This window comes from Dreissena polymorpha, chromosome 5 (assembly GCF_020536995.1).
Source record: "Dreissena polymorpha isolate Duluth1 chromosome 5, UMN_Dpol_1.0, whole genome shotgun sequence".
In the NCBI taxonomy this organism is placed as follows: domain Eukaryota; kingdom Metazoa; phylum Mollusca; class Bivalvia; order Myida; family Dreissenidae; genus Dreissena; species Dreissena polymorpha.
Window position 1 is genome coordinate 24,949,811 of NC_068359.1, and position 108,921 is coordinate 25,058,731.

The 108,921-nt window shown below is 35.5% G+C and overlaps 5 protein-coding genes, 2 long non-coding RNA genes and 1 pseudogene across 7 annotated transcripts; 5 read left to right on the forward strand and 3 right to left on the reverse strand.

Annotated features, from left to right (window-relative positions):
- Window positions 1–1,898: 1,898 nt before the first annotated feature.
- Window positions 1,899–11,607, forward strand: LOC127880761 (uncharacterized). Its single transcript, XR_008049731.1, has 3 exons — window positions 1,899–2,032; window positions 2,753–2,827; window positions 4,549–11,607. It is a non-coding gene; the product is annotated as an uncharacterized LOC127880761 (long non-coding RNA).
- Window positions 11,608–31,536: 19,929 nt separating this feature from the next.
- Window positions 31,537–41,784, reverse strand: LOC127880759 (uncharacterized). Its single transcript, XM_052428123.1, has 6 exons — window positions 41,392–41,784; window positions 39,971–40,720; window positions 36,594–36,761; window positions 33,652–33,819; window positions 32,744–32,826; window positions 31,537–32,421 (listed from the first exon to the last, which is right to left on the reverse strand). Exons 1-6 carry the CDS (start codon window positions 41,627–41,629, stop codon window positions 31,879–31,881), a joined length of 1,950 nt encoding a protein of 649 aa, XP_052284083.1. The 5' UTR covers window positions 41,630–41,784; the 3' UTR covers window positions 31,537–31,878.
- Window positions 41,785–54,895: 13,111 nt separating this feature from the next.
- On the forward strand, window positions 54,896–56,599 carry LOC127880760 (microfibril-associated glycoprotein 4-like). The gene is made up of 2 exons (XM_052428124.1): window positions 54,896–55,289; window positions 55,607–56,599. Exons 1-2 carry the CDS (start codon window positions 54,954–54,956, stop codon window positions 56,147–56,149), a joined length of 879 nt encoding a protein of 292 aa, XP_052284084.1. The 5' UTR covers window positions 54,896–54,953; the 3' UTR covers window positions 56,150–56,599.
- Window positions 56,600–69,406: 12,807 nt separating this feature from the next.
- LOC127831108 (ficolin-2-like) lies at window positions 69,407–73,619 on the forward strand (annotated as a pseudogene).
- A 2,594-nt stretch (window positions 73,620–76,213) lies between these two features.
- Window positions 76,214–76,756, forward strand: LOC127831109 (bifunctional 3'-5' exonuclease/ATP-dependent helicase WRN-like). Its single transcript, XM_052356099.1, has one exon. It carries the CDS (start codon window positions 76,214–76,216, stop codon window positions 76,754–76,756), a length of 543 nt encoding a protein of 180 aa, XP_052212059.1.
- A 2,656-nt stretch (window positions 76,757–79,412) lies between these two features.
- On the reverse strand, window positions 79,413–85,683 carry LOC127831110 (uncharacterized). Its single transcript, XM_052356100.1, has 8 exons — window positions 85,558–85,683; window positions 85,181–85,353; window positions 84,197–84,338; window positions 83,515–83,611; window positions 82,140–82,312; window positions 81,068–81,219; window positions 80,443–80,711; window positions 79,413–80,125 (listed from the first exon to the last, which is right to left on the reverse strand). The coding sequence occupies exons 1-8, from the start codon at window positions 85,669–85,671 to the stop codon at window positions 79,413–79,415; spliced, it is 1,833 nt and encodes a 610-aa protein (XP_052212060.1). The 5' UTR covers window positions 85,672–85,683.
- Window positions 85,684–86,509: 826 nt separating this feature from the next.
- Window positions 86,510–92,185, reverse strand: LOC127831111 (uncharacterized). The gene is made up of 4 exons (XM_052356101.1): window positions 92,075–92,185; window positions 87,843–88,864; window positions 87,017–87,067; window positions 86,510–86,524 (listed from the first exon to the last, which is right to left on the reverse strand). Exons 2-4 carry the CDS (start codon window positions 88,860–88,862, stop codon window positions 86,510–86,512), a joined length of 1,086 nt encoding a protein of 361 aa, XP_052212061.1. The 5' UTR covers window positions 88,863–88,864; window positions 92,075–92,185.
- A 216-nt stretch (window positions 92,186–92,401) lies between these two features.
- LOC127880763 (uncharacterized) lies at window positions 92,402–108,604 on the forward strand. Its single transcript, XR_008049732.1, has 3 exons — window positions 92,402–92,827; window positions 107,253–107,384; window positions 108,489–108,604. It is a non-coding gene; the product is annotated as an uncharacterized LOC127880763 (long non-coding RNA).
- Window positions 108,605–108,921: the final 317 nt, after the last annotated feature.

Consider the following 108,921-nt stretch of genomic DNA (forward strand, 5'->3'; position numbering starts at 1 on the left):
AACAGAGTCATTGTTATGGTAGCCCATTAAAAAAAAAAGGAAGAATAGGAATACCTTAGATTTGGACACCTTTTGAAATAGTTTATATGCTCAATTAGACATTTCTGTTTCTGAGTTATTTTTAATGATTTAAAGGATAAATAACTTACTTGCAAGTATGAAGATGTTCTGGATTTAAATTGTAAGCAGGTCTTATAACATATTTTAGTGGGGGATATGTGTGTTGTTATTTTGTGTACATCTCATACCTTATACCGAAAAGCATAAAAAAACACTTTTAGAAGTGCTTTTGGAAAACAAAACATTTCCTTTGGTATTTCTATTATCATATAATAAAGGCCCACCTATTGATGATAAAGACATGACCCAACTGTAGACTATATATTCTAGTACAATTTTCTGTTGTCCAAGCCAATATATATTTATGCCACCCTTCGAAGAAGAGGGGGTATTTTGCTTTGCACATGTCGGTCGGTCTGTCGGTCGGTTCGTGAACCAGGTGGTTTCCGGATGATAACTCAAGAACGCTTTGGGTTAGGATCATGAAACTTCATAGGTACATTGATCATGACTTGCAGATGACCCCTATTGATTTTGAGGTCACTAGGTCAAAGGTCAAGGTCACAGTGATCGAAATAGTAAAATGGTTTCTGGATGATAACTCAAGAACGCATACGCCTAGGATCATGAAACTTCATGGGTAGATTGATCATGACTCGCAGATGACCCCTATAGATTTTGAGGTCAAAGGTCAAGGTCACGGTGACCCAAAATAGTAAAATGGTTTCCGGATGATAACTCAAAAACGCATACGACTAGGATCATGAAACTTCATGGGTAGATTGATCATTACTCGCAGATGACCCCTATTGATTTTTAGGTCACTAGGTCAAAGGTCAAGGTCACGGTGACCCGAAATATTAAAATGGTTTTCGGATGATAACTCAAGAAAGCATATGCCTAGGATCATGAAACTTCATAGGTAGATTGATCATGACTCGCAGATGACCCCTATTGATTTTGAGGTCACTAGGTCAAAGGTCAAGGTCACAGTGACCCGAAATAGTAAAATGGTTTCTGGATGATAACTCAAGAACGCATACGCCTAGGATCATGAAACTTCATGGGTAGATTGATCATTACTTGCAGATGACCCCTATAGATTTTGAGGTCAAAGGTCAAGGTCACGGTGACCCGAAATAGTAAAATGGTTTCCGGATGATAACTCAAGAACGCATACGGCTAGGATCATAAACTTCATGGGTAGATTGATCATTACTCGCAGATGACCCCTATTGATTTTGAGGTCACTAGGTCAAAGGTCAAGGTCACGGTGACCCGAAATATTAAAATGGTTTTCGGATGATAACTCAAGAAAGCATATGCCTAGGATCATGAAACTTCATAGGTAGATTGATCATGACTCGCAGATGACCCCTATTGATTTTGAGGTCACAAGGTCAAAGGTCAAGGTCACGGTGACCCGAAATAGTAAAATGATTTTCGGATGATAACTCAAGAACGCTTTTGCCTAGGATCATGACACTTCATAAGTACATTGATCGTGACTCGCAGATGACCCCTATTGATTTTCAGGTCACTAGGTCAAAGGTCAAGGTCACAGTGACAAAAAACGTATTCACACAACGGCTGCCACTACAACGGACAGCCCATATGGGGGGCATGCATGTTTTCTATAGATTTCAGCAAGACCCACCAATGGATAATAGACATACAAGACCCCACTGTTGACATTATATGTTTACAGGCATTGAGGCAACTGTTGAAGACACCCACAGTCTAGAATCTATACAGGAGTCAGAGCCTCTCATGATACAACATGCCAGTGTTGACTGTGCTGATCATATGCAATCTACGGGTTTCACTTTGGTTCTTTCAGAGTCCATGTCAACTGCTGACAGTGAAGAGCCAGGCAGTCTGACCAATGATAGGAGGGAGCCAAGTGAAGAGCCAGCCAGTCTGACCCATGATAGGAGGGAGCCAAGTGAAGAGCCAGCCAGTCTGACCCATGGTATTTCTGTTGTCATATAATAAAGGCCCATCTATTGATGATAAAGACATGACCCAACTGTAGACTATATATTCTAGTACAATTTTCTGTTGTCCAAGCCAATATATATTTATGCCACCCTTCGAAGAAGAGGGGGTATATTGCTTTGCTCATGTCGATCGGTCCGTCTGTCAACCAGGTGGTTGTCATACGATTACTCAAGAACGCTTGGGCCTAGGATCATGAAACTTCATAGGTACATTGATCATGACTTGCAGATGACCCCTATTGATTTTGAGGTCAAAAGGTCAAGGTCACGGTAACCCGAAATAGTAAAATGATTTTCCGATGATAACTCAAGAACGCTTTTGCCTAGGATCATGACACTTCATAGGTACATTGATCGTGACTTGCAGATGACCCCTATTGATTATCAGGTCACTAGGTCAAAGGTCAAGGTCACAGTGACAAAAAACGTATTCACACAATGGCTGCCACTACAACGGACAGCCCATATGGGGGGCATGCATGTTTTCTATAGATTTCAGCAAGATCCACCAATGGATAATAGACATACAAGACCCCACTGTTGACATTATATGTTTACAGTCATTGAGGCAACTGTTGAAGACACCCACAGTCTAGAATCTGTACAGGAGTCAGAGCCTCTCATGATACAACATGCCAGTGTTGACTGTGCTGATCATATGCAATCTACAGGTTTCACTTTGGTTCTTTCAGAGTCCATGTCAACTGCTGACAGTGAAGGGCCAGCCAGTCTGACCCATGATGAAATGAGGCAGCCAAATCCTCAAGGTATGAACTAAATTTGAAGACGGGTTTCTCTGCATTTTCTATCATTATGTGACAGAGTCTTATGTCATGACTGTATTAAAGTAAATGAGTAGTCCAAGTCAAGTGTGATGCTCTAGACGACCTCCTCTGTGATCTACAGGGTTACAACAATGTGCTTGTAAAAGTCCTTGTAAAGTACAAAGTAGGCAGTTTGCTATGAAAGTTAATGTTTAGTACTTGTTCTTCCAAGAAATGATAGTTCTGCGAACTGTCAGTTCTTATATGTGTGAAAAATTGTTTTAAACTGGTGTTAAAACAGTTTCAGTTAGTTCATTTTACCTCCAAACATGTTCAGGTTTTGTGCATTTTTATCAGGAAAACCTTGCTCTACAATATTCAATCATTGTATCACTTGCAGTGTTCTGCCGTGAAATTTTACTGTTGGGGACCCTTTAGGATTACAAAAGTGGGGACAAAAAGAAAAAATATGGGGACACAGAAATATTTTTGTAGCAGAATTAAATGTGTGGAAACTAATAACCTTTAACTTGAACTTTTAAACGTGCTTAAACTTCTTACAGTCAGGTTGTAACATTGTTATTAAAACTGGAACATTCAAAAAACTTTTTAACACTGTCAAACAGTTGTCAACATATTTACAAAACTTTGAACAGATTTATGGTCATTGGACTCCGCATGTCAAAGTACTTGTTCGATAATTAGAAATACCGATAGTAAAGGCGTTTTCTTTTTTGCTTTATGCACAATCTGCATGTCATTTTGTTGTTGTCAAACAGTGACCAAGGACATTTTTGAAGCCAATTTTCTTGGAATGTACGTTTAGGGGCAGACTTTTTTCGTAATTGCTAAACGATGTTGGGACTTGGGAAGACTCTGTTGGGTTGTTAATATTATTGTCATATTTTCTAATTTTACTTGCTGGAGGAAAAAAAATAAATGGATTTTGTTTTCTTTGGCCTGTCACTTTAAGCCATTTTGATAGGTTCGGAAATTTCCTTGATATCTGATTGGTTGTTATAATCTTAACTTACCAATGAAATAGAGTGTTAATATTAAATAAATTAACCATTGGCTGCGAAATGACGTCATGTCCAATGAAATAGTTTGTTCTGGTTACACATTCACTCGATTACTTTACCGACTTACAAATTGAATCGATTAGTTTTTATTTCTAATTCATGTGCGCCCGCGGACCCATATACAGAAAACGGGTGGGGACAAATATTTGTTTTTTGCGACAATAACACAAGGGCGCATCCACGGCAGAACACTGACTTGTTATGTTGATACTTTGTGTGCAAGGATCAATTCAGTAGAAAAGTCAACAAAATAAAGGGCTTACAGTCACTGAACAAATGAGTTTGCTGCTTAGAGTGTATATTTTTCCCAAAAATATTTGAAAATTTCCCCTCTTGGAAGTGTAGTTCAATTTTAAATCCTCGTTTAAATAATTCACAGAAAAGCCAAAAAATGTTGATCTTTGAACATAAACATAACATGTTGATGACAAAAAAAATTGGAATAATGTTTTTCTCTCTGTGTATGGTGAATTATGGTGTTACAACTTGATTTTGTATGTTACTTGCTTAGCATTGAAATTTCCCCTTTTACACGTGAATTATCCCCCTCTCAGGGGACCCGACCCCTTTCCCCCAAAACTGAAGAAAACACTGACATGATACTCATTGCTATTTTATTTTTTATATCTATTCTTGTTTTAGGGACAGGGACAAGAAAGGAATGAAACGAAAGTGGGCCAGCGAAGAGAACATATGTTTCATGAACTTTTTTAGAGATGAATTAAGAGAAAAAAAAATGCCATCTGGCTCAAAAATAATGGGGTCCCTAAAAATACTTAGCGGAAGAACAGTGGCCCAGATAAGGGCAAGGGTCCATAACATTATTATGGAAAAACAAAAATGGAAAAAGAATTGTGGAATATGTTTATGCCCCTGGTAGGGTGGCATATAGCAGTTGAACTGTCCGTCAGTCAGTCAGTCTGTCCATCTGGCCGAAAACTTAAATGGCCATAACTTTTTCAATATTGAACATAGCAACTTGATATTTATACCCCTATTACAATTGGTAATGGGGGCTATATAGGAGTCACGTTTGTCGGTCTGTCCCGATATTTCATCCGATCTTCACCAAACTTGGTCAGTAGTTGTATGTAGATAATGTCTAGGTCAAGTTTGAATATGGGTCATGCCAGGTCAAAAACTAGGTCATGGGGTCACTTAGTATGTTTTAAACTGTAAGTTTGTACGGACCATAGCTATGTTATTTATCGTTACATTTTTAAATGACTCGGTACATTTGTTCACCATCATGGAACGGTGTGTCGTGTTAAAAAAAATTACGTCAATATCTCAAAGGTCAAGGTCACACTTGGGAGTTCAAAGGTCAAATGCTTGGCCGGGCCATAGCTTTGTTTTTTATTGTGAGATTTTAAAATCATTTGGCACATTTGTTCACCATCATTGAACAGTGTGTCGGGCGAAAGAATTACGTCGATATTTCCAAGAACAAGGGCACAATTTGAGTTTAAAGGTAAAAAATGGCCATAATTGAGCTTGTCTGGGCAATAACTATGTTGTTTATTGTGCGATTTTAAAATCGTTGGCTCTTTTGTTCACCATCATTTGACAGTGTGTCGCGCGAAAGAATTACGTCGATATCTTCAAACTCAAGTTCGTAGTTTTAGTTCAAAGGTCAAAAATGGCAATAAATTATCTTGTCTGGGCCATAAATATGTCATTCATTGTAAGATTTTAAAATGACTCTGTACATCAATTTTGTTCAAAGTCATTGGAAGGCTTGTCATGTGAAACAATTCAAGAGTTCAAAGGTCAAAATGGCTATAAATGATAATGGCATAATGATTCTTAAAAAATCGCCATAAATTGTATTATCTTGTTTTGTGAAGACAGCATACAAAATAGTCTGTGTCAATGCGTTATGTGGGGGTATATGTCAAGTCTGTGACAAAGCTCCAGTTGGCATGCATGTGCATCTTGTGAAGCTGCACATATTGAGTGGTGAAAAGTGAAGGTCAAGGTAATCCTTCAAGGTTAAATGTTAAATATATTGCTTCTGTCCGTCCGTCTGAAAACTTTAAAATTGGCCATAACTTTTGAGCTCACCTGAGTGCAACATGCTCATGGTGAGCTTTTGTGATTGCCTTTTGTCCGTTGTGCGTTGTATGTCGTCAACATTTTGCCTTGTGAACACTCTAGATGCCACATTTATTGTCTGATCTTCATGAAATTTTGCAGAACATTTGTCACATTGATACCTCGACTGAGTTCGAAACTGGGTCATGCTGGGTCAAAAATTAGGTCACTAGGTCAAAAAAAAAACAAAAAAACTTGTGAACACTGTAGAAGTCCAATCTTCATGTAACTTTGTCAAAATGTTTGTCTAAGTGATATTTTGGTTGAGTTAAAAATTGGTTCCGGTCCGTTGAAAAACATGGCCGCCAGGGGCGGGGCAGTTTTCCTTATATGGCTATAGAGAAACCTTGTGAACACTTTAGAAGTCAAAATGTTTGCCTAATCATCATGAAACTTGGTCAAAACATTGGTTTTATTTATATTTTGGACGAGTTCGAAAATGGTCCAGATCAGTGAAAAAACATGGCCGCCAAGGGGCGGGGGAGTTTTCCTTATGTCTTTAGTTAAACATTGCTAACACTCTAGAGGCCACATTTATTGTCCATTCTTCATGAAATTTGGTCAGAAGTTTGGTCTCAATGATATCTTAGACGAGCTGAAAATGGTTACGTTTGCTTGAAAAACATGGCTGCCAAAGGGCGGGGCATTTTTCCTTATATGGCTATATATGGCTATAGTAAAACGTTGTGAACACTCTAGAGGCCACATTTATTGTCCAATCTTCATGAAATTTGGTCAGAATATTTGTCTCATTAATATCTTGGATGGGTTTGAAAATGGTTATGTTTGCTTGAAAAACATGGCTGCCAAGGGGCGGGGCATTTTTCCTTATAAAAATGGCTATTGTAAAATCTTGTTAACACTCTTGAGGCCACATTTATTTTCCGATCTTCATGAAACTTGGTCAGAATATTCATCCCAAAAAATATCGTAGACAAGTTAAAAAATGATGCTGGTTGGTTGAAAAACATGTCCGCCAGGGGGTGGGGCATTTTACCTTATATGGCTATAGTAAAACTTTGTTAACACTCTATAGGCCACATTTATTTTCTTATCTTCATGAAACTTGGTCAGAAGATTTGTCCTAATGATATCTTGGATTAGTTCAAAAATAGTTTTGTTTGCTTAAAAAACATGGCCACCAGGGGGCGGGGCATTTTTCCTAATATGGTTATGTATCATGCTTTACTAAAACATTGTTAACACTCTGTAGGCCACATTTATTTTCCGATTATTATGAAACTTGGTCAGATGATTTGTCCAAATGATATCTTGGATGAGTTCAAAAATGGTTCTAGTTGGTGAAAAAACATGGCCACTAAGGGGCGTGGCATTTTTCCTTATATGGCTAAAGTAAAACCCTGTTAAAACTCTAGAAGCCATATTTATTGTACGATCATCATGACACTTTGTCAGAAGATTTGTCCCAATGATATTTGGACAAGTTTGAAATTGGTTCCAGTTGCTAAGAAAAACATGGCCACCAGTGGGCGGGGCATTTTTCCTTATATGGACTTATGAATCTTCTTGAAACTTTGTCAGTATATTAGTTTAAATGATATCTTGGATGTGTATTTCACGTTGACATTTGAAGCTTTAACTTTGTATGATTCTAAATATGTGTCAGTGCTGTCAGTTGAATTTTGCAATATGAAGTTTTACATTTTTTGTAGATTAAATAATTTGTAAAATGTTGCAGTTTCGTCAATCAGTTTTATAAGATATTGAGCTTTAAATATGATGCAGATTGTAAGATTCTTAATATCTTTCAATATTGTGGATAAGTTTTTGAGATATCAAGCTTTGAGTTTTATGCAAATTGTATGATTTTAAAATGTTTCAATGGTGTTGATCAGTGTAATGAAGATTGCATAATTTTTATGCTTTAATTCTTTCTATTGGTTTTCAAAATGAAAGACTTTGATTTTGTAAGTGCACTTTTATCTCCTAAAAGATTCTTTTCTAGTGTTTAGTTTATATTTAAAGGCTGTTTGCAAACTCGAAGTGAAAACAGTTCTATTACAATTTGGTAAGGACATGACATTGCATATCTGATTTTAAAATGTACTTTGCTGGCAACGTGTAATTTTCTGAAATGTCTTAGTAAGACTGTTGTTTGCAATCAAAAGGTCTGTGCTTCAAATACAGGGTAATGCATGTTTTTTGTCCAAATTTATGGCGATTCAGACATTGTTCTATGTAAATTTGGGGTTTGCTTGAAGGTTCAGTCTATTTTTATGTCCCTCACTATAGTAGTGGGGGACATATTGTTTTTGTCCTGTCTGTTGGTTGGTTGGTTGGTTGATCTGTTTACGCCAACTTTAACATTTGCAATAACTTTTGCAATATTGAAGATAGCAACTTGATATTTGGCATGCATATGTATCTCATAGAGCTGCACATTTTAATTTTCTGAAAGGTCAAGGTCAGAGGTCAAATATATGTGGCCAAAATCGCTCATTTTATGAATGCTTTTGCAATATTGAAGATAGCAACTTCATATTTGGCAAGCATGTGTATCTCATGGAGCTGCACATTTTGAGTGGTGAAAGGTCAAGGTAATAATTCAATGTCATAGGTCGAATATATGGCTTCAAAGCGGCGCAGTAAGGGGGATTGTGTTTTACGAACACAGCTCTTGTTGTTAACTGCCTTTTTAGTCCCTTACCAGTGTTTCACTAAAGTCCGTGTACTTTGGACTCATTTCAAGTTGACATTTGAAGCTTTAACTTTGTATGATTCTAAATATGTGTCAATGCTGTCGGTTGAATTTTGAAATATGAAGTTTTTCATTTTTTGTAGATTAAATAATTTGTAAAATGTTGCAGTTTAGTCAATCAGTTTTATAAGATATTGAGCTTTAGTTATGATGCAGATTGTAAGATTCTTAATATCTTTCAATATTGTGGATAAGTTTTTGAGATATCAAGCTTTGAATTTTATGCAAATTGTATGATTTAAAATGTTTTAATTTGTTGATCAGTGTACTGAAGATTGTATACTTTTTATATGTTATAATTCTGTCTATTGGTTTTCAAAATGAAAGACTTTGATTTTGTAAGTGCACTTTTATCTCATTATGCCCCCCTTCGAAGAAGAGGGGGTATATTGCTTTGCTCATGTCGGTCGGTCTGTCGGTATGTCAGTCTGTCGGTCCGTCCACCAGGTGGTTGTCAGACGATAACTCAAGAACGCTTGGGCCTAGGATCATGAAACTTCATAGGTACATTGATCATGACTCGCAGATGACCCCTATTGATTTTGAGGTCACTAGGTCAAAGGTCAAGGTCACGGTGACCCAAAATAGTAAAATGGTTTTTGAATGATAACTCAAGAAAGCATACGCCTAGGATCATGAAACTTCATGGGTAGATTGATCATGACTCGCAGATGACCCCTATTGATTTTGAGGTCAAAGGTCAAAGTCACGGTGACCCAAAATAGTAAAATGGTTTCCGGATGATAACTCAAAAATTCATACGCCTAGGATCATGAAACTTCATGGCTAGATTGATCATGACTCGCAGATGACCCCTATTGATTTTGAGGTCACTAGGTCAAAGGTCAAGGTCACGGTGACCCGAAATAGTAAAATGGTTTTCGGATGATAACTCAAGAACGCATATGCCTAGGATCATGAAACTTCACAGGTAGATTGATCATTGCTCACAGATGACCCTTATTGATTTTAAGGTCACAAGGTCAAGGTCATGGTGACCCGAAATAGTAAAATGATTTTCGGATGATAACTCAAGAACGCTTTTGCCTAGGATCATGACACTTCATAGGTACATTGATCGTGACTCACAGATGACCCCTATTGATTTTCAGGTCACTAGGTCAAAGGTCAAGGTCACAGTGACAAAAAACGTATTCACACAATGGCTGCCACTACAACGGACAGCCCATATGGGGGGCATGCATGTTTTACAAACAGCCCTTGTTAAAGATTCTTTTCTAGTGTTTAGTTTATATTTTAAGGCTGTTTGCAAACTCGAAGTGAAAACAGCTCTAGTACAATTTGGTAAGGACATGACATTGCATATCTGATTTAAAAATGTACTTTGCTGGCAACGTGTAATTTTCAGAAATGTCTTAGTAAGTAAGACTGTTGTTTGCAATCAAAAGGTATGTGCTTCAAATCCAGGAAAATGCATGTTTTTTGTCCAAATTTATGTCAATTCAGACATTGTTCTGTGTAAATATGGGGTTTGCTTGTAGGATCAGTCTATTTTTATGTCCCCCACTATAGTAGTGGGGGACATGTTGTTTTTGCTCTGTCGGTCTGTTGATTGGTTGATTGGTCTGTTTATGCCAACTTTAACATTTTGCAATAACTTGCAATATTGAAAGTAGCAACTTGATATTTGGCATGCAAATGCATCTCCTGAAGCTGCACATTATCATTGGTGAAAGGTCAAGGTCATCCTTCAAGGTCAGAGGTCAAATATATGTGCCCTTAATCGCTCATTTTATGAATACTTTTGCAATATTGAAGATAGCAACTTGATATTTTGCAAGCATGTGTATCTCATTGAGCTGCACATTTTGAGTGTTGAAAGGTCAAGGTCATCCTTCAAGGTCAGAGGTCAAATATATGTGGCCCAAATCGCTTATTTTATTAATACTTTTGCAATATTGAAGATAGCAACTTGAAATTTGGCATGCATGTGTATCTCATGGAGCTGCAAATTTTGAGTGTTGAAAGGTCAAAGTCATCCTTCAAGGTCAGAGGTTAAATATATGTGGCCCAAATCGCTTATTTTATGAATACGTTTGCACTATTGAAGATAGCAACTTGATATTTGGCATGCATATGTATCTCATAGAGCTGCACATTTTGAGTGGTGAAAGGTCAAGGTCATCCTTCAAGGTCAAATATATGGGTCAAAATTGCTCATGTTATGTTACTTCTGCAATATTGAAGCTAGCAATTTTATATTTGACATGCATGTGTATCTCATGGAGCTGCACATTTTGAGTGGTGATGGGTCAAGGTCATCCTTCAAGGTCAAACGTTATATACGGGGACATTGGGTTTCACAAACGCATCTTGTTGTGTATGTCATTAATTTTGCTTAATTTTTGTGATCCCCCGCCAACAGCGGAGGGATATTAATTTGGCATTGTCCGTCTTTCCGTCTGTCCGTCCGGCACTTTTGTGTCCGGAACCATATTTTGGAAGTGCTTTGGCAGATTTCATTGAAACTTGGTATGAGTATATATATATATGGATAAGAGGATGATGCACGCCAAATGGCATTGTACATCCTTGAATAATAGCGGAGTTATGACCCTTTGTATTTGAAAAAAATGCTTTTTTTTGTGTGTCCAGAGCCATAACTTGTATCCAGAAGTATAATGGCGGGGGATATCAATTCAACGAATTTGCTTGTTAAATCAGTTTTTATTTTCATGATAATCATTTAGTTCGTACTGCAACTTATGATGGATTGTTACTACTATCTCCAATTATTTGTTTGTCATGGGTCCGTCACCATTTATCTCTTATATAATACTTGAATTGAGCATTTCACAATCTGACAATCATGCATATCATTTATTAGTTTCATAATAAAACGTCTGACAAGGGTCAGATAATTTTAACATATATTGTTGTTATAATTTGTCATGTGTTGTATGAATAAATGACACTTCCATGATAGAGAAAATTTAAATATATTTTTAGAGACATTTGTAAAATGAAAATGAAATAACTATACATTTTTCAGTGGCTAGTCGTACGGCTAGACAAGAGGCTAGCCGCACGGCCCCGTACGGGTAGACAATAGGTTTGCCGTACGGCTCTGTACGTATAGCCTTTCCTATGGATATTGTCTAAGTTAAAGACAACCATTTTCAGTGAACTGATAAATTGCTTGTATGAAACCATATATTTATCCATTGTCTGAACGACAAATAAATTATTTGTGTGACTCCATTTCTGAGAAGTACCTTGGCCGTCATTGAATTTCATAATATCGATGCCGCAACTAATTAAAACAGTTTTCACTCCTTACATAGGAAAGTCGTCTTATTAAAGAATCAAATTAAAAACCGATTTAAATTATGTGTGTAAGTCAATTTCTAGAACGTAACTTTGACGGCTGTCGTCATTAAATTTCAAAATATCGATGCCGCAACTCTTTATTACAGGTTTTTCACGCCTTAGGAACGTCGACTAATTAATGAATCAAATAAGCAACCGTATGACATGAAAGGAAGCCGTGAAAGATGAAGAATTTTTAAAGCGAGATTATACGATTTTTTCAAATATTTATTAATTTACATAAAATGTGTAAAAAAAACAATTTATTAAACATATATTTGAACATAAACTTAGAGAAAAGTTAAGAAGAACATGTGTCGATATATGCAAAATAAGCCAGATATTAAATTCTGAAATCGAAAATGTATGTACAGTCGAATTCGCCAGCATGTAAATCGTGCATGTACATGTACGATGTGAATCTAAATTTAGTTCAACGGTTCATTTTTAGTGTGAGCGTCCGCTAACGCTAATGTTTTTGCAAATCGGTATGTGCGTAGAAGCCTTAAAGGGGCCTTTTCACAGATTTGACATGTTTTGAAGTTTGTCATTAGATGCTTTATATTGATGAATGTAAACATTGGATTTTTAACGCTCCAGAAAAAAAATCAAAAATAAAATTTAAAAATGGAAAAAAAGTAGCCCGTACAAGGGCTCGAACCAGTGACCCCCGGAATCCTGTAGTAAAAAACGCTTTAGCCTAATGAGCTATCCTGCCAAGCATACATGAGAGGTGTATTCTATACCTGATATAAGCAATCTTCGTAGTTTCACAAATTTAAACGATAACAACAGAACTCTCCAAATTATTCAATCGTTTCGCGTTGCAACGCTCTATAATTTTTAGGTTTTTAAATCGTGAAAAGATGCATATAATGGCTATATTAGACCATGGTTAATGTTCAGTAATACTGATTCCTCACAAATATCATAACTAAAGCGAAAATTTGCGAATCTGAAACAATTTTTTTCAATTTTGTCAATTTACCAAACCGTGAAAAGATCCCTTTAACTATGACATGGAAATACAACCACTGTCCGTTGCAGCAGACTACACATTCTACTAGCGTCTGCTAGGAAAGATAACCACCACATTTGCCTGTTTATAGTCCACCACTCACTGGTGCACTGCAGTTGGTGTATATGAGTAATAGAGTTTAACAGCTTGTAAGACGATATTGGCCAGTCTAGTGTTTATCATTGAAAATCTGCACATACTGGCTGCTTTCAGAGAAAACGAGGCTTAATGCATGTCAAATAAGATAAGCCTGTGCATACTGATTAGCTTGTGCAATGCAAACACGTTAAACAAGGACGACATGTCTTATTTTATAATGTTTAAAGGGTCTCTTGTACTGGGATGACAATTTATGCATAAGCATTTAGCCCTGTTTTCCCAAAACGAAGCTAAAAATATATTTTTTATTAATGATTTAAAAAAAACACATCTGAACCTGTGCTTTAAGACACACTCTTTATAATTTTGAATGGATTGTGTTTATTCAAAACTTGCAATATAAAAAGCTATAAAATAATTTTTTAAACTGAGTTGCGTCTAAACTTATACAACAACGAACACCTACAGTGACGTCAGCGCTTTGATAAATTCCTGTAACCATTTATACGCCACACGAACACTAACTAAAAATACGAATGCTTCAGTTATAGGCTTATTGTAGGAAAATATGTACGAAATATCTTCGTCACAATCGGCTCGGGCGCTTATTTGTCTTTGCTGCATATTACTGATTAACAGCACTAAATGACAATTTTATACTTTATAAGCCGTACGGCTAGACAATCTCTATAGGAAAGGCTATAATACGTACAGCGCCGTAAGGCTAGCCTATTGTCTAGCCGTACGGGGCCGTACGGTTAGCCTCTTGTCTAGCCGTACGGGAATGTACGACTAGCCACTGCCTTTAGTTATTGGAGGTATTTATGTATTATACCCAGTCGCAAGTGGTATAGGCTATACTCAAATCTTTTCGCCCGTCTGTTATTGGATACTGTGATGGGTTATGTATCACATTCAATGTTTTTTTTTTGTTTATAAGACAAAAACAGGATTTTTTTCAAATACCTTCCTTTTAACTAATTTAAAAGCATTTTTACAGGTCCATTCTTGCGAAGCAATAATGCAAGTTAAAGAACTGGTTTTACAAGTCCCTATTCGATATTTATGACATAACTATGACTAAAATCTTCAGAATAGTTCAAAGCACGAAATGAATACCTTTCTGTTGGACATGAGGAAGTGGACCGAATATCGATGACTGGATCATTTTCCACGAAGGCACATAAAACTACAGTAAAGTTCCGCTACTTTCAGCTTGGTCTTAATAGCATGTCGGACTAAATAATTAACAGGGTATTTTGTTCTTTATTTAATACTTTGGGACCATGCAATCTTGAAAAATTGCAATTTACAGTGTTCAATGTGGTCTTAATAGCGGTACTCTTCTTGTACTAGGAATCGCTGCGTGTTTTAGTCATTATCTTTGAAATCCTTTTCGAAGCTATCATAAAAACATTTATACTCGTGTCACGCCAGGGTGACATCACGTCAGGTTTAAACACAATAAGTAAATACATATTGTTATAACGTTTAAATATTCGTTTGACTTCTATTTTTCATTTCAATTTAATAATCCTATAAATGTTTTGTTTTTGGTTGTCATATCTATTTACCATTAACGATCCGCAACTGCTTTACCTTTACGTATCTTTGCAATGAAACTGTTATAGCGACAACTGTTTCATTATAGCTGCTTGCATCACACGGACACCACTGTTAAATAATTCAATGATTTCTACAAGGATGATTCTATCCTACATTATCTCAATTGTTTAACCAAGGACATTGTGCTTTTAAAAGTTCCGGCGACTACAAAATCACGCAACAGGAGAAAATAACACGATACGTAGTCAAATAATGCAAAAATTCAAAATAATATTAAAATAACATTAAACACATATTTAGTTCACCATTGTGTCATTCCCTCTGTAAAATGAATTCGACTCAAAATGTTATTAAATGTATAATGCAAGGAAACCATGCAGAGCGATTCATGCATAGGCCACACAAATACAAACACATCTGATCGTGAGGATTTAATATATCAAGTTTGAGGTCGAGAAGATCTTAACCACAATTCTAATGCGAGTGTCGCAAGATATAACTATGCTCAAGGCCAACTCATTTTTTAGCAAACAATGTTTCGTATTTCAAGTGACACTAACTCAGGGACCCGGTATGTCGGTATCAAGTATCACAGAGTATACATATATAAAAAAATAATTGGGTCATGGGGACCCAGATACGAGGTTTAAAGTAAAAAAATGTATATGTTATTTGCCTGCAGAAATAACTAGATATATTAAGTTTTGAGTTATATATAGGTTGTTGAAGGTAATTCGCATAAAACACGCTAATTTTCAGTTGGATACTAGCATGGGAAAGGGAAGTACCCAACAGTCCGGAAATATATCACAGACCCTATAGTTAACCCAGTATGAGTATATATATATATATATATATATATATATATATATATATATATATATATATATATATATGTAGAGGATATTTGTTGGATTCGATGGAATATCGATTTTATTTCACGAGTGATCATATAAAATAATATTTTCACGAGTGAATTAAAATAGATATTCCATCGAATCCAACAAATTTTCTTTTTATTTAATGCTTTTTATGCTTTTTTCACCGTATAATAACATTGTAAGAGAGTTTTACTGGATAATTTCGCTGTATTTATGACGTCATTTCGTCGAAAAAATGACGTCATGTCACAGTAAAACAGAATATAAATATTACATTGTTGACAGGGTGACAGTAAATTTGTCAACTTGAGGAAATACTGTCAACCGAGGCGAAGCCAAGGTTGACAGTATTTTTCCGAAAGTTGACAAATTAACTGTCACCCTGTCAGACATGTAATATTTATTTTATTATACCGAATAAACTATTCAAACATGAACAATTTATATGAACCATGAACAATTTTAATATTCAATAATTGAATTTAATTTCAGCAATGAACAACCATTAATATGTTGAGTGGTTCCGATTTACGGGCAGAGCAAAATGAACTTCGCTTTATTCGGCACCGACCTAGTAATCAATTTATCCCATCAATTTTCTTAGTCGTCAATTATTTCTTTAAAAATATATTACAGAACCAGCTTTCCGTATTTTATTTTCATCACTTGATTACGCAATTTATGACGTACTTGTATGACGTCATTTCGGTGACGAAATATTTTGGGACAACAATATGGACGTGGTGTTTTTTTTTAACAGTAAAATATTTGTTTAAAGCATCGAACGAATCCAAAACGTATTTCGGATTGTGTGTTTGTCATGCATAAAACCTTAAGAACAGACACTGGAAGTGTATATCGTTGTGACTTTATTGTTATTAGCATTGGATTAAAGTTGCCTTTGAGGTAAGCGCGTCGTTTATACTAAATTGATTTTCTTTTTGACTCCTGTCAAAGCTTTAATAATGGCATTAATCTATTCTACAGCACAGTTTCAGCTGCAATCGATATTTTAATTATCCAAATACAACGGACACGCAAAACTGCGTACTGCGCATTCGCGAATGGGACAGTATAATTTTCGAACATTTCGCACGTGATTGCTAAGGCAGCGGGATACAGTATTTTTTTGTCAGTAAATTTTTTCCCGCTGGTGGCACGTGATTGCTATGGCAGCGGGATACAGTATATTTTGGACAGTAAATTTATTCCCGCTGGGTCTGACAGTATTTCTATGTCACGATGGCCTATGGGAGTTAAGCACTGTATATAAAAGTGACGTATAATAATGAAAAATATCGTTATTTTTCACTGTTATTTTTCACTGTTTAAAACAGTGAAATACCACTTTTATTTCACTGATATTTCTCTATAAACCACCGGAAAGCATAAAATAAATAAATAAATAAATAAATATATATATATATATATATATATATATATATATATATATATATATATATATATATATATATATATATATCGAGTTAATTATGACTTGCTTTTCTAGAGCTTGGACGTTTTAACATTGTTGATACTCAACCTCTGGCAAGGTTCCTCAGTTTATCGCGTGGAACACTCTTTTTTGCCCGCAAGCATAAACAATGACGTGGGTCGATAGTTCGAAAGCGAGTCCGAGGCAGCGCAGGTAGTGTTAAAGCTATAATCAATTTAGGGCCCGAATCTGTGATTTTAATCCGAATGGTTCTGTGTTCAATTATATGACCGATTTAGGTTTTTCAAATTTACAATTATCATTAAATCCTATAATAATTGATATTTTGACTGCATTCCTTTGAAAAATATTCTCCAAATTTGTGTTCTCCGTCTAGATCATCGTCTAATCATGTCTGTTTGCGACCTAGCTGTTCAACACAACTTTAACCTTCTTAGGCATCTAATACACATTAAAAATATGAATATATCACTACAAAACCCAGAACGGATGGAATAAATATGTATTTTGTCAAAAAAGTATGATCATTGGTGCTGAATGTCATATGATGGATACCATTTTTGTCATCTGTTTGTTTGGTGTTTGTGTCTTTGTTTTCTAGTACGCCGCTTATTTGTGCTACTATTATTGATTTATTTGATGTTATATATTTTTTTAATTCTCATTCCTTATATAAGCATTCTGGATTGTGTTTTTAAAATATTATTGAAGATGTAAATGGTGCAGGTCGAAACAAGTTTGTCAGTCTATGTTAAAAAGGCTTAAATAGGTAAGTTTAGAACGTTTTAAACCGATAGAGGAGATCGATTGAAATACTATAAGTTATATTAAGATCTTCATTTATACCAACACATGACATAAACCCCACATACCCGTCCGAGTACTAATATAATACACATAGTCCGAGTAGAGTATGATGCACCCAGTCCGAGTATGATGCACCCAGTCCGAGTATGATGAATCCAGCCCGAGTATGATGAATCCAGTCCGAGTATAATCCACCCAGTCCGAGTATGATGCATTCAGTCCGAGTATGATGAATCCAGTCCGAGAATGATCCACCCAGTCCGAGAATAATGCATCCAATCCGTGTATGATGCACACAGTCCGGGTTATATGCATCTAGTTCGAGTATAATTCACCCAGTTCAAGTATGATGCACCCAGTCCGAGTATAATGCACCCAGTCCAAGTATGATGCATCAAGTCAGAGTATGATGCACCCAGTCCGAGTATAATGCACCCAGTCCAAGTATGATGCACCCAGACTGAGTAAAATGCACCCAGTCCGAGTATAATGCACCAAGTCCAAGTATGATGGATCCATTCCGAGTTTAATGCACCCAGTCCAAGTATGATGCACCCAGTCCGAGTATGATCCACCCAGTCCGAGTATGATGAACCCAGTTCGAGTATAATGCACCCAGTCCGAGTATAATGTACCCAGTCCGAGTATGATGCAACCAGTCCAAGTATAATGCACCAAGTTCAAGTATGATGCAACCAGTCTAAGTATGATGCAACCAGACCGAGTATAATGCACCTTGTCCGAGTAAGATGCACCCAGTCTGAGTATGATGCACCCCGACCAAGTATAATGCACCCAGTCCAAGTATGATACATCCATTCTGAGTATGATGTAACCAGACCGAGTATAATGCACCCAGTCCGAGTAAGATGCACCCAGTCTGAGTATGATGCAACCAGACCGAGTATAATGCACCCAGTCCAAGTATGATACATCCAGTCTGAGTATGATGCACCCCGACCAAGTATAATGCCCCCAGTCCAAGTATAATGCATCCAGTCCAAGTATGATGCACCCACTCCGAGTATAATGCACCCAGTCCACGTATGACGCAGCCAGTCTGAGTATGATGCACCCAGTCCAAGTATAATGCACCCAGTCCAAGTATAATGCACCCAGTCAAAGTATGATGCATCAAGTCTGCGTAAGATGCACCCAGTCTGAGTATGATGCACCATGTCCGAGTATGATGCACCCAGTCCAAGTATGATGCACCCATTCCGAGTTTGATGCAGCCAGTCCAAGTATGATGCACACAGGACAAGTATGATGCACCCAGTCCAAGTATAATGCACCCAGTCCAAGTATAATGCACCCAGTCCAAGTGTAATGCACCCAGTCCAAGTAAAATGCACCCAGTCCAAGTATAATGCACCCACTCCAAGTATAATGCACCCAACCCAAGTATGATGCATCCAGTCTGAGTATGATGCACCCAGTCCGAGTATGATGCACCCAGTCCGAGTATGATACACCCAGTCCGAGTATAATGCACCCAGTCCAAGTATAATGCACCCGGTCCAAGTATGATGCATCCATTCCGAGTTTAATGCACCCAGTCCAAGTATGATGTACCAAGTCCGAGTATGATGCACCCTGTCCGAGTATGATCCACCCAGTCCGAGAATGATGAACCCAGTTCGAGTATAATGCTTATAGTCCGAGTATGATGAACCCAGTCCGAGTATGATGCAACCGGTCCGAGTATAATGCACCAAGTTCAAGTATGATGCAGCAAGTCTAAGTTTAATGCAACCAGACCGAGTATAATGCACCCAGTCCAAGTATGATGCATCCAGTCTGAGTATGATGCATCCAGACCAAGTATAATGCACCCAGTCCGAGTATGATGCACCCAGTCCAAGTATGATGCACCTAAACTGAGTATGATGCACCCAGTCCAAGTATAATGCACCCAGTCCAAGTATAATGCACCCAGTCCAAGTATGATGCATCCAGTCTGAGTATGATACACCCAGTCTTATTATGATGCACCCAGTCCGAGTATGATGCACACAGACCAAGTATGATGCACCCAGTCCGAGTATGATGCACCCAGTCCAAGTATAATGCACCCAGTCCAAGTATAATGCACCCAGTCCAGGTATAATGCACCCAGTCCAAGTATGATGCATCCAGTCTGAGAATGATGCACCCAGTCTGAGTATGATGCACCCAGTCCGATTATGATGCACCCAGTTCAAGTATGATGCATCCAGTCTGAGTATGATGCACCCAGTCTGAGTATGATGCACCCAGTCCGATAATGATGCACCCAGTTCAAAGTCCAAGTATGATGCATCCAGTCTGAGTATGATGCACCCAGTCTGAGTATGATGCACCCAGTCCGATAATGATGCACCCAGTTCAAATATGATGCACCCAGTCCGAGTATGATGCACCCAGTCCACGTATGATGCACCCAGTCCAAGTATGATGCATCCAGTCTGAGTATGATGCATCCAGTCTGAGAATGATGCACCCAGTCCGAGTATGATGCACCCAGTCCAAGTATGATGCACCCAGTCCAAGTATGATGCACCCAGTCTGAGTATGATGCATCCATTCCGAGTTTAATGCACCCAGTCCAAGTATGATGAACCCAGTCCGAGTATGATCCACCCAGTCCGAGTATGATGAACCCAGCTCGAGTATAATGCACTCAGTACGAGTATGATGAACCCAGTCCGAGTATGATGCAACCAGTCCGAGTATAATGCACCAAGTTCAAGTATGATGCACCCAGTCTAAGTATGATGCATCCAGTCTGAGTATGATGCACCCAGACCACGTATTATGCACCCAGTCCAAGTATAATGCACCCAGTCCAAGTATGATGCACCCAGTCCGAGTTGATGCACCCAGTCCAAGTATGATGCACCCAGTCTGAGTATGATGCACCCAGTCCAAGTAAAATGCACCCAGTCCAAGTATAATGCACCCACTCCAAGTATAATGCACCCAACCCAAGTATGATGCATCCAGTCTGAGTATGATGCACCCAGTCCGAGTATGATGTACCCAGTTCAAATATGATGCACCCAGTCCGAGTATGATGCACCCAGTCCACGTATGATGCACCCAGTCCAAGTATGATGCATCCAGTCTGAGTATGATGCACCCAGTCTGAGAATGATGCACCCAGTCCGAGTATGATGCACCCAGTCCAAGTATGATGCACCCAGTCCAAGTATGATGCACCCAATCTGAGTATGATGCATCCATTCCGAGTTTAATGCACCCAGTCCAAGTATGATGAACCCAGTCCGAGTATGATCCACCCAGTCCGAGTATGATGAACCCAGTTCGAGTATAATGCACTCAGTACGAGTATGATGAACCCAGTCCGAGTATGATGCAACCAGTCCGAGTATAATGCACCAAGTTCAAGTATGATGCACCCAGTCTAAGTATAATGCATCCAGTCTGAGTATGATGCACCCAGACCACGTATAATGCACCCAGTCCAAGTATAATGCACCCAGTCCAAGTATGATGCACCCAGTCCGAGTTGATGCACCCAGTCCAAGTATGATGCACCCAGTCTGAGTATGATGCACCCAATCCAAGTATAATGCACCCAGTCCAATTATAATGCACCCAGTCCAAGTTTGATGCATCCAGACTGAGTATGATGCACCCAGTCTTAGTATGATGCACCCAGTCCGAGTATGATGCACCCAGTCCAAGTATGATGCATCAAGTCCGAGTATGATGCACCCAGTCCAAGTATGATGTTACCAGTCTGAGTATGGTGCACCCAGTCCAAGTAGAAATGCACCCAGTCCAAGTATAATGCACGCAGTCCAAGTATGATGAAGCCAGTCTAAGTATGATGTAACCAGACCGAGAATAATGCACACAGTCCAAGTATGATACATCCAGTCTTAGTATGATGCACCCCGACCAAGTATAATGCACCCAGTCCAAGTATAATGCACCCAGTCCAATTATGATGCACCCACTCCGAGTATAATGCACCCAGTCCACGTATGACGCACCCAGTCTGAGTATGATGCACCCAGTCCAAGTATAATGCACCCAGTCCAAGTATAATGCACCCAGTCCAAGTATGATGCATCAAGTCTGCGTAAGATGCACCCAGTCTGAGTATGATGCACCCAGTCCGAGTATGATGCACCCAGTCTGAGTATGATGCACCCATTCCGAGTATGATGCAGCCAGTCCAAGAATGATGCACACAGTCCAAGTATGATGCACACAGTCCAAGTATGATGCACCCAGTCCGAGTATGATGCACCCAGTCCAAGTATGATGCACCCAGTCCAAGTATAATGCACCTTGTCCAAGTATGATGCACCCAGTCCAAGTATAATGCACCCAGTCCAAGTATAATGCATCCAACCCAAGTATGATGCATCCAGTCAGAGTATGATGCACCCAGTCCGAGTATAATGCACCCAGTCCAAGTATAATGCACCCGGTCCAAGTATGATGCATCCATTCCGAGTTTAATGCACCCAGTCCAAGTATGATGTACAAAGTCCGAGTATGATGCACCCAGTCCGAGTATGATCCACCCAGTCCGAGTATGATGAACCCAGTTCGAGTATAATGCACACAGTCCGAGTATGATGAACCCAGTCCGGGTATGATGCAACCAGTCCGAGAATAATGCACCAAGTTCAAGTATGCTGCAGCTAGTCTAAGTTTGATGCAACCAGACCGAGTATAATGCACCCAGTCCAAGTACGATGCATCCAGTCTGAGTATGATGCACCCAGACCGAGTATAATGCACCCAGTCCAAGTACGATGCATCCAGTCTGAGTATGATGCACCCAGACCAAGTATAATGCACCAAGTCAAAGTATAATGCACCCAGTCCGAGTATGATTCACCAAGTCCAAGTATGATGCACCCAAACTGAGTATGATGCATCCAGTCTGAGTATGATGCACCCAGTCCAAGTATGATGCACCCAAACTGGGTATGGTACACCCAGTCTGATTATGATGCACCCAGTCCGAGTATGATGCACACAGACCAAGTATGATGCACCCAGTCCGAGTATGATGCACCCAGTCCAGGTATAATGCGACCAGTCCAAGTATAATGCACCCAGTCCAAGTATAATGCACCCAGTCTAAGTATGATGCATCCAGTCTGAATATGATGCACCCAGTCTGAGTATGAAGCACCCAATCCGATTATGATGCACCCAGTTCAAGTATGATGCATCCAGTCTGAATATGATGCACCCAGTCTGAGTATGATGCACCCAGTCCGATTATGATGCACCCAGTTCAAGTATGATGCACCCAGTCTGAGTATGATGCACCCAGTCCGATTATGATGCACCCAGTTTAAGTATGATGCACCCATTCCAAGTATGATGAACCCAGTTAACGTATATTGCACCCAGTCAAAGTATGATGCATCCAGTCTGAGTATGATGCACAGAGTCTGAGTATGATGCACCCAGTCCGCTATGATGCACCCAGTTTAAGTATGATGCACCCAGTCCGAGTATGATGCTCCCAGTCCACGTATGATGCACCCAGTCCAAGTATGATGCATCCAGTCTGAGTATGATGCACCCAGTCCGAGTATGATGCACCCAGTCCATGTATCATGCACCCAGTCCAAGTATGATGCACCCAGTCCAAGTATGATGCACCCAGTCTGAGTATGATGCATCCATTCCGAGTTTAATGCACCGAGTCCAAGTATGATGTACCAAGTCCGAATATGATGCACCCAGTCCGAGTATGATCCACCCAGTCCGAGTATGATGAACCCAGTTCGAGTATAATGCACTCAGTACGAGTATGATGAACCCAGTCCGAGTATGATGCAACCAGTCCGAGTATAATGCACCAAGATCAAGTATGATGCAGCCAGTCTAAGTATGATGCAACCAGACCGAGTATAATGCACCCAGTCTAAGTATGATGCACCCAGTCTGAGTTTGACGCACCCAGACCAAGTATAATGCACCCAGTCCAAGTATAATGCACCCAGTCCAAGTATGATGCACCCAGTCCGAGTATGATGCACCCAGTCCAAGTATGATGCACCCAGTCTGAGTATGATGCACCCAGTCCAAGTATAATGCACCCAGTCCAAGTATAATGCATCCAGTCCAAGTTTGATGCATCCAGTCTGAGTATGATGCACCCAGTCTGAGTATGATGCACCCAGTCCGAGTTTGATGCACCCAGTCCAAGTATGATGCACCAAGTCCGAGTATGATGCATCCAGTCCAAGTATGATGCACTCAGTCTGAGTATGATGCACCCAGTCCAAGTATAATTCACCCAGTCGAAATATAATGCACCCAGTCCAAGTATAATGCACCCAGACCAAGTATAATGCACCCAGTCCAAGTATAATGCACGCAGTCCAAGTATGAAGCATCCAGTCTGAGTATGATGCACCCAGTCTGAGTATGATGCACCCAGTCCGAGTTTGATGCACCCAGTCCAAGTATGATGCACCCAATCCGAGTATGATGCACCCAGTCCAAGTATTACGCACCCAGTCTGAGTATGATGCACCCATTGCAAGTATAATGCACCCAGTCCAAGTATAATGCACCCAGTCCAAGTATGATGCACCCAGTCCGAGTATGATGCACCCAGTCCAAGTATGATGCACCCAGTCTGAGTATGATGCACCCAGTCCAAGTATAATGCACCCAGTCCAAGTATAATGCATCCAGTCCAAGTTTGATGCATCCAGTCTGAGTATGATGCACCCAGTCTGAGTATGATGCATCCAGTCCGAGTTTGATGCACCCAGTCCAAGTATGATGCACCAAGTCCGAGTATGATGCATCCAGTCCAAGTATGATGCTTTCAGTCTGAGTATGATGCACCCAGTCCAAGTATAATTCTCCCAGTCGAAATATAATGCACCCAGTCCAAGTATAATGCACCCAGACCAAGTATAATGCACTCAGTCTGAGTATAAGGCACCCAGTCTGAGTATGATGCACCCAGTCCGAGTATAATGCACCGAATCCAAGTATAATGCACCCAGTTCAAGTATGATGCAACCAGTCCGAGTATAATGCACCCAGTCCCTGTCAAATGCATCCAGTCTGAGTATGATGCATCCAGTCCGAGTATGATGCACCCATTGCAAGTATAATGCACCCAGTCAAAGTATAATGCCACCATTCCAAGTATAATGCACCCAGTCCAAGTATGATGCACCCAGTCCGAGTATGATGCACCCAGTCCAAGTATGATGTACCCAGTCTAAGTATGATGCACCCAGTCCAAGTATAATGCACCCAGTCCAAGTATAATGCACCCAGTCCAAGTTTGATGCATCCAGTCTGAGTTTGATGCACCCAGTCTGAGTATGATGCACCCAGTCCGGGTATGATGCACCCAGTCCAAGTATGATGCACCAAGTCCGAGTATGATGCACCCAGTCCAAGTATGATGCACCCAGTCTGAGTATGATGCACCCAGTCCAAGTATAATTCACCCAGTCGAAATATAATGCACCCAGTCCAAGTATTATGCACCCAGTCCAAATATAATGCACCCAGTCCAAGTATAATGCACCCAGTCCAAGTATAATGCACCCAGTCCAAGTATGAAGCATCCAGTCTGAGTATGATGCACCCAGTCTGAGTATGATGCACCCAGTCCGAGTATGATGCACCCAGTCCAAGTATTATGCACCCAGTCCGAGTATGATGCACCCGGTCCAAGTATTATGCACCCAGTCTGAGTATGATGCACCCATTGCAAGTATAATGCTCCCGGTCAAAGTATAATGCACCCAGACCAAGTATAATGCACCCAGTCCAAGTTTAATTCTTCCAGTCCAAGTATAATGCACCCAGTCCAAGTATGATGCACCCAGTCTGAGTATAATGCACCCAGTCCAAGCATGATGCACCCAGTCTGAGTATGATGCACCCAGTCCAAGTATCATGCACCCATTCTGAGTATGATGCATCCAGTCCAAGTATATTGCACCCAGCCCAAGTATAATGCACCCAGTCTGAGTATGATACATCCAGTCCTAGTATAAACAACCCAGTCCATGTGTAATGCACCCATTCTGAGTATGATGCACCCAGTCCGAGTATAATGCACCCAGTCTGAGTATGATGCACCCAGTCTGAGTATGATGCATCCAGTCCGAGTATTATTCACCCAGTCCAAGTATAATGACCCCAGTCTGAGTATGATGCACCCAGTCCAAGTATAAGGCATCGAGTCAAAGTATAATGCACAAAGTTCAATTATGATGCATCCAGTCCGAGTATAATGCACCCAGTCCAAGAATAATGCACCCAGTCTAAGAATGATGCAAACAGTCCGAGAATAATGCACCGAGTCCAAGTATAATGCACCCAGTTGAAGTATGATGCACCCAGTCCGAGTATAATGCACCCAGTCCAAGTATAATGCAACCAGTCCAAGTATGATGCACCCAGTCCGAGTTTAAAACACAGAGTCCAAGTAGAGTATGATGCACCCAGTAAAAGTATAATGCACTCAGTCTGAGTATGATGCACCCATTCCGAGTATAATGCACCCAGTCCAAGAATGATGCACCCAGTCCGAGTATGATGCACCCAGATCGAGTATGATGCACCCAGTCCGAGTGTGATGCAACCAGACCGAGTATGATGCATCCAGTCCGAGTGTGAGGCACCCAGACCGAGTATGATGTACCCATTCCGAGTATAATGCAACCAGTCCGAGTATGATGCACCCAGTCCGAGTATGATGCACACAGTCCGAGTATGATGCACCCATTCCGAGTATGATGCATACAATCCGAGTATGATGCACCCACACCGAGTATGATGTAACCAGTCCGGATACAATGTACCCAGTCCGAGTATAATTCACCAGGTCCGAGTTTGATGCATCCTTTCTGAGTTTGATGCACCCAGTCCGATAATGATGCACCCAGTCCGGGTTTGATACACTTAGTCCGAGTAAGATGCACCTAGTCCGAGTATAATGCATCCAGTTCAAGTATAATGCACCCAATCCGAGTATGATGCACGCATTCCGATTATGATACACCCAGTCCGAGTGTGATGCACTCAGTCCGAGTATGATGCATCAAGTCCGAGAATGATGCACTCAGTCTGAGTATAAGGCACCCAGTCTGAGTATGATGCACCCAGTCCGAGTATAATGCACCGAATCCAAGTATAATGCACCCAGTTCAAGTATGATGCAACCAGTCCGAGTATATAGCACCCAGTCCCTGTCAAATGCATCCAGTCTGAGTATGATGCATCCAGTCCGAGTATAATGCACCCAGTCTGAAAATGATGCACCCAGTCCGAGTATAATGCACCGAGTCCAAGTATAATGCACCCAGTTCAAGTATGATGCACCCAGTCCGAGTATGATGCAACCAGTCAAAGTATAATGCAACCAGTCCAAGTATGATGCACCCAGTGTGAGTATAAAACACAGAGTCCAATTAGAGTATGATGCACCCAGTAAAAGTATAATGCACTCAGTCTGAGTATGATGCACCCATTCCGAGTATAATGCACCCAGTCCAAGAATGATGCACCCAGACCGAGTATGATTCACCCAGTCCGAGTATGATGCACACAGTCCGAGTACGATGCACCCAGTCGGAGTATGATGCACCCATTCTGAGTATGATGCACACAATCCGAGTATGATGCACCCACACCGAGTATGATGTAACAAGTCCGGGTACAATGTACCCAGTCCGAGTATGATTCACCCGGTCCGAGTTTGATGCATCCAGTCTGAGTTTGATGCACCCAGTCCAATGATGCACCCAGTCCGAGCATGATGCACTCAGTCCGAGTATGATGCACCTAGTCCGAGTATAATGCATCCAGTCCTAGTATAATGCACCCAATCCGAGTATGATGCACGCATTCCGATTATGATACACCCAGTCCGAGTATGATGCACCCAGTCCGAGTATGATGCGTCAAGTCCGAGAATGATGCATCAAGTTCGAGTATGATGCAACCAGTCCGAGTATGATGCACCAAGTACCGGTATGATGCATCAAGTCCGAGTATGATGCACCCAGTCCGAGTATGATGCACCAAGTCCCGGTATGACGCATAAAGTCCAAGTATGATGCACCAAGTCCGAGTTTAATGCACCCAGTCCGAGTATAATGCACCCAGTCCGAATATAATGCACCCAGTCAGAGTATGATGTACCCAGTCCGAGAATAATTCACCCATTCTGAGCATTATGCGGGAAGTCCGAGTATGATGTACCCAGAAGGGGTATGATGCACCCAGTCAGAGTATGATGTACCCAGTCCGAGTATGATGTACCCAGTCCGAATATGATGCACCCAGTCCGAGTATGATGCACCCAGTCCGAGTATGATGCATCAAGTCCGAGTATGATGTACCCAGTCGGAGTATAATCCACACAGTCCGAGTATGATGCACCCGGTCCGAGTATGATGCACCCAGTCAGAATATTATTTACCCAGTCCGAGTATGATGCACCCAGTCCAAGAATGATGCATCCAGTTTGAGTATGATGTATCAAGTCCGAGAATGATGCACCCAGTTAGATTATGATGCACCCAGTCTGAGTATGATGCACCAAGTCCGAGTATGATGCAACCAGTCCGAGTATAATGCACCTAGTCCGAGAATAATTTACCCAGTCTGAGTATTATGCGGCAAGTCCGATTATGATGTACCCAGTCGGAGTTTGATGCACACAGTCAGAGTATAATGCACCTAGTCCGAGTATGATGCACCAAGTCCGAGTATGTTGCTGCCAATCGAAGTATGTTGCACCCAGGCCAAGTATGATGCACCCTGTCCGAGTATGATGCACCCAGTTTGAGTATGATGTATCAAGTCCGCGAATGATGCACCCAGTTAGATTATGATGCACCCAGTCCGAGTATGATGCACCCAGTCTGAGTATGATGCACCCAGTCCGAGTATAATGCACCCAGTCCGAGTATGATGCACCTAGTCCGAGAATAATTCACCCAGTCTTAGTATTATGCGGCAAGTCCGAGTATGATGTACCCAGTCGGAGTTTGATGCACCCAGTCAGAGTATAATGCACCCAGTTCAAGTATAATGCACCTAATATGAGTATGATGCACTCAGTCCGAATATAATGTACCCAGTCCGAGTATGATGCACCCAGCCCGAGTATGATGCATCAAGTCCGAGTATGATGCACCCAGTTCGAATATAATGTACCCAGTCCGAGCATGATGTACCCAGTCCGAGTATGATGCACCTAGTCCGAGTATGATACATCAAGTCCGAGCATGATTCACACGGTCCGAGTATAATGCACCCAGTCCGAGTATGATGTACCCAGTCCGAGTATAATGCATCAAGTCCGAGTATGATGCATCCAGTCCGAGTATGATGCACCCTGTCCGAGTACAATGCACCGAGTCCGAGTATGATGCACCCAATTCGAATATAATGCACCCAGTCCGAATGTGATGTACCCAGTCCGAGTATGATGCACCCAATCCGACTATGATGCAAACAGTCCGATTGTTTCACTCGGTCCGAGTATGATGCACCCAGTCCAAGTATGATGCACCTAGTCCAAGTATGATGCACCCAGTCGAAGAATGATGCAACCAGTCCGTATATAATGCATCAAGTCAGAGTATGGTGCATCCAGTCCGAGTACAATGCACCCAGTCCGAGAATGATGCAACCAGTCCGAGTATGATGCACCTAGTTCGAGTACAATGCACCCAGTCCGAGTATGATGCACCTAGTCCGAGTATGATGCACCCAGTCCAAGTATGATGCACCCAGTCCAAGAATGATGCACCCAGTCCGAATATAATGCATTAAGTCAGAGTATGGTGCATCCAGTCCGAGTATGATGCACCCAGTCCGTGTACAATGCACCCAGTCCGAGTATGATGCACCCAGTCCGAGTATGATGCACCTAGTTCGAGTACAATGCACCCAGTCCGAGTATGATGCACCCAGTCCGAGTATGATGCACCCAGTCCAAGTATGATGCACCTAGTCCGAGTATGATGCACCCAGTCCAAGTATGATGCACCTAGTCCGAGTATGATGCACCCAGTCCGAGTATGATGCACCCAGTCCGAATATAATACATCCAGTCCGAGTATGATCCACCCAGTCCGAGTATAATGCACCTAGTCCTTGTATGATTCACCCAGTCCGAGTATAATGCACCCAGTCCGAGTATGATACACCCGGTCCGAGTATGTTGCACCTAGTTTGAGTACAATGAACCTGTCCGAGTATGATGCACCTAGTGCGAGTATGATGAACCTAGTCCGAGTATGATGCACCCAGTCCGAGAGTTATTCACCCAGTCCGAGTATGATGCACCCGATTCGAGTATGATGCACCCAGTCTGAGTATAATGCACCAAGTCCGAGAATAATTCATTAAGTCCGAGGATGATGCACCCCGTCCGAGTATGATGCACCCAGTCCGAGTATGATGCACCCAGTCCAAGTATGATGCACCTAGTCCGAGTATGATGCACCCAGTCCGAGTATGATGCACCCAGTCCGAATATAATACATCCAGTCCGAGTATGATTCACCCAGTCCGAGTATAATGCACCTAGTCCGTGTATGTTTCACCCAGTCCGAGTATAATGCACCCAGTCCGAGTATGATACACCCGGTCCGAGTATGTTGCACCTAGTTTGAGTACAATGAACCCTGTCCGAGTATGAGGCACCTAGTGCGAGTATGATGAACCTAGTCCGAATATGATGCACCCAGTCCGAGTGTTATTCACCCAGTCCGAGTATGATGCACCCGATTCGAGTATGATGCACCCAGTCTGAGTATAATGCACCAAGTCCGAGAATAATTCATTAAGTCCGATTATGATGCACCCAGTCCGAGTATGATGTTCCCAGTTCGAGTATGATGCATCAAGTCCGAGTATGATGCACCCAGTCCGAGTACGATGCATCCAGTCCGTGTATAATGCACCTAGTCCGAGTATAATGCACCCAGTCTGAGTATGATGCACCCAGTCCGAGTATGATGCAGCCAGAGTATGATGTATCAAGTCCGAGTATGATGCACCCAGTTCGAGTTTGATTCACCCGATCCTAGTATAATGCACTCAGTCCGAGTACGATGCACCCAATCCAAGTATGATGCATCCAGTCCGAGTATGACGCACCCAGTCCGAGTATGATGCACCCAGTCCGAGTATGATGCATCCAGTCCGAGAATGAAGCACCCAGTCCGAATATAATGAAGCCAGTACAAGTATGATGCAGCCAGCCGAGTAAAATGCAACCAGTCCCATTTATAAGATTCCTGTTGTTTGGAGTACACTGACCGAAAAATGCCTTCAAATAACACATGCCCTGGATTTGTTCAGGGTTTAAATGAACTTGAGTGAATTAGGAATATGGTAGTTACTCATATACTCATATACAAGCACATTGCCAATCTCGTGTAAGATAATGCATGTCAGTTTTCCAAAAAAGATATAAGATTTCAAAGGGCTTGTCTAATTTACCGTGTTTGAATTCCTACGAAAAGTACAAACTATCGACGCCTATGCAAATGATACATTTAACTTGTTTTGCGTGTTCTATTGTATAAATTTACATATGTATTCATACATTGATAGATTTTCTTTTGTACTTATACAGTTTGTTTGTTCAGTGGAGGTCATATGCGCACAACACCAGTTAATTTATCAAAAAGCTGTACACAATTTAATGTGTGTCTTATATTCACCGAATAACATTACAATTACAAAGATAACTGAATATAATAAGACATATGATATTTCACAGTACTATCCATGAATAAACACCAACCAACCATTAACTCACCCAGCAAAGCATAAAGTGTACACAAGCAACCACAACGATTACAAATTTAAGATTCGTAAATTCAGTTAGTGGCTGTACATAGTCACTAATGCTTTCGAACAAACATATTCAACATGTTATGTTTAGGATAATATTTCAATTAAGTTGATGGTTCGTGCGTTACAAGTATGATGCAATATATTCCTTATCAATCAGTTATCTTCTCCGTATTTTCATTTCCGAACTTGCTTTCGAATAGCCAGAGCCAAGCCAAGTATACCATCTTAGTCCTCTTTCATATCCTCCTGTATTGTCTCCACCATAAGGCCCATTTAAATCTGAGATGCTGCATGAATGGTACCACCACGCACTTTTCAAATGCGTAGCGCAGTTCTCAAAATACAAATCATTATCACGATCTTTAACTGTTAACGCCATGTTGTTTGAATACGACATACTATCGCCCGCAGTTCCGCTATAATTTGCGACAGACAACCTGTACAAATCATTCTCCCCTGCAACTGCAAACAGTTGATATGACGCGTATGCGGTTTCCCCTCCGACTGCTGTCAAATCAACTCGTAGTCTGTAATCCCCTGAGCCTGTCAGTGCAAAGATTTTCTCATTTCCGAGCCAGAAGTTCTGTTCATCGCCGAACCCGGCTTTGTATTCGGCCCAAGATTTGTAAAAGTCACTGGCGGACACCCGTCTCTGTATTACCGTCCACCCTCCTCCATCAGTCTTCATGTCACACATGACCTGAACGTACAAGAGATGCATAAACACGTTAAATGGACTCCGGAATCTTCATGGAACAAAGTTTATTCACTATGTACAATACTGACAATTTAGTTTGAGGCATGTATGTCCCGCGTCAGATCCGTTGATATATGCAAGATAAATTAAACATGTTAATTCATGTATACAAACATGCATATGCCCGCGTATAGTCTTACTTTCGGCAATTCCTAGGCTCTTGCTTTATAAAACATTCTTCTTTTGCGTTCATGTTTTCATTACCAGTAAGTAAATGGTAGATATTGTCAGGCGTTTAAACAACATTTATTAATTTGTGACTTACCTGTAATGTTAATCCCGGGCTCGGATAGATGGTATAAACCCTGGTATCACGAAACCCCAAAGTGTACCAGTCCTGGCAGTCATCTGGTGTAGCGGAAAAGTTCTGATGTTGCTTTACTCGATATAAAAAAACTACTTTTCCTATTTGAAACTATCACTAGTGAAGGAAGGTCTGGTACTTTTGAGTAAAGATAATAAACTAACGTTATGTGTACGAAATTGGGAGATTCGGTATTTAAAATGACTTCTCTTGTTTTTCAATAAAAAGAAGCGATGGCAATACGTTTTGTTAATGTTCTGTCTATGTACACACTTTTGCGTGAAAACAACGGTAAACATTTTTTAGAAGAGCATCGTTCGCTTATTCATAATCCGTAATGGGAGGAGTAACAGTGGTGCGATGATTAATGGCACGCGTTATTCCGTACGTTTTATACAACAAAAACACTACCCAGTATACTTTGTACTATAATATTTCACTATTTGATCTTTATGTCTTCGAAAATGTGTATGTAGATAACTGGCCATAAACTATGAATATGATAATATGAGAATGCCGCCATCATGATCATTGTAGTTGTGTAGATTGTGAGAATGATTGGTAAAATCCACAAATAGGTTCTTTTATTGAAAGGAGAGATGTGATGTTCGTGATTTTCTATAACAATTTATAGCATAGAAATATTCAGGATGTCCATCTTTCTTAAAACATAAAGATATATGAGCTACTCCAGGTTTCTACAATTAAATTAGCTTAACCCAACGCAGTCCACATATTGTCGAAAGTTCTTAAAAAAGAGAAAACCAGACAGTTAATGATATCAATTGTTGTTAGTTAACTTATTGACATCTTAGCAAATAAATAACAAAATATAGCTTAAAGGTAATAAACTATTATGTTACACTTACGTTGTATAACACATGAGACAGAGTCATTCCAGCCGGTTGCATTGCACTCTATCACTGACGAACCTTTTAGTGTGTAGCCTGGGTTACACTTCACAGTAGCCTGCTTCTGGTAGGTAGTGCCATTGGGGGCTGTGGCCACACCATTTTTTGGGGCAGAACTTCCACAGTCTTAAGTAAAATTATATTGCAAGGATATCGTTAAACAAAACAAACACAATGATTGACTTATAAACTAAAGTAGATACAAATTGATAAACTTCTAAGTTGTTTTGGGAAAATTATTATTTAGTTTGTGAAGATACACATAGTGGCATATGTGACCGAAATGAATGTAATACATTCAAAATAAATCGTAATAAAGGGATGGAAACTAGCGGTGGACAACTAGAAATTAATTCCTTAAATGTATGCTCGGGCCCAAAGATTTTTAGAGAAAACTCAAATGCCTTCTGTACAATTTTTTTAAAATAAAAAGGTGGAGCATCATGACCAACATTTTAGTTTATAGCCCTGGTTGATAGCACACGTACAGATTGTTATAGTTTATAACATTCCTGAGATCTGCTCTGAATTACGAAACACTTGTAGAGCAGAAGTCAGTTACTGGTATAAATATGTAAACTTGGGGAAGGTAAAACCAATTAACCCAGACTAATTGCATGTGTGTTCACTTACCGCCATGATATGACTGATATACTATTGAAGACTTAAAAAATACAACTAAGAAATAATCACGGACATGGGTTGTCGTCAGCAATCAGAGTGAGTACCATGACTGAACCATGAACATAACATTATTACCATATGGGTTACAATAACTGATTCATACCAGGTAGAGTCTGAGTTGCATTTGATGATGCTCATTCCGCTCAGTATATAACCATGATTAAAGGATATTTTAACAACAGTTTCATTAGTTGTTGCTGCGGTGTTTACTGTTCCATGGTTTTGCGTTGGGTCGCCACAAGAAAAAATCTTTAAACGTGATTGGTGGATTCCGAGCTGTTTTAAATGGGTCAGAATCTACAATATACAACTAAAATGTCATTGTATATTTCCTATAGCGACATTGTTTATGAATTTACAATTGTTGGCCATACTTAAACATAATTAGCAAAATGTAAATAATGATGTTATCAATTGATTGTGTAGGAGAAAAAAGAACCTTTGAACCTTTGACAAAATGTACATTGAAGTACATACAGTGCATGGAATAAACAAATCAGGATTTTATGCTGAAAAAGCCACACGTTGATGGCGAGTAAGTTGGTTCCTTTTTACTAGTTCTTTATCATTCTATACATAGATGGTGACGTCACTACGTTATTGTCACCTCAATACTAAGACGCATCACAATCCCCTGGTTTGGGGAATTATGCTTTCGCCAAAGTAGTTCTGCGTAGGAATGAAAATGTTAATAATGAAAGAAAAATATTTGTATTGTGTCTTTAAAACGGAATGTTGTTTAAAGAAATATTATTTAATTATGTTTAAATGTGATTTTGAATCTCTATTAAGACTGATTATCAGAAGCACGATTACCTGACCTACTTTCGCTTTTACTTTTCACTCGTAAAAAAGAAGTGCTACCCACAATTCCTTTCGCGTTAGTACACAGGTCAGTAAAACCAGTGTGTACACAATGGTTCTTTATTCGTTTTTCGAATAACGAGTAAACATTAAGGAACAGTTCCATATTCTTATTCACGCTTTACATATTTGATATAGGGTTTTAAAGAAAAATAATGCATACAATTCATAAGTAAACAAAACAACATAAATCACTTGATATTCACGTTTCTTCTTCGTGCTTGCATGAAACTTGTTTAAACCGAACTAGCCTTTTCTACTTCGAATGCTTATTCATATGAAAAAAACCCTGAAGCCTATTACGTTATTTTACATGTATGTGATATAAAAATGCAATGAAGAACATTTCAACATGTTCGTTTTTGTTTATAATCCCATTCCTTTTTCGCGGCTGAATAAGAAAAAAGAAACCAGTTCCATATTCCTTCTTCAAGCCTCATAAGGAACTGGCATTTTCTTACCTAAATACCAATAATCTACCAAGGGTAGAATTTAGTTTGCGAAGATAAAATTATGGGCATATGGAATGAAAATGAATGAAATACATTCAAAATAAATCTTAATAAAGGTATGGAAACTAGTGGTGGATAACTAGAAATAAATTCCTTAAAAGCCCATAAACACTCAAAATCAACGAATATTTCGTACAATATTTCGAATTTTTTTTAACACAAACAATAAATGCTCCTTCTAGCAATAGCCAAAATTTCAATACAAGATGTGGTCTGGTTACATTGATTTGACAAGATACAAAATGCTCTTTTTGTTGTTTTTGTGGGACAATATATGCAACACACGTTCATGTACCATGTTAGTGTTCGTGTGATGTATGAATAGATATCGTTGCGGGAATATATTGTGCCACAAAAAAACAGCATTGTGTATCTTGTTAAATTTATGTTTCCGTACCACATCGAGCGTTGAAATTTTGGCTATTTCTATAAGGAAGACTGATTTTGTACCTCTTAACTTTCTTTTACGAAATATTTTGCGAAATATTCTTTGATTCTGAGTATTTATGTTACTTTAAATGTGATCAATAGCACCAAGATGTTTATAGGAACACAAATGTCTTTTGTACAAAAAAACTATTTAACGAATAAAGTCTACATCTTAGTTTATAGGCCTGGTTGATAGCACACTAACAGGTTGCTATAGTTTATAACATTCCTGAGCTCTGCTCTGAAAATGTGTCGAAGAACGACACACGTGTAGAGCAGTTGTCAGTTACTGGCATAAGTATGTACTGGTACAACAAACTAATCCAGGAATAATCAAAGTAAAGAAACAAGCACAACGTTTCAGAAATTAGAATGTGTACCATGACTGAATCATGCCAAGTATTTTCTTACCATATGGGTTACACGTGGCTGATTCAGACCAGACAGAGTCAGCGTTGCATTTGACGATGTTTTCTCCGCTCAATACGTAACCGTGATTGCAGGATATTTTAACAACAGTTCCATACTTTGTTACTGTGGTGTTTACTGTACCATGGTCTGGTGTTGGGTCACCACAATCTGAAGAGGAAACTTATCTCAATAATTAAACGTGATTGGTTGATTTTGAGCTGGTTCTAATGGGTCAGAATCTACAAGATACATCAAAAATGTTATTGCCTATTTCCTGTAGCGACATATGTACATTAATTTACCATTGTAGGCTATCCTAAAAATATCAATAGCAAAATGAATAAATGATGTTATAAAACCATACCGTAGTGTAGAAGAAATCAGCACCTTCGACAAAATGGCAATGAAAGTTTATAGCGGCCACATGGGGATGGGTCTTGCAATAAAAATGTAAAATCCCAACTGGAATGATGCTTTAGACGAAACAGTAAAGGCGACAATACTAAAAACGCATCATGATGATTATAATAATTTTGATTGATTGTGACTATAATCATGATCATGTTCTCGTTCATAATAATGATATTTATGATGAATAAGATGATAATGTTGTTGTTGTTGATGTTGTTATTGATGTTGTAGATGATTAGAATGATGATGATGGTGATGATGATGATGATGATGATGATGATGATGATAATGATGATGATGATGATGATGATGATGATTATGAGGATAATGATGATGATACTGGTTATGCGTTCAGAAACATGAAAAGAAACCCACAGTTCTATTGTTCTTAAATTACTAATATTAAATATTTAGATTACCTCTGCTTACTATGTTTGTTTTTTCAGAGAATCACACAGAAGTAAACCCAGGGAAAACAAGAGATGTCTTTGTCAGAAACACAATGCCCCCTACTGCGCCGCTTTGATTTATTTATTTTTGTTTTTGATTATATCCCTTTAAAAAATATTACTTCCCTTGTAAAACTTATCTGCTCCCTTTAAAGCTTGTTTATTCCATTGGATTTGTTTTTTTACCTTCGACCTTGAGGTTTGACCTTTACCTTGACCTTTCACCACTCAAAATGTGCAGCTCCATGAGATACACATGCATGCCAAATATGAAGTTGCTATCTTCAATATTGCAAAAGTTATGGCCAATGTTAAAGTTTTTGGACGGACGGACAGACGGACAGACAGTTCAAATGCTATATGCCACCCTACCGGGGGCATATAAAACAAGAACTGTTTGATTTGAATCTTTTACTTTTCATCCAATATACATTATCAGTCAGTAGCTGTAATTGGCATTTTTTCATTTAGTCGCTAAATATTTCATTCTTGACCTATTGTACTATGTATAGATAGTCTCTTTTGCAGGACAGACAACTAGTAACTGGCTATAACTTTTCCCTATACAAATAATCTGAAGTTTATATATATACGTTCAGAGTTAGAAATATTTTCCATCATTAAACATTTGTAATTATAATGAGCCTAAAATTAATTATTCATGTCCAATGAAGTTCTATTCTTAATCTTAACTCAACATCGTCATTATATATTTATGTTCTCACGTGTCTCTGGTGATCAAATTAGACCCATGGTCTTATTGTTCTTATCTTCATATCTTAAAAAATGGATAGATTTTATATCACATTTCCTATTAGATTTTATTATACTTTTGGACTTAATTTATGTCACGGAATTTTGACTTGTTGCCTCAGCAGTGTAGACTGGAATAGTTGAATCTGTCGACTGATACTATGGTAACCGATTGAAGTTGTTGGCTATCCTAAAAATATCAATAGCAAAATGCAAATAATGATGTTATAAATCCATACCGTAGTTTAGAAGAAATCGGCACATTTGACAAAACTTACATGAACGCATATAACGGCCACATGGGGATGGGTCTTTCAATAAAAATGTAAAATCAAAACTGGTATGATGCTTAAGACGAAACAGTGATGGCGACAATACTAAACATGCATCATGATGATTATAATGATTTTGATTGTGATTATAATCGTGTTGTCGTTAATAATGAAGATATTTATGATAAATAAGATGAAAATGTTGTTGCTGTTGATGTTGTAATTGATGTTGTGGATGATTATTATAATGATGATGATGATGATGATGATGATGATGATGATAATGATGATGATGATGATGATGATGATGATGATTATGAGGATGATGATGAGGATGAAAATGAGGTTGATGATGATGATGAAGATGATAAAGATGATGAAGATGATGCTGATGATGATGATGATGATGATGATGATGATGATGATACTGGTTCATCCAATATACATACTCAGTCAGTAGCTGTATTTGGGAATTTTTCATTTAATCGCTAAATTATTCATTCTTGACCTATTGTACTTTGTAGTCTCTTTTGCATGACAGACAACTAGTAACTGGCTATAACTGTTCCCTATACAAATAATCTGAAGTTTTAGTATGTATATATACTTTGTGAGTTATAAATATTTTCCATTATTAAACGTTTGTCATTATAATAAGCCTTAAATTAATTATTCATGTTCTATATAGTAATATTCTTAATCTTAACTCTATCTCGCCATTATATATTTATGTTCTCACTTGTCTCCAGTGATCAAATTTGAACCCATGGTCTTACTGTTCTTATCTTGATATCTTTAAACATGGAAAGATTTTATATCACATTTCCTATAACATTTTATTAAACTTTTGGACTTAACTTATGTCACGGAATATGACGTGTTGGCTCAGCATTGTAGACTGGAATAGTTGAATCTGTTGACTGATACTATGATAACCGATTAAAGTCCTGTTACGCATTTAATTGTTTATTTTTGTTATTGTACATAGTGCGTCTTCTATAAATGCAATACATGCCTCAGATTTTAAAACAATACCACATATCTATTTTCTTTGGTAAGTCTATAGGTTTGTGATCATAATTATTCATGTAAATTATATTTACCTGATATTGCATATGTTTTTATTGATTAATTTTAATATTATCACGATAATATAATCCGATCTATTCACACTGTTAACTTAAATCACTTATTATTCTTAGCCGATGACTCATTTTAATGAACCAATCCAGGTTGCTGAGTAGCCACGTCTTGGAGCCTTCCGTGGGTTTTTAGACGAATGAAATAATGATTAACCTTATGTAGCTATCTCAAATAAATCCTTTTATATCAATAAGTCATGCATATACAATAGTGTATTTAATTTGGAAGAATGTATGTGTGTGTGGTACTTGGTTTCCGGCTATATTCTTTGCAGTGTCGGCAAATGTCTACGGTCATATTTTAAAAGTATGTGGCGTTTCGTTAACAGTACAATAATAACACCACTTACCTATACAGCACTTGTCAGTCCTTGTTTTCAGCCCTTCGATCGCTCTCGAAAAGCCATCCAGCTTGTTCAATCCACCATTCAGTCTTACGATGTTCTCATCTGCTTGGTTCATCCTCACACTCAGTTTGTTTTGTTCGGTAATCAACGACTTGGAAAGATCTTTCAATTGAACGGAAATTTGCGTTTCCAGATCTTTATAAACTGCCAAATTCGCCGTTGTGGATTCTTCAAACCTGTTTTGAAGAGCGTTGACTCTGTCGTCGCATTTCGTTTTAATGCCTGCGTTCAACTGGAGAAGTTCATCTTTTAAGTTTTTGATAATTTTGTTTCTTTCCTTTTTCTCGACCAATTCGTTGACTTCGAGCTTGTTCACTTCACCATCCAGTCTAATGATGTTTGCATCTGCCTGGTCAATCCTCGCACTCAGTTTGTATTGTTCGGAGATTACGGACTGGGAAAGGTTATGTATTTGATCGAACAAAGAGACTTTGACGTTCACGTGCGATTTTAGTTCATTGTAACCTTTCATCATTGCCGCTGCGGTTTCTTCAAACTTCTTTTTGAGCGTGCTGAATCTGTCGTCGCATTTTATTTCAACGTCGGTTTTAGCTGTTCTTTTAGGAGATGAGTTTTTTACCTCATGAATATCATTAACTGTACTGAATAATCGGTTCAGTCGGTTTTCATGTTCATTCAATTTATTTTTGAGATCTGTAATTTCCTTTTGATTAACACCTGCCATTCCTTGACCTATCGATACAAGTAAAGAAAGAAAACTTTACTTGAGTTTATTCAATTCCCTAGCTGCATTCTGATTATGTGAAAACTATTGCTTAAATATATTATTCTTTCATGAAATTCATTACTTTAAGTTACACTATCAGCTTTATTTGGGTCATTATCAAACTCGGCTTTGATGCCATACTTTTCATGTGTTCAAACCCTGTCGATTAGCGACATATACAACTTTATTTGTATTATGTTATTTATTTACTCATATTATGACCAAACTGTAAATACATATTTTTATATGTGTTATTAATAATTGGTATATTATACTACCACATTTACTAGTTTTTTTTAATTTTAAGATTAGCTATTCTGACATTATCACTTTCTTTTTTATTCACCCATATCGCTATCTGCCTTATAAACCAAATTTCAGCATAACATGTACATGCATTTTTATAACCATAAAATATTATGTTTTAGACATATGTTACACATCAGAATCTTTAGGTATTTGTCGTTATAATTGCAAGATTGGCTAAGGAGCACATCTGGAGAACGATTTTTCAAATATTGAACGTAAATATTTAATAACCGGAGACGCTTGTCAATAAAATACTTTTATATATGATTAAAATATTTTCTTTAAATTCATTCCGTATTTACCTCACTCTGCCACTAGTCGTGCTCACCATAGTTAAGGAACGGTCCGCCAGTAATTGACCCATCGCTAGCGTTCCTATGATCGACCACCATCTGCTCGACAGTCATTTTCAGTTCGAAGATCTGAAACCGGATGTCGCTGATATCACGATCAACAAAACTCTTAATGGACGTCAATCTTTTGTCCAGCTGTGCCACGTCATGCACCTGCCCGGTCACGTGACGGGACGTCATCAGGACGATGACGAAGCAGACAACACTTGCCATATGTCGCGTAATGGCGCCTTTTTATTTCGTTGTTTTATTCCTAATATATATTTCTAAGTTATGTACACACTGCTATCCGTAAAGTACAGTTATGTTGATTTTTATATCAACGCTGACAACCCACACGATTCAAACAATGATGTAAATCAAGCTCACACTGGATGTACAGTAATGACTTACTATTTAATGATTCCAAAAACAAGCGTTATTACGCAGCTACAGTCCGGATTTCTCTAATTCAAACTGAAGTGTTGCACTTCATAAGCATGCCTTGGGTAAATATAATACTTCAACCTCTTGGAATAATTGTGGAAAACACAATAATATGATACGAATGTTGCATTAAAACGCCAGCTATGAATTAGACAGAAAAACCGAACAAAAGTTATTTGTTTTCATCGATATATAAAAAAATCGGATTGTCAGATCGGCTTATCTTTTAATAATTATTATTTTGTTTCAATTTTCTACTTGAATAAGATTATGCAAAGGCATGAACTAATCTTCACAATCTCAATTTAACATTTCTAAAGTTACGTTTAGATCTATAAAAGATAATTCAACGAGTATAAATAATGTAGCAGAACTATCGCACGCTTAAAATTTAATTTATTACAAAGTATTGCTGTAAGCCAAATTGATCGACGACTCAACATATAATACCAAAACTAAGTTTAAGATCGGCACAAGCAATTAAGGTCGATTGGATTGTAGTGGGAAGAAATTACTTTTTGTACACCTCAAAGTGAGCTCAATAATCGGTAAACGTGTAAGTTTCTGGAATAATCATATCTAATGTTTGACATACGCTACTAATCGAAAATAGTCAATACAAGACAGTCAATTCACGACTATTATGGTCTTCATTATTATCAGAAATACTAGTATATTATGTGTATGCATAGAAATTAAAAACCAGATATAACAAACCTCGAGTAGGATTATATAGTTTTCACAACTCATGACCATAGTATTTTCATTTGACAACTATTTTAAACAAAGCTCTTTACTTAGTGGTAAAGTTCGTTAAATTCACAAACATAGAAAACCCTACTGAAATCCCCATGACATACTAGTAACCTTCCGGACACCTTCACATTGTATAAGGACCGAAGCGTAAGGTTGAGGTAAAATAACAGTTTGCAGCAGCTGGTCGGTTTATGATTATGGCATAGGGTCCTATGTGATATGTTTAAGTTCTAATTATGGAGCGAACTGTTTCTATTGTGTATCAAACAGTACATAGTAAAAGATTTTAAAAGCACGCACCGAAAAAATTGTATAACTAAAATTACTTTATAATCCAAAGGATATTTACACTTTGAAATATGTTTTATTTTAAATGTTAGATTTGTAATATGATAGTTAAAATACTTGTTGATGGCGTTTTGTTAGCTTTTAACAATCGCCAGTGCAAAGTGACAGAGTGCAACCAACGGCAGTAACTTTATTCGGTTATTACTTTTCTCCTTTCGTATGTTTAGCACGTGCGGCCAATGTATGAAAATATTGTCCGTTGCGTATACACGTGATTGCCTCTATGGCATTGTTTTGACTTCTTATAGAAAACAAATACACTTGTATGTAAGGTAATATATATTCAAATATGGAGTATTCTCAAATGAAGAGTATCCAATAACCATTCACGTTATTACCCTAAAAGTTTCTATCGAATAAACTATTTCCAGCGTTTTATTTTTTATTAAAATACGAATGTGGAAACAGGTTTAAATATTTTTTAAATACTTATATCCGCTTTACTTATTCAGAAAAAAAACACCAACGACATGCTTCACTGATTTACACGTGCTCTTGTCGATTTATAAAACAACTTTGTATACCCAACACGTGATAGCAAATTGCTTAATTTTTGTACTAGCTTCTGTTGACTATAATATGATTGCTTGGCGTAGACGTTTCAGGAGTAAAAGCTTGTGTATTGTTCATTGTCTACACACATCTTCCACGTGTGATTTGTAAAAAGTTATGTCCAGAAAAGCGAATACACATAAACAGAAAATAACACACTTAAACAAAATCTTGTGTTATATAAGGCGGTCACCAAATCAAAATCTGCCAGTTTGTTTAAATTCATAAATGAAGAACTTGTTCAATATCTTAACATGCTTAGTTTCTATTTGATTAAAAGGAATACGATTTGTCAACTGTTTTTTGAAGAGCGATGTGTCAGATATTTTTTTAGTTATTGTAAGGGTCACTGTATAGACTATAATGCGAAATAAAAACAAGAATCATTTTCTGTGATTTATATGGAAACAAAATCAACTATTATGCAAATAACGATGTGTAATATTGAAAAAGAAAGGTTTTATTGGTTATAAAAAGTGAAACTCTATCAACTTCTTAGGGAAAAATATGTGTCCGAGTTTGTTTATTTTCTTGAAAATCCTGTTGTCGTGTTTCGTCCCGTTTTCATAATATTATAAAGCACGGTCCTGTTGTTTGCGCTCTATTCCATGTTGTTCATGCAAGCTTGCAAACTATTAAACGTAGATATAGATTTCGTGAAAATTAATTCGGGAACAAAACAGCTGGTTTTGATGATACTTTTCGTAATCTCGGTCTCGTCTTATCAAATGTATCACGAAAAGTTAAACTTTAATTCTTAAACTCGTTTCCTTAACCGCTCGATAAACGGTATTCGTAGGATAATATTGATTAAAGTAAGTTAAATACATCAATTACACTTATGTGTGTTTGTTTATATTTTTATGTTTTTTTTCCCCAAAACTGCCACTGATGCGATTTAATGTTCCCTCCAAAACCAGGTTTTCACGGAACGTTTTGCCCTTTTGTGCCTAAACTGCGCGTTAAAATGCCCTTTTAGAATGCACAGCGCTATGCCCATTTGCCCTCTTGGGAAAAACAATAGTTAAAGTAATAATATAGAGCAGGCTATACACAGTTAGATATTTTTGATACTTTTAACTGACATCGAAAATCAACTTTGCATGACAATGAAAATCGTTGTAAAGTGACATCGATGACAAAGTTCGTGTTCAAAAGCTATTTAAAATTGATGTCGTTCAACATCGATTTTAACGACATCGATTTTTTCGACTTGTGGACGTAAGCGGTAAAGTGGAAACAATATTGTTTTTATGTTTACTATCGTTCGTCTGCTGCAATGTCTGTTCAGGTATTTACGTGGTCAAAGTCAGAAAAAAACGTTCGTGGTGGAACTAATCAATGATAGGTACGATCAGTTGTATATTCGGTTTCAAGGTGAAACACTAGGTGGCAAGAAAAAGAAGCAACGCTGGCAAGAGGTGGCTGATACCTTCGTGTCTTTATATTTGTCATATATTTTTCAGATGCTCATCGCTGATATGAAATTTGTACTAATGTTGAGCCCGATATCTATTCAACGCCGGTACTATGTTTTCATTTCAGCTCCATTGTCGCATAATTAACTCGAACAGTGCGACAAATTAAGGACATGTACGCATAATTGAAATGTCGAGGTACCTTACACTTTGCATGTATATCTTGTTCGTATGTACATGTCTTAATGGAATTTATAAATGAAACAAAATTATGTGTTCTCATATTGTAATTAAGTGAAATGTTCTCTATTATGTCACTGTTTGTAAAAACTTTATAATATTACATGTATAATATATAAAGTATTCTATCCTCACACAAAATAAAAGATTTATGTATTTTTTTATTATAATGACCTCATTACATATGTTTGAGCGACAGTAATCTTTTACCAGATTTTTCATGCTCTTTATTCATGCTTGTTGATTATTTTTAATACTTTGGTAAACATGTAGTTTAAGCAGTGTTCGACACTAAAGGGAGTCCGGTGGTCCGAAACTCCAGGAAATGAGACTCGGACTCCTTGTTTTTGTGTCAAAGATGTCCGTCGGACTCCTTCAAAATCATCTTTGAATTATTTAAAAAAATCCCTTCGTTTCGCAAAATCAGAATGTCTGATAAAAAATATCTCACTCAGAAATAGTCATTGTCGAACACTGTCTATAAAAACCTTAAGTTGCATTTTTTATTGTCACATTAAAATTGAAATAAGTTAATATTCACCCTCTACATATTTTTAATACCAAGTCATAACCGCACACTTCAACAACTGCGTGAGAACTGTAAGAGTTCCTCTTAACAAGGAAGATATTAGACAGCTGGTCTATTGATAGTGAGAAGTGTTCAATCAAAACTAAGTGTTGTCGGAAGCACATACAAAACCAGAACAATACCATCATTGTGACTATGCAATTGAAAAGTACTTTTCTTTAATCCCATGAAAAACCCTGTCTGGTCTACACGTTTGTTTTCAGAAGATGCTTTGTTTATACATATAATTGTATTATAATGATGACACAAATTTTATTGTCTATTTTATAGTTTATGTAAGCAAAAAAATGAATTCCATTTACCAGTTTTAGTGAAACGACTTGGAACGCAAAGTACCCCAGTCTGTTAACCATATTTTAAAATAAAAACCCTGTTCACAGTGCTCTGTCATATTTTTACACAGATTTACCTAGCAAGTATAAACTATAACCATAGTACAAGGGCACTGACGTTTTATAAAAAAACACTAAAAACTCTTTCAGATCAAAGATAATGGAACGCCATACTTTTAAAAAGATTGTGTCTTTGCATTCTAAGAGCTTCAAATACAAATTTATATTTATCTTAAACCTTGACATTTGAAAGAGACCAAATGTTTTATATTGAAAAAACGATTTTCAAAAGGATACCACAACACATTCAGGCGCGCCTAATTAGGAAATTACTCGTCGTTATCGCTGCGCAAAATTTCAGCCGAAGATGCGGTTGTCATAGGAATAGGCAATTAATACAATGTAAACAATATTTATTGATGGTTATATTTCGGCAACTGTTTATACGGAAATTGTACATTTAAGCTATAATATAAGTACAGAGAGCTGGATTATAATTTAAATGGTGCTGCTTTAACAATTTAAAGGATAACGTGAACTATTTATGTGAATTAAGTAGTGTTTTTTATACTCTCTCAAATAAGATACATTAAACGAATGTATAGTCTGCAGACAAATTTGCAAGCTCAATTGAAACACACAAAATAAGATGTCAAATGATCTATGAATTATTAATATTCGTATGTTGATTGAATTGGCATATGAATGCAATTCCAGATGCACTAATGCGTATTTTAAAGACCCAAAGTTTTGCAATGACCTTTCCAACGAGGTAACCAAACCTTTAATCATTGTTAGCGTTTTGTTATATGTATTAGTATGTGCTGTACTGGCGGCTGGTAACTCCCCTTTAATACAAAACTTGATGGAATTTCTCTACATATTACCTGACTGGAGTCATATTATCACTATAATTCAAATAATTTTACGTATATAACACCAGGCTGTTTATATCTGTTCGCTTAACATTACACACAAAGTACAATAATCTACGATATATCTCTGTCTGAAATCGTGTGTTACATACATTTCCAAGAAACAAAACTTCAAATACCTGTTTTACTACATTAACCATAACAACGTCAACAGAAAATTAAGAAAATATGAGACGGTATTGATTTTTGTTTAACACTGACCGATTTCATAGTTATCTAGTAAAATAACGGACAATTTTCTTTAAAACATCGAAATTAGTGAATGTGCATAACAAGTGTTGACAAATGTGTGAGGAAAATCAATCGTATGTACTGGGCAATATAAAGTTTTCTAAAAGTGTGAAAAAATAGACTTAAAAATATACGCGATTATGCAACTTTTTTTTTTATTTGTAAACATACACCATAGTATATGCTTGCTTCAACTTTTCTAGCACGTACGAAAGTCGTTTAAAATTCCTTGTACAACATACCACGTTGCAATTTGTAACATGTATGACGTATTTCTTCGGTTTCCGACACATAATAGACGATGTGAAATAAGTATCGATATCACTGCTTAGAACTTGCTTGTACTTGTCTTACACCACGTGTTTGAAGACCATATTTCAATAAAGCTTTGTATCAGTCGTCTGAAGATTGCCTGTGTCAGAATATGACTTAGATTTAGAGCTAAAAAACAAAATTAATGCATTAACGCTTACTTTGATTGCATTGTTGTTTTAGTTCCACTAATTCTTATTTAATACCAACATTCGGTTACATGTACTTATGTGTTCATGTTAAGGCAATGGTATATATGTATGCAATATAGTTTGAGTTAAATGTGTGCATTGTTACTCTCGCAGAACCTTGAATATGCAATGTTTAATTTTAAATTCCGTTTTCTGTTTGCTCGTTTCATGTATATGATAAAACAATAAAATACAATTCACATGTCAATCAAATTTGTTTTATAGACACGATATTTAATTAACATATTTACTCTTCAAACGTTATAAATGATGCAACAATAATGAAATTCACCAGATAAAGATTAACAAAGCTATCATGCTTAAATTGAAATTGTTATTTATGGTAAAAAATTTAAATTTAAAAATTATAGAAATAATTCTCCGTCGAACTTCGTCGGAGAAATAATCCATTTATTTAATATTGGCATCCGAGAACGAGGCTTCGCTCTAGTATTTACTTTAAGGCTTCCATTTGCCGGCAATGGAATTAATTTAACAATGAATGAAAACTTATATATCGTAAGCGAATCGACAAAGTCAGGTTTTATTGAACAATATTGATAATAATTCAGCCTTGTTAATGACTTACGTTTTAATTCTCAATTAAGGATAATCAAAACACCAGTAGAAAGATCGTCTAGTAAACAGCTACTTATTGCATTGTGTGTTTGTGCATAAAGTCAGTAACATATGCTATAAACAGTATGTTAGAATGTGTCTGGTTACGCGCAAGTAAACAGCAAACTGTCGCCCGGTTAGGATACGAGTTTGATAGTTTGGATACAATGTCAGCAAATGTGTCCATTATGTTCAACTTGCCTTATGATATTTACAACTACCAAAATACACGGTTATGTTGAGAATTACTGATTGAAAATATTTGCAATTATAGTTACAATATTTTCTATTTTCGTTACGTTATTTCGGATTTGCATTTAGTGTACATGCTAAGAATGGAAATGACGCATAATCATCGTCCTCACTGAAGATGTACTTAATAAAATATCGGAAATGAAATCAGGCGGTAACCATATTTGAGGATTTTACATTAAGGCAATTGACTCTAACCAAGTCTCATAATTTTTCGGTTGCAGATTTTTATTTACCTTTTACTTCTTTTACCTTTAACAAAACTATATGATTTTAATACATTGCAAATGATGACAATAATAATAATAATCATAAAATAAACTAATAATAATTATTATTATTGTGGCTATTAGTATAACGTTTGTACGATTATATGTTCCACTGCACGAACATAGTGAAGATCAAGTTGTTTAAGTATTTAATATCAAAGGCAATGACACTCCATGAACTCAATCACAGTTGTAGAGCAGCCAATTATCTTATCCACTCTTTTTCTAACAGAACCCCAAATATAAACATACAATGAATAACATTGGGGTCGCCACCTTCATGTTTTGAATGCAACGCATTTGATGTTGCAACCGATTTGACAATTCTGTGTCGAAAAAGTTTGAGTTATCCATTTTTTAACAAATTATAGTCGGCATCAGAAAACATGTTAATGCATTTTGGGAATTAATTGAATGTCGCTATGATTGAAAAGTGACAAAATAATAACAAATCGAAATCAAGTATTTTCCCCATGTCGTAAATTAATGTACCTAGTGAATTATCATTTGTAACTTCATTATTTAATAAATGCAAAACAACAGTAGACTATTTACGAAATTTAGGAATAATAATTGTTTTGGGCCAATGTTTGACTTTAAACTTAATTGAATGCTTCATGTAATGTGCAAATTGCAGTTTAAAATATAAAATTGACACTTGATTTTGATTAGATATTTTAATAAGTAAAACAAAGTCGATAGCTTTATAACTTGCACTAATACAAATATTTTTTTTCCAAAACAATCAACAACAATATGAATGTGTAACTGTTGTAGATAATGGAAAGAACTATTGAACAGTGTCGATATTTGCGAACAGCATTGACGTCTGCACATATTTAGGATATGGCGATGTGAATAATCTCGTTTTGTGTTGTTTTTTTTTTTTTTTTTTCATTTGACTAGAACGACGACGATCCGACGTTTCGTAATAAATAAACCATAGATTTAATGCCATGGATGTATTTAATTATGATGCCTGATAACTAACCAAAGTAACTTGAATCATTATTTAAGCAAACGATTATAAAGTATGTTACGTGTTTCTTTTGCTGTGAAACTTGAAACGATTGGAATTCTGGAAAACAATAATTGTTTAAACATTAATTGTTCAGCTTCGGACAAAAGTACATAAGTGATTGAAAGCCTTGATTTTTTCTTAAAAAAAATATTTACTCATTAATTAAAAGGAAACTTTATCGGATTGTTATGTAGGATTGAGCAAACAAATTGTGCTGTTTTCAATAACAACTTTTAAAATGATGAAGATTGATTAATTTTCCAAAGGAATTTGAACCGCTTAAATGCAACGATAAATATTGTTATTATGTTGAAATGTATCGACAATTAAGTTTTATGAAAATAATTGATTATTAGCAGTTGTGTAGTTTTGTTGTGTCAGAAGCGGTGCGCGAGGAAACAAAGCAAATACCAATATTCCAAGAGTACGTGTCTTTTTAACAACTAAACGGGTTTTTAAAAGGTTACACTGTTAATATGACGTATGTATTTATTTGAGTTTTTCTGATATGCGTTAAATGTATGATTTCTACAACATGCGCAACAAAAGCTTTTTCATATATAATTAAAATAATGAAATGGAGAAGATACTTGATTGGATAAATAAATATTGAACCATTGTTCGTACATTCTCTTCCGTTTAGGCAACATTTTAGAGGCAACATTTAAAAGTAGGAAACAGTTTCAACGAAAACCTTTTATGATTTGTTATACGCCTAGTTTGGCGCAATTCGTTTGAAATGTGTAGTTATGTTGTTTCGTTATATTTACACGTCTGTATTGACTCTAATCTGGTTCGTATCTATTATAACCTCCTTACAAAACCAACCGGAGGATCGATTCTAACACAATTGTATTAGTGTGTGTTTGTGTGTTCCAAACTATCGAGACAAGAGAAAATGAACAGTTTAAAACTTCAAAATTAGTATGTTCTCATGCATCTGCCCTATTTTATCATTCGGATGGAAACTTATATTGAGATTAAATTCATTATCGATAATCGGGTCTAAAATCATTATCAATTTTACAGGTCTGAAGATCACTGTACATTTTCCAAAATTGTTAAAATGAAATGACATCAAAAGTATGAAGTAAACCTCAAACTATTTTTTCTTAGACATATATGTTTCAAGAAGTTAACTAACAATTACTATTATCATTAACTGTTTGCCTATAATGTTTTTAAGAGCTTTCAATGATGTGTGAACTGCGTTTGGTTAAGCCAATTCAATGGTATTAACTTGAAGTAGCTCATTAATCTACATTTTAACAAGAAAGATTGACACCCTTATTATTGCTTTGATGTAAATTGTTCAAGAAATTAACGAACATCACAGCTCTCCTTTCAATTAAACCTATTTTTGTGGATTTTATCAATTCTTCTCGCAGTCGACACATCTACAATTATCATGATGGCGACATTCTTATGTAATGATATCGCTAGTTAATGGCCATGATATACATATAAATATTACCGACAACATAAAGATACAATATGAAAATATGGTAGTACAAAATATTTTGGGCTTGTTGTTTGTTTTATAAAACGTATGGAATAAAGCAACATTTCTGCAACTGTGTTGTTCATCATCTCGACACTGTTATACCTCCCATGTTCTTCTTATAAAGTTGTTGTCGTGCACATTTTTGTAAATAAACAGAACAAAAACAAAAATTGTTATCATCGCAACGGTTATTTAAAAAAAGGAATTCAAATTGCCGAATACCCCTAAAGTGTCGCCTTGACCCATAATCTTGATCTACAAAATGTTGGAAAAACAAATCTCATTATTATATTTCGATATAACAATCAATTGTATACTAAGCCTACAATCATTACATACATTTTCATTTTAATCTTTGAATTCTTTAACAGTTATGATCTGCACATCTATAGAGAACTCAATACAATGGGCAATAACTCTACTTTAGGCACTAAACTTTAGCTACGGTTTCGTTTTATGAGACGACGGCGAAACAAAAATATAAATATTATTATGTAAAAGAGCGTATATCATTATAAATCATTTCGATAGCTGCTGAACGAAATGTGAGTGTCTCGGTATTAAACTGCTGAACAATGATGTGCGAGTATTGGCCAAAGCGTATGTACCACAGAAAACATTACCAATATTGATACGACGCAGGCACACAAATGCGAGTAAAGTGTAACGTAAACCTCTGAGAGATCGTTTAACCATTACAGATTTAGACAGACCTTCATTCAACGTCCGATGGGTCATAAGATATTTTATGAATCTTACTTTCAAATTAAGTATATTTATATAAGCTTCTATGATCAACAAAAAAATTAACATTTAAAAAAAATAAAGGTATATCGCCGGTATTTCTCCTAAACAAAGCAGAACTTTATTTCAACTATGCATGTTTTCTTTGCAACGATATATTAATCTAGTGATACTGATGTTAATTAAATTATTCAGTAAACATGCAAAAATAAAAACATATTATCTGCAATTCACGGCTCCACATGGATTAGGACTATTGCCAACAAAACCCGTTTAATTCAATTAGAATATAAGGTATAACTAATGTTTTAATTGCACGAATCATGACATAAAATCCTAATGCTAATCTCCCAATGTGATTTGGTGCTGCATTTTTCCATGACAACCCACGATAAAGAGACAACACGAAACGTGTGTTTTGATGGCGGGAATATCCGCTAAACCATCAACACACGATTTTAGGCGCCTGTATTTAAACAGTTTACGACAATGCGGTTTTTGTTTTTGTTCAACACATAAATATATTTCATCAAGCATTTGACGCATATATACGCATATATAAAGCAGAGGCAGAAAACAGATTGACTGTTTATAATTAATTATCCAGATTTGTATGTATCTGAACATGTTCCCGAAATGGTTCTAAGCGCTGACATCATTGTATTAATGCTATTGATGAACGTGAGACACGAACTGGCCACGCCTTTATAATAATGTACATCCACTTCTAGGTTTTCAGCAGGTTTACCATCATTACGTTAACATATAATTTATTTACTATATATAAACAACATTCATTTCAAACTATAATATATAAACTAAAGGCAGTGTTTGTAGTACCATACTTATAACGTCGGAAATGCATCCCCATTTACTTCACTATGGGTTGAATAACACGGCGTTAATCATCTCGCATGTGGTAAATAAAAACAATTTAGCATTCATGTCACTTACCTATCTGGAACATATGTCACAATTTCTTCTTTACACATCTGTATCATCATTTTGTTTTTGCATGCATAGCATGGTGGTCAAATTATCAGCGAACCCGCAAACACCGTCTACAAAATTCGAGAAACTGCAAAACAATTCGAGGAAACATAATTTAATATCCATATCAAAAGTGTAAATAGAAAAACAACGCGATTTCGGCGGTTAGAGAGTTAATTCTCGTGAGACTTTAAGCCCGCCTATCAGTTTTTTTACATTTAAAAAGCAAGATGTTATTCTATATTTATCTTATGCGTGGGAACTTGTTTCTGGACCAAAATTAGTCTTAATAATTTCTGTTTTTAAAATGTTTAACAAATAAATCATTTGCAAATATTTGATTACCTATAAGGAAGTCGATAAACACATATCCAATATTTTAATCGCCATGTTTGCTGATTATTGTTTTTTAAGTAACCTTAAAAAACTATATCATTTAAATATATTGCAAAGTATGATAATTATAAAAAATAAACTAATAATAATAACAATTGCGGTTATTAGTATAACGGTTGAACGGTTATATGTTCCACGGCACGAACATAATGAAGATCAAGTTGTTTTAGTATTTATTTAATATCGCAGACAATGACACTCCATGAATTTAATCACCATTTTAGAGCAAACCTTAATCTTATCCACTCCTTTTTTTAACAGAGCCCCAAATATAAACATACAATAAATAACATTGGATCACCGCCTTCGGGGTTTCGACTGATTCGACAATGCCGTGTCGAAACAATTTGAGTTATCCATTTTTTAACAAATTCTAGTTGGCATCAGAAAACATGTTAATGCATTTTGGGAATTAATTGAATGTTGCTAAAATTGACAACTGACAATATACTGACAACTCAGATATGTTACCCATGTCGTAAATTAGTGTACTTGGTAAATTATAATTTGTAACTTCATTATTTAATAATTGCAAAACCAGTACTCATGTGCTCTTAGTCATATGCGCCGTTGCAGTTGCCTATGACAACGCACACTCTTCCGACGATAAAAAAGAAAAAAAGAAGCGTAGTATATATCCAGATAATTGTTCCCAGACACATGTTATCATGGATGAAATGTCTAATTGTTCTTATTAAATTTCGAAGAAACAAACAACAAGTTCAACCGCCTTTTATTAAACCGTTACCGGTAATGCATAAACGTTTGGTCACAAATTTAATTTATGTAGTCGATTGCACTAATATGACATGTGTGTCTTTTTATTTATGTCGCAAGCAGCACAAATAACTCGTTCACAAGATTTGACAAGACGTAGGATTAAATCAATCAATATCAAATCAAATATAAAAATTAGTATGCAATGAGTTATTTCTATTTCCCACTTAACTATAGTGTATTATCTATTTGCCTTCACCACTAATACTTTGAAAACATTTATTACATAATTATTTATCTAGTAGAATTGAACAAACTCGTAAAATAAAATTGAGTTATACATGTATCCATTCGCGACAATTATATCCGAAGAGGATTTATTACCTTGATAGATTAGAGTATACAACGTTTTGAGTATTTTCAAAATTGCAGATAACAATTTATAGTGTCATTATTTATTGACTGGGGCTTATGTCTCCTCAAACGGTCATAATACTCTCAGTGCCTCTTCAAAACAACCACTCCAGAATATTTACAGTATCTGTGCATGCATGTAATGATCGATTGAAAGCAAAAATGTATATTAAGTTAAAGCTTTTGAATAAGTCATAAATTTTCTACTTCGCAATATGATTAAAATGTACAAACTTTGTAAGCTATCGGCAAACTTCATTCCAGACGACAAATAGGGTTGAAATGCAGTTAATCGGCTTTCTTTCGATTTGCTGTTGTTTCTTTTACCATAATGTCGATTGCGCATTCTGCCAACAACCCGTCACAGTAACAAAAGGATGTATAGAAAAACACAACTGCAACGCCGGATTCAAATCACTTGTTCTGTCTGAAGATGCTGCGGCAGCGATGAAGGAAGTTTCGTCATTCTTGAACGCCGAGTATAAACGCCGTTGTTGGGTATGCGCAAACTATCAGAACCTTTCCGCTACGCCACGTGACTGTCAGGACTGGTACATTTCGGGGTTCCGTGATACCGGGGTTTATACCATCTATCCGAGCCCGGGCGTTACATTTCAGGTAAGTCACACATTAATAAATGATGTTTAAGCGCCTGACAACATCTACTATTTACTTAATGGAAGTTGAAGAATGAACACAAAAGCGGAATGTTTAAAAAAATCTAGAGCCTAGAATCCGCCTAAGGCAAGACTATACGCATAGCATAGGCATGATTTTATACATGAACACGTTTAATTTATGTTGCTAATATATCAATATCGGATGGACAGGCATGCCTCGATCTCAATTGTTAGTATAATATATAGTATATTACACTAAGTTCCATTGAGATTCCGGAGTCATTTTAACGTATAATGTGTCTCTTTTGCGTACAGGTCCGTTGTGACATGGTGAAGGATGGAGGAGGGTGGACGGTAATACAGAGACGGGTGTCCGCCAGCGACTTCTACAAAACTTGGGCCGAATACAAGGCCGGGTTCGGCGATGAACAGAACTTCTGGCTCGGAAATGAGAACATCTTTGCACTTACAGGTTCAGGGGATTACAGACTACGAGTTGATTTGACAGCAGTCGGAGGGGCAACCGCATACGCGTCATATCAACAGTTTGCAGTTGCAGGGGAGAATGATTTGTACAGATTGTCGGTCGCAAATTATAGCGGAACTGCGGGCGATAGTATGTCGTATTCAAACAACATGGCGTTCACAGTTAAAGATCGTGATAATGATTTGTATTCTGAGAACTGCGCTACGCATTTGAAAAGTGCGTGGTGGTACAATTCATGCAGCTACTCAGATTTAAATGGGCCTTATGGTGGAGACAATACAGGAGGATATGAAAGAGGACTAAGATGGTATACTTGGCTTGGCTCTGGCTATTCGAAAGCAAGTTCGGAAATGAAAATACGGAGAAGATAATTGATAGCTAAGGATTGCTATTTACACCAAATGTGTAATACATTGTAGTGTTTTTGTTGCAGAAGGTGTTTAATTATATTTGTTTTCTGGGCTCCATATGATGTAATATATACGGTCGTACGATCAAAGTGTTCGTGCCTATGCACATCAACACATTATCTTTATTAAACTTGTTAAACTTAAATCAGTCAGTAAAACAATCATATTGGTTGCTTGTGTATATTTATGCTTAGCTCATTGATTTTATGGTAGGTGTGTGTTTCTTAAGGAATTTTACTATAAATACCATACGTCTTCTAATATTCAGTTAGCTTTGTCCTTGCAATTTTATTCGCTAAATATGGTAGACACATTAAATATGTACGACAAAATAAGAATATATCGAACTCATATGAGCTTAAATAAACAATAACCTGGATCAGTGATAACAATAAAGTGTATGAATACCTTTGTAAATTTAAACAATAGAAAACGTTAAATACCTTTTATGTATCTTAGGATTTGGAATCGACAAATTGCACATTTCGCCCCAAATACGGTGAATTAGACAAGAACTGAGTAATGAAGTATCTTTTTTGGAAAACGACAATTCATTATTTCTCACGACTTGTGACATAAAGGCACGACTATTAGTATTATACAACCATTGCCCTATACCACCCAAGCTCATTTTAACCGTGAACAAATCCAGATCATGCGTTATACGAAGCCATTGTTGACAGTTGCATACAACAGGAATCTAATGACATATTTGAACTGATACAAAAACATTCACATTTTAGAGAAGCCACAATTATGTATACTACAAAATCATACTCCTCTTGATTAGTTTAATAATGAAAATCAAACAATTTGTATTAGTTTTACAATATACACATTGTGTAATATTGGGTATGTTTTCAGTTATTTCTTATTAGAATGATCCCACCAAGCAAAACATATTTTATTCGCAAGTATTGAGGTATAAATAATAAGAAAGATTTATTTTATGCTTTCCGGTGGTTTATAGAGAAATATCAGTGAATTAAAACTGATAATTTCACTGTTTTAAACAATGAAAATTATCAGTGAAAATTATCGATAATTTTCACTGTTTATGTTAAATGACGTCATTTTTTTGACGAAATGACGTCATTTTCCCAGCGAAATTCTTTAGTTAAACTCTTTAACAATGTATATAAACTGTGAAAAAAGCTTAAAATAAAAAGAAAATTTGTTGGGTTCGGTGGATTATCGATTTTAATTCACTCGTGATCATATAAAATATATATTTTCACTCGTGGCTGCGCCACTCGTGAAAACATTATTTTCTCTGATCACTCGTGAATTAAAAGTGATAATCCACCGAATCCAACAAATATCCTCTATGTAATGATACTGCTTTAAAACAAAATCAATTTATGAACAAAAGATATTCTATGAAATACACTAAATAAAATTCGTATTTTTGTAATGCAATTTCAACGTCCGTACATATGAAATAATTGAAAAATTAAGTTCAAAATACTTTCAATATTCATGTTTCAAGAAGATCATAAAAGGTTAAATTGCATGATGCAAGTAAAGGTCTGAAGGGTGAACGTGAAGGTTCTTAGGGCGCACTCTAAAGTCTTTGTGTTAATCTTGAAATTGTTAATCTTAGGCCGCACATAAAGGTATGTAGGGTGCACAGTAAGGTGTAAAGGGTGCTCCATTATGTAATTAAGGTGCACATAAAGATCATTATGCTGCACATATATTTCTTGAGCAAACGCAAAAATCTAAAATGTGCACATACAAGTCTTAGGGTTTCCGGCAATGTCCTAATGGGACACGTGATGGCTTTAGCTCGTGAAAGTCTTGAGGGTGACCTAAAAGTTCTTTAGAGCGCACGTGAAAGTCTCACGGGTATACAAGGTTTACATCAGTGTATGCTGTGCTTAGTGAATTTGTGTTTTCCATGTAAAATTGTTCTGTACCTTATTATTTTTGATAAGCCTTGTGTTTAGCCGTGTCTATTGTGTTTGTGTTATGTTACTAGCGAGTTTGTCCATTTTGTAAGGTTTTTCAACGCTTATGTTTTGCCCATCTTAATCAGAGGATACTGACATTGTTTTAAAAGGATTGTTCGGTATAACTACAAAATATTAAATTGTTATAAATTGTTGTGTATGGAAATGCATTTACGCACATAACGGGTATAAAGGTATAAACTATAACCATAGTACAAGGCCACTGACGTTTTATAAAAAAACCCTACGAACTCTTTCAGATCATAGATAATGGAACGCCATACGTTAAGAATATTGTGTCTTTGCATGCTAAGAGATTCAAATACATATTTATCTTTATCTAAACACTTGAAATCTGACAGAAACCAAATGTCGTTTATTGAAAAACCGATTTTCTAAAGGAAACCACAACAAATTCAGGCGCGCCTACTTAGGAAATTACTCGTCGTTTTAGCTTCGCAAAATGTCAGCCAAAGATGCGTTTGTCATAGGAATAGGTAATTCATACAATGGAAATAATAGTTATTGATGGTTATATTTCGGTAACTTTTTATACGGAAACCGCACATTGACGCTATAATTTTAAGTACAGAGAACTGGAGTATACTTTACATGGTGCTGCTCTAACAATTTAGATAACGTGAATTATTTATGTGAATTAAACTTTATTAATTTACATGTTGTTTGTCTATATACTAAATAATATACGTTTATTAATACAAAGCAAACACGTACAGTTTTTTTTATACTTACTCAAATGCTTAGATACATTAAACGAATGTTTATTCTCAATCTTAATTTGCAGGCTAACTTGAAACAAAAAAATAAGATTCTATGAATTGTTATTATTCGTATGTTTATTGAATTTGCATATGAATTCAATGTCAGATAAACTGATGCGTATTTTAAAGCCCCAACGTTTTGCAATGACCTTTCCAAAGAGGTAACCAAATCTTAAATCAGTTGTCTTCTCATCGTTGTGTTATATGTATTACCATGTGTTATACTGGCGGCTGGTAACATCCCTTTAATACAAAACTTGAAGGAATTTCTCTGCATATAACCTTACTGGAGTTATATTATCCCTATAACTCAAATTAGTGTACGTTTATAAAATCAGGCTGTATAGATCTATTCGCTTATCATTACACACACAATACAATTATGTTTACTTCTTTTATAAATCTACGATATAGCTCTGTCTGAAATCGTGTGTTACATAAATTAAAACTAAACATCAAATACCTGTTTAACTACATTAAACATTACAACGTCAACAGAAAATTAAGACAATATGAGACAATTTTCTTTAAAACATCGAAAGAAGTGAATGTGCATAACAAGTGTTGGAAAATATGTGAGAAAAATAAATCGCATGAACTGGGCGATATAAAGTTATGTAAAAATGTGGAAAACAAATAGGCTGACAAACATATACGCGTAAAGTTTGCAGTAATAATTTAGACTTGTTTAATATTTCTACGTGTTTAATTGAATAAGTATGTCAAAAATTAATGTTAACAAAACAAATAAAAAGGCAAAATTGTTTGAACATTGAGTTGTTGTTGTATTTGCATACGTATGCGTACATTGTAGTAATGAATGTTTCGTCTCTACCAGAACACATCATTGTACTTAGTTAACATTGTGCAGTCTTTATCTTAGGAGGTGTTTTTGAAAGTTGTAATAATTATATCTTGTTACGGTATATAATTGTTTCAATTGCTCATAAACCTTCAAACGAGGAGTTTCCAAATATAAAACATTAACAACTTACCTACTTGCCTACCTACTTGCCTTGCGTCTGTTCATTGAATATTTATTCACTATTTTCTGTGAACAACGATTAGGAAATGTATCTCAACATCAAATAGCAGAACTCTGAGTATTACAATATATAAGAAATGTTATTCGACTAGAGTTTATTGCAGTGGCAAGTTTTTAACTACAGTGTTAAATCATCTTAGCTGCTAGCGTTATCATGCGTAGTTTTCATAACTTAGCATTTCGCTCGATTGCAGTTATGTTTTTCTTCTTTTCTTTATCTAAGACATCCATCTGCCTTTTATCATTGCTTACAGTATTAACTACAACACAAACACTACCAATTATACTACATAAAGCGCAATAACGTGAGGAGACCGTTGTCACAAAATATTTTACGTGCTTGATTTATGTCATCCGATACCATCTAGTAATCCACTTGAAGAAAAACGTTGCAAAACATGTTTAAGTGGTTGTGTGCTTTACCTAGCAATTCGTAAAGAACTTTTATGAACATGTGTTGTTGACATAAAAAGTTCCGCTTATAGTATGTGTCATTAAATTATATTGTTGAAATACTGTCATCTTATAACATAAATGATGAATGTGAAATCCAACGTTTGTACATAAAAACAAATGGCATTCATACAAATACCATTTGCGTATCACTACATGTCTTCAACATTTATCTGGAAAATCTGTATGTGTGATTTAATATATGATAGTCGAATACATGTTAAAATTATACCGTGATTTAATTACATAAAATATTAAGGCAAAATCACGTAAATAATGTAAACGTTAGTATGAAACAATTACCATTGCCTGCGTATGTTCTACGTATGTTCTTCACGCCTAATTGATATTTACAAAAGTACGCTATCGTTTGCAATTCGAGAGATATGCATCGCGATTCACACTGGATTATCACTTCAAAATTACTAGTAGAAAAGAGTGTTTTCTGATTTGAAAGAAAATTAAATGATAACCACAAGTAAAATAACTGACCGACGAACTTCCACAAAACTCTAATATAATAGCCCATTGACACTCTACGTAAACTTAAACAGTACAAAACAATTCGATCAGAGTTTAATACCTACATACTTGAACTATACTGTATAATTGCATGTAGTACAATGTCCAGAAATCGGGGAAAATATCGTATAAGTACACGTCATATAATGTCGAGTCCTTAGAGTCATTGTGATTACATTTAAGTTGTAATAAGTTTCATGTCCTGAACGAGGCATACACAAGCAATCCAACATTTTAAAATGTGACACAAAAAATCTGAAATAAGTAAAACAATTGTACAAATCTCATTTCAATGTTATAAAGACGCTCATTATAACGATAACAGACACACGCGCCATAAAAAACTAATCGTTAAAAGCTAAACCAGTACAGTTCAACAGTAATTGTTTTATTTTTATAGTATTTGAGTGTATGTTGATATTGATTTGAAAATGTTCAAACAATACTGAAGCAGACAGAGCGTATTATTTTAAAACAGAATGTGTGGTTTAAACAACAAATCGCTCATTGAAATTTAAAATTAAATACATTTAAATAAATCCCCATGTGTTCTATCCAGACAAAAAGGGAAAACATTCCCGATAAAATATGAAAACAGTGCATACAAAATGCAATTATTGATAGAGCATAGTTAATGTCAATACATTTTCGCTTATTTTTGATTTACTAGTTTATGTTAAAACACGAACTAACACCCACTCCGATTGATCGATTTGGTTTCCCGCTATATTAAAATGGATTTACTAAAAATAAAAAAGAAGCTTTTTATAAGAAAACCCAAGGTCTTTGTGTAGTTTCTATTTTATATTATAAGGAAATCAGATGGAGGCTAATGGTAAGAAGAACTTACTGAATTGTGAATGGTTTACTGTGTCAACAGTTGCCGAATCAATGTCCGGAGAAAAATTATTGAAAGGCAATATATTGACAAGCATTAAAACTTATTGCCCATTATTGACATTACATTTCGGTGGCATGGTATCATAAAATCTTACTGCACTTATAGAATAGTCGGTGTGAAACCAAAACAATGACTATACGCAACATCAACTAGAACCATACCATTGTTATTTATTTATTGATAAACTTAAACCTGCTGAAAGGAAGCTAATGATCAATTTTATACAGGCAATTTTTATCAGAGAACTTTTACAGGTTTAATGGTCCAACAAGTTTTTAAAGAAGACTGATTTGTTTTCGAATGAATAATGGAAAGCACTAAACGCTATTCTGCAACTTTATTTTTTTAATTGTAAACATACACCATAGTCTATACTTGCTTCATGTGTTCTAGCACGTACGAAAGTCGTTTAAAATTCCTTGTACAACATTCCACGTTGCATTTTGTAACATGACTGTGAGGTCATGTATGACGTATTTCTTCCGTTTCCCACACGTAATAGACGATGTGAAATAAGTATCGATATCACTGCTTAGAACTTGCTTGTACTTGTCTTACACCACGTGTTTGAAGACCATATTTCAATAAAACTTTGTATCAGTCGTCTGAAGATTGCCTGTGTCAGAATATGACTTAGATTTAGAGTTAAAAAACAAAATTAATGCATTAACGCTTACTTTGATTGCATTGCTGTTTTAGTTCCACTAATACTTATTTAATACCAACATTCGGTTACATGTACTTATGTGTTCATGTTAAGGCAATGTTATATATGTATGCAATATAGTTTGAGGTAAATGTGTACATTTTTACTCTAGCAGAACCTTGAATATGCAATGTTTAATTTTGTATTCCGTTTTCTGTTTGCTCGTTTCATGTATATGACAAAACAATAAAATAAAATTCACATGTCAATCAAATTTGTTTCATAAAAATATTTAATTACCATATTTACTCTTCAAACGTTATAAATGATGCAACAATAATGAAATTCACTAGATAAAGATGAATTTCAATATCAAAATTATAGAAATAATTCTCCGTCGAACTACGTCGGAGAAATAATCCATTTATTTAATATTGGCATCCATGAACGAGACCTCGCTCTAGTATTTACTTTAAGGCTTCCATTTGCCGGCAATGAATGAATTAACAATGAATGACAACTTATACATCGTAAGCGAATCGATAAAGTCAGGTTTTATTGAACAATATTGATAATAATTCAGCCTTGTTAAATACTTACGATTTAATTATCAATTTAGGATAATCAAAACACCAGTAGAAAGATCTTCAAGTAAACAGCTACTTATTGCATTGTGTGTTTGTGCCTAAATTCAGTTACATATGCTATAAACAGTATGTTAGAATGTGTTTAATTACCCGCAAGTAAACAGCAAACTGTCGCCCGGTTCGGATACAAGTTTGATAGTTTGGTTACAATGTCAGCAAATGTGTCCATTATTTTCAACTTGCCTTATGGTATTTACAACTACCAAAATACACGATTACGTTGAGAATTACTGATTGAAAATATTTGCAATTATAGTTACAATATTTTCTATTTTCGTTACGTTATTTCAGCTTTGCATTTAGTGTACATGCTAAGAATGGAAATGACGCTTAATCATCGACCTCACTGAAGATGTACTAAATAAAATATCGGAAATGAAATCAAGCGGTAACCATATTTGAGGATTTTACATTAAGGCAATTGACTATAACCAAGTCTCATAATTATTCGGGTGCAGATTTTTATTTCCTTAATGTATTTACGTATGAGTCCTGATAAAAAGAAACTCGGAGTTTTTTTTTCCCAATAAAACGATTACATATTGCGCTCGTATTCCTGTGTTGTATAGCGTGAAATGATTTAATTTCTGGAATAAGATAACCGGTACACACTGATTGCTCAACTGTTCACAAATGAACATTTTCAAAAGCATTTAAAACTTGTTCTAGACCGGGTTAATTTGATTTTACTTTAACCTTTGCCTAACCGTTTACTGTTAAGTAAATCTTACCGGACTGCATATGCTTATCAATTCTTGATATATTTATAACGACACGTGACAAAACGTTTACATTGATGTAAATTGATCAATACTTTAAAGGCTTTTGAAGCTTTGTCATTGAATTTCAATTACAATGTAAATAACATTGAGTGGTATGACGATCGATACCTTGTGTCGGTTGTATTTATCTCTTAACAATAGCTATGTTTTAAAAGGTATTTAAGTGTATGCGTAAAAAATCAACCAAACGTGATTCGATAAAATAGCGTTTCTTTCAACGGAAACACGTGTCAGTAACAGTACCACTTTTAATGTACAGATTGGATATATTCAATTAGTTTGGCATTATTTCTATTAATGAATGTGATACACGCAATGGCCATGTCTGTATAATAGGCATTGTGTGTAGTGCCATACTTATATTGTCGGAAAAACATCCACATTTACTTCGCTATGGGTTCAATAACACGGCGTTAATCATCTCGCAATCAGTCTACCAATCCGAAATGTGGCAAATAATAACACTTTAGTGTTAAATTTTATTTATCTATCTGGAACTTATGTTACATTTTCTACTTTACACATCTGTATCATCATTTGTTTGCATGCAAACCATGGTGGCATAATATCAGCAAAACCGCAAACATCGTCAACAAAATTCGTAAACTGCTAAACAAACCGACGAAACATAATTTAATATCCATCTCAAAAGTGTAATTAGAATAAGAGCGCAATTTAGACGGTTACAGAATTAATTCTCGTTAGACTTTATTCCCGCCTATCAGTATGATCACATTTACAGAGCAAGATTTTATTCTATTTTTTATCTTATGCGCGGGAACTTGTATCGGGACAATAATGAGTCTAAATAATTTAGGTTTTTAAAATGTTTAACAAATAAATCAATTGTAAATATTTGATTAAATATGAGGATGTGGATAAACACATATGCAATATTTTATTCGACAGTTTTGCTGATTATTGGTTTTTAAGTTACCTTTAAACAACTATGATTTTAATACATTGCAAATGATGATAATAATAATAATAATATAAACTAATAATAATTATTGTTATTATTATGGTTATTAGTATAACGTTTTGTACGATTATATGTTCCACTGCACGAACATAGTGAAGATCAAGTTGTTTTAGTATTTAATATCAAAGACAATGACACTCCATGAACTCAATCACAATTGTAGAGCAGCCATTTATCCATCCACTCCTTTTCTAATAGAACCCCAAATATAAACATACAATGAATAACATTGGGATCGCCACCTTTGTGTTTTAAATGCAACGCATTTGATGTTGCAACCGATTTGACAATTCCGTGTCGAAAAAGTTTGAGTTATCCATTTTTTAACAAATTATAGTCGGCATCAGAAAACATGTTAATGCATTTTGGGAATTAATTGAATGTCGCTATGATTGAAAAGTGACAAAATAATAACAAATCGAAATCAAGTATTTTCCCCATGTCGTAAATTAATGTACCTAGTGAATTATCATTTGTAACTTCATTATTTAATAAATGCAAAACAACAGTAGACTATTTACGAAATTTTGGGATGGTAATTGTTTTGGGCCTATGTTTGACTTGAAACTAAATTGAATGCTACATGTCATGTGCAAATTGCAGTTTAAAATATAAAATTGACACTTGATTTTGATTAGATATTTTAATAATTTAAACAAAGTCGATAGCTTTATAACTTGCACTTATACAAATATTTTTTTCCAAAACAATCAACAACAATATGAATGTGTAACTGTTGTAGATAATGGAAATACCACTATTGGTAACTATTCAACAGTGTCGATATTTGCGCACAGCATTGACGTCTGCACATTTTAGAATATGGCGATGTGAATAATCTCGTTTTGTGTTGTTGTTGTGTTTTTTTTGGTTTCCATTTGACTAGTACGACGACGATCCGACGTTTCGTAATAAATAAACCGTAGATTTAATGCAATGGATGTATTTAATTATGATGCCTGATAACAAACCAAAGTAACTTGAACCATTATTTAAGCAAACGATTATAAAGTATGTTATGTGTTTCCTTTGCTGTGAAACTTGAAACGATTGGATTTGTGGAAAACAATAATTTGTTAAACATTAATTGTTCAGCTGCGGAGAAAAAGTACATGAGTTAAAGCATTGATTTTACTCTTACAAAATATTTACTCATTAATTTAAAGGAAACTTTATCGGATGGTTATGTAGGATTGAGCAAATAACTTGTGTTGTATTAAATGACAACTTGTAAAATGATAAAGATCGATGAATTTTCCAAACGAGTTTGAACCGCTTAAATGCAATGATAAATAGTGTTTTTTTATGTTGCAATGTATCGACAATTAAGTGGTATGAAAATTAATTGATTATTAGCAGTTTGATAGTTTTTGTTCTGTCAGAAGCGGTGCGTGAGGAAACAAAGCAAATACCAGTATTCCAAGAGTGCATGCCTGTTTAACAACAAAACGGGTTTTTATAAGGTTACACTGTTAATATGTGTTTTGAATTTATTTAAGTATTTCTGATATGCGTTAAATGTATGATTTCTACAATATGTGCAGCAAAAGCTTTTTATATATTATTAAAAAAATGAAATCGAGAAGGTACTTGATTGGATAAATAAATGTTGAACCATTTTTCTTACACTCTCCTCCGTTCAGGCAACATTATAGAGCCAACATTATAAAATAGACTTTTTTTTAGCAGTTTCAACAAAAACCTTTAATAATTTGTTATATCAAATGCCTAGTGAGACGCAATTCGTTTAAAATGTGTAGTGATGTTGTTTCGTTATTTCTACATGTCTGTATTGACTCTAATTCGGTACATATCAAGAATAACCTCCTTACAAAACCAACCGAAGAATCGATTCTAGCAATCTTATTATTGTGTGTCTGTGTGTTCCACACTATCGAAACAATAGAAATTGAACAGTTTAAAACTTCAAAATTAGTATGTTCTCATTCATCTGCCATATTTTTCATGCAGATTGAGACGTATATTGAGATAAAAGTTCGTTATCGATAATCGTGTCTAAGATCATTATCAATTTTCCAGGTCGGTCTGAACATCTCTGTACATTTTCCGATACGGTTAAAATAAAATGCACTCAAAAGTATGAAGTAAGCCTCAAACTATTTTTATAATATATATATATATGTCAAATACTTAACTAACAATAACTTTTATCATGGAGTGTCTGCTTATTATCTATTTTAAAAACTTTCAATGATGTGTGAACTGCTTTTGGTTAAGCTAATTTAATTGTAGAACCCTTGTATAGCTCACCAATCTAAATTTGTAATAAGAAATATTGACATCCTGATTATTGCTTTGATGTAAATTGTGGAAGAAACTCACGTACATCACAGCTGTCCCTTCAATAAAAGAATCTATTTGTGGATTTTATAAGGCATGCTAACGGTCGGCACATCTACAATGATCATGATGACGGCATTCTCATATAACGATATTCCTAGTGTATTGCCAGTTAAATACATATAAATATTACCGAAGACGTAAAGATCAAAACAGTGAAATATAATAGTACAAAGTATACTGGGCATGGTGTTTCTTGTATAAAACTTATGGAATACAGTAGCATTTACTGCAACGAGTGCCATTAATCATCGCGCCACTGTTATACCTCCAATTACCGATTATGAGTAAAGCGAACGATGTACTTCTTGAAAAGTCTACCGTTGTTTTCACGCAAATGTGTGTACATTAACAGAACATTAACAAAACGTATTATCATCGCAACGATTTATTTAAAAACAAGTACAGTTATTTTAATGGCCGAATCCGTCAATTTCGTACGTATATCGTTAGTTTATTATCTTTGCACAAATGTACCAGACCTTCCATCACTAGTGCTTGTTTGAAATAGGAAAAGTAGTTTTTTATATCTAGTAATGCAACATATAAGTGGTTGACAAAATTGTGAAAAAATAAAACTTCGTGACAACGAGTGGTAGTTGACAATAAAAACTGACTCATTTATAATCGACATTGATGTATTACACTGCTAGATTGTACAAATGTTCGTCATTTTCAAACATTTATCACTTTGCAGTCCAGTCATTATTATTTATTGACGAGGCTAATATATATTTCCAAGCTGTCCTGATATTGCAATAGCGTCTTTAAACAACCACTTCTGATTATATACAATCTCTGTCATTGCATGAAACAATCAAAGGCAGAAATATAGCAGATAAAGCTTTACAAGGAGTAATAAATTTGATGAATCGGGATTTTATCTTCCTGTGCAATCTTTGCAAACAATCCAAAAACTTCATTCAGGACGACACATGTTGTGAACATGCATTTCTTCAGCATTCTTTCGATTTGCTACTGCTTCTTTTACAAGATTGTTGAGTGCGCGTTCTGCGGTCAACCCAGGGCCGTACCCAGGAAATGTTGACTGGGGGAGGCCCAAACGGGGAGGGTGCGGGAGGGGTTGCCCCTCCCGAATATATATTTTTTATTAGGCACTGTTCAAGGTGAATTTTAATGCATATAGAAACATATGTTGTGTTATAAATTTATGGATATATAACAAGTAAATCAGCACCTTTCTGAAGTCTAAAGCTTTAACCATTACGGGCCGTCCATAAAGTATTCACGCTCCAGGTGAGGGAGGGTGAGTAAGAAAGTGACAGTTTGTGACATGGGGGAGGGGAGTCAGGCCATGTGTGATGTCACACATTTACCGGTATTTAAAAAAATTGTATAATTTATTTATTATTTCTTTAGTAGAATTTAAAAATAATTTTCACAAATTTGTGAAACATTTGAAATAGTTTTATGTCAAAATAAGACGAATTGCGTATCTCCTGATTCTGTTGTTCGAATGTTTAATAAGCAACTTGGCTGGGCCGGCTTATTCAATAGGCACAACCTCCTCACAGATTTCAATGACGAAATAATTGGACTGTTCCATTTTTAGTTAGTAAAGGGTTGAAAGAAAATCAAAAATATAATTTCGTTTTTATTAGAGGTTAACACGTGGATAAATATTCATACTGCTCATCGTAACAACCCAACAGTTATAAAAGCCTGTAATGTGAAAGTTTTTTTACCGGTAAGTGAAATTTTAATACGGTTTAATAGTGAACTGAGTTTTAGATTAAATTTAAATTAAGTATTAATTAAAAAAATGTTCGAAAGTGTGAGTTTATGACGTACTTTAGGGAAGGGGGTCCAATATTTTGTTACAGTTTGTGACGTGCCGGGGTAAAAATGGTAAAAAAAAGCGTGACATGCTTTATCAACGAGCGCTTGGTGTGAAATTCACACACATGTTTAAAGCTTTAGATTTCAGAAATGTATTACACTTTATAAAGTAGTAAAAGCAAACTTTGAAACTAAAAAACCTTTATTATCAAATGTAACATAAAGTATGACTGTAGAGGAGGTTTGATTTCAAAGAGAAAATACTACTATGGTTATATGTCAGTAAATTCATTATAAAATGTTTATCATCTACAAGACAGTTTTCACAGAAATGTTTAATAAGCTATGCCTCTAGAGGAGGTTGGAATTCAAAAGAGCAAACACTATTATCGTTCAGACCTACGTCCTTCTGTATCAGTTCCATCCATTCGCTGTTTCTCTCTCCTTGTCCAATCAAAAGACGTGTTACACCCACCATCAAAAGATGAAGCATTGAGCACAATGGGTAATTGACAGATCGGGGATGTGTGTACAAGGTGATAAGAAAACAATGCATAGGTGCGTATCTCCACTGGCGAGTAAATTAGCGCTAATCCCCCTGTGTATCAGGGGCAATAAAACACATCTGCACATTTTTATTGCGGGTAAGTGTACTGTGGGCCCTTTCATGTGAGAAAATTTGCAGTAGGCCCATTATTAAAAAATCATTACTCGACAGCCAGCTGGGGGGGCCCGGGCCCCTGGGTCCAGTGCCTGGGTACGGGCCTGCTGAACCCGTCACAGTAACAAAAGGATGTACATACAAAAACAACTGCAATGTCGGCTTCAAATTACTTGTTCAGTCTGATGGTGTTGCGGCAGCGATCAATGAAGTGACGTCATTCTTGAACGAGGAGTATCAACGCCGCTGTTGTGCATGCGCAAGCCATCAGAACCTTTCAACTACACCACGTGACTGCCAGGACTAGTACACTTCGGGGTTCCGTAAAACCGGGTTTTATACCATCTATCCGAGCCCGGGACTTACAGGTAGGAATTGTTAAGTTACACATCACTTAATGGTGGTAACACGGGTGGTTACATTGACGTTTAACTTGAAACTCCGTGAGGTAAAATTACAACCATTTTCTGCTTCTTAAATAAATACTGTATGTAACTCTTAATATCTTGTCCATCTGTTACTTATTTTCTCTTGTTATGTTGTTGTTAATACGTACACGTTTGTAAATAATGTTTGAACACTTTTCAATGTAGTTGTGTTAATAAATTGTTTTTGTCTTGAACTGATGCACTTTGGCTATACTGTGTTTACTTGTATGTAAATCGTCAAAGGCGTTTTATCTTTTCACAATGTTGTTAAAAATCTAATATGTTGCTTTACGAGATATACAAACTACCTTTCCTATTTGAAGGAAGGTCTGGTGCATCTAAGTACAGATAATAAACTAAGTCATATGTACGAAATTCGGAAAATAAATGACTAATTGCATATTACTATTGATTTGAGATTCATTGCATTAGTTTAAACCTATTAATTTACGCTCGATTGCATCACATTTACAAGGCTTATTGAAACGCTCTCGTGTATATGTCTTACTTACGTTAAGAAGCGGTTCTTATTCGCGGTCAATGCCTAAATGTAAGCAAGTACATATCAATAGTTGCAGAAGTACAACACAAATTGAGTACTGAAATGCTGTTTGTGGATAAAAAATTCTGCATTGTCGTAAATTGCTTAGCTAAAGGCGACTGAAATCGTTTTTGATGGTTAGCGCAGCTTTATCAGAACGATTAGATATTCCCGCCATCATAACACGCGTCTTGGAACTATTATCAAGCTTAATATTAAATTAGTTGTGTCTCTTTATCGTCTGAAGATGTGGGTCGTCATTGGAAACAGAAGCGGAGAATCGAACTGTAAGTCCAGCATAAAGATTTTATGTCATGATTCGTGCGATTACAATATGATGAATACCTTATATTCTCGTTAACTTAAACGAGTTTTGTTGGCAATAGTTATGATCCCTTTGTAGCCCGGTATTGGATATACTTTGCATTTATTTTGGCATGATTTTTGAAAAATAAGTTCATTAACAAATAAGTATCACTTGATAAATATTTGGTTCCAAAGACAAATATGCTTCGGTGAAATAAAGTTGTTCTTTGTTAGGAGAAATACTGACGATATATCTTCCTTAAAAAAACGAATATATTTTCGTTGATCATAGACGCTTATATAAATAAACTCAATTTGAAAGTAAGATTCATAACATATCGTATGGCCCATAGGAGGTTGAATGAAAGTCTGTCTACATCTGTAATGGTTTAACGCTCCCTTAGAGGTGTACGTTACATTTTACTCGCATTTGTGTGTCTGCGTCGTATCAATAACGGGAATTTGTTCTGTGGTACGCTTTAGCCACTTCTCGTACATCATTGTTCAGCAGTTTAATACGGAGACGCTCACATTTCGTTCAGCAGCTATAGACTTTATTCACGCTCTTTGATGTAATTATATTTGTATTTTTGTTTCGTCGTCGTCTCATAAAACGAAACAGTAGCTTAAGTTAAATGCCTAAGGTGGAGTTATTGCCCTTTGCATTGAGTTCTCAATAAATGTGCAGATCATAACGCAAAAAGGTATTTAAGGGTTAAAATAAAATTTATGTAATTATTGAATAATAAGTATATAATTGATTGTTTTACTGAAATATAATAATGCGCTTTGTATTTCCCAACTTTGAAGATCAAGATTTTGGGTCAAATCGACACTTTGGGGGTATTCGGCAATTACAATGACTACATTTGTTATTCAAAAAATCGTTGTAATAATAACAATTTATGTTAATGTTCTGTGTATGTACTCAAAGGTGCACGACAACAACGGAATACGTTTTAAGAAGAACATGGGAGGTATAACAGTGGCGAGATGATGAATGACACGCGATGCAGATATGTTGTTGTATTCCATACTTTTTATACAACAAAAAACATTGTAGATGCGTCTGCTGTGAGAATAATGGATTTAATCCACAAAGAGACTCTTTTATTGAAGGGAGAGATGTGATGTTCGTGATTTTTAAACAATTTATAGCATAGCAATATTCAGGATGTCAGTCTTTCTTATTAAAAATTTCAGACTCCATGTTTTTTCAATAAAATTAGCTTATACAAACGCAGTCCACACACCGTTGACAGTTCTTACAAGATTATAAGCTGATAGTTTATGATATAAGTTATTGTAAGTTAATTACTTGACATATATATTAGATAAATGTGTTGAAGTTTGCTTCATTCTTTCGAGGTCATGTTTATAAATATGTTTATGTAGGAACGAGTTTTTTTAAATTTAAAGCATTTTTATTTAAACGGTATTTTATTAATAAGTTGCCACAAGTTGGAGATCATCTTCATGCATGGAAAGCCGTGCCCGATATTTATCACTATCCAAGATACAGCAATGCCAGCGCTAATAACCATTTTGGAAAATGTACTTGGAACCACAGACCAAGGCAATTTATAATTAAATTATATCGTTATATTAGCCTCCCTCTGCGTTATACATAGAGTAAATTCAATGCTTTCACTAATGTACTTTGTATCGCAGCTGATCAATAAATATGTTACCGGTTATTGTTTTCCAGATATCAACTCGTTTGAAGTTTTAAAACGAAGGAAGTAAAGAACATAATTTATAATCGTTTGCTTAAATAATGATCAAAGTTGCTCTGGTTAGTTATCATGCATCATAATTCAATACATCCATGGAATGAAATCCACGGTTGATTTGTAACGATACGTCGTTATTATTTAATGTAAACATTGGAACAAATGAAACTTGTTCGATGCAGATAACGAAGTCAATTTAATGTATTAATGTTTGTCTTGTTCAGGTCCGTTGTGACATGGAGACGGATGGAGGAGGATGGACGGTAATACAGAGACGCGTGTCCGACAGCGATTTCTACAAATCCTGGGCCGAATACAAGGCCGGTTTCGGCGATGAACATAATTTCTGGCTCGGCAATGAGAACATCTTTGCAATGACAGGCTCAGAGGGTTACAGACTACGAGTTGATTTGACAGCAGTCGGAGGAGTAACCAAATATGCGTTATATCAACAGTTTGCAGTTGCATGGGAGGGTGATTTGTACAGGTTTTCGGTCGCAAATTATAGTGGAACTGCGGGAGACAGTCTGTCGTATACAAATAATATGGCGTTCAGCGCTAAAGATCGTGAAAATGACATGTCTAGTGGGAACTGCGCTATGTGGAGGCATAGCGCTTGGTGGTATACGGGATGCTGTTACGCAGATTTAAATGGTCCGCATGTTGGAACCAGAGAAGGACTGTTTTGGATTGGCTATTTAGAGCTTTTAACGAGCTCCGAAATGAAAATACGGAGGGGATAACTGATTTGATATGGGGTATATAACGTTATATTTGTAATACATGAACTATCAAAGTAATTGTAGCGTTTTTGTTAACATTAGGTGTTTAAAACTGTTTGTTTTCCGGACCCCATATTATGTAGTATTTACCGTTGTACAATTAAAGCATTAATATAGGGATAATAAACGTTTTCGAGGGCATGATCATCTGCGGGCGCTCGAAAAATCCGTTCCTGCCCGAGTGCGCAGGTATAATTCATGGGTAAAACTGTAAATGGTAAATAAAACACATTGTTGCATGATGGTTAAATCGGTAAATTGATGAATATGGACATGGTAAATACAAATCACATTTGCATGATTATTCAGTTGATTCATGTGTATATATGGAAATGGCAAACAAAAAACAGATTATCGCATGATTTTTCAATTATGTCATTGGTAAATATATAAATGTTAAATAAAACACACTGCTGCATACTTATATTCAAGTTTGTAGCAGGCAGTGTTTGTGAAAGAAGAAACATTAACATTTACTTTGCGAAGAAAAAGCCTATTTGAATTACAATCAGTCCATATTAGGTCAAAGAAGAGGTGAAGTAAGGTAATATGGGTGCATATGAAATGGTAATCAACACGCACTGGTTTCAGTTTCAGTTTCAGAGAATTGTGGAAAGAATTTTTGTGCTTGATAAAACAGTTTTTTTAAGTCGTATTGACAGGACAATCACTATATGATTTCAACATGAAAACAATTAGCAAACAAATAACATTGAGTACTATTTGAATGTGTTAACGATAACAACATATGCGCTTTTCAATTAGGTACATATTGGAGATGATAAAATAAGATTACCTTTGTAAGTGACCTATTTTTGACCCCACGTGACCTAGTTAATAACTTGGTCGAGATGTTAATAGGACATTATTCATAACTATTCTTCATGAAGATTGGGCAATAGTTTTGGCGTGGCCGCTAGTGTTGAAACGTTTTTTATAATTGAATATTGTGACCTAGTTTTTGATCAAGTTGCCCGGTTTAAAATATCTAAGAAGTCAGTGACGAAAACATTTCTTGAAGAATTATCAATAAATGTGGCCTCTAGAGTGTTCACAAAATCTTTCTTTAATTTGATCAAGTGCCTAGTTTTGTACTTATGTTACATAATGTTAACTTGGCCAAGGTATCATGGAGACAAATGACAAAGTTTAATGAAGATCCGGCGATAGATGTGGCTACAAGAGTGTTCACAAGGCAAATGCTGACGACGCATGATAAACAATCAATAGCATTTGTATTTGCAAATTTGCACCCAAACTTGTGTGTCCTTTTAAAATATACCTATGAAGAAAAACAAAAAACAAACACAAATAAAACAAAACAAACATAATAAACCTTTCATTCAGTTATTGCACACAAATAACCAATTTAAGCAATTAAGAACATTTCCTAGTCTTCTATACTTTGGTGCAAAAAGCCCAGGCCCCGTGTTCACAAAGCAAATTGAAATCGATTTTCGATGTCAAATGACATCGATTTTCAATTTTTGACATCGATTTTCAAACTTGATGTTCACAAAGAAAATCGATATCAAATGACATCCAAAATCGATTTTCAATTTGCAATCAGTGCCATCCAAAATCGATTTTCAAATTGCAATCAATGCCTCTGAAAATGAAATTGATATTGGGCATATTCAAATTGAAAATTGATGACAATCACCATGGTAAAAAAACAATATGGCCGACATTGAAAGAAGTCATCGTCTCGGTACATAAATGCAATGTTTCCGATGGATAGGAGAGTTTTCCGTGATCGAGCGAACCCATGGGAAACTTTGTCTCCGTTGGAAGTTCGTGAACAGTACCTGTTATTTTCCGGAAACTATTCTGTTTCTGGTGAATATGCTGAATATGGAGAGGGCTACTGAACGTTCGTGTTCTCTTCCACCGCTCATTTCAACTCTAGCGGCATTGCATTTCTTGCGACTGGAACACATCACATTGTGACTGCGCCGGGCTGCATGGCATTACAAGGTCCAGTGTAAGTAGAGCAGTCAAGTGTGTCGAATGACTTTGTGTTCTTCTCAAGCAACGAAAATGTGTAACGGTCAGTGCAAAACAGTTTTATAACATCGCTGGTACGTATTAGCTCTCAATATAATTCACACTGACAATTAAATGATCTTTGAATGGTTGCCAAGTAAACAAATAAAGGTAGTTAAATATTTCTTAGTCGAATTGGGCTCAATTCAAAACGGTGTATTAGTACTGTATGCTAGATTTATACGTGTTGAAATAAAATACGTGTATGATTCATTTTGTCTGAATTGTGATGCCACCTTTCGGTTTCTTGACGTAGTCGCCAAGTGGCCTGGGAGCGTACACGATTCTAGGATGTTTCGTGAAAGCGCCAAACGTCAGCGCTTTGAAAGAGATATAATGACAATTACATGAAGGCTACTCAGCATTCTATACATAGATGGTGACGTCACTACGTTATTGTCACCTCTATGCTAGGACGCATCACATTCCCCTGGTTAGGAGATTTGTGATTACGCCCAAATAGTTCCGCGTAGGAATGAATTTTTTTTTTTAATGAGAAAATCGGTGTTGAATATGTGTTTAAAATGGAATGTTATTTAAAGAAATTTTATTAAATTATGTTTAAGGGTGATTTCAAATGTCTATAAAGAAGAATTGCAATTATTAGAAACATGTTTATCTGTCTTACTTTCGCTTTCACAATTCAATCGTAAACATGGCAATTCCAAGAGATATCATACTTGAGGTTGCTAAAAAGGGAGGATTTCCCATGCCACTCAAGGAACTGCAAATCGAAGCGTTACTTTGTGTCATTGAAAAACGTGACATTATGGCTATACTCCCAACAGGTTATGGTAAAAGCCTGATTTACCAGCTGGCACCACTTATCCTTAAAGATTATTATAATCTACAGAAGTCTGTTTGCATCGTGTTGACACCTTTGAACAGTATTATGCAAGATCAGATCATTGCACTGCAAAAGATTGGAGTACAAGCCTGTTGTGTGGACTATAACTGTCAGGGTGGTCAAGCATTGTTTGATGATGATGGTGATGAAGGGGGTGCTAAATCAGATGGAGATGTAATATTAACGGTCCCTATGTCCGATATTGCTGATGGAAAGTTCACATTGGTGTATTCTCACCCTGAGGCGCTTTTAAGCACTGATACGGGGAAATCCTTGATACAAAATTTGGAGAATAAAAAAATAATTTCGTGCATAGCTGTAGACGAGGCACACATGATTCTGGAATGGTAATTGTTTCTATTATTTATACTGATGTTTAATACATATACACATGGCTGGTAGATTTAACACTTGAAAAATGGTGATTAAACAGTTACCTAATCCACCCCTGATCCAGGTCTCCAAGTCACCTCACCAACAAAATTTCACCTACATGATTATAGCCATTCACTAAGCAAATATGAAGATATTCAATGAGTAAGATATGTGAAATACTCCAGAGTTTGGCAGTTATATCACCTATCTTGATTTTAAATTTGATCCTCAAACTGATCCTGGATCACATACTAATTCCAATTTCAATTTCAACTACTGAAATGCTTGGAAAATTTACATGTGTATTCCGTTTGATATTCTGAACAATTAACCCTTTGCATGCTGGGAAATTTGTCGTCTGCTAAAATGTTGTCTGCTAAATTTTTAAAATTAGCATTTTCTTCGATTTTTTTTTCAAAGAATACTATCAGAATAGCAAACAGTTTGGATCCTGATGAGACGCCACGTTTTGTGGCGTCTCATCTGGATCCAAACTGTTTGCAAAGGCCTTCAAATTCCGGTTCCAGCGCTCAAAGGGTTAATGAAGAACAATCTTTAATGAAGTATGACTGAGTTACGATAGTACTTGATCCCGATATAACTTTTGGCACTTGATCCTTTGTGAACATGGGGCCAGGTGATCACTTCAGGATGCATTTTTTTTTTAAACAACACACACAACTGAATAATATGTGTTTATTAATACATAAAATACATATATAAGTCCAAAAGAGGTATAATGATAAACACAATAATGACATCAATAATGCTGTACTTTTTTATAATGGTTTATGATTATGACAATGATGGTCAGCTGACAATCATTTGAGACACTGCATACAGTTTTCTGCTCAACAACTCTGAATTGACACTTGTAAGAACTACACAGTTTTTAAAATAAGTTAAAACAGGGTCATTATCCATATTTTTTTCACTGAAAATCTTTCATACTGAAAAGAGCAAAACCATGGGATAGTATTATGGACCTATGTCTCTGGCTCATTTAACCTGACAGATAATTGATTTCCAATCCTGTGCATTTTATGTCATGTTTTTCTTTCACAAATAAAAAACATTCAATAATACAAGTTGACATGAGGTGAGGTAGCAACAATTGTAAGATTGAATGACAAAAGTCTAAGTAACACATATTGAATTTCACTTAAATAATTCAAATAAGACAGGAAATTTTACTAATAACACTATTTGTACCTCAATTTCATCAATATCAAAACAGTTTTATCATATACATGTACTTATATTTATATACACGGAAAAGTACAACACAAATTTATTTATAATATTACGTTAAAATATTATTCACAGTAAGGCTAAGAAAATAAACGTGTCACTCATGACCAGAACAACCAAGACTCACACAACTTTTGTCACTAGTGGCTATTTTAAAACATTATAATGAATAAATCATGCAAAACAAGTTAAAAGCTACACAATTTTTAATAGTTAACACAAATTGAAAATAAATAAGGAAGTGTTTGCATATTTCTCATATCTAAACAAGAGATGTGTTTGTCAGAAACACAATGCCCCCTATTGCGCCGCTTTGAATCCATATCTTTGACCTTGAAGGATGACCTTGACCTTTCACCACTCAAAATGTGCAGCTCCATGAGATACAAAATGTACACATGCATGCCAAATATCAAGTTGCTACATGTATCTTCAATATTGCAAAAGTTATTGCAAAACTTTAACCTACGTTAAAGTTTTAGGTTAAAGTTTTGGGACAGAATGACAGACAGACAGACAGGTTAAAAACAATATACCCCCGATCATTCGATCCGGGGACATAAAAATGATTGCATGAACAAGACTGACATATGCTTCATCAATCACATATTACTATGAGTGAAGTAGACCACTCTCCATTGCACATATGTGCCCTCACAAAAAGATTTCTCCTTTTAAAATACTTAACCTGATAATACAAATGCCATACTAGTAACTAATGTTTTCCAACAATTTTGGGTAAAAATATCCAGTGGAGTAAGTTCATATGGTGACAACTATTCATAGAAAGTTCTCACTGTTTTTGCTTCTGATATTTGGGTAGAGAAAAAATGGATGTTATATAGTTAGATGAAAAGTAGAATTCTTGTCTTTTTACATAAATGTAATAACATGCATTCTTATGTGATGCCATGGTTATAGGTCCAGTAAATGCAATATAACTTTTTTTCTGACATATTTTAGCAATCAGACTGTAAAAATTGTAAATGGTATGACAATTGATACATATTTCTTCAACAATAAATATCAAAATATTGTGCATCTGGTAGAAGGAATTGCTGGTTGCTAAAATCAAACTTTTGATGGTCTGTGCTCAATATTTACACATGATTTATTTTACAGGTTACAAAACAATATTAATGTTCCATTAATATTAAGCGCCATAAACCATTTCTCAGACTTCAGGTGTGTTTTTTTATGTTGTTTTTTACACAATTTAATTTTCATGTGCACTTAAATTAAAGAAGGATACAAAACTTTAGTGCAAATAGCAAAAAGCAAAAAAACCCACATTTTTTTCAATTTTGCAAAAATAAGTGTTGAAGATCTGACTACAAAAATCAATTTAACGAGTCCTTATTGGCATTAACAGCATCCCTTATTAGTCTTCATTGTCATCAAAAGCAAGCTTATTAACTGCTCTGGAGCTGTGCCTGATTATAAAGTCCTTTAATTTGTCTTTGTTCACAGCACCAATCACATTTGATGAAATTTTCTTGAAAGGATTCATTTGTCTACCCTTCTGATAGTTGAAAGGCCTTATTTTTCGAATTGCATCCCCTAATCTTGAAATATCTTCTGATATTGACTTTCTGGAGTGTCTATCTTTATGTGTCTTGCTTCCTTCTAGTCCATTTACCATTGCACTGATTACAGGTGCTGCCTTCGATATTCTTAGCATAGCTTTATCACTTTTTCCGGCTCCAAGTCCTCTAATTACGTGTTTGACAAGACGAATATTATTCTCCTGTTCCATGTCTGCTGGTTTGTTTTTTCCTGGTCGGCCTTTTCTGTTGACCAACAATCCCAGTTTCACTCTAGCACTTTCAAAGTCTGACAACAGGCATTCAGTTTTAGTAAGGAAGTTGACACACTCAATAGCATACTTTGATTTGTAGGATGACAATCCTACAAACAGTGGAATGAATCGTTTCATAAGAATTGTAATCATGTCTATATCACCTGATTTTATTGCATCATTGAACATGATAAAATCCATTGCAACTCTGACAATCCCAAGGCTGTATGAAAACACACCATCTTCTGCTTCGTCAGTTTTACAATCTTCAGGCACTCTTATGCGGACAGCTTCACCTGAAAGCCAAACAAAATTATTTTTACAATAGAAAAGCTGTCATCATAAACAAATAACTTAAAGATACAATTAGTTGTAATTTACCTCTGACTGATTAGACTGATATATGTTAAAAAAGCAAGTTTCCAATTAAAGGTTACACATACCAGGAAATAATATAATATTTTTGATAAAAAAAACAAAGAAAAATCAAGACGAGGCATTCAGTAAATGCACATGATCTGGATTGGATGTTTATTAGTGAGTTTTGTGAAACAAAGCCCAAATTAGGTCAAGGTCAAATATGGGTTTGAATTAAGAATTTATATTTAATTACCATTTTTTATAAGATCAATGGTTTTCCCGACATCTTTTGAAGGCACCGTAACACAGTACAAATGGCCACTGCGCCGAAGGTATATTTTAGCATCTTTTGGAGCAGAGTATGGGCAGAACAGTGTATCCACCACTTTGGTCACTTGCTCCTGTAACCACTGCTTCTTCCCTTTGGTATTAGAAGTCTTCACTTCTTCCGGAACCAGAGACCCCAAGTCTGTCTTGCAATCAGCCCCCCATCTTTCACAAGCTAACTCTATCACAAGAGCTCTGAAAAGATGTAAAATAATTAACAAACAATAAAATAAAAGCTACAATGACAGGGCCTAAGACATTACTGTTAATTGTATTACTCTGAGCCATCACCAACTCTAACAACCCTGTGTTAGCCCTTATACTAAATGATGAAACCACTGTGTCAACATTTATTATGTTGAATCGCTGGTAATAGCAAATGGCAAACAACTACAGTCATGCATAACACTGAAGTGCCAATTTTCTATGTAAATCTCTTAATAGGCATTCAAAATATATTTCTATAATTTTGCTCAAGCAAGAACCAACACAGTTAACGGATTTTATGATGATAATGTTAATTTATAATGACAGCATATAAGTGTACAAACCTAGTGACAGTAATGAGGAAGTCTTTGTGTGATTCATATCCATTAGCCTTAACTTGACCATTAACGTTTGTTCTATGAAGAATTGCTCTGTACTGGGCAAGTGATCCCTCTTCACGAGCTGTTTCTGGTATGTAGAAGGTTTTGATGATTTTCTGAAAATACATAACACACATTTTGTTTCATATCAGGGGACAGCAGTTTCGACAAGACTTCAGCAGAATAGGTTCTGATCTCTTGGCAAGGTTTACTAACATTCCTGTTCTCGTGTTCACTGCTACAGCTTCACCAGATGCTCAAAAGAAGATATGCGCAAGTCTTCAACTTAAAACTCCAAAGATAATAGCAATGAATCCTGATAGACCAAACATTAAATATATTAAAACTGAACGACCGTCTTCTTCAAACACACAAGACCATCTGGATGAGATCCTTACTCCTATGGCTGAACAGCTTATCAAAGAAAAACATCAATATCAACTTACTATCATGTACACGGACACATATGTAATAAGCTATGTCTATGCTTTCTTTGAGAAAAAAATGGGTGACCTTCAGTATGTGGGAGATGCCGTGCCGGAGAACAGACTTTTTGCTCAGTACCACCAAACATATACAGAAAAAATGAAACGACACATAGTCAAAGAGCTATGCAAAGAAAATTCGAAGATCAGACTCATATTTGCAACTGTAGCCCTTGGAATGGGACTAAATGCACCAAATATCAGAACTGTTATTCATTACAAGCCACCAACTTCCATCGAAAAGTACTTCCAGGAAACTGGCCGGGCCGGAAGGGATGGATTACCAAGTACGGCAGTTATGTATTATAACAATACTGACATACGAAGAAATCGACCAGGAATAGAGCGGCAAATGATACAATATTGCAAGAACAGTTCAAAATGCATGAGACTATTAATGCTGGAATGTTTTGGATATTCAAAAAGTGAAAATATTGATAACAACTTGTGTTGTAGCATTTGTGATAAGAATCTTCAAACAACAGTTGACTAATACAAAACAAGAATTAGCCTATATGAAAACTGTCACTATAGAGATACCATTCACATACCTCTAACAAGTCTTGCTGAACATGAAATAGTTCTTCGATGACTGGAGACAACTGGTCAAACCTCTCTGTTCGACTGTGAGTACCAGATCTCAGAACGCGTGCCGAATCAAATGTTACCCGTGTCAGCTGATCACCACCCAGGGGAATACTGGCCATGTTGTTAAACTCATCACCTGAAAATAACCAAAACAAATAATTAATTGTTGCATTTTATTTGTTTCATAAAAATACTAATTTGTTTCAATGCACATTCTTGTAGTATTTTTAGTTGTTTATGTTTTCTTTACCGATATACAATATATTTGGTATGCCTGATGTTTAGGACACTGTGATTAAAGAATTTAAGTGTTATGTGCGTATTTTTCCGAATAATAGAGACACTTATAAATGGAGAAGACAATTAACTTTTTTCCTTGTTTTCGCTCTGTTATTGTATTCATAAATGAAAACTTTGAGCTTTATGTATATAAAACAAAAATGCTTAATATGGTGTTTGTGAAACAGAAAGCCAGTAAAACATTTTCATTAGTATTAGCAATAATAAATACCATTTCTGACACCAATATTTTTGTAGAATGGGAATAGTGTATAACATAATGATGTATATTGTAACTGAAAAGAGTTTCAAACAGTTTATCAAGCAACTAAACTGTAATATGTTGCAACATATTAGGGAAAGATCTAGGATCCGATATGGTACAGGGTGCTGCATAAAAGGAGCAGGGTGGAAATTTGGACCAAAAATTTTCTTTTAGTTTGCTATATCCAGGGTACTCATTAGTCAAATGCATGTGATCAAGGGTTTAAAGCACATCTGCTGCATTTTTCATTAAATATTTGGGAAAATTAAATATTTTCATAATTTTTTGTTGGCCAGAACAGAGGGGCAGGAGGGAAGAACAAAAAAGGAGCAGGTTGCAGCACCCTCCTGTTTTACTTTAGATCTTTCCCTAGACATACATTGTATATAACTAAAGCAAAGCAAAAGTGTGGCCGTAACACATGCTTATTACGTCATATTTTACTAGTACGCGAAGCAGGAAAGTGTAAACATCGTTGAAAATTTTAAAAATCCATGTAAAGTATCTTATTTTTCAATTGACTTTAATGAAATAAAGACGAGACTTTTGAGCCGACACAAAAACCCCATAAAAACACAAACTGAAATTGATAAAAACGGACTATGTAAATATTTCAACAAAAGCATGACACGTTGTGCACATTTTCCTTCTTTCTGGGGGAATTTGTTTTCAAATTAGGGAAAAAATAAACCTTTGGGGTCAAATTTTCGGCCTCAAAAATATGCCCTGTAAAGAATATGGAAAAACAACAATAACATGAACTTGGAAACTGTGGTCTAACTCAAACTAAATACCTCTCCCAGCAGATGTATATAATGACTCTATGGTTCCTAATATAGTGTCCATTATCTGAACACAATTAGGTAATGACTTTGGGTCTTTCATGATCACCTAATTAAAAAAAATCCATGTAGCTTAGTTCTTAACTATTTACTAGTATATATATATATATATATATATATATATATTCTTTAGGAAAATATCTAGGACCACTTAAGTTATACAGGGTGCTGCTTAAGTGTTAACCTTTTAGTAAACACTTATTATTAGTAAATTCATTTGCATAAAAAGACAAGACTGTGTATTTTGGTGATTAGTTAACATGGCAACATAATTGGTGTATTTTTAACATGTCCATTATTCTGTTGCTACTTGATTATATTGTTAACAGGTATTTGATAAAAAGAATATTCCTATTTTAAAACAATTTTGCTTGTTGTTTGAATAATGTTTTAAGTGTGTTTTATTCTAGAAAGTGACCATTTTTCCTACCAAAAAGCTGTAGGGTTGGTCATTTTTGCAAACTACAATGTTTACAGAATCTCAATTAACCAAAAAGTCAAAATGTGATTTTTGACCACAAGACTGATTTTCCCAGCTGCGGTCACATATAATGAAGTTAATTGTCAAAATGTACAAAATTTTCATTTAGCCAATTCCATTATTCATTAAATCATATTTATTTGTCCTACTTACAAACATTGGATGAACTTGTGATGGTCTATCAACCACTTGTCTGTATTTATGGTCCACAAGACGAGGTGTTGCCGTAGAAAACATGGACAATGGCTGTATTTCTTCTACCAGTATCCGCATGACAAGCTGAGTACATCTTTTCCTACAAATAAAGAAAATCAAAGCGCTGAAGGCACTGAATTTGTTCGGCATTGCTGTTGTATAATCTTAGACGCAACTCAGTTTTCAAAATTATGTTATAGCTTTTTATATCGCAAGTTTGAAATGACCACAACCCATTCAAATTTATAAAGAGCTTGTCTAAAAGCACTGGTCAAGATGTGGGTTTTTTTCAAATCATTAATAAAAAGCTTTAAGCTTCATTTTAGGAAAACAGGGCTTAATGCATATGCATTAATTGTCATCCCAGTACCAGAAACTCCCTTTAAACAAAAAACACCACAATATCAGAAAGTGTCGTCCTCGATTAGCCTGTGCACATTGCACAGGCTAATCTGTGTGCACAGGCTAATCTTTTATGACATGCATTAAGCCCCGTTTTCCTTGAAAGCAGCCAATATGTACAGATTTCAATGACAAACACTAGACTGGCAAATGTTGTCTTACAAGCTGTTAAATACTTTTGAATACATACACACTTTGTAGTGTACCAGTGGAGACTATAAACAGGCAGATGCGGTGGATAGGCTAGGATCGTCAGCTTAATTTTACTGCAGTTATCCATACAGGTAGTGGTAACGGTTCCTAGCGTACTTAATGCAGACTGACTTGAAAAATTGTCTCTACATTATTTGTGAGCTAACACTCACATATAAAAAATGAACATTACCTTATGTAATTATCTGAATTGAAAATGTATTGCTGGATTACAAACAGAAAGGTTGCAATTCAATTAACATGGTTAACTGTTTCTTATTGTTCTTTTCTTCACTCACATGTTGTATTTGCGCTACTTTCAATCAAGTTGAGAAAATAAATGAATACCTTAATGCTTCATGTTCGTTTGAAGACAAAAAGAAGATGGTAGGGTCAGGTCCTTGGGCAGCTATCTGTTTCGGTTGTGTGCTCAGTCCTTGAAGATCTCTTGGGTCAAATCTGTCGATAAGGATCGACCAATGAGTGTAGTGAAAATCTCTGTTTCCACTACCAAGCCTGACCTGTGGAAAATAAATTCATATTGCTCCTGTTGAATGTACAGACTCTATCTGTTTTAATTGTTGTTTTCTCATTTTTTTATCAAAATTATTCTTATATATTAAATATATATTTATATATTAAATATTGTTAAAGTGCAACAAATAGTAAAACATTGATAAAATTATACAGCTTAATTAAAGTTACAAACATATTAACTTCCTAACCTGATAAGCTTTTATGTGCCCGTCAATGTTATCAACTGTGATTTTGATGGTTTTCCCAATAGCCAAAGCAGAAACTACATCCCGACCATTTATTTGTCCAAGGTCATCCAACATTGGCAGCTTGCTTTTTGTCAGGGTTGGCACCAATCGACCGCCCCCGGTTTTAACCAGCGGTTTTAACCGGTTAAAACCGCCCCGGTCAATACTCCTGAAGTGGTCATTACTGGTCAATAGTGGTCGATTGAACTTTAGCCCCAATTTTAATTAATATTCCATGCCTAATTAAACTATATTGATAATATAAATTAAACAGACATGTTGCCAATAATGTCTTAAGCTATTTATACACACTATTTTATACCTGTTCATGCAATTTGTAGGCCAATCTCTCGACATTTTGCAAATTAGTCAAAGTTGGTAGATTGGATTTTTCTGGTCGATTGAACTTTTTTTCAATTCTAATGAATTATGAATTCTCAGATAATTCTGTGCTTGATTCAGCAAGAACCTGTCAATTACTGTGTATGAGTTGTTCCTCATGCCCCACTGTCCCCACAGTCTCCTCACCTATACAGGATGGGGCACCCAAAACTGATAATAGGGCCTTAAATGGCACCTTTTTGACACAACCTTTACTTGTCATGTTTTCTTGCCTAGATTTCTTTAAATAATTTTTAAACAAAATAGTGAAAAATTCTTATATTTTCCATTGATATAAAAATAAAAAACATAATAAGAAATAATTAATCAAAGAAAACAATAATTGAAAAGAAGAGTCTATTAAGTAGACCCACAATTGGAAAACATTTTTGTTGTCAAAATCAAGAACTTTGATTGCTTAATCATTTGAATACCAATTGAACTTTTAAATGTGAAAGGAAAAAAAAAACGCTCATAATACAGAAAGGAGACTACTTATAAGTTACTATTAAATTAATAGCAAGTAATCGCCTTATGTGTGAGTGATCTGAAATAGATTTGCTTCATTGTCAATATCAGAGACATAAAACTGCATGGATTTTATTACCAATTAAGGCTTAGGGGCCAGATTTATGACCCTAGAAAACACAAGAGTTCTGTTTGTCCATCTGCTTATCAAATAGATATATCAATAGATAAGTGAAATACTATGGTAACTACAATAGTAAAAATACTTTAGTAACAGATGTGATACACCGAGATAAAGATATTGCATAGGTCCTTATATTTAAGGCCATTTCCATAAATAATAAAGATTTAATTTTTTACAACTTTAAAGATTTTTTTTACAATAAATGACTCAAAGTTTATCAATTACAGAATAATTATTGATTTAATATAACATAGCTCCTTTGTGATGTTTTCATGCTACAATTTTCAATCGACCAGTATTGACCAGTATTGACCAGTAATGACCGGTTTTAACCGGGTATTGACCGCCGGCCCGGTCAATACTCAATTGACCGGTCAATATGCCAACCCTGCTTTTTGTAGGTATTGACATTCCCAGGTTGTGTAAAAACTCCATGAGCTGGAAATGAAATTTGAAATCTCAAGCATTGTTTGATATTTAACAACACTTAAAGCTGCACTCCATAAACTCTAAATCAATATGTTTGACATTGGCATAGGTTGCTTTGAACATAAATGATTTTTATTCAAACTAAAACTAATTTGTATTAACCAAAAAATGTATGTTTGAAAGTTCTAGGGTACATGTATGACTAATTGTACATATATGTCCGTTTTAAATTGGTAAGAGAAGAAATAGAAACCTTATCTACAATGTAGACTAGTAGTTTAATATATATATATTTATATAAAAAAGCCATCTATGGAGCGTGACTTTAAACTACAGATACATCACAGGCATTCATGATAACCATTGATTGAATCTTCATGCACATTACAATTATGTTTTAATACCGTCATTATGTGCACATTTTTGTATGAAATTATAACAGACATTTAAAAAAAGTTCACACAATAGTGTGAGCTGTTACAGCAAAATGGAAAGAACATGACTGCACATATAATACATTGTTAAATATGATATAAATTTATAATAAAGTACACATACATAATCCAGAATGTAAATGCCAACCATTCCACAGGCTTATAAACTAACATTTTGAATCCATTAGCCCAACATTTTTCTTTTAATCTGTTTGTGTAGTGGATATAGAAGTTATCTCTGAAATTTTACTAGCCCATCACACATTTTAGGGGCCATGGCTAATTTGGGCTAAAGCTAATTTATATCCCTGTTACAGTTAATGTTTTAAGGCCAGAATAAAAATACTTACTCCATTCCCTGCATTATATCTTATACATGATGCAGCAACAGCTTTTTGAAAGGCAATCATGTGGTTGTTCCGTAAGTACATGCCAAGTGCATACATAGCTGCTATACCATGTTTTTTCTCTGGAACTGCAAGATCCATTAGGCAAGACAGGGTTATCAGAAACTGCAACACCTTCGGACATTTCAAGTGCATTTCTTTTACAATGTCACTGAAAAAGGTTTCAGGTTCTAGTTCTGACATCTTTGTCCTTAAAACACTTTTGTCTTTTGTTCCACAGATCCTGTTTAGTTCTCCAGATAGTCGTTGCAATAAACATAGATATAGTCTTTCATTTACAGAAGGGAGATCAAGAAGTTTTTCCAAAACAGTATTAACACTTACAGTGTCTTTTGATGATTGTTCAAATATTGTTATGACACTTTTCTTTTCGTTAACAGTAATTTCAGGAGGCATCAGTATTTTCTTCTTATGAAAACTGTATGGATTATTAAGATCTACATTTTGATTTACGGTTGTTGAATACAAATGGTCAAGGCTTTGTGTTTTTGTTTTGCTTGGTATACCAGAGTATGAATGATCAATGCTGCCTGATTTTGGACTAATAACTGAATCAATACATCTTGATGGAGATGGAGATGGCATCTTAAAAAAAGCCCTTGAACTTTTTCTAGATTTTACTGGTACAGTTGTGTCCTTGAACTTCTTAACTACTGGAGAAACAGAATGCATAATTAATCTCTTTGTTCTATCCTCACTCTTCTTTAGTTCTTTCATGTTCATTTGTAAATTCAACTTCATTTCTGATAGTTTGTCCAATATTTTCAAACATGTGTCACAAACCAACAGATTCTCATGTCCTACTTTCACAAGGTCTTCAATATTGCAGCCCAGACATTCAAACTGTTTTTTCAGTAGTATGGATCGCATAGCTACATTTCTTAAGTTTTTTAAATGTCCTTGAGATGAACGATTACAGGTTAGACAGGCCCTCACTGACTTTACTGGAGTTGCTGTTTCCATGGCTACAAAAGACAATAACATAGTATTAACAAAATCTGAGCATGACCTTTTCACAGGCTTGTGGTCTTCAAACTGGATATTAACCACCGCATGCCAAATCAAGTTTGTTAGATAAACTATATACAAATGATGTTTAAGCATACACTTAATACAGCATAGTTAAAGCAGGGCTTTTTCATGCTGATTTTATAGCCGTTATTCAGTCATATTCCCAATGGCAAAACATACCTTTTTTCCAAAATCCACTAAAAACATTCCCAATGGTGAATGGATAGTTTCAGTTTTCAAAGTATAGAAATAAAAAGATTTTCAGTGTAGAAAAAGGACTGGTAGGTTGAAATAACCATTTTTCTGATAGGTTTTCAGTTTCTATTTTATAACAATTAACTTAGAAATTTAACTAATAATATTTACCCAATTTAGGGTGAATTGACACTTCAATTCCCAATTTCAAGGGTATGGGTCATGTTCCCAAAGTAGGGTATACCTAAGGTAAAGGAATAAATCAACAAAGTTTAAGCAAGAAAGCTTTTGTATTATGCTTACAGGGGGATAAATGCAGCAAAAAGTTAACTGGAACTGATTGAATTAGTTATGTTTTGAAATGTGAATATGGATATAGGAGGCTTTATAATTTTCAAATAAACTTTTGCTGATTGATAACAAATGCCATGACAATGTTTTGAAATACTAATTATATTATTATTATGTAAATGATTTTTAATAATTCTCTAAAGGGTGAACTTTAATTGGCTATTTTTGACAAATAACTGCATATGCTGTCTTGCCTAATCTGTTATCATACAAATAAATTTTACCCTTTATTTTTACATCTTCTCACATTAACACTAAATCCCGAAAGAATTATCGTGGTAAAAAAATTCAAAGTTTTTTGCCGGGTTATTCTAACCTGGTGGACTGACTGTACAATATCATACCACTTTCGGAGACTTACATGTAGTACCACATAAGACATACATGCCATAATTTTTTAGGTCCAAAGCGGGACATTACATAAAAAATTGTCGGGACATTTGACCAAAAAGCGGGACACCTAAAACGATCTATCATTTCACCTTTACTGTAGTCAGTATAGAACTAACAAATACTCTTGATACTTTTATTCAAGACATAAAACATCTGATGTGAAGCATGGAATCTAAAACATAACAATAACAGTTTTATAAAATAATACAATAGCAAACAACGAGGATAATATTCATCTTTTTAGAGTACAAAATCTAGAACATTACGAAAACAATACTCATTATATTAATTTCAATGGCAAACATTAACGCAGGGGAGGCTATCCAGTACACTGAAAGTACGGGTTACAGTAAACTATCTACCGAACAGTTACACACGGAATGCGCGGCCGTACACATTTCCGAGGTAGGTTTTTGGTGGAAGCAAACCGTCTTTGTGTTCATTTTAAATCTCAACAACGCCTCAACCGTTTTTACACCAACAAAAACAAAAGGACAAAAGAAGTCTATGGATTTTTTTGTTTTTCATAAAAAAAGAAGTCTATGGATGCTTTACTCGAATTATTTTTCTCTAATGTTAATTATCATATTTTGTTTTCTTCTTATATACACAGATTAAACTGAATTGTGAATTGTCAGGCGCTGTATTGGGGAAGTGTCAAACTGTGATGAATACCAACACGTTGCTTTTATTACAATAACACAAGACAAGATGGGTACCACTTTTACTGTTTGTTGCGATGTTTTTTTAAGCATGTATCCATGCGCAGTTTGTTACTTGTCAATTGTCGCGGCTTAATTGGAGTAGGGTCAAACTGTCATGCATAGCACCTCGTTGTTTTTAGCTTAATTGGAGTAGGGTCAAGCTGTCATGCATAACACCTCGTTGTTTTATAACAATTACACCCAATTACACTAGACAGGATGGGTATCACTTATTGGACTGTTTGTTGCGATTTTGGTATATTGCACATTCGGATTATCCCGCTATTTATGAACTAAACATTGAATGTAAAAGACTCATTAATGACGTAGAGTTAATTTTACAAAACAATTGTTTTGTAAACCGTTTCAAACGAATACAAAAATAAACACATTTTCAACATTTATTTCATTATAATACAACTATCGATAGCAATAAGCGACCACTATCTTGAAGACCACCATGGTGTGAATGCCTGATGAAATCAATAATTAGCCGATAAATCGCTGATAAGGTGTCATAAACAACACTGGTACACACGATAAGTAGAATTGGATTGTTATTTGGGGGCAATAAAGGGATTAGCGGGGGTAAGTGTTAGCGAAACAGAGCTTGAATAGCGAATTTTATTGGGAACCTATAGACCTTACATCGTTTTTTACGAATGTCGGGACAAATCGTCTCATATCGGGACGGCGGGACAAAGGGCCCAAAAGCGGGACTGTCCCGCCGAGATCGGGACGTATGGCATGTATGCATAAGAATATGTGTTCAAACCTATGAAAATGTGTAAATGCTTTAGTTTAGAATAAAGGTGTGATATACATGTTGAGCAATATAGCAACTCATTTTGCTGTAATAAATTATTTTACAATCTGAGAAAATAATTACTAGTACATGGGAAAACATCTTCAATTAGCATTAATGTGAAAATACTGAGCAAAGGCCTGGGATTGAACCCAGGACCTCCAGAGTGGTAGTCAGACACTTTAACCACGGCGCTAAAGATCTATCCCAACAACAAGGCTGTTGGAAGTGACCTTATTTCACTACACTCCTCCCCCTTTATAATGTTTCAAGGCCCAGATTCGCCCGCTACAGCATGTCTTGCATCCGCATGGCCCTCCCAGACACCATTGAACAGCTCAGACCCATTCCCGCATTCACAGTTCTTTTTTGCCTCGTCGCCATTAATGTGAAAATACTGGGCTCAGGCCGGGGATTGAACCCACGACCTCCAGAGTGGTAGTCAGACACTCAAGAGCTAGCCCAACAGCAAGGCTGTTGGAAGTGACCTTATTTCACTACAGCTTTAATGTGTGTGGTTCATTGTTGTAAAATACTATATAACATTACTATGACATTGACACCGACAGTTAATGTAATATATCAAATAGCTTTTTATTGGTGATTTATCGTATTTCATCTAATTAAACTTACAGCCAAACAATGTATGCAACAATAAATAATAACTACAACTTACATGATTGTAACTGACAATCAGTATACTCATATATTGTTACCTTGAACGTTGACAAACTGAGATGATGTCAATCGGCAGCCATGTTGAAAAAGTAGTGCTACCCACAATTCCTTTCGCGATAGTACACAGGTCAGTAAGACCGGTGTGTACACAATGGGCTACTCAGTCTTATGATTGTAATCATCCATTGCACAATTAATTCAAATATCAGCATGTAAAATGACCACATTGACTTACATCATAATTAAATCAAAATTAACAAGCGAAATTTTATTTTATTAAAGCGTTTCCACACGTTAAACTAGGTTTGATCAACAGCCTATATATATATATATATATATATATATATATATATATATAGTTTCAGATTGGGTAAAATGGTGGGTCAAACGTCCATTTTACGGCCGTATTGTTGGGTCTTTAGTCGATTGTCGGGTCCCAAAGTCGATTATCGGGCACTTGGACCCGACAGTTGAAGACCCACTTAAAAAAAGGCTGCTTAACATACTCATGACTATTTTTAAATTCAAATTTGCATGTGTAATTTTACTCGAATTGTCGGGCCTATATCTCCCATTAGCACACATTAGGTCAAACTCCACACAGCAGTTACTTCCCTTGGGCATTCGCCAATCATTAATGTCTTTTTCTAGAATAAGGGAGGCCACTGCGTATGAGATTGACCAACCTCGGCGCAGTGATTTACCGGGAACCAGCATAGCAACGAACGACAACTCGGCGCCCGACAACTCTGTAATAAAAATTGCCAATTTTCGCGGTTAAACTTAAAAAGGTAAGTGGCGATAATATTTATTAGGTTTATTTATATTTTTGGTTATTAAAATTATTCTGCAAATGACTGAATTTAAACTGAAACTGCAACCAATAATTAGGACACAGTTTCTGAAACGTTTGCTGACAATGAAAACATATTTCAAACATGTAAAGCCGTGGCACGAATTTAGGTGACAACCTTGTTACCGCAAACAAACAAATGTAACCTATAATCTGCATTTAATGCAGATATAGTGACATTCATGAAAGCAAGCATGATTGTAGCATCAGATCATTTCCATGCGATACAAGTTCAATATATGTTTTAGGCTGACTGCAATGGTTAGACTGGGGAAATAAATTATAAAAGAACAGAATCTTTAACCACACAAGACAGTTGGACTAGCCTTAGTGGTACAGTCATGTTACTATTACCGGATCAGTAGCGTAATAAAGTTGTTCTGGGGAAAAGCAATAAATGGTTTAAGACTTCTTTTACATCAGTTTGATAAGGTTTCCAGACAAACGCTCCCACAAACAATCGCTCCTACGCTAAATTAGTTCTGGCTTCAATAACTTTAAAATTCGCTTTCTATGAATTTTGAATGGCGCAACATTAAAGTTATGGACCAACCCCAGTAGGAAAGTCAACCAGGAATATACGAAAAGTTGACAGTTAACAAAGACCGCTCCAAAACAGCTTGTAAAAGCAGTTATTGGCCCAAATCAGCTACTTTATGTCTTTATTGGAAAGATTGACATTTTTCACATTTAACTGATATGTTTTTTTACAAAATACTATCTTAAACATTTAACATTTATCTTTTCTGCTCTAACATATAGACCAGTTGACGAGTGAAGTCACGCGCACCTGCAAATATTACACTCCGCCCACTGGTTGGCAAAAAGAGGTGAAATTCATATAAGCGCTTATAGAGAAAGTTGAAATAATAATCGTTTTTATTGATAATCATGCACTATATCAAATATAATTTTACTAACTATGTCTGAATTAAACATAAGCGTGCAAGGAAATGCATTTTTGGAACGATTATATTGTTGTTATTATTTGTTTTTACTATAAACGAAATCTGGAGTGGAACACAATATACGAGCACGGTATGCAGTTACCATAAAAATCTCTACTTGGCACATCTTCGCGACCATTTTTTAGATAAAAAATTCTCTGATATTGAAATTTTTTCAGAATAAAACAAATTTAATGAACGAACAAAAATAAGGATGTAAACAAACAGCAAATAGATCGACTTTATGTACGCAACATATAGTAACTGATTTGAACATGCCTGTAAAAACTTGCCTTGTTACACATTAAATAAATTCTCTTGATAAATGTAATTGTTTTTATTTAATTATTCACACCAATTTTGACACTCTTTGTTTCAGCGTTTTTAACCCGGTGTTTTATTGCACTTTTGTTCATCATAAAGCGATTATCTCGTTATGATCGGATACTGTCCAAACAATTACAAAGAACACATGGTGTGATAAATCCAGGGACCTATTCTTGGCCACTGCATAAACCACATGTGGCATACAAGTGTCTGGTCATTAAACATCATTTATGATACCTCCATGTCATCTCTTGGCATATTGAGCGATCATCTAAGCAAAATTGTAAAGCCAAAATACGAAACAGTTGCTTTAATAAAATATTTGAACATATTAAAAAATGAAGATATTTGTCCAAAATGGATTAACAGGAATTAGTGTATGTATATATTAGCCTGTTTAATCATAATAATAGAGTGTTAATAACTATAAATTAAAAATATTGTGCAATTTCATTGCTACACAATTAACGTATTTAACGAGTACCGGCAAATGTAAACTCGGCTATTCATGTTAAGATTGTACGTTTCTGTAGTGTATGAAATGACATGAAAACAAGCAAACAACAAAAGGGTAAAAAATACTTGCGTAAAATAAATTAATATATAGATATATTTATCATAAAATGCTAGATTGTTATCACTCCTTACCACCAGTAAAGAGAGTGCATGCAAAGACAGTTTAATTTGCTTAATATGCAGTTCTTGTTTTTCATATGTATGCTAAACTTTATGATATTGTCATTCGATGGAAACGAAACGGTAATTCATTCCATGTAAAATAAAATTACTACAATGTTTATTAATTGTAATGTATTCCGCTTTTAGGGCTTCGTTTTATAATTGATTAAATGCCCCTCTTGCACCTTCGTTCGCTTATGAACAATAACAATATCTGCACCACTTATAATTATAATCAAATTAATGTATGTGTTATTATCTTTGAAATATAATTTACCAAAATCTTACAATCACAAAAAATATGAAAGAATATTTATTGTTTTGTTTTGTTGGATTGCCAGTTTTTAGTCTGATGTATTAATATTATTAATATGTATTTTTATACAGAGGTAATTATATTTATGAAAATACATTTATTGGTACTAAATATTATATTTTTGCACTATTATTTAAGAGTTTTTATGTTTATTTCGGATTTTTGTATCGTTTTATTGACTAAACAAACGACATGTATACATGTTTTACGTTACTGTAACCAGTGTTTTTTGCCAACCAGCCAGTGCGCATGCGCGGAAAATCCCGAATGTAAACAATAACATTCAACTGGTCTATCGAGAAAAACAGTGACGTGACACACATGATTGAAATGCGAATCTCCCGAGATTTCACGGTCATATGATGTTATTTCTATTTTTAGTAACAAACCATGTGCTCAATTGTTTACAAATTCAGAAAGACATTTCCCGTTTTTTTTTTATAATTATTCTTGCTTGTTTTGTAAACAAATTGTAGTGTAAATACAAAATCAATGTACAAAATATTCAAAATTACCAAATTCACTTTGAAATCAGTGTTTAAATCCACCAGACGTAACTTGTTAATCACAAATAATAGATTTCAGAAAACGAAAGTAATGTTTACAATTCCAGCAAAAAATGTCAAGGTCGATCCGAAAGTATCCAAATGAAAACTCGTCACATGACAAAGCGACAATGGTGCAAAATTATGACTTTCAGGCTGATGAGAGTTATTTTCATCTATTGTAAGATGCATTTGAAACATTTGAATCTTAAAATATGCCCCGATGCAGTAATTTATATTCATTCACCAATATATGAAGGAATGTATCCAAGAAAACATACTGTCTTTGATTTATAGCGTGACATAAATCTGTCACCACTCTGGTTGACTTTCGATACAGGGTTGACTTCAGCGTACAGATATGTCAATACTATATAAACTGTACGCTGAAGTTTCTTTAGCTAACGCTAAATTTGACAGGGCGGACATTCGCTCCTACAATGTTTTGATAGGGCGGACAGTAGCTCCTATATTATTTTGCCAACTCGGACAATCGCTTCTACATTATTTTGTCAATCCGGACAGTCGCTCCTACATTATTTTTATTCAACGGCAAAACGTTCTATATGCCTATCAAAGACTTACACCTATAATTAACCGACAATTAATTTTGCCAACTTGTTGACAGTTAGCCAATTCAAAACATTACATTTCCTACATTACATTTATTGGAATACATGTAAGTGCCATTTTGCGAATGGGATAAACATAAAAACCGCAAATATGTTGTTCTTAATTTCATTTGTTTTTATGATATGACATTTATATGACATTTATAAACATATATATACACAAAATACACAAACGAAAAAACATCCAAACAAAAGGTCTTTTGTGTCTGTCAGTGGCTCACCGTCTTCTTTCTTACGCGTTTTATCACCGATTATATTTATATAATAGCAAAGAATTAAATTGTTATATATTGATAGAATGTTATACCAGAAAAATTATACATTGAAGACGAAATTCATAAAATGCAACATGCAGGCAAATTCGACTGTACAGACATGTTCGATTTACTGCATAACCATCATATGGTTGACTTAGACATGTGCTTCTTTGAGTACGAGTGACCCTCTAAGCATAGCACAGACTGACTGCGTTTGTTTGTTAGAAGTTCCATGTTGGTAGTAAATTATTGGCGTAATATTGACATTACAATATATACATATTGTTTTCACAGATTGCTAAATTACATTTAAAGAATCGACCAACTGTAACATAGTTTCTTAATAAGTAAATTGATTTATTAAAATCACATTGATCCGCTCATGTTAAATTGGCTTTCTGTTAACAAGTTGGCAAATTTAATTGTCTGTTAATTATAGATGTTAGCCGGGTTGGCAAAATAATGTTGGAGCGACTGTCCGCCTTGTCAAATCCAAAATGTATTTGTGTTACCTTTTTTTCGCCGCAGAATTCATGCATTAACGGATCAGTTGTAGCTATAACGGATCACATGATCAAAACCACTCAAGGAGGGGGGCATTTAACATATTATTTAAACTGTCGAAACATGAACTTTGTTGTTTACAAGGACCAAGTTATATTGCCAGTTATAAATAATATTCATGTTTTTGTTATTGTTATTGATTGTTTTCTATATGTGATCTTGTATTCTTGTGTGAAATATCTGATGAAAATCCTAAATAGATCAGAAAGATATGGGCGTGTTAAAAACCATGAAATTATTTGAATCATATATAATCATCGATATTAAACATGGATCATAAATAAAACTATAAGATTGATGTCATTTATTGTAAGAATCAACAAGATTTTCATATATTTTAATATAATATATTAGCAATACGCATATTATCACGCTTGATCTGTTATTGTCCTTATTCTTTATTTCATTTAAGGTGCTGCAAAATCTTTAAACACGAATCAAAACTGAAATGGACTTTTGCAGGCAGGACTACTAAATGGCCTTAAAATTAATGCTTAAACTTCTTGCTTGCCAACATAGTTATACTAGCATGTGGCCGCGAACAATGTTTAACCTCGATTTGGAAACGAGACAGAAATCAACAAAATTGTATATAAATGTCAGCAAAACATACCGAAATGTTTGACAAAGAGTCTTTCCCATTACGACTCAATCAGTGCGTTTTAAAGAACAGACCTTGAAGATGCTATATATTAAATATCATCTAAAATATCAACTATTTATCGCAATGCGCAGTCTGTAATTTACTGATGTTTAGGAACCAAAAGTTAGGTAATGTCCGGTTATATGATCATATGCTAAAAATGAAGTATGCTTTCTGCTTTCTGTGCATTGATTTTTTTAATCCAAAATGTTTTGGGCCTGCCCAGCTAGCTGAGTTGATGGCTCAGTTGATAGAGCGCCAGACTGTCAATTTTTAGGTTTGAATCTGGGGGTAGGATAAAGTTTCTTCATAGAGATTGGTTCCCGAACATTGTAACATTGTATTTGTAGGTCATTCTTCCCCAACCTCTGAATCAAGTTGGGAAGAAGTGGGTCACTTGTGGTTGGCTAATACTGGTCACAAGAAGTAGGAAAGCTGGTTCATGTCCTGACCACTTGCAAAATGACCTTAATTTGGGTTCAAGAAGGCATTAAACCTGATCAATCTAAATTCAACCAAATTCTTTTGCCCAAAGGTCAGAGTTTCAAATACATTCCAACACAACAGCTGTTGGCAGTCACCTCGATTATTGATTATAAAGCCCCGTCCAGTTCGATTGTCAGCGGCTAGCAGTCAATAGTATGGTCGTTTCAATAACATTGCCAACAACGATCATTTGTCTAAACTGTTTTCAATTTTCTAAAGATTGACTGTTTCCAAAACACAATTTAATATTAATCTTAAAGAACTGGACCAACGTTATTCCTTCTTCTGTTTGAGATTTTGCAGAACTTCTCCCTAAAGTGACTAGTCTTTATGACATTAAGTGAGTAATAAGGCCTTTCAAAATTTCATTCTCTACAGTTATTTGATTAATCATTAAATATTATGAAAATTTAAATATCATTTATGTTAGATATAGAGCCATGTATTAATCTTGCATGATTTTCATGTCTGATAGATGTTTCACTCAACAGTTTGTTTATGCAGAAATAAAACAAGTAACTGATTTTTATGCCCCCCTTCAAAGAAGAGGGGGTATATTGCTTTGCACATGTCGGTCTGTCGGTCCGTCCACCAGGTGGTTTCCGGATGATAACTCAAGAACGCTTGGGCCTAGGATCTGTGCAAGTGGAAGTCAAGTTCTTAAACCTTTGCATGCTGGGAAATTTGTCGTCTGCTAAAATGTTGTCTGCTGAATTTCTCAAATTAGCGTTTTCTTTGAATTTTTTCAAAGAATACTATAAGAATAGCAAACAGTTTGGATCCTGATGAGACGCCACATTCTGTGGCGTCTCATCTGGATCCAAACTGTTTGCAAAGGCCTTCAAAATTCGGTTCCAGCACTGAAAGAGTTAAGAAAATCCCTGGAGTTGGTACTGTGCATCATTTAAGATTCCTCTTTGTAGCCTTGACCTTAAGTCATTTAATCTTGTTTGTTAATTTCAATTTCAGCTGGCACTACATGTTTTTGCCTTTATATGTTTGAACAAATAAAATGGGCATCAAATCCTTTAAGCAAACAAACAATTGACTCTGGGATACGGCCTTACCTTTCAAAAGGGGAAAATACCATGTGACGGGCACTTTTGGGGAAAAATTGCAATAAATTGTCATAAACCGAAGGTTAATTACATGTAATAACCATTATTTGCTCCACTTAAAAGCTGTAGCTTTTTATATGGCTTTCCCCTACCACAAGTGATTGGAGCTATACTGCAATCACTGTGTCTGTCTGTCCCACATGGGTTTATGAATAAAATAAAACATTTCAAGTTTCAAATGCTTAACTGTTCCCTGGAATTGTTCAGGAAAAATGCCTTGTAATTTGTTTAGCAGTCACATAAACAACCAAGCTATGTAATATGGAATTTTTACACCCATTATTGCTGCTTCTTCCTGTATTTGCGCGATGATTATCTGAGATATTAACTCTATGATTCTGTATTCTCAAATCTTTTCTATAAAGAAGGAATGTAGTTGACAATTGTAAATAGTTTTATTTGATCGTTCGTCAAAAAGTTGTAATTCTGTTACTCTTGTATCTTCAATGCAATTGAGTAATTAAATAGCAATTAAATTGAATGCGTTTTAATTCCCTTTTATTATTGTTTAACTTGAGTAACAATGCTATGACGTTAAATTTTATTTACACTTAAATGTATTATGAATATTGCTGGGCCAAGTGTGAGGTTGAGCGCTCTATAACCAGGTTTAAACCCCCAATGCTTTGCATTGACCGTTCCAAGGCGGTGACCCCAGCTTTATTCATATTTTGTGTTTATGTTGGTTTGTATTGTGCTGTATTGTGCTGTTTTGTACTGTTTGGGCAATCGGTCACTTGCCTTAAATAAAGGACCTACTAATTGTTTTTAATGAAAATTCAATACTGCTCCAGCAGCTGGAGTTTCACTTCTTTATATTGTATTATTTTTTAACCGATTTTTTTTCAAAACTTTCCCTCTGTGTCATCTGTAAAAGACTAAGATTAATATTTCTTTGCCAAAATACAGAGGAAATTTTTAATGGAATATTGATTGTTGCTTTAAAGCTTTTATGATAATCAGTAACAGAAGCAGTAACATTCAGCCATAATTATGTATCCACACGGCTATAAACTAATACCAAGCTTCCCATTCCCCTTCTCTTCAGATACTTCCTTTCTTTCAAAGGGAAACAGTGGTGGTAACCAGATGATATTGCAATATTGCAATACTTCTTCCTCTGCCAAAATACATGTTATAAACATTGTTGGGCCTCTTATCAGTTATAAAAATTGTAGGGTCCCATATAAGAAATAAACATGTTGACACTAATTTTCAGATTTCATATAAGTCATATTGTTGAGTCTCATATATGAAATACTGTTGGGTCCCATATAAGTAATATTGTGGGGTCCCATATAAGGTATATTGTCAGGTACCATATAAGAAATATTGCTGGGTCCTATATAAGAAGTATTGTTGGGTCCCGTATAAGAAACATTGTTGGGTCCCATATTTAAGAAATTTTGCAAGAAATATTGTCAGGTACCATATTATATAAGAAATATTGTTGGGTCCTATATAAGAAGTATTGTTGGGTCCCATATAAGAAACATTGTTGGGTCCCATATATAAAAAGTATTGTAAGAAATATTGTTTGATCTCATATAAGAAACATTGTTGGGTCCCATATACGTAAAAAGCATCGTTGGGTCCAACATAAAAGATACAAGTTGACATTCTAGGGTCCCTTATAATTTAATTAACATTAAATGTATAATTAACACTTTAGGTATCCATATAAGTAATGAAAATTGTTGGGCCTGGCCCTTTATTAGAAGTAGACATGTTTACACTTAATGACTAATGTTGAGACCCATATAATTAAAATGTATTGCTAGTAGACTGAACTGCAATTTTCTAACACTGGTTTCAGTGACACACATTCACTGTGCAGATTTCTACTAAATATGTGTTGTTTTAATCTCAAAATTAGTCTTGAGGGTTAATTGACACACCCATTAAATTATTTCCTTATAACCATATGGTATCCGTTGTTAATTCGAATGTTATTTATCATTTTGCCGTTCATCGTAATTTCTTTTCTGCTTGCCACCATCTTGGACGATGACGTAAATACAGGCATGCTCAATCACTATACATTGACCACTGCCAGTATCCTCCGCAATATAGACAATCCCAGAATCGATAATAAGGGCGGCCGCCATATTGGCTATTACGTATTTTTGAGTAGTGACTTAATGGACTTTCCTACATTAATAGATAGTGACATCTACAATTATTTTGTGCTGAAAATGAACACACAAAAACCATACCTATGCTTATTTGCTCAAAGAGACATTCAGACAGGAGAGGAGCTTCTTTATGACTATAGTGTGTCTGATCTACCATGGAAGGTTAGTTATATCATATACATCATATTTAATAAATAGATGATGCCATTATCATGAAGAAGCACACATGAATGGATGTCAAACTACTAACATAACTTTTGTCATCAAACAGCTTATGGCTTTTCGCTAACATAATTGTATCCTCAAAAACAGCTGTTAACCCTTTGCATGCTGGGAAATGTGTCTCCTGCTCTAATTCATCTGCTGAATTTCAAAAATTAGCATTTTCTTCGAGTTTTTTCATAGAATATTATTAGAATAGCAAACAGTTTGGATCCTGATGAGACGCCACATTCTTATTTTTTCCCTGTAACAAAAAGGAAAGAGCATTTATACATTTGTATTTGGTATCTAGCGTCTCTAATTGGTCCACTATCAGGATTGTTTAAATAATGCCCCTTTGGTTAAAATTTGCTCCTTCCTTGGAGATCACATCTTTTACAAAAATTAATGAGCTATCAGATTCATCTTATGTTCCAAGTTAATCAACCCCACAAATCAATAAGAGTTCAGCAATCTTTATTATAGCTGTTGAGCAATATTGGGCTTTTTTATGTCCCCCACTATAGTAGTGGGGGACATATTGTTTTTGCCCTGTCTGTTGGTCTGTTGGTTGGTTGGTTGGTCTGCTGGTTGGTTTGCGCCAACTTTAACATTTTGCAATAACTTTTGCTATATTGAAGATAGCAACTTCATATTTGGCATGCATGTGTATCTCATGAAGCTGCACATTTTGAGTGGTGAAGGGTCAAGGTCATCCTTCAAGGTCAAACGTCATATAGGGGGACATTGTGTTTCACAAACACATCTTGTTGGACCTTTTGTTTAGTCTTGTGTTATCTGGTACCTTTTATAAAATCAATATTAAGTTACTTTTGCAATAATTTGTAGGAAAAGAAAGCCAATGGTATGTTTAGTTCACAGTTTTTAATGGATGTAATGATACTTTGAATGGTAATATTGGGAAGTAAGTAGGTAAATATTCTTGTTTAAATTGTCTAATTATTGAGTAAGCCAATCTTGTGAAATACAATTTAGCAGAACGTTCAAAGAAAATAAGTTTTTATGGCCAACTTCGCATCATGGTTGTCAGTTTTTTTCAAGGCTGATAAATAGTTATGATAATTTCAATACTGTCAAAAGTATGCAAATGATAGTTGGCACACATATTCATGTACATCTCTTAGGAAAAAAGCAACATAACTTTAAGCGGGTATATTCGATTTTTAAATGCGTTAAATTGTAATATATTGAAACAAATATGCTATAATAACACGCAATATGCAAGAAAAATGATACATTTAAGACGAATTTCATAAAATGCAGCAAATGCAAACTTGCGCACCAAGCTGATTGTGACGAAGATAATTCGTACATATTTTCCTACAATAACCGATGCATTCGTCTTTTAAGTAAGTGTTCGTGTGTCGTATGAATCAATATCGCTGCAGGAATTTAAAATGAACCGTTAAACTAAATTTAGATTCACATCTTACATGCATGATATACATGCTGGCGAATTCGGCTGTACAGGCTTTTTCGATTTCAATTTAAATATTCTGCTTATTTCGCATTTTCCGACAAATGTTCTTCTTTACTTGTATTTAGTTTATTTTGAAATATATGTATAATAAGTTTTTTGCACATTTTATATTAATTAATAAATATTTGACAAGATCGTATATACCCGCTTTAAATGGTCTGCCACCTAGGGCAAACATGTATATGATACTTGAATTATCCAGTGAATGGCAAAATCAAATTCAAAGGTATCATTACAGCCTGCTTGTTAAGATTTAATTTTCATGTTAGTTTGCATCTTTTCATTTTTAGCTCATCTATTTTTTGAAAAAAAAATTATGAGCTATTGTCATCACCTTGGCGTAGGCGTCCGATTAAGTTTTGCATTTACAGGGGTTTTTCTGTCTATTTGGGAAAAGGAGTCTGACCAAATTGGGAATTTTTTATCGACACAATTGGCCATTTGGGGAAATTTTGCTTCGATTAAACAGCTCATTTGGGAAAAAATAGTGAATATATCATGCTTAAATAATTCAGTAGTTTAACAAATAAATTTGTTTTTATTTGTTATTTTGTCTTCTTTATATAAACAGATGCAATATTGGGCGTGTTCAACGTTTATTCAAGTACTGCATTTTTGTTTATTAGTTACAGTTACACTCTGAGATAAGAACTGAACAGTCAAAACCTTATAGCAGATATTTTTTACCAAAACAAACACTGGTTAGTCACACAAGTTATAAGACACTTCATTCTTTAAAGAAAAAAAAAAAATTTTTTTTTTGGAAGTTGGGACTTTTTTTAATATTTTGGTTTGGGATCGGGTCCGTTTGCTTTGGGAGTGCCTCCGTTTTCCGGAGGCGCAGACAGTGCTGAAAACCCCCTGATTTAGGTCCACTTTACTCATTAAGTATCAATGCTTTTGCATTCAAACTTGGTACACTTACTAACTATCAAGAGGGGACTGGGCAGGCAAAGTTAGATAACTCTGGCGTGCATTTTGACAGAATTATGTGCCCTTTTTATACTTAGAAAATTGAAAATTTGGTTAAGTTTTGTGTTTAGGTCCACTTTATTCCGTAAGTATCAAAGCTATTGCTTTCATACTTGCAACACTTATTAACTATCATAAGGGGACTGTGCAGGCAAAGTCATGCAACTCTGACTGGCATTCTGACGGAATTATGGGCCCTTTATACTTAGAAAATTGAAGATTTGGTTATGTGAATTTTGTGTTTAGATCCATTTTACTTCTAAAGTATCAAGGTTATTGATTCTAAACTTCAAATACTTTCATGCTATCATGAGGGTACTGTACCTGGCAAGTTGAATTTTACCTTGACCTTTGAATGACCTTGACTCTCAAGGTCAAATTATTTAATTTGCTAAAATTGCCATAACTTCTTTATTTATGATAGATTTGACTGATAATTTGACAAAACAACTCTTAACTGACATACCACAATAGACTTCCCCCCACCTTATAAATGACCACCACACCCTTACACTATACCCCCCTCCCCCCCCCCCCCCACCACCACCCAGCCCATTTATTTTTTATGTTCCCATTCACTATAGTGGGGGACATATGGATTTTCCCCTGTTGGTCTGTTTCTGCCAACTTTAACATTTTGCAATCACTTTTGCTATATTGAAGAAAGCTACTTCATATTTGGCATGTATGTGTTTTTCATGGAGCTGCACATTTTGAGTGGTACTTTCTGATAATGGGTTAAAATGAAAGTGAATATCTGTTAACAGTTGCACTGCATAAGCATGAAACAAATTGCCTGGATTATTTCATTTATTTTTCTTACACATACTGCTCTGATAGGGAATACATGTTATAAACATGACTTGCGAGTTTTTCACACCTTTATTGACATTACACAACAGATTAACACCAATGAGCTGTCGAAAGTCGTTTAACCTCTATGCCATTAAAATCTGTTAAATGGACGAATAAAGCAATTAAGCTGTGATCTTCGCCATCTTTGTACCAGATTGCAGAATTTCCAATTTCAGATTTCCAGTTTGCGAAGTCATTTTTGCCAATTCCCAATGGGCAGAATATTTATTTATTAGGTTGTTTACGATGTATCCTTGTTTGAAGCTTTATTATTGCAATATTTCTGCCTAAATACATGTAATAAGAATTGTTGGGCCTCTTACAAGTAATAAACATCGTAGGGTCCCATATAAGAAATAAACATGTTTACGCTAATTTTCGGGTCTCATATAAGTAATATTGTTGGGTCCCATATAAGAAATACTGTTGAGTCCCATATAAGAAGTATTATAAGAAATATTGTTGGGTCCTATATTAGAAGTATTGTTGGGTCCCATATACGAAACATTGTTGGGTCCCATGTATAATAAGCATTGTAAGAAATATTGTCAGGTACCATATAAGAAATATTGTTGGGTCCTATAAGAAGTATTGCTGGGTCCCATTTTAGAAACGGGTTTTTTACCTTCTATAACAGACGCCGAACTAGGCTGTTTGTTTCCCCTTTCTGGTCAAAAAAATTCCACCTAAAAAAAAATATATATTTATTTTTAGCTCCATCTGGCCAGCGGGGCTTATGTCATGGTCCTGTGTCCGTCGTGTGTCCATGCGTGCGTTAACTTTTTCTTTAAACATCTTCTTCTTCTTCTTTTTACAGTTTTGAGCACGAACAGTCCGTTTTTCACGATTTAAAACGGCCGTTTTTGTAAATATTCACGGACATGAAAGGATTGTGAATTGGCCGTGTCAAAATTGTGAAATGTCCGTCCATGGCCAATCGCAAAGAAGGAAAAAAAGCCCTGAATCCACAACGAATACAATGACACAATACAACATAAAGCTAATTATGGCATGTTCACAGACATTCAAATATTTTGCAGAAATGCATTTGCCGTTGTTATACATTTTTATACACGTATAATATGTACGTAAAAACGACACCCTTCTATTACTCATCATATTAAGGGTTGCGGCATGTGGATATTGTCTTTAACATCTTGAATGGCAAAAAGGGATTTTTGTCCGTTAAATGAAGGATTTTTTGGCTGTTTTAAAGAATTTGAAGTATTATAAAATTGTTTATAAGTTTTTGTCACAGTGTATATGGGTTCCTCTACCCCTCCAGTGCACATATTACTCCTCGTCAAATTTTTCTTGGTCATACGTGCACTGTTTGGGTAGAGGAACCAATATACACTGTAAACAAAAAACTATAACTTATGATATACATAACAGCAAAACTTCAGTTGTAATGTCCAATATACTTTTCTGTAGATTTCAGTAAGACCCACCAATGGATAATAATATCAAGGCCCAACTGTTGACTATATACTTATATATATGTGGCGCGTTTCTGAAAAAGGCCCCTTTTGTGTGAACGTCAAATAACGGAGAAATGACGTTGTGAAGATATGCATTATTTTCCGACGTTTAAAAATTATTTTAGACAAACATCACACAAATTTAATCACTATGCTAATTCATTTAATTTAGAACGTGTAACAATACAAAATTGGCCATATTACATGTATAGTAGTAAACAACGGACAAAACTTCTTGCAAAATTATATCGTCAAAATAGTTGCATTGATATAAAAACATTTTTAGAGTTCACACAGCATCTCTTCAAAATTATAGGTTTGAACAAGTTTTCATTTGATCATATAAAACGTGTACATTATCTGAATAGGAAAAGAACGAACTTTAAGAACATTTTAAAAACTCAATTTATTTTTGTCACATTCATATGGCCTTTTTTTCTGAACCATGTCACGTAAACATAATAGCAAAACCTTCTGTTATCCAAGCCAATATATATTTCTATAGATTTCAGCAAGACCCACCAATGGATAATAGACATACAAGACCCCACTGTTGACATTATATGTTTACAGTCATTGAGGCAACTGTTGAAGACACCCACAGTCTAGAATCTATACAGGAGTCAGAGCCTCTCATGATACAACATGCCAGTGTTGACTGTGCTGATCATATGCAATCTACAGGTTTCACTTTGGGTCTTTCAGAGTCCATGTCAACTGCTGACAGTGAAGAGCCAGGCAGTCTGACCCATGATAGGAGGGAGCCAAGTGAAGAGCCAGCCAGTCTGACCCATGATAGGAGGGAGCCAAGTGAAGAGCCAGCCAGTCTGACCCATGGTATTTCTGTTATCTGTTGGGCCTCTTACAAGTAATAAACATCGTAGGGTCCCATATAAGAATAAACATGTTTACACACTAATTTTTCGGGTCTCATATAAGTAATATTGTTGGGTCCCATATAAGAAATACTGTTGAGTCTCATATAAGAAGTATTGTAAGAAATATTGTCTGGTACCATATAAGACATTCTTCAAAAGTTCCAAGGTTACTTTGTCATGGCGATTTGCCAATCATTGGTTCAGCATTTCTTACTTGCTGTCAATATACCTTGAGCGACCATTGCAGTCCTTTTGTTTACTTTAGTCTTTGATACATAGATTTGTTATTTTATATTAAACTTTGCTGTTAAATCAAGAAATTGTTGTGTTGTTTTATATGTATGTTATTTTTATTTTACAAACTGGTACAATCGTTTCACAATTACTTCTAAAGTCTAGTTGTGCAAATATGGGATTGCTTAAGCCATTTAAGAATTATGGTCTTGTTTTCATATCATATCCCTGTACAGATGAGATATTGTGACCTGAAGGTTTCTTTCTTTATTATGGCACAATATTTATTTAGACTTTCAGCAATTATACTACATTCTCTTCCAGTTTAATGGCATACATACATACATGTATACTTCGGCTTTTATACAGAAATAAGTAATTATGTTTGAATTTGCTTGCCATCAATTTGTGAATAAATTATAATAAAAACTTTTATGGAGACCTTTGATTTTGGCAGCTTTTTGTATGACAGAAAATGGTTATCTGTGAGAACCCAATAATTGATTTTAAATTGTTAGACCCACTTGTTTATATTTAACATAAATTTTGGCATATATACAGGAAGTAGCTATTTCAAAATGGCGGATCATGTAAATACCAAACCACGTGTTGGCTTTTTCAGAATTAACATTACAAAATTTTTGACTCTGTAAATGCATGGTGTGATTACAAGATTTTGGAGCACCATAATGACTACAACTATACAGATAAAAGCTTTCTTGTGTACATCTTTTCTGTAGAAGATGCAAAACAAATTTGTTAAATTGGCAGCAAACTGGAATGATGACTGCATATTTTGAATATAATCAAGAATTAACATGCTTTATAGATTCTTGACATGACTCATGGTGAACTAAAATTGCTTGCAAAGCATCTGGGACATGATGTGAAGACCCACAAGGAATATTATCAGTTGTCTTCCAGTACCATGGAACTCTCAAAGGTATATATTTCATTAATAAAAATCTTTAAATTTTCCATACACAGATATTTGAAAAACTAAATGCTATATTGTAACTAAGAGGGCTAAAAGAAAGATAATTTAACAGGCAGCCCATAAGACCATATCTTATGTTGACTTTGACTAGTATGCTTTGCATTAATGGCTTTTTATGCCCCTGGATCGAATGAACGGGGGTAGATTGTTTTTTTGCTTGTCTTTCTTTGTATGTGGTGCGTGTCAAGGTGTTGTGTGTGTACCAAAACTTTTACCAAAACTTAACCGTTTGATCATAACTTTTGAAATATTGAAAACAGCACTT

Coding starts and splice junctions, on each gene's coding strand:
- LOC127831111 (XM_052356101.1), bottom strand. CDS start 88,862: ATGGAAACAGCAACTCCAGTAAAGTCAGTGAGGGCCTGTCTAACCTGT. Junction 87,068..87,842: donor GATATAATGCAGGGAATGGA/GTAAGTATTTTT, acceptor TTTCATTTCCAG/CTCATGGAGTTTTTACACAA.
- LOC127831110 (XM_052356100.1), bottom strand. CDS start 85,671: ATGTTGGATGACCTTGGACAAATAAATGGTCGGGATGTAGTTTCTGCT. Junction 83,612..84,196: donor CACAAGTTCATCCAATGTTT/GTAAGTAGGACA, acceptor TTTTTTAATTAG/GTGATCATGAAAGACCCAAA. Junction 81,220..82,139: donor TTCAGCAAGACTTGTTAGAG/GTATGTGAATGG, acceptor ATGTATTTTCAG/AAAATCATCAAAACCTTCTA.
- LOC127831109 (XM_052356099.1), top strand. CDS start 76,214: ATGGCAATTCCAAGAGATATCATACTTGAGGTTGCTAAAAAGGGAGGA.
- LOC127880759 (XM_052428123.1), bottom strand. CDS start 41,629: ATGGCAAGTGTTGTCTGCTTCGTCATCGTCCTGATGACGTCCCGTCAC. Junction 32,827..33,651: donor TGTCTCATGTGTTATACAAC/GTAAGTGTAACA, acceptor CCGCTACACCAG/ATGACTGCCAGGACTGGTAC. Junction 32,422..32,743: donor GCCCGGGATTAACATTACAG/GTAAGTCACAAA, acceptor TTGTACGTTCAG/GTCATGTGTGACATGAAGAC.
- LOC127880760 (XM_052428124.1), top strand. CDS start 54,954: ATGCAGTTAATCGGCTTTCTTTCGATTTGCTGTTGTTTCTTTTACCAT. Junction 55,290..55,606: donor GCCCGGGCGTTACATTTCAG/GTAAGTCACACA, acceptor TTTTGCGTACAG/GTCCGTTGTGACATGGTGAA.